Source organism: Amborella trichopoda, chromosome 2 (genome assembly GCF_054954075.1).
Source record: "Amborella trichopoda isolate Santa Cruz 75 chromosome 2, AtrichopodaSantaCruz75HAP2 v2.0, whole genome shotgun sequence".
NCBI classification, from domain to species: Eukaryota; Viridiplantae; Streptophyta; class Magnoliopsida; order Amborellales; family Amborellaceae; genus Amborella; species Amborella trichopoda.
In genome coordinates, this window is record NC_142337.1 from 18,042,231 (window position 1) to 18,186,409 (window position 144,179).

General features: G+C 36.2%; 2 protein-coding genes and 1 pseudogene across 11 annotated transcripts; 2 read left to right on the plus strand and 1 right to left on the minus strand.

Moving 5' to 3' along the window:
• Positions 1 to 26,969: 26,969 nt before the first annotated feature.
• On the plus strand, positions 26,970 to 49,404 carry LOC18445714 (NEDD8-activating enzyme E1 regulatory subunit AXR1). Of its 4 annotated transcripts, none has more exons than XM_088858227.1 (15): positions 26,970 to 27,140; positions 28,185 to 28,357; positions 28,482 to 28,645; positions 29,965 to 30,085; positions 30,202 to 30,281; positions 30,411 to 30,561; positions 30,659 to 30,752; positions 33,617 to 33,705; positions 35,791 to 35,864; positions 35,995 to 36,157; positions 48,122 to 48,207; positions 48,304 to 48,387; positions 48,538 to 48,736; positions 48,832 to 48,948; positions 49,112 to 49,404. In XM_088858227.1, exons 7-14 carry the CDS (start codon positions 30,677 to 30,679, stop codon positions 48,913 to 48,915), a joined length of 855 nt encoding a protein of 284 aa, XP_088714353.1. In that variant the 5' UTR covers positions 26,970 to 27,140; positions 28,185 to 28,357; positions 28,482 to 28,645; positions 29,965 to 30,085; positions 30,202 to 30,281; positions 30,411 to 30,561; positions 30,659 to 30,676; the 3' UTR covers positions 48,916 to 48,948; positions 49,112 to 49,404. The 4 variants fall into 4 exon arrangements, with proteins under 4 accessions (XP_088714353.1, XP_088714354.1, XP_011627604.1 ...); XM_088858228.1 differs by having other exon boundaries at positions 48,556 to 48,736; XM_011629302.3 differs by having other exon boundaries at positions 29,965 to 30,075.
• Positions 49,405 to 50,449: 1,045 nt separating this feature from the next.
• Positions 50,450 to 104,995, minus strand: LOC18445713 (Polynucleotidyl transferase, ribonuclease H fold protein with HRDC domain-containing protein). 6 transcript variants are annotated; one of them, XR_016049324.1, is made up of 12 exons: positions 104,720 to 104,995; positions 104,131 to 104,372; positions 103,942 to 104,040; positions 93,345 to 93,428; positions 92,676 to 92,762; positions 79,107 to 79,227; positions 74,205 to 74,371; positions 74,065 to 74,103; positions 62,538 to 63,055; positions 61,949 to 62,447; positions 57,674 to 58,385; positions 50,450 to 50,763 (listed from the first exon to the last, which is right to left on the minus strand). XR_016049324.1 is itself a non-coding variant. In XM_088858231.1 (12 exons), exons 6-12 carry the CDS (start codon positions 79,189 to 79,191, stop codon positions 50,706 to 50,708), a joined length of 2,082 nt encoding a protein of 693 aa, XP_088714357.1. In that variant the 5' UTR covers positions 79,192 to 79,220; positions 92,676 to 92,762; positions 93,345 to 93,428; positions 103,942 to 104,040; positions 104,131 to 104,372; positions 104,720 to 104,995; the 3' UTR covers positions 50,450 to 50,705. The 6 variants fall into 6 exon arrangements, 5 of the variants coding, with proteins under 5 accessions (XP_088714357.1, XP_020530091.1, XP_088714356.1 ...); XM_088858231.1 differs by having other exon boundaries at positions 57,674 to 58,389; positions 79,107 to 79,220; XM_020674432.2 differs by having other exon boundaries at positions 57,674 to 58,389.
• On the plus strand, positions 84,086 to 88,353 carry LOC148783139 (uncharacterized; annotated as a pseudogene). Its single transcript, XR_016047931.1, has 2 exons — positions 84,086 to 85,515; positions 85,746 to 88,353. The product of XR_016047931.1 is annotated as an uncharacterized LOC148783139 (transcript).
• Positions 104,996 to 144,179: the final 39,184 nt, after the last annotated feature.

The following is a 144,179-nucleotide window of genomic DNA, read 5'->3' on the forward strand; positions in this document are numbered from 1 at the left end:
AGAACTAAAGAAATTGAAGAAAATATATCGGTAAACTTAGTAAATAAAATTATTTTTTAAAAATGGTTTATATTAGTAAAAATTGTTATCGAAGAGGAATATAATTTTCTAACATTAGCTTTAGTTGATTCAGGTGTAAATTTAAATTGTATTAATGAAGGTTTAGTTCCACCAAAATATTTTGATAAAACTATTCAAATACTTAATACTGCTGATTGGAGTAGATTATTTATTAAATACAAATTATCAAATGCGATGGTATGTAATAATGGACACTGTTTTCCAACACCTTTTATTAAGGTAAATGTAATAATTCTAAAATTTAAAAAAAAAAGTAAAAAAATAAAAAATAAAAAATAAAAAAAATAAAAAAGAAGGAAAGAAACTCTTAATAAGTGATGGTCTATATGACCATGATGGTCCTTAGGGACCATCACTATTTTCAAAATCTTTTGGTTAAGCTTCTTTTGTTTGCTCCTGCCTTGCCACGTCAAGTGGACGTGGGCTTTAAGCATATAAGGGGTATTGTAACGGTTACACCTCGTTTATGAGGTGTCACTTAATAAAATATTATAATAAGGTGTCGTAAGAGTTTAAATACGAGAGGCGAGGACTCTCACCCTAGAAAACTTTTGAAATCTTTCCCTTTCTGGTCGAAACACTGTGAGCTCCTCTCCCTAGCCGAATTTTTATCGGAAGCTCCCTCTCAAATATTTTAGGTAAGTGACATCGTCTTCCTGAAAAATAGTCTGTTTTTAATAAACTCCGTCCAAGATCTTTATTTTATAAGTTTTGTGTGTAAGTGACATCGTCTTCCTAAAAAATAGTCTGTTTTTAATAAATAGTGATATTTCCGTTCAGGATCTTTATTTTATAAGTTTTGTGTGAGTGATATCGTCTTCCTGAAAAATAGTATGTTTTTAATAAACAGTGATATTTCCGTCTAGGATCTTTATTTTATAAGTTTTGCGTGTAAGTGACATCGTCTTCTTGAAAAATAGTCTATTTCTAATAAATAGTGATATTTCCGTCTAGGATCTTTATTTTATAAGTTTTGTGTGTAAGTGACATCGTCTTCCTGAAAAATAGTCTGTTTTTATTAAATAGTGATATTTCAGTCTAGGATCTTTATTTTATAAGTTTTGTGTGTAAGTGACCTCATTGTCTCGAAAAATAATCCATTCTTTTTAAAAATAAAATGAAATAATTATTTCTGCTTATTATCATGAATTTTAGGCGCAATAAATTTTATGCGCACGTGACCTCATTATCTTGAAAAATAATCTTTTTAATAAAAATTGTGATATTTTATCTATGTTAGAAATTTTGGATGCTGTAAATTAGAAAAATAAATTTATTTATTTTTCTTGTCTATTGTTAGAAATAAATGTGATATTTCTGCTTCTAGTAAAATTGTGATATTTCTTTCTACTGTTTTGAATATTTAGACATTGTAAAATTCATGTGCAAATGACTGCCTTATTATTTAAAAAAAATGACATTTTTGCAATTGATTATAGTATTGTTGTGAAATGTTTATTTGTGGATTGATATCCCATAAATTGTGATAATTCCGTATTCTTGAATTTCTATAAGAGTTTTTCTATACATATTAAATTGGCAATTATGCTAGTATGCCTTTACAAACTGCTACCTTTCTAAATTTGAGCCCAAAATATTTGATTGGTTATTTTTGAAATGTTATAGAGAGTGACTGTTATTAATGGTTTAAGTGAAATTTATATTAATGATTTCAGTGATATGTTGAGTACATGATATTGCTGCTTTCGAATGTTTAAAGAGATTTATAAATAATTTAAGTATGCAAATGGACTCATCCGGTTCGCCGGTGAGGTATAAGTGGACCTATTTGGGACGCCGGTAGGGATTAAGTGGACTCATCCGGTACGCCGGTGAGGTATAAGTGGACCTGCAGGGATTAAGTGGACCTATCTGAGACACCGATAGGGATTAAGTGGACCCATCAGGACGCTGATGGGGTATATAGGTGACCTACTTGGGACGCCAGTAGGGTATTTTGTGAAATCCTTTGAATTATGCACTACCGTTAAAGTGTTATATGCATTTCAATTATTCGGATTATACTTAATTATGCATTTATTGAAAGGGAAACTGTTGATGCATTTCTGTTAATATATCTCCTTTTGGAAAATATTGATATCTTTCAACCATGATTATTTTTAGGATTATGATGATCACTTACTGAGTAGCCAAACTCATCAAACTATGGTAAACATTTTTCAGGATAACTGCGGCTTCATTTTGAGTACTCGTCAAGGGCAACTTTGGAAGATATTGTAGTTGTGTCTAAGCCTTTTTTTTTGTTACTTTGTAAGAATTCGTCAGTGTAAATTTGTCCTATCAAGAGATGTACATATGTTTTGAATGTCACATCTCAGGAATATATAAATTCTTGGGGTGTGACAATTATGGTATCAGAGCAATAGGTTTAAGATTATTAAGAAAAATTTTTTTTTTAAAAAAATGTACTTAAAATAATAATGAAGTTGAAAGAATATGAGAAAAAAAAAAAAAAAAAATCCCTATCTTTTTCAGTAATCAGGTACACAAATTTAGAGGACTAAATTTCTTTAAGGGGGAAGAATGTAATAATTCTAAAATTTTTTTAAAAAAATTAAAAAAATAAAAAATAAAAAATAAAAATAAAAAAATAAAAATAAAAATAAAAAAGAAAGAAAGAAACTCTTAATAAGTGATGGTCTATATGACCAAGATGGTCCTTAGGGACCATCGCTATTTTCAAAGTCTTTTGGTTAAGTTTCTTTTGTTTGCTCCTGCCTTGCCACGTCAAGTGGACGTGGGCTTTAAGCATAAAAGGGGTATTGTAACGGTTACACCTCGTTTAAGAGGTGTCACTTAATAAAATATTATAATAAGGTGTCGTAAGAGTTTAAATACGAGAGGCGAGGACTCCCACCCTAGAAAACTTTTGAAATCTTTCCCTTTCTGGTCGAAACACAGTGAGCTCCTCTCCCTAGCCGAATTTTTATCGGAAGCTCCCTCTCAAATATTTTGGTAAGTGACATCGTCTTCCTGAAAAATAGTCTGTTTTTAATAAATAGCGATATTTCCGTCCAAGATCTTTATTTTATAAGTTTTGTGTGTAAGTGACATCGTCTTCCTGAAAAATAGTCTGTTTTTAATAAATAGTGATATTTCCGTCCAGGATCTTTATTTTATAAGTTTTGTGTGTAAGTGATATCGTCTTCCTGAAAAATAGTATGTTTTTAATAAACAGTGATATTTCCATCTAGGGTCTTTATTTTATAAGTTTTGTGTGTAAGTGACATCGTCTTCCTGAAAAATAGTCTATTTCTAATAAATAGTGATATTTCTATCTAGGATCTTTATTTTATAAGTTTTGTGTGTAAGTGACATCGTCTTCCTGAAAAATAGTCTGTTTTTATTAAATAGTGATATTTTCGTCTACGATCTTTATTTTATAAGTTTTGTGTGTAAGTGACCTCATTGTCTCGAAAAATAATCCATTCTTTTTAAAAATAAAATGAAATAATTATTTCTGCTTATTATCTTGAATTTTCGGCGCAATAAATTTTATGCGCACGTGACCTCATTATTTTGATAAATAATCTTTTTAATAAAAATTGTGATATTTTATTTATGTTAGAAATTTTGAATGCTGTAAATTAGAAAAATAAATTTATTTATTTTTCTTGTCTATTGTTAGAAATAAATGTGATATTTCTGCTTCTAGTAAAATTGTGATATTTCTTTCTACTGTTTTGAATATTTAGACATTGTAAAATTCATGTGCAAATGACTGCCTTATTATTTAAAAAATTGACATTTTTACAATTGATTATAGTATTGTTGTGAAATTTTTATTTGTGGATTGATATCCCATAAATTGTGATAATTCCGTATTCTTGAATTTCTATAAGAGTTTTTCTATACATATTAAATTGGCAATTATGCTAGTATGCCTTTACAAACTGCTACCTTTCTAAATTTGAGCCCAAAATATTTGATTGGTTATTTTTGAAATGTTATAGACAGTGATTGTTATTAATGGTTTAAGTGAAATTTATATTAATGATTTCAATGATATGTTGAGTACATGATATTGCTGCTTTCGAATGTTTAAAGAGATTTATAAATAATTTAAGTATGCAAATGGACTCATCCGGTTCGCCGGTGAGGTATAAGTGGACCTATCTGGGACGTCGGTAGGGATTAAGTGGACTCATCCGGTATGCCGGTGAGGTATAAGTGGACCTGCAGGGATTAAGTGGACCCATCAGGACGCTGATGGGGTATATAGGTGACCTACTTGGGAAGACAGTTTTGAATTATGCACTACCGTTAAAGTGTTATATGCATTTCAATTATTCGTTTTATACTTAATTATGCATTTATTGAAAGTGAAACTGTTGATGCATTTCTGTTAATATATCTCCTTTTGGAAAATATTAATATCTTTCAACCATGATTATTTTTAGGATTATGATGATCACTTACTGAGTAGCCAAACTCATCAAACTATGGTAAACATTTTTCAGGATAATTGCGGCTTCATTTTGAGTACTCGTCAAGGGCAACTTTGGAAGATATTGTAGTTGTGTCTAAGCTTTTTTTTTTTTTACTTTGTAAGAATTTGTCAGTGTAAATTTGTCCTATCAAGAGATGTACATATGTTTTGACTGTCACATCTCAGGAATATCAGTATTGTAAATTCTTGGGGTGTGACAGTAAAAAACTTAAGTCAGGTAGTCATACTTGCAATTCCATTCCTAACCTTACTGTATCCCATAACAATTATTAATACAGGAATAGAAACATCTAGAGTACGACAGACAATTAAGTTTGAATTCTTAGAAAAACCAAAACTTAAAGAAATCAATAGAGTTAAAGAAAAAATGGCTAATAAAGAAAAGTTTTTATGTTCCCTTAAAATAAAAATAAAATATAAACAAATAGAAGAAGACTTAGAAAACCCTGAGATAATAACAAAAATTAATAATCTTCGAACTCAAATAGAAACAGAAATTTGTAGTAACATTCTTAATGCCTTTTGGACAAGAAAGAAACATATAGTAGGATTACCTTACGAAAAGGGGTTTGATGAATCAAAAATTCCTACCAAGGCTAGACCAGTACAAATGAATACAACCTTATTAAAATTTTGTAAAAAAGAAATTGATGAATTACAAAGCAAAAATCTAATAAGAATAAGTGCATCTCCTTGGAGCTGTACTGCTTTTTATGTCAATAAAAATACGGAAAAAAAAAAAGGCGTACCAAGATTAGTAATAAATTATAAACCTTTAAATAAAGTTTTACAATGGATTAGGTATCAAATACCAAATAAAAAATACTTACTAGATAGACTTGCTAAATCAAAAGAATTCAAAAATAGTACCATATTCAAAATTACAAATAAGGAAAGTATTATCTTTAGAAGAATGGGGATCAGACCCTTCAAAAGCCAAGAGAATATATTTCCCAGATTTCCCAAATAAATACTACAGACATGCTGATTACATAGATGCTTGGCATAAGATACTGACACTTCAAAACCCATATAATTCTCACACTTGGTTCTTACAGTTTAAAATGCCTATAAACACTCCATTTCCAAACTGGTTTCGTAACTGGTTTGCAACATGGGGGTCTTTAACCCAAATACTTCCTGAGCCTCTACAACTCTCTCAAAACCGTTTTATTGAATTCAATGGGAGTGTTCCCAATATAGATTACCACTTATATTTTATTGCTATGTATCAAGTACCATGGATTGTTAAATAGAATTTTGTGATATCCCCAAATAATACAAATAATTTTGAATATATGCCATGCTTAGGCAAACAAATTGCCATAAAATGGGGGGACGTCTTTGTCTACTATAATATTGAACCAGACAATATACAGCTCAAACGAATCCCATTAGCATATGGCTCTCATTCATACTCCAACCCAAATAGTCTAGCAGAATATATTACCATAATGAAAAAGCAAAATCCCAGAGCCACCAAAGAAGAGCTAGAAAAACAACTACTGAAAATATTTGAAGAAGAGGCAGAAACTGGCAACACACCAAGCACTCCCGAAATAGATACACCAGACCCATCAGGACATGGAATGTCCCAAAAACATACCTTGTATTAACTCAATATGGATACCATAATATTTATGATATGACATAAATATTTATGATATGACCCAACGCAAAGATGTGACCCAAAGCAGAGCTGATGTGACCCAAAGCAAAGCTGATGTGACCCAAAGCAAAACTGATGTGACCCAAAGCAAAGCTGATGTGACCTAAAGTAAAACTGATGTGACCCAAAGCAAAACTGATGTGACCTAAAACAAAGCTGATGTGATCTAAAATAAAGCTGATGTGACCTAAAGCAAAGCTGATGTGACCTAAAACAAAAGCAAAATAGATGCGACCCAGATATGACCTAAATAAAGATGCTCGAGCCACCAACAAAGCCACCTGTCATCAGAAATTCCACCTGTCTCCACAAAAGATGCTCCAACCATCTCATCAACCGGTCTTTTACAACTAAAGCAAGATTCCCGAAGATAATGATGAATGATCTTCTACAACCATGACCAACCACGTGGCACCCACATACATCTCTTACTTCTCTATAAATAGGGGAGGAAGAGAAACATTCAGTACACCTTTCCTCTCAGAGAACAACCTCGCTTCTCATCTCTTCCCATTTCTCTTCTCTTTAAACCATCTATGTGTGACTGTAACGTGAAAGCTTTACCAGATTATTACCCAGACGAGTTGACACTATTATGCAGTTACTGTATCTGTACTCTGTAAGTTTTGTTTTATGAGTCGCCTTGATTTTTATAGCTGATAAGTTTGAGTCCGTAAGAGTTTGTTATTTTCAAGTTTGCTTAGTTAAAGTTTGAGTATGTAAGTTTGTTATTTTCATGTTTGCTTAGTTAAAGTCTGAGTCTGTAACAGTTTGTTATTTTCAAGTTTGCTTAGTTAAAGTTTGAGTCTGTAACAGTTTGTTTTCAAGTTTACTTCAGTCTGTAACAAGATTGCTTCAGTTTGCTTCAAGCTTGTAACAGTTTACAATTGTTATGATAATACGTGTTGTATGTAGCATAAAGATATATCAAAATACTTATAATACATTGATTACTATTGATATTACTCCTGTATCTCTCATTATTATCATAGTATTAAGTCTCTATTTTGGTTATCTAAGACTGGTATTATAGAATCTTTATTAAATAGATTAGACTTGTTTTATAGTTAGAATGATGGGTAGATTAATGGTAGATTGGTAGATTAATGGTAGATTGGTAGATCTTGGTTAGAATTAAGGGTAGATTGGTAGATTAATGGTAGATTGGTAGATCTTGGATAAAGAAAATTTTAATTTTGGAGAAGATAATAAAACCCTAATGGATCAATTAATATCAAAATTATCTAAATTAGAAATTAAAGAGAAAACTTTAAACATTCAGGATAAAGGAAAAAAGAAAATTTCTACAGAAATCTCTGAATCATCTACATTAACCTTACAAGAAGAGACACCCATAATTGCTAACACAATAGAAAATATAGAAGAAGCCTTTATGGAAAATAGTCATGAACAAGATAATAATAATATTCAAGAAATAGTATATGGAAAATCATGGAAACCTTTAATGGCTAGGCTCTATCATCATAGACCTACCCTTGTTGATATACAATTCGAAGAAGATTTGGTAGCCCAGAATATTTCCTATTCAGGAAGATCAATAGTAAATTGGAATATAGATGGATTATCTGAACAACAAATATTAGACATTATGAAACATATGACCATGTATGCCTCTGCGTGTAAAATGGTAGGCAACCATGGTCAAGAGGTCGCCAAAGTCATTGTTTGTGGTTTCACAGGATGGTTTCGAGGTTGGTGGGATTTCCACTTACCTGAAAATACAAAACAACAAATTTTGAATAATACTCGCCAATGGACTGTTAAAAATGAAAATAATCAAGACGTCCTATATTCCGAAAGTGATGCTGTTAATACTCTCATTTACCCCATCACACTTCATTTTGTGGGGAGTACAGCCTTACTTGAAGCCCGATCTCAAGATTTGTTATCTAATTTAAGATGTCCAACTCTAATAAGAATAAGTGCATCTCCTTGGAGCTGTGCTGCTTTTTACGTCAATAAAAATGCGGAAAAAGAAAGAGGCGTACCAAGATTAGTAATAAATTATAAACCTTTAAATAAAGTTTTACAATGGATTAGGTATCCAATACCAAATAAAAAAGACTTGCTAAATAGACTTCTACTGCTACAATCTTTTCTAAATTTGATTTAAAATCTGGTTATTGGCAAATACAAATAAAAGAATAAGACAAATATAAAACTGCATTCAATGTTCCATTTGGACAATATGAATGGAATGTAATGGCATTCGAATTAAAAAATGCTCCATCAGAATTTCAAAAAATAATGAATGAAGTATTTAACCCATATTATAAATTTATGATAGTATATATTGATGATGTTTTAGTCTTCTCAGATACTATAGAACAACATTTTAAACATATTCATACATTTGTACAAGCAATCAAACATGCAGGTTTAGTAGTATCTGCTAAAAAGATAAATCTTTTCCAAACAAAAATAAGATTTTTAGGCCATCATATTCATTATGGTACAATTATACCAATCGAAAGATCTATTCAATTTGCTGATAAATTTCCTGATATTATTTTATACAAAACCGAATTACAAAGATTTTTAGGATGTTTAAATTATATAGTAGACTTTTATGAAAATTTGGCTATAGATGCTAAACCATTATATGAACGGCTTAAAAAGAATCCTCCTAAATGGACAGAGGAACATACTCAAGCTATAAAGAAAATAAAAATTAAAGCTAAAGAATTACCTTGTTTAAATCTAGCGAATCCTAATGCTTTCAAAATAATAGAATGTGATGCTTCTGAATTAGGATTAGGAGGTATTTTAAAACAACGAATAAACTCTAATGAACAATTAGTCCGCTATACTTCGAAAGCTTGGAACTCTACTCAAAAAAATTATTCTACTGTGAAAAAAGAAATACTTTCCATAGTTCGTACCATTTATAATGGGATAGGGTTGGACATCTTAAATTAGATAACAAATCTTCAAATCGGGCTTCAAGTAAGGCTGTACTCCCCACAAAATGAAGTGTGATGGTGTAAATGAGAGTATTAACAGCATCACTTTCGGAATATAGGACCTCTTGATTATTTTCATTTTTAACAGTCCATTGGCGAGTATTATTCAAAATTTTTTGTTTTGTATTTTCAGGTAAGTGGAAATCCCACCAACCTCGAAGCCATCCTGTGAAACCACAAACAATGGCTTTGGCGACCTCTTGATCATGGTTGCCTACCATTTTGCACGCAGAGGCATACATGGTCATATGTTTCATAATGTCTAATAATTTAAAGTTTTCTCTTTAATTTCTAATTTAGATAATTTTGATATTAATTGATCCATTAGGGTTTTATTATCTTCTCCAAAATTAAATTTTTCTTTATCAAGTGATGGAGGTGGTTTAAATAAAACATTTGTGGTTTCTTTTATAGGTACAGGTCTTAACATATTTTCAATTCTGGATGCTTATCTTCCTAAAGATTGCATATATAAATTTATATAGTTATTTTGTTCTATTACATGTGGAATTAATTCAGCTTTATGTATTATTTCTCATGTAGTCATTTTATATGGTGTAGCCTTTGTTTCTAATTTTAATTCTGGTTTTGATCCTTTTATAAGAATACTTTTTTCAGGAGGGTGAATACTTGTCATTGTATTTCCTTCAGTTGTTTCATATGAAGCATATTGATTTTGTATTGTATTTATTTCAAAATTAGAAATATGTATTTTTCTTTCTCTACATATTTCTTTTAACCAGACAAAAAATCCTTTGTTATATCGTTCTCTTTTTTGTGCCTTATTGTACTTTATATGAAATAATTCTACCAATCTAGGTTGAAAATGTTTTTTATACCAAGTTCTTATTTTCTTCAGATAAGTAATCTTGTTCTATAAATTGTTTGTTAAGTCTTTTTTCTTCTGTTAGAGTTAAGACTTGAAAATCCATTTCTGAGTTAGTTATTTTTTGTTCAGATTTTTTTATGGACCTATATTGTGGGATGATAATATTTTCTCTTGTTCTATATAGATTTTCTAAGTTTGGATTTATAGAAGAAGTAGAACTTCTTGGTAATTCTATTATAGGTTTTGTAGATGATTTTATTTCAGAATCATCTTTACTGTTATTTCTTCTATTGTTGGTGACCATTAGGATTTTCTAATATTCTTTTTGGAATATTATTTATTCTTGGGGCTTGGTACTGATGATTTTCATTGTAGATTGACCATGATTCTGGTAGAGTAATTTCTGACCATTCTATGGTTTTTTGTATAATAGTATTAGAGTTTTTCAATATTGGTTTGGAAAAGTATTGTTTTTCCTCTTGTATCATGTTGTAAAACATTAGGGCATAATGTGGTCATAACTTTGTAATATATTCTATATACTATGGCTAAATTCTGAGATCCTGGGATCATATCGAACCCTTGGGCTTTCAGGTTTAGAGTTAATACCTTAAGGATATTTGGATCTTTTAATGACATAGAATAATTTGGGAAGCAGTTAAAGTATACTGGACCATTACATAAACTAGATTCTACCATGCCTAATAAGGAATCATTAAACATATTATGTTTAGTATCTCTTAAACATACTAATATTGAATTATTAAGTCCTAACCTGGTTAATGGTTTAATAGCTACTTGTATTAAACCTATATGAAGGTAATTGTAACTTTTATCATTATGAGATTGTATTATTTTATTACTTAATAGCAAAAAATGTTCCTGGGTACTTGTTACTGATAAAGTTTGTTCTACGGTTTTTATAGCATATCCTACTTTGAAGTTAAAATATCATTTCTTATATATATCACTTATAGGGACTTTAGGTATATTCCAGTTCTGTATTTGGTTTTCAATACTATCTATTACTATCTCTTCTTTATTTTTTATCCTTAGAATATTACTAGTTTCTGGTAATGCTTTATTTGATAGATTCCTAATAAAATTCTCCATTTTTAGGTTGCGGATGAGTGTTCTTAGCTATCTCTTATGTCCTTTTGACCTCAGCGGCTCTCCTGGCCTTAACGGTCTTTTGACTGGATGCTTTCTAACCTCAACTCTCGGACCAACTTTCTCTAATGAAGGAATTTAATTAGGTTTCTTTCTCCTAAGGTATTACTCTTAGTAGTAATATTTTTTGGATATTATTTAAAGAAGACTATGGTTTGGCTCTGATACCAATTCTAACCAAGATCTACCAATCTACCATTTAATCTACCAATCTACCCTTAATTTTAACAAGGATCTACCAATCTACAAATAATCTACCCATCATTCTAACCATAAAACAATTTTAACATATTTAATAACATATTTAATAAAGATTCTATACTATCAGTCTTAGATAACCGAAATAGAGACTTAATACTATAATAATGATGAGAGATACAGGAGTAATATCAATAGTAACCCATGTATTATAAGTAGTTTGATATATCTTTATGCTACATACAACACGTATTATCATAACAACTATAAACTATTACAAACGTGAAGCAAACTGAAGCAAACTTGTTACAGACTGAAGTAAACTTGAAAATAACAAACTGTTACAGACTCATACTTAACAGCTAAAAATCAAAGCGACTCATAAAACTTACAGAGTGCAGATACAGTAACTGCATAATAGTTTTCACTCGTCTGAGTAATAATCTGGTAAGGCTTTTAAGTTACAGTCACACATAGATGGTTTAAAAGAGAAGAGAAATGGGAGGAGATGAGAAGCGACGCTGTTCTCTCAGAGGAGAAGTTGTACTAAATGTTTCTCTTCCTCCCCTATTTATAGAGAAGTAAGAGATGTATGTGGGTGCCACGTGGTTGGTCATGGTTGTAGAAGATCATTCATCCTTATCTTCGGGAATCTTGCTTTAGTTGTAAAAGACCGGTTGATGAGATGGTTGGAGCATCTTTTGTGGAGACAGGTGGAATTTCTGATGACAGGTGGCTTTGTCGGTGGCTCGAGCATCTTTATTTGGGTCAAATCTGGGTCACATCTATTTTGCTTTTGCTTTAAGTCACATCAGCTTTGTTTTAGGTCACATCAGCTTTGCTTTAGGTCACATTAGCTTTGCTTTGGGTCACATCAGCTTTGCTTTGGGTCACATCAGCTTTGCTTTGGGTCACATCAACTTTGCTTTGGGTCACATCAGCTTTGCTTTGGGTCACATCTTTGCTTTGGGTCATATCATAAATATTTATGTCATATCATAAATATTATGGTATCCATATTGGGTTAATACAAGGTATGTTTTTGGGATATTCCATGTCCTGATGGGTCTGGTGTATCAAGTGGTATTTCTATTTCGGGAGTGCTTGGTGTGCTGGCAGTTTCTGCCTCTTCTTTAAATATTTTCAGTAGTTATTTTTCTAGCTCTTCTTTGGTGGCTCTGGGATTTTGCTTTTTCATTATGGTAATATATTCTGCTAGACTATTTGGGTTGGAGTATGAATGAGAGCCATATTCAGCTAGACTATTTGGGTTGGAGTATGAATGAGAGCCATATGCTAATGGGATTCGTTTGAGCTGTATATTGCCTAGTTCAATATTATGGTAGACAAAGACGTCCCACCATTTTATGGCAATTTGTTTGCCTAAGCATGACATATATTTGGGGATATCACAAAATTCCATTTAACGATCCATGGTACTTGATACATAGCAATAAAATATAAGTGATTGTTATCTAATTTAAGATGTCCAACCCTATCCCATTATAAATGGTACAAAGATGTTTTCTTTTCCAGACTAATAAGCAGAGAAGATAGCCAGCAGGATCATTGGAAAGAAAAATTTATTGCTGGATTATCATATTTATTTGTAGAAAAGGTAAAAACTAGATTAAAAAATAAAGATGGATGAATAATACCATATTCTGTTTATACATTAAGAGAATTATCTGCAGAAATATGTGCAGAAGGATTAGCCCTATGTACCGATATGAAATTAAAGAAACAATTAGATAAATAAAAAATGACTGGTAAAAAAGAATTAGGAGACTTCTGTAAACAATTTGGATATCATATAGAAAAATCTAGAGATAAATTTCATAAAAAGAAAAGATATAAGACAGAAAGAAAAGAAAAGAAATCTTATAAAAAACATAAGAAAGAAAAATTCATAAAAAGATTCTCTCCAAAATACAAGTACCATAAGGGTAAAAGAAAATTACCTGTATGTTATAAATGCGGAAAAGTTGGCCATTATAAAAGCCAATGTAAAATAAAAAAGAAAATAGATACTATAATCTTAGAAGAATCCATTAGAAATAAACTATATGATATAATACAAATATATGATGATGATTCTTCTGAATCTTCCACTGATACTACAATGATAGGACAAATAGAAGATGAAGATTATTTCATGTCCTCAACAGAACAATCTGAATCTGAACAGAATATAGAAGAATGTTCCTGTAATATGCTATCCAAAGAAGATACATTAATATTAAACCTCATAGAAAAAATAAATGATCCAGAGGAAAAGAGAGAAATTATTACCTAATTTATCACATTAACAAAAGCAAAAAATAAACCAATTCCATTACTCAAACCACTAGAGGATTACAATTTTGCTGAGATACTCAAACGAATTAATAAAAAAGATATACTTCAAAGAGAACCCACAATATCTGAATTAAAAAAAGAAGTAAATGAAATAAAAACAGAAATAGGACAATTAAAAACTAGAATCAAAATATTAGAATTACAGAATGACATATCAGGAACTGTAACTGATACAGACGACATCGAATTCGACCAACTAGCAGATCCTAGTGATAAAGAACCAGAATCCTTCAGAACCAAAGAAGTTGAAGAAAATAAGCAAAAGCAAAATAGATGTGACCTAGATATGACCCAAATAAAGATGCTCGAGCCACCGACAAAGCCACCTGTCATCAGAAATTCCACCTGTCTCCACAAAAGATGCTCCAACCATCTCATCAACCGGTCTTTTACAACTAAAGCAAGATTCTCGAAGATAAAGATGAATGATCTTCTACAACCATGACCAACCACGTGGCACCCACATACATCTCTTACTTCTCTATAAATAGGGGAGGAAGAGAAACATTCAGTACACCTCTCCTCTCAGAGAACAGCCTCGCTTCTCATCTCTTCCCATTTCTCTTCTCTTTAAACCATCTATGTGTGACTATAACGTGAAAGCTTTACCAGATTATTACCCAGACGAGTGGAAACTATTATGCAGTTACTGTATCTGCACTCTATAAGTTTTGTTTTATGAGTCGCTTTGATTTTTATAGCTGATAAGTTTGAGTCCGTAACAGTTTGTTATTTTCAAGTTTGCTTAGTTAAAGTTTGAGTCTGTAACAGTTTGTTATTTTCAAGTTTGCTTAGTTAAAGTTTGAGTTATTAACAGTTTATTATTTTCAAGTTTGCTTAGTTAAAGTTTGAGTCTGTAACAGTTTGTTTAACAAGTTTGCTTCAGTTTGCTTCAAGTTTGTAACAGTTTACAGTTGTTATGATAATACGTGTTGTATGTAGCATAAAGATATATCAAACTACTTATAATACATGGATTACTATTGATATTACTCCTGTATCTCTCATTATTATCATAGTATTAAGTCTCTATTTCTGTTATCTAAGACTGATAGTATAGAATCTTTTTTAAATAGGTTAGACTTATTTTATGGTTAGAATGATGGGTAGATATATATATATATGGAGCAATGATCCAATGTAACGGTTGTATTATAGTATAATGTAACGACACTTCTAGAAAACCATGTTTGTGGTGTTTGTATGACCCCAAATTTTACACACAAACTCTCATCTCAATAGTTAATCCCAAAAAAAAAAAAGTTTAATTTGAACCTTAGATATGGTCAAAATGAGTCCCCTCCAAAAAAAATCTAGACCATTCATTTTATGAATTTCAATATCTTAGCCTTTATAAACTCAAAATCATTTTTTTTCTGTTTTAGCATTATTCATCTAATGATAATAAAGCCATCCAAAAAAATTGAAAATGAAAAAATTCCTCTAAGACCTAGATCTAAGCATCTCACCAAAATGAATGACATATGTTAATTAGGCTAAAAAAGTATTTTCTAGGTTATGTTTTCAATTTTTTCTTTTTTTATGATTGTTCATTAGAATAAAAAAAGTGTATTTTTCAAAACTTAGATCAAACAAATGGCCATAAGATGGTTTTTTAAAGTTCTTGCATCATATTACTATACAACAGTTGCATGAAATCATTGTCTATATATATATATATATATAGGTCTAGTCCCCAGTCTTTGTAGGTGAGAATCTTTTTGATTTGAAATTTGGAATAGGCATTATCATTGTTTCGTGAATGGTGAACAATAAAAACCGACTCTGTTTCTATTAAGATGCATTCATACCAATCTCTGCATCTATCCCCATTATTGGGATGTATATGTTGCTTGAGATATAAGGTGGCAATTTCAGTCGAAGGTTTAGACTGATTTTCATTTTCAATGACCAGCAATGGTATATATCCTGTGTCGAGGTAGATAGATTTTGCACTAGTAGTTTGGGTGTAAATGGTATCAGAGCCACGTTTCATACAGTGGTATAACTGTAGTACTAATAGAACCTGAACTATTATAAGATTCTAAGAACAGTTTGTAGTAGTAAGTTCAAAGTCGTCGTGACCCAAAGATCACTAAGGCCAATGAAGAGCTAAGAAAGTGTATGGACTGTTTCCGATTGACTTGACCTATGATTGCAAACTTTATTAGAACTCTATCTAATAGGTCAGTTACTACTAGTAGTTCATTACGTGTGAATAACCATGAGGAAATAATAATCGATAACTTAGAAAAACAAATTCAAAACTGGAACATACCTAAGGTACCTGTTTCAGATATTTATAGTAAATGAACTTTTGATTTTAACATTAGTTTTTCTATTAAAACTATAGAACAAAGTATTTTTGTCATGGAAACCCAGGATAAATTTCAACTACTCTCCTAAAATGATTGAAGATCATAAGAGGAAGGAATATAAATATTTACATATTGGTCTTGTCCAAATAGTTGTAAAACCTTTAACTAGAACATGGCTAAATAATTCAGTCCTGCTTTTTTTAAAGGATAGCAGACATAAACGCTTCACTGATTCCTTACTTGGAATAGTTGAATCTAGTCTTTGTAACGAGCCTATTTACTTCAATTGTTTTCCAAACTTTTCAGTGGCCCTGACTGATCCAAACAACTTAAAAGTCTTAACTCTAAACCTTCAAACTCAAGGTTTTGATATAGACCCATGATCACAAAACTTAGCTTTTGTCTACCGAATATGTTACAAGGTAATGAATACCTTATGTCCAAATGCAAGGCAAATGGACTCCAAAGGACAAACAATATTTTTTCATAAAATTTATATTTTATTTCTTCTTTTAGATAGAACAAAATTTTTTCTTTAAAAGAAATTGTGTCTCTGATTTTGTTAATCTCATGGACTCTGGGCTTTTCAATAAAGGTAAATTTTACCTTATGCCCTTCATTGCTAGCTTCTATTCATGTATCATCTATTTTTATAGGATAGAGCATATTCAGAAATGGAATCCCTAGGATAACAGGTTGGCTTAAACCTATCCAAATAGTTCATAAAAATCCCCTAGTTGTTTCCTCCCTGTTATTCTTTGCTCGTCTAATTGCCTTCGGAGTTTTAAGTCTGTACATAATGCCAGACCTTCAGCACAAATTTCTACTGATAACTCGCCTAAAGTATGCAAAGAATAAGGAATGAGTCCCTCATATTTGTTTTTGAGCCTGGTTTTTACCTTTTCAGCAAATAAATGTGGTAAACCAGCTATAAATTTTTCTTTCCAATGGTCTGATTTACTATCTTCTCTTAACAGTAGTCGTGACAAAAACACATCCTTGTAACACTTATAATGAGACAATGTTGGGCACCTAAGATTAGATAATAAATCTTCAGACCTTGCTACCAACAGGGCAGTACTTCCTACAAACTTGAGGGTTATAGTATATATTAATGTGTTAACTGCATCACCCACTTGTACTATGTTTTCTTGGCCATCTTCTCTTTTGATCATCCATTGTTTTGTAGCATTTAATATTTGGTTTTTCAAATTTTCATCCATATGGAAGTCCCACCAGCCTCTTAGCCAACCAGTGAATCCACAAATTGTGGCTTTGGCTATCTCATGGTCCTGATTTCCACTAGCCTTGCAGGCAATGTCATACATCGTCATGTGTTTCATGAGATCTAGGATTTGGTTTTCCGCCATACTATCAATATTCCAATTCATAATAGATTTTCTTGAGTAAGAAACTGAGGCTGATATTAAGTTTTCTTCGATCTGTAGGTCTACTGGGGTAGGTCTAGGATAGTACATCCGAGTTTGGGATACTGGTCTAAATTTTTTCCCATAATTGATCCTATTTACTTCTAAGCTTTTAGTTTTAAAAGCTTGCTCAATTTGTTCAATTTCTTCTTCAGGTGCCTTTTCTAAGACCTGAACATTTCCTTTTTGAGTTTTAGCGAACTGAGCTTTATCATTGATGTTCAATTTTCTCATTCTTTTGACTAATTCATTTATGAGCTCACTGTTTTCCTCTTTTTTCTTTATTCCTTGCAGGCTAAATTTCCCTGCTTCTATTGTTAGAGGAGGTTTGAATAGAACAACTTCTTTCTTCAGGAGTTGTTTTTAATTAGTTTATAGCATTTTCTATTCGGGTGGTTTGTTTTCCTATTGTTTGGAGAAAGGCGTTTGTATAATTGTTCTGTTCAATGATATGAGGTATTCCATCAATTTTGGCCATGCTTTAGTCACTTTCTTTTGATCCTAGTTTTAGAGGTGAGGCTCTAATTTCAACCTTTTCGCCTAACTTTTCCGCAGTGAGTCTTATACTAACCTCAGGGGGATGTATGGACTCAATTGTTTCTCCTTGAGAAGTCTGGTAGGTTTGGAAAGATTTTTCTACCATGTTTACTTCAAACTTTGGGATTTTCATATTATAATCTTTTGCTATATATTTTAACCAGTTGCCTTATATTTAAACATAAACCTATTAAATTTGAAATGGAAGGCATCTCTTATAGGTTCTTTAAATTCTTTGAAAAACCATTCTCTTATTAACTTGTTTTCTTCAGAGTAAAAGTCCTTGTTTATCCATTCTTTGTCAATTTCAAATTCTTCCTTTTGAATTACATTGAAATCAAAATCTAGATCTGAAAGAGTTGGTTCATGTTCTTCTATTTCAGAAGAGCCTGGGGTCTCAACCATATAAACTAGTTGTTGTACCTGGTTTGAGGTTCTATTTAATCTGTCTATAACGGTCAGTCTATGAGAAGATAAGTCTCTCATGTTCTGACTGTGGAATTGAAGAAGTAGAACTTCTCGGAGGTTCCCTAACACTAGATTCAGCTATTCTTAGTGTGGTTTTCCTGGATGAAGAAAATCTAATTTCTATTTCCCCATCAGAATATTCAATTATTTGTTCAGGGTCTTTGTTTTCTGGAGGTTCAATTCGAGCCTCTGATTGTAAAGACCATCTCTTAGGTAATTTTACCTGGGACCATGCAATAGACTTGGGTATTACCAGGTTTGATTTTTTCATATTTGTTCGAAAAAATGTTGTTTGTCCTTTGGAGTCCATTTGCCTTGCATTTGGACATAAGGTATTCATTACCTTATAGTATATTCGGTAGACAAAAGCTAAGTTTTGTGATCTTGGGTCCATATCAAAACCTTGAGTTCGAAGGTTTAGAGTTAAGACTTTTAAGAGGTTTGGGTCTATCAGGGCCACTGAAAAGTTTGGAAAACAATTGAAGTAAATAGGCCCATTACAAATACTAGATTCAACTATTCTAAGTAAGGAATCAGTGAAGCGTTTATGTCTGCAGTCCCTTAAACAGAGTAGGACTGAATTATTTAGCCCTGTTCTAGTTAAAGGTTTTACAACTAGCTGGACAAGACCAATATGTAAATATTTATATTCCTTCCTCTTATGATCTTCAACCATTGTAGGAGAGAGTAGTTAAAATTTATCCTGGGTTTCCATGATATAAATACTTTGTTCTATAGGTTTATTAGAAAAACTAGTTTGAAAATAAAAAATTTCTTTACTATAAATATCTGAAACATGTACCATAGGTATGTTCCAGTTTTGAATTTGTTTTTCTATGTTATCAATTATTATTTCCTCACGGTTATTCACACGTAATGTACTACTAGTAGTATCTGACATATTAGATAGAGTTCTAATAAAATTTGCCATCATAGTTCGAGTCAATCGGAAACACTCCCTACACTTTCTTGGCTCTTCCTTGGCCTTAGTGATCTTTGGGTCACGACGACTTTGAACTTACTACTGCAAACTGTTCTTAGAATCTTATAATAGTTCAGGTTCTATTAGTACTACAGTTATACCACTTTATGAAACGTGGCTCTAATACCATTTGCACCCAAGAGTAATAAAACTGAAAAAAGATAACAGAAAATTCAAATAGGATAGATAACGAAGCAGCTAATATCAATAATAGAAATTGATATTATTGATATAATTTTTACTTTTGCCATATACTTTTTACTTCTGCCATGTAGTCGGCAATTTCAAGGGGCTTGACCATCCGACAAGGGTTAGTTCCTCCAAAAGAAAATAAAAAGCCGAGAGCAGTAACTGTACAAAGTAAAACTTAGGGACTCTAAACCATGAATCTCTTAGACCATTTGGAAGGTCCAAACCTATATATGGTTCCGATGAATCAAATCTGATGAGCAACTGTGAGTGACCTCATTGTCTCGAAAAATAGTCATTTTAATAAAATTGTGATATTTTATTTATGTTAGAAATTTTAAATGCTGTAAATTCTTAGAAATAAATTTATTTTTCTTGTCTATTGTTAGAGAATTTTAGATACTGTAAAATTATTAGAAATAAATGTGATATTTCTGCTTTTTAAAAAATTGTGAGATTTCTTTCTACTGTTTTTTAATATTTAGACATTGTAAAATTCATGTGCAAATGACTGCCTTATTATTTGAAAACTGATATTTTTGCATTTGATATAATATTGTCTGTGAAATGTTTATTTACGGATTGACATCCCATAAATTGTGATAATTCCGTATTCTTGGATTTCTATAAGAGTTTTTCTATACATACTAGATTGTCAATTATGCTAGAATGTCTTTACGAACTGCTACCTTTTTTTAATTTGAGCCCAAAATATTTGACTGAGTATTTTTGAAATGTTATTGAAAGTGACTGTTATTAATGGTTTCAGTTCATATTAATAATTGTAGTGATATGTTGAGTACATGATATTGCTGCTTTCGAATGTTTAAAGAGATTTAGAAATATTTTAAGTATGCAAGTGGACTCATCCGGTTCGCCGGTGAGGTATAAGTGGACCTATTCGGTACGCTGGTAGGGATTAAGCAGACTCATCCGGTATGCCATTGAGGTATAAGTTGACCCATCAGGACGCTGATTAGGTATATAGGTGACCGACTTGGGACACCAGTAGGGTATTTTGTGAAATTCTTTGAATTACGTACTGCCGTTAAAATGTTATACGCATTTCAATTATTCGAATTATACTTAATTATGTATTTTTGAAAGTGAAACTGTTGATGCATTTCTGTTAATAGACCTCCTTTTTTAAAATATTGATATCTTTCAACCATGATTATTTTTAGGATTATGATGATCAATTACTAAGTAGCCAAACTCATCAAACTATGGTAAACATTTTTTCAGGATAACTGCGGTTTCATTTTGAGTGCTCGTCAGGATAAACTTTGGAAGATATTGTAGTTGTGCTTAAACTTTCTTTTGTTACTTTGTAAGAATTCGCCATTATAAATTTGTTCTGTCAAGAGATGTATATATGTTTAGACCTTTATGTTAATATTAGTTATTAATAGAGTTTAATGTAATAATCCTAAAATTTCAAAAAAAAAATGCATAGTAGATATCTAAAATTGCTTTCTTTTGACTGTCACATATCAGAAATATCAGTATCGTAAATTCTTGGGGTGTGGCAGTGGTCTTCAGGATCTTCACTTTGGGTGGACATGTTGTCATCAGTAACTTCGAGGGCTTCCCAGAGCTTGAGTTTAAGATCTTCTTTGGTCATGGCTGGGTTTTGCTGCTAGAGGAGTGCCACATAGTGGGAAATATCCATTTGTGGAGGTGGTGGGGAAGAGGTAAACTTCAATTTGATTTTATTAGGAGATAAAGAGTCATTCTTGTAACTGTCCCACCACTTAATGGAGATTTGGCGGTGTAATGTAGGGAGACAATCATATCGTTCCATATCGTCCAATGAGATTTGGTATTCCTATTTTAAGATCTGATAAGGGACCATAAAATATAAATGAAAGTTTCTTTTTAAACTTTGCTAATTAAAATCAGAGAATTTTCTCTGAGATATTTGGTATTCTGTTGGAAGTATTTGGCTTGTGGATCCCCATATGGAGAACCAATTTTGTAGCATTTAATATTTGGTTTTTTGAATTTTCATCCATATGGAAGTCCCACCAGCCTCTTAGCCAACCAATGAATCTACAAATTATGGCTTTGGCTATCTCATGGTCCTTATTTTCACTAGCCTTGCAGGCAGTGGCATACATCGTCATGTGTTTCATGAGATCTAGGATTTGGTTTTTTGCCATACCATAAATATTCTAATTTACAATAGATTTCTTGAGTAAGAAACTGAGACTGATATTAAGTCTTCTTCGATGGTCTACTGGGGTAGGTCTAGGATAGTACATCCGAGATAATACTGTAGAAGTTGTAGAGAAGATAAAGAGTAGAGAGCAAACCAAAGAACAGAGAGGCTGAGCAGAGAGGCTAAGCAAAGAGGCTGAGGAAACTCCAAGACACTCGAATGGGTTGAGCTCCTCCCCTTATATATATATATATATATATATGGAAATCTTGAAAATAAAAATTAATTTATTTGATAAAAAATAACATCGTTATACATTTTGGATTTTCTTTTTGCAGTAGGCCTCGGTAACTTCTTGTAAAAAGTACAACCTCATGAATGAAGAATTAGTGGCTTTAAAAGAAAGTGAAAGAAAATGGTTGTAAAATTGCATAATTAATCTATAAACCACATAATTAGTGTCAAATCACATATCAATCTGATATTGGTCTATTTGAAATATTGGCAAAAAAATTTCATTAATTAAGTATAGAATATTTTTACAGTATGATTAATTAAAAACAATGAGTACATAGTTTCCTTTCAAAAAAGAATTTCCCATTTTACCCTTTTGATGATTTCATGGTTTCCAAGGAATTTAATAGGTAAAAGGAATGAATGAAGAATCAGTGGCTTTAAAAGGAAGAGAAAGAAAGTGGTGAAAAAATTGCATAATTATGACACAATATAATCAATAAACTACATAATTAGTGTCAAATCACATATCAATATGATATTGGTCTCTTTGAAATATTGGCAAAAAAATTTAATTCATTAATTATAGAATATTTTTACAGTATGATTATTTAAAAACAATGAGTACATAGTTTCCTTGTAAAAAAGAATTTTCGATTTTACCATTTTGAGGATTTCGTGGTTTCCAAAGAATTTAATAAGCATTCCAATTGTAACTATTGAGCACTATTTTTCCATTTCCAAAACGCATAGGAGATTTTAGTAAGATTTCTAAGATAAGGAGAATGCATATAGAGTGATTTTTCAAAGTATTTGGTATTAGGGTTTTTTCTTGGAGCGTATAAAGAGAAACTCTAGAGAGAGAAAATCAGTAGTCTTAAAAGGGTGAGGTTTCTTTAAGGTTGCAATCTTAAACAATTCAATTAAGGCGCACCTCCAAAAAATTTTGTAACTTGTAATTTCGGTGTAAAAAATTCTTAGGATTATCTCAAAATCTATTTTTATATTTAATTATATACTTTTAAACTTAAAAATGGTCAAAATCAAGTAAATCTATAAATATATGAAAATCTTGAAAATGGACGGTCTAGATAATGTGTTGCAAGATGCACTATTTATGGGACTCAAAATCTTTTTTCTTTTCATATTCATATATCTCGATGTCCAGATGATCAATTAGAGGGTTTTTCAATATTAAAACAACATTATTCGATGGATTTTTGAGATGCATATGTAATTCTACATTGTAAGGTTGCAACTTTATATAAACTTTTTTGTTTTAAAACACAAAATAGTAGTACATAGAGGAAAAAAAGACAAAAGAGAATAAAACACGGAATAGAAGTACATGTACATGGAGAAAAAAGGGATATATAGAGCGAAGAAAGCAAACATAGAGAGGGCGAGAGAAAACTAAAGAGAAGCAGTCTTAAATCCTTACTCAAACGGTGTGTTTGATTGTTGGAAGGTAAACATTCTTTGGAAACTAGAAATTCTTTCTTAGGAATTGGTAGTTATTTTTTTGAAATGTTAAGGAAGCTCTAAATACATAGATTTGATAACCTAATGGAATGTTAATAAAGTTTTGAGTACAAGGGAGTAAACATAGAACCCTAAGTTGCATTTAATTGTGGAAATTAATTGTTTCTTTAGTCGTTGATTCATGCATGGAGCAAGAATAGGCAGATCCCCATTGGCCCATGCCTTTCAATGGCATGAATTTACTTCATGTATTTTCTTGCCTTTCTCTCTCTTCTCCACCAAAGAATCTAGAGCAATGTATTTGACAAGATTCTGGTGAGATTCAAAGAATCTAGAGCAATGTATTTGACAAGATTCTGGTGTTTGACAAGATTCTGGTGAGATTCAAGCGAGAAATCGAACCACATCGGTTCTTTTTTTTCTTTCTTCCTCTTTTTAGACAGTTTAATATTTAGTTCGAATATGCAAAAAATAAATGGAAAAAATGCACTCCTTTTTTGGTTCACGCTTTACTTTTCAACGAGATTCTGATATGATTCTAGCAAGATTATGTATTTTATTTTATGCTTGTAACCTTTTTAAGAATTAAGTTTGGTAAATGCGTAAAAGAAAAAATAGAAAATGGAAAGAAAAGAAAAAAAAAATGCAATACTGAAAAACTAAAAAACAAATAAAAGAAAAATATTTCTATAATCCCCAATTTGATATATTATTTTCTTATAGACCATCAAATTTGATGTTTATCTGGTTGCAATAACTTTTCTAAAAATCTATCTTCCAACTCCCTGGCCCTTATTAACTGAAACATTTTGCTTTTTGTAACCTTTTTTGCCCTAAACATTTTGGTTCTCAATGAATCTCTCTCTCTCTCCTACTGGTTTTCAAAGAATCTCTCTCTCCATCTCTCTATCCTCTCCCCCTGGATCGATGGTATCGAAATGAAGTGGAGCAATAGAGGAGTAGACGCTGGCTCAAGGACTGCAACCAGCGGCAATGTCTCATCCACCTGTACCACCCACCGCAAGACAATCAGGAGGTTGAGAATCAGGGTCCTCTGCATCCTCATGAATGAAATCATCCTCATGATACACATTCTCCTCCACAACCAGCTACTCATCCTCATGATCATCAACCATCATGATTGCGAAGGGTTCAATACTCAAAAGGGTCAAAATCAGGGCGGCGAGAGACTTTGGGTCTATTTGCAGCAATCCGATGGCTCAATGGATACATATTTGCAAGAAAGGCGAGGAGCACTTTAGCTAGAGTCTGAGACTCTCTATGGCAGCCCACCACCACCAACGCTAAGAAAATGGAGAACGATCTGCACCACCGACCTTTCAACTTCTCAATTGTAGCAAAAAATACAACTTTCGTTTTTGGAAGAATGGGAAGAGGCGCGTGCTGATGGCCTGAAGCTGCCCGCCACCTCCAGTTGATCCACGTCAATCTCCGTTTCCGAGGAAACAAGTGGCCTCATCTTCTTATTAGAAATCACTCTCAAACTTGTGCATGCACCCGCGAGATCAGCTTGAACGTTCTTGTTGATCATATGTACCTCCTTAGAAAGCGCTGGGTCTTCCTTGAAACGGACCCACAGGTATCCATCGGTTTTTTATTTTTAAATTTTGAATCCTTCCGCCATTTGCGATGGACGGTTTCACCGTCCGATTAGCTGCCGGAAGAAACCTTCCCTCAACGATTTTTTAGAAATTTGTCATTGCTTTTCCGGCGGGACACCACCTTCCAATCTTCTTGAGCATGCATGTTGGGGGGCACAAGAATCGAGAGCCTTTGGAATTGTTCAGGAAAAATCAAAATAGTGAAGTAGTCATGTCCCACCGCAAGCATGACAACTTTAGGAAGAGCGACCCCACTCAATTTTCATATACGAGCTCTGACCCCAGGAAAGTCTGGTCCAGCAAAGAAATCCTTATCCATATCACAAAATTTCCCACAACAGTTTGTTATTAAACGAATATTGGCCAATGTTCAAGCATGAAAAGGAATGCCTTGGAGATAGATCCAAAGACTTTCTTTAAGCATATACGACGAGTGGGAGGAAGGTTTCCATACATTTGGAGAGATAAGAGTCTTCCCCTAATACAAACAAAGCGATTAACTAAAGCATAAGCAACATCTTCCTTGGATCGAAGCAAGAAGACGATCTTATTTTCTCCAAGAATCTTAACTTTTGGAGCATAAGAGAGGTTCCAATCCCTTCTTGCCCAATCACTCAAACAAAAAATGTCAATCGAGCAAGAAGAAAAGGATTCCACTATTGGGAATGGAGCATCCTCAAAGAAATCAGAACCCAAATCAAACTTTACCTTAATCACGTCCACCTTCGCTCCAGCTCCATCCACCTTCTTCGTATCCTCCACTTCCATTAACATTCCTAAATGATACTAACTAAAACATTCAAGATTTGAACCCATGATCTCAAGACTCTCGTTCTGTCTGTGCAGATTTTTGGTGATTTCTATTTATTTTAGCTATTTTTGTTCAAAAACATGTGATACAATAAATTAATTTAAAAAACAAAAAAGAAAAAAGAACAATCCCTATATTTACAAGTCGTAATGGAGATTATAAAAATCAAACTAAAAAAAATCTAGAGTTAGAGAGATCCATTTTATTGCAATAAGTTGTATTTTAAACTTCATTTTGAATATCAAATAAAGGTAGTGGTCAACAAATGCTCAAGCATGAAATTTATAAATTTTCAATGAAATAGTGAAAATCTACATTGTCATACCCCTAATTTCACTACACCTATTGATCCATGAAATAAAAGGGTATTAAACTAGTAAAGGATTTTTGAAGGCATGTGGAAATAGAAGGGGATTCCATGAATATTGTGAAATGGTTAAACAAGAAAGCGAAATATGCATGGAAATTTCATAACTTTACTGATTGCATGGAGTTAGAATGTACTGTTGGACATATCTATCGAGAAAGCAATATGGAGGCAGATGGACTTGCAAAGCTAAGGGCGGTCAATAATCAGATTATTAAAAAGTTTGAGTAACTGGTGTTTGTAGTTTTTTTCGTTTGCTTTTTGCTTTTCATTGAGTAGCTGGTGTTTGTAGTTTTCTTCGTTTGCTTTTTGCTTTTCATTATGTATTTTTGTGTGCAGTGTGTTTTGAAAAATTATCTTGTATTGTTGACTAATTTGAATATATAAAACATACAATCTTTCATAAAAAGAAAATTACTCAAACATAAGAAAACTAGATTTATAAAAAATTTAAGTCATTGTTTAAAAATCTTTTAAACCAAAATTGATTGATCGGGCCGATTCTCCAATCCAGATCATTGATACACCGATTCAACACCAATTTTAGGTTGGCCAATCCAAGTCCGACCGACTCGATCCGTTTTTTTAAACCTTAGTTTTCTTTATAGAACAGCGGAGGCCGAAACGGGCATGCTTCTTTAGAACAATTCCAACCCAGACCAGCGGAGAATAGCCGCGACCCTTTTTCTCTTCAATTTCAGTTGCAGAGGAGTGGGGGCGGATTGATCCATTGATTGTAGCACCATGGCGGAACCGAAGAGCAAATACGATCGTCAGCTCAGGTTCGCCTCCCCTCCCTCTTACTTTTTTTACTGAGTCATTCTCTATGCGCACTATCACTAACCAAGCATGTCGCTTCCCTTTATCTTTAGGGTTCTTCTCATTCTCCTTCCGAGGTCTTTTTTTGTAATAGATGTGCACTACCTGTTATTTGCTGAAGTAATTCCTCGGCTATGTTTTCTACTTTTTTGCTTATTCTTTTTTCTTTTTCCTGTATTGGCTATTGAGTGTTGTGTAACGGATTCTATGCTCGGAATGTGCAAAATCATGGAATTTTTTTACCCCTTTCTCTTTCAGTTTTGTGTGTGTCTTGAGATATTTCTGTTTATTTCCCCATTTAATTCTCATTTTATTGTTCTCAATTACCGAGATGGTTTGTTGCTCACAGATGTTGCATTATGTTCTTAGTGACTCTACTTTATATGGGCAGAAAGATTGATTGTGGAGCACTAGGTCAAGTTAAATTTCCTTGCAAATGTTCAAAATGAAAACTTTTGTTTCAGTATAGCAGGTCTGTTGGAATTAGAAAGTAACTGGAACCTTCAAATTTTATGTTCATTCCAATATTGGTGATTTTAAATGTGATGAGTTTTGGATATGTGGAGTATTAGGTTTTCCATTTTTTTGGTTTTGATTTTTGGATATTTTTCTTGACAGCTATCTACTTTTGAATTCTTTTAAATGGAGGGAGTTCGGTCCTATGATGTGCTATTCCTTTGTTATTTTACTGCAGCTTCATTTGGAAAATTTCAAGCTTGTTTATGTAATGTGCTCTCCATTCCTTTCTTTTCTTTTCAAGACTATTAGTTGGTAAATTCGCTACTAAACTTGTGAATTTGTTCAAGCCTTTTTTCACTGATCTTTGCTGTGCAAATTCAATAAAAAAACCTTAACCTATAAAGATTATTTAATTTGGCTGATGCAAAATTTGGCTTTTGATTGAGCTGCTTCTGATGTTCTTTCTAGTTGCTTGATCTAAAGACTGTCTTTCAGGCTTTTGCTAGAAGTTCTTTTTTTCACATTGGGGTTATTTTTGCTATGTCCAGGATTTGGGGAGAGCAGGGACAGGAAGCCCTTGAGAAAGCTAGTATTTGTTTGCTTAATTGTGGACCGACTGGATCTGAAACATTGAAAAATCTTGTTCTTGGCGGAATAGGCAGTATCACCGTTATTGATGGATCTAAAGTTGAGGAAGGCGATATGGGGAATAATTTTATGGGCAAGCTATTATTTTTTATGCATTTTTTGTTATTTTATTAAGTTCAAATTTATTCTTTAAACTATTAAAGGTAACAATAAGAAACGATCTCTTTTGAACTTTGTTTTCATGTTGTAATGCACAGTGGATTTGCAGAGCATTGCACAATCAAAAGCAAAGTGCGTATGTGCCTTTCTGCAAGAATTAAATGATTCTGTCAGAGCCAAGTTTGTGGAGGAGTCTCCTGAGGCACTGATCGATACAAACCCTGCCTTCTTTCAGCAGTTTACTTTGGTGATTGCAACCCAGGTACTTCATCTATGTTGTATGATCATGTGCTCAAATCATCAATACTTTATGGATGTTCATTGACATCAATTGCTTTTTGCCTATTCATGTTATATTTTTGAGTATCTTCATATGCAGCTTGGGTTTCTTTTATGAGGCACACTATTTAAGCATTTGTGTTTTGGGAATAATGTTATGGATTTGAGCACCTGTTCAACACTCTTTATGCTAGTAACTGGGCTGCTTCTCTATTTTCTACAAAAGCATGAGCATGTATAGATTGAATACTAGTGGATTATGAATTTTTTCTCATAAGTTGTTGACCATGTTGTATATGTTTGCATTAAATGGTTTTATTAGTGCTAAAATAGTTAACATAGGCTCGAAATTTGTTTGTTTGGAGGTATTGTCTCCAAATGGAGGATTATATTGTACTGTAGTGTTCTTCAATGTTTATGACGAGCATTTGTTTTGGGAGTTCTTTGACAGTCAGCCCAATAATGGAGCAAGCTGGTCTTGCGTGTTTAACATATCTTGGGTGTGGTAGCCTGATACTTTTTTAATCTGTATGGATTTATAGGAGATCATGATGGAACTGACATCTCCTCTTTCATATACTTCCAACTGTCTAGCCACTATGGACTGGGATAAATTATAGCATTCTGGAGGGCTTGATTGCCATGCCGAGGAAGTGTTTGGCAATATTAAAAGGGATTTAATGACATGAATTGATAGAAGCATTATGGATAGTAGCAAGCTAGCAGATGTGGAAATTCTTGGCTATTGAATTCAGAGTGTCTGGTTTCAAACTGGGCGTGTTGTAGAATGATGTCTACTTCCTGTGTTTGCAGGGAGCTTAATTTTGATGTTTTCATTAGAGGGATTCTTGGCCTTTTGAATTTTTGGCCATTATTCCCTTGTCAGTGAAGATTGCGTAACGTTTGCTGGGATTATTAACTTGTTTTGTTTGCTTAGTGTGTGTAATTCAAGTGGTTAAAGGGGCTCTGACCATGGTGAACGGTCTGCCTAATCTCTAGGTGGCCATGGATGACTTCGATGTCTTTGTTCTTTTACCATCTTGACTAGTCCAGTAATATTAAAATATGTTTTTTTGATATTACTAGAATAATTGTTTCTTATAGAATGCGATTTTCTTTTAGTACTTTGCTACTTGTAATTCAATTATCTACATTACATCAGCAAGAGGTTTTCTGTATTTGGTTATGATACTTTTTGCACAGTTTTTTAATAGAATTCATATCTCTTAGTAGTCAGATGGGGGAATAATTTTGTTTATCCACGTTTCTTTGACATTGGCGTGGTATTGATATGTTTTGCAGCTGCTTGAAAATTCAATCTTAAAACTGGATAAAATATGTCGGCAATACAATATTATGTTGATAGTTGCACGAAGTTATGGTCTCACTGGACTTGTGCGGATTAGCATCAAGGTAATGTGATGTAAGTATTTAGCGGGCTCGTTTTACTCTGTAATATATGTAGAACTATTAGAAATGCATTATAGACATGTTAGGCCTTTAATTCAAGCTGGATTTACGTTGACTTGCATATTTCAGGAACATGATGTGGTTGATACGAAACCTGATCATTTCCTGGATGACCTTCGACTCAACAATCCATGGCCTGAACTCAAGCAGTATGATTCTCCTTGAATATTTTTTTTATCTTCCTGGAAATGACAAATGCTAAGGATTCATGTCTAAATATTTAGTCTTGAGCTCAGTTACCTTCTTTATTAAGTCATCACAAAGGCTTTTTTTTTTAGGTTTGCAGAAAGTATTGATCTTTACACAACAGATCCAGTCGTCCATAAGCACACACCTTATGTGGTTATCCTTGTAAAAATTGTAGAGGAGTGGGCCAGTGCTCATGGTGGCAAGTTTCCTTCTACTAGGGAAGAGAAAAGGGAGTTCAAGGTTCGCTTGGATTGTATCTCTGTCCAATATTTCTTATGTTCTTGTTCTATTGCAAGCCTCTTAATGTGTGCCTCTTGCTTCCTGCTTTTCTGGCCAGGAGCTTTTGAAATCCAAGATGATTTCATTGGATGAAGATAACTATAAAGAGGCAATGGAAGCCTCATTTAAAGTCTCTCTTCCTTGTGGAATAAGTATGTTCACTCTCTAATGAGATGGCCTGTTATATTATTTGGAATTTATTGTTAACACTATTGACATTTTTGTGTAAGTTAATGTGTTGGCTGGTGCACCCTTTTGTGTTGTATTTGAATTAGCCGGTTAAGAGTACTTTATTCACGTTATACCATTAATGATAGAACTTGCAATCATTGTGATGGAAGGTTAACAGAGCTCAAACAAGTAAGGCTGACAGAGCCATTCTTATAGTGGGTTATGTGCATGTTGTCGCCTTATGGCTTCCTTGAATTATGCTTCTATTAACATGGATAATTATACCATAAATAGAGATTTTTAAGTGAAATCAAAGAATGCTAAAGTTGTATAACTGTTGACTACTAATAAAATATTGTCTTGCTTGTGGATAAGATTTGATGCATTTGATCCACTATGGAGTAGGGGTTATGGATGTGTCCTAGACAAATTTTAAGTCAAAAGAATAGACTGGTGTTCTACTGTTTATTTAAGGAACTCCTTTGTTCATATTTGTCTTTTTTCGATATATTTGAAGTCTACATTGTGCCTTTGAGGATATTGCCTGGATGTGGTCAATATAGTTGGGGGCTGGATTGGGTTGGATCAACTGTGCAATACCCCTCTAATATGTATGCTCACATGTACCTTATTAGATTAGGTTTTTAAGATGTGGCATGTGGCCCGATGCATTGGGTGGGGCCGATGCAGCTCGATGCGGTCCAGATGTGGGTGCATTATCCTGATGCAGTCAATGAATATAACAAAATTTTAAAAAATCTAAAAATAAAGGTTAATGCATAAGAAAAAATATGTATGTGATTTATGTGATAATATGTATGTGATTTATGTGATAGTAGGTATATAATTTATTCATTAACTTTAAAAGTATCAGCTGTTGGAGATTTTGTATCCACTATCCCCTGATAGATCATGGAAGACATTAAAAAATAGAAACTTGAAACTTCGCTAAAACTTCCCCAAATCAACTCCCAAAATAAACAAATCAACTACCAAAGAATATCCAAGACGAAAATCCAAGAATTTCGAAAAATAAATTTCTGCCACCTTTTATTTATTTTTTGATCGATTTGATCCCCTAAAGGGCACGGATGTGGCTGGTTTTGGTGGTAGGGGGTTTAATACCCTCCAAACCCTTTCCCCCCTTTTTAGGGCTTAAAAAGGCCAAAATACCCCTTTTCGAGGGGATACTTTTCATTTCACATGCGGGCCGCATATGCGCCTTATGCAGGCTATGCGCTTTGCAGCTGCATATGCGGTAGGATGCGGTGCATCAGGCGATGCGGTTGCCAGCGCATCGCGCATGATGCGGCGATGCGATCGCATTTTAAATTTTAGATATATGTGTTTCTGTATGCGTGTGTGTGTGAAGTTTGAATAACACCATCTCTCATACTTGGTAAATAGCATATGAGATTCAACCTATGAAACATGGACAGGTGTGTTGAAACCTAAAGTAATGGATACGAGATGGCCAATGAGTGTCCAATGCCATGTTCATCTTTTTGAGAAACTTTCTGCTTGGGATTGTGAGATTTCTTTTTTTTGAAATGTCATTCTTCATGAAATTTTTTATTTTTTAGTTGGGGTTTACTTAAATCATTCTTCATATAAATAAAGTTTCCTTCTTCTTACATCTGGTAGAAAGCTTGGGTTTCTCTCTCTCTCTCTCTCTCTCTGTCTCTCTCTCTCTTTCTTCCTCCCTCCCTCCCTCCCCCCACCTCCCTCCCCCGCCCTTCTCAAGTTGCGAATCTCCATCTCGGTTCTTCTTGAACTCTCCCCTTCTTCCCTTCATCCCCTCTTGCCGTGTAAGGTACATTTGTATGTTCAAACCATATTGTTTTTCTTCTTTTGTAATCGAGAGCTCATTGTTTTAGGAAAATCTAATAATCGTTCTCTTAGTAATAAGCTTCACTCCCACTTTAATCCATGCTCCAATGATGGTATCGTATGATATTAAAGAGTCCTACTGTAACACTTGATTTTTATTGTTTGATTAGTCTATTTAACAAAGGAATGGGACCTTGTTTACACATCCTAGGATAAATTAACACTATCTTATGGGCCAATTATTTGCCAATAATTGTCTCGAGTATGCATGGGACCTTTTTTACACAGCCTAGGATAAATTGACAATATCTTAGGGGCCAATTATTTGCCTATAATTGTCCCGAGTATATGATTGTTCTATTTGTTGTACACTTTTTAGTGGCATTTACTATATTTTTCTATTTTTTTAATCTAAGCGTAACTTTGTTTGCCATTTATAGCATGTATAGTCTGTCTTAGTTTTTTAACATACTTTTTTTGGCAATTTTGTAGTACTTGAATTGTCATTGTAAAAGTTTTCAGTTTTAAAAAATAAATTCAATTGTCTTGATGGTTCGTGGTTCTTGCGTCTTTTGTGGTTCGTGGTTCTTGAGTCTTTTGTCTTGATTTTTTGATGTATGTTATTTGGATTGCTTGTGGTATTTATTAGCTTTGTCTTGATATGTTTCGGATTGCTGGTGGTGTTTACTAGCTTTGTCTTGATAAAAGGTTAATCAGCTAAAAAACTCGAAATTAGAAAAAAGGTTAAATATATGTATCTATATACATTGCACATACACATAAACCCACATATTGTACAGACATGTCATGTCTAGGTGGCAAGTTTTTGGTTGACATTTCTAACATTAGCATCCATGTCGCAAATGGACACGTATGCGTTCCAATGTAACATAGGAATCAATAGAACAATTATAACTTGAGATTTTAAGTCCCCCATGCTAGAGTCTATTGAGTTTCTCTTTTCTTTTTAATGAGATTGAAGAAGCCCTTAATTTAAGTTATGTCTGATTCGCAGGCCCTCAGCTTCATCAAATTGTTAATGATAGCTCTGTGGAAATTGATTCTTCTTCATATAATTTTTGGGTGCTTGTGGCAGCTTTGAAGGTGAGATCATTTAAGCACTGTGCTGCCAAAACTTTTACTTCTCAAATTTGCTCTTTCCAAGATAATCCTTGTGACAAAAACAATATGGCAATTATAACAAGGGAGTATAGCATGTATTTACCAAGAGTTATTGTTATTGTTTTATTTTTATTTTGGAGCTTTGACAAACTTTATATTTTCCAAGACTATAACTGTTATGTTCCCTTTCTGATTTTGACCCATCTGGAAGGATAGAAAGCACATGGTGCAAGTGGATATTCTCTGACGTCTCAAGCGTTTATCTATTTGTCTACATGGCCATTTATTCAGAAGTCCGAAGTTGGTGTATAATTAATTACCAGAAGTACCTATTGAGGAGGGATGGCAATGGTGAAATAATACATTTTCCATTCTGAAGGGTATACAAAAGTAGCTAATAAACCCTAGTCTTGGGAATGGGAATTCCACCAATGAATCGGTGTCTATAACAGACTTAAATAGGTTAACTAGATGCTTGGCCTTATTCATATGAAGTCCTTGTCTTCCATCATTCATTGTCATTGGAAGTCATCCTAAGCACCGGGTAGAGTGTTGTTGATTGTGTGAAGTGGCAATTGAGCCCTTTTAGAGATGCACAATACTATGGATATTTTGTGAGTTCTTATGTTATTATTTATTTTTTTATTTATTATGCACAGGATGGGAAGGGATAGAATTGGTAATGAACACATTTGGGAGAATTTAGGTGTGGCGCCAATAGGTAATAAGATAAGAGAAAATACACTTAGATGGGTTGGCCATGTGTGGCGCAGACCCAGTAGAACACATGTTAGGAGGTGTTAGTTAGTTCAAGTGGAATGCTCAAAAAGGGCAGGGGGTAGGCCCAAAAAAGGACATGGTTGGAATTAGAGAGAAAAGATATGGGGAATTATGGCTTTACTGAGGGTATGACCCTTAATAGAGCAGAATAGTGGACCAAGATTCCTGTAGCTGAGCCTAACTAGTTGAAAAAAGGCTCTGACGATGATCATGATGATGAATCTTATAAAATAATGCAGCATATAAATGGGGCTTTATACTCCATAACATATATGATTGCAGAAAATCCACACCTAGTTCTGGTAATTCTTTTTCGGGTTCAACCTTTTGGAGTTTGGGTGCTTATGCTGTTTATAAGGACTAGCAGTATATGAGCACCGAGAGAGAGAGAGAGAGGAAAAAAAGAAGGAAAAAGGGTGGGGGGTTGTGATTTGCATTGAGAGTTTGGTATATGCCAAGTTTGCTGTTGCACTGCCACCATAAAATATGAATACCAATGAAACTTCATTGAATTTATTTGAATTTTCCATGTGACTTATACCAATTAATATGAAAACCAATAGTAAATGAATACCAAGTGTGAGACAGGTAAGACTTAGGATTGATCCATCTAAATAAAATAACATATTTGTGCTCCTCTTGTTATTCTGTGAGCATTTATTATGGAAAGGGCCAACCAGCTGGTAGCCAATTTTTTGGGTTTTTTTGAAATGAATTCTATTCTTAAATGTAGGTGTCTGAGTTATATAATATGCAGTTATTTGGGATGGCTCAGAAACTTAATTGTTGTAAGGACTGCTTGTGTTTGGGAATTGATCTGTTTAATGTCAGAATTCCTCTTTGATTTGTACTCAACTTTTCAATCTCCTCCTTGAATAGAAAGGTGTCTACATGCTTCATCATTTTGAACAATCTTTTTCCATGTCCAATGGTTTGCTTGTTTAAGGAAGGACATGTTTATGATTGATCAACAACTTCCTTATATACTTATATTTTCGTGAAATGACATCTCAACTTTTAATCTATAGTTATTTATCATATGCATGGTAATTGATGTCCCTTTTGGAGGCACTGCTCTTGTTTCAGTTATATTGATCCGTCTTTCTTCTTTCTGCTTGCTGACTATTCAATAAGCAACTTCCTATGATTGTTTTCACTATACTTTGCCATGAAGTCGAGTTATCTCAAGCTGAAATTTGAAGATAGTAATAATTTTTCTTTATTTTTTTGCTATATATGATGCTACAAAATTGTGTTCCTAAATCCTTTTTATTTGATTTTGCTCAGGAGTTCATTGAGAATGAAGGTGGCGGGGAGCCACCACTTGAGGGATCAATTCCAGACATGACATCGTTGACTGAGTTGAGTGACTGACTTTATGCCTTAAGTTTATACTTTCTTTTCTTTGGATGATAAATTAGTAATAAGACTTGGTGCCACTTTGTTGTATTTCTGACTATTACTGGTTTATTCATGTGCATTCCTCTCCAGGTATTATATAAGTTTGCAAAAGATTTATCAATCTAAGGCAGATGCTGATTTCCTTGCCATAGAGCAACATGTGAAGGGCATTCTAAAGCGTATTGGTAGAGATCCAGACACAATCTTAAAGACAACTATAAAGAACTTCTGTAAAAATGCCAGAAAACTCATGGTGAGTCATATCATTTCTTGCTACATGGATTGAAACAATTGTGTTCATTCTTCTTATGAATGGTTGCTTTACTCTAAAATGTGGTTTTCTTAATTCTGCTACATGTCATTTTGAGAGATCCAATAAGCCCTTTAGTATCTTTGTGCTTGTATGTGGGTGCGCATGCGCTTGTATGAGTGTGTCTGCATGTGGGTGTGGGTGTGTGTGTGTGCACACGCGCTTGTATGAGTGTGCGTCTGCATGTGGGTGTGGGTGTGTGTGTGTGTGTGGGTGTGGCTCGGTGAGAAATAGTTGTACAGTATGATAGAATAGGAAGTGCTATATCATTCTTTGTAAGAATTTTGTAGTGGTCATCCATGAGGGAGTATGGTGGTCATTCATAAGGGAGTATGGTGGTCATCCATAAGGGAGTAGGTTTTGGATCACTGTAACCTTCTATTGTTCAAGCACTCCAAATTGCTGATCATATTGAACTACATTCTTAGCTACAGGCATATGAATGTGCATGTTTGGGTTTGCATGGATCCATTCATTCTTGCTTTTATTCTCAATGCCAAGGATTACCTTGTCTTTGTGCTTTTCTGGAACCATTGATTGGTTGTATTTGGCTTTGTCTGGATTTCAAAGGCTTTTGCCTTGTACGGCCTGTGGGTACATGACTTCATAACCCTTGGACCTCTAAACCATAGATATTTTTTTTTTTTTTTTAATCTTGAGGATCATGACATTTTTAATATTCTTTGGGGTATGTAAGGTTTACTCTTCGAGGACCAATTTGGCATTTTTCAAAGGCAAGGACAAAGCATGAGTACTATTATATGTTGGGTCAATTTGAAAGGCAAAAGAAAGGAAATAAGAATAAGAAGGGATCTTTTCCTTTCAAGATAGAGACTAGAGGAACCAATTCCTATCCTCCCCTCTGAAAAATATTTGATTTACCCTTTTGGAGACTGAAAGAATCATGGATCATTGTAGCTGTATCCAAATCTCAGGTGACCTTTAAACCATCTATATGAGGGTTGTTGTTCTCATTGGGCATAGGAGAACTGGGATTTTGATGAAGGAAATATTGGGACCTCTCTCTCTCTCTCTCTCTCTCTCTCTCTCTCTCTATCTATCTATCTAGTGTACTTAGGGAAATCATGGGCTTCTTGTGACAGTTCGGCATTAATCACAAACACCACATGTACACAGTACACTCTCAAGAAGCACTTGCAGTGTGGGTTGTAAATATCACCGATTAAATCCTCTTGAGACACTTGATGAGGGAATCACCTGTAAAACCTTAGCACACTATGGGTACCATAGTCAAAGCTACCTATGAGATAGTTTGGCTTATTTTAAATGATTTAGGGGCTAAGCTGATGAAGCAGTTGAATTATTTTGCAATATCAAAACTGCTCTTCATTTATCCTGAAATCCAGTATACCATGATAGGAGAAAGAACAGAAATAGATGTCATTAACATTAGACAAAAGTAGAATATGGTACCATGACGACCCATCTTAGCATATATCCTTACCAATCTTCTATCACAGGGATGACATGTTTTTCTTTTGCTCCACATCAATTATGATTCTTCTCTCCAGCTTGAGATGAGTGTCAAGGAGGTTATGTATCTCCAATGGTATGACATTGTGCCATTTGCATTTTCATTAGGGTTCTGTAAGGTATTGTAAGAGATGTAAATAGTATTTGGATATTCTCTTACTGTCCTATAGGATGTGATTGTTATACCAACGTTGACATCTTGCATCCAAGGCAATTTATAATGAAAAAGGTCTATTCACCTACTCCCGCAGAGCTTCCCTTGATGCTTCCTATAAGGCTATAACTATTGTTTGGAACAATGGAAAACCTGGTATTAGGATACATCATTGAGCGGGAATTGGGCACCTCATGGACCAAGGCATTGTTATCCTAAACAGATGCCTAATGTGCAAGCAGGATTTGAAATTAATGATCCACTTGTACCTGCGGTCGAAAAGAAAGTTATTAAAATTTAAGTGTCTGGACTTATTCCTTTCAGGCTAAAGTGGTTACCTTGCCAAAGTGGAAGCTTTTTTGCAATAACAGTACACCTCAACTTTGGCCAAGCTGGGCCTTATTTTATCGAGGTTATCTATGTTGGTTTTACTGTGATTGCCATGATTGACTTGGGAGCTGTGTAGACCCAAATTTTGGAGGCTTAGGGATCTAAAACAGGCAAAATGGCCCTGGGCAGGTGGAGGAGGTTTGCCATGCAAGAATATTACCATTGGCGGGAGGTAATAAGAGGAAGTACGGCATAGAGGATTCGCGCTGTTCCCTTAATGCTCCACTAATCTAGAGCATGGAAAAGCATTGTGCATATTACGGAATTTGACGAAAAAAAGAAGTTGGCTTGAGAACCCGAGAGGGCGGCCTAACATTCCTATTCTTTGCTTTCTTTTTAATTTTTTATTTGGCTTGATGTTTAAATACTTTCTTTTCAGTTGTTTAGTGTTCGGAGGGATTTAGAATTGTTTTGGACCTTTAGGGATTTATTATTAAGGGTTATATTTGATATTATTTGGACTTTTTTGGGATTTACTTTTATTTGAGGGGTTATATTTGGTATTTAGCAATCTTTGAACTTAAGTTGGATTTAATGGTTGAGATTAGATTAATTGAAGAGCTATGATTCGTTGGAGCTCTTAGGGTTTCTTTGGGCTGTTTTAAATTCTAATTTCAAGGGAGAAAGGGGGACTTTTGGTTTGAGAAGATTACTTTGAGAGCAAAGTCCCCTCTAGCTAGGGTTTGAGAGGTTGGAAATGAGGCCATTTAAGCTTGAAGCTTTGGATCATCCCCAATCACCTTGTTACAGTGAATCAGCGCTCGAGGACCAAACGTTTCCTTTGGTCAACTGCTATTCCCCTTTTCCAACAAGGATTCACTTTTGAGGATTCATGTAATTTAAATTTAGAAATTGAGGGATCCTTTTGTTTTGAGGATTTTCTAAGTACCCATACTAGTAGTCTTGCATATTTTCTTTTTGTTTATATTGCTCTTGCCCTCGATTTCCATCAAGTGGTATCAGAGCAAGTTTGTTCCCTATAGCTGTTCACTTTTCCTTTTTTTCCTTTGGGCACTTTATTTGTCCTACTGATGGCTGCAAGGGGTGCACATGGGAATCGTCGCCGAAGGGGCAGGAATGCCGTGAATGCAGTGACTCTTGAGATCTTTCAAGGGATGGAAGAAGAAATCCAGTAGCTTACCCAGTGGTTATGAATGTGATGGGCAATGATTGTGAAAATGGAAGTGATAGATGCCTTGTTCGTTTTAAGAGGGGTAATGATTAATTTGGATCCCTTTTGCCCAAAGAAGAAATGATAGCTCTAGCCATAAAAGTAGGGCAGTATCTGATAGGTCTAACAGGCAGAATGAGAGAGCAGAACGATGGGAAGATCGCATTGTAAGTGCTCTGCAAAATAACGAAGAGTATGGTGTTCATGTTCCAATTTCAGAGTTTGATGGGGAAATGGAAGCTGAGGAGTTTCAAGACTGGGTGGATCATATTGAACATTATTTTGTTTGGAAAAAGGTCCTAGAAGAGAGAAAAGTCAAACTTGTTGGAGCCAAGAAAGATGTTGAGCTTTTTTTTGGTGGAAGCATCATCAACATGATTGCGAAATTAGAGGTAAGGGAAAGGATTAAAAGATGGGATAAGATGAGGGCAAATTGTAGAATCAATTTCTGCCTGTAGACTATGAGCAGATTTTGTATCAAAAGGTACAAAATCTGCGTTAGCGGGAGAAGACCGTGAAGGAGTATACTCAAGAATTCCATCAACTCACATTAAGGAGTAATGTGGCCAAGAGTGAAGCCCAATCAGTCAGCCAGTATGTGAATGGTCTATGATTGGCGAATCAAGATCAGGATCAGGTAGGACTGCATCGACTCTATAAAGTAAGTGATGCATATCAACTTGCCTGAAAGGTGGAAGCCCAACTCACCTGTGGAGCCCCTAAGTAGATTGGGAATGATCGCAATGGTAGTGTTATGTAGTTGTGGAAATAATATCATCCATGATGGGCAGGCAGCAGCCCCTACAAGTCCTAACAACCAAGCAAATCCTAATTATGGGAGAGGGGGTCAAGGTAGATGCAGTGTACAAGGGAGAATTAAATACTTTAGGTGTTTGGAATCTGGACATACATTGAATGGTTGTCCAAGAAGGAGAATGAAGTTCAAGTCAATCTAGCGGAAGACCATGATGTAGGAATTGAAGAGAATTTGGCACCATGGAAGGTGAAATTCGGTTTGAAGAAGTTCACGAGTCTACTGATATTAAAGAGGAAGGACTTGAGGGTGACATGATTGGTGAAACACTTGTCATCCGATGATCTATACTGGCACTGCTGGTCTAAACAAGCTATGATTGGCTCCATAAAAATATTTTAAAAACCCTCTGTACAGTTGCAAGAAAATTTAGTACTCATGTCATTGATAGTGAGAGCAGCAAATATATGGTGGCTCAAGAGCTGGTAGACAAACTCAAACTCAAGATTGTGAAGAACCCACAAGTTTAGCACATTCTTTGATTCAACAAGGGCACGAGGTACTTGTCTCTTCAAATGCCTTGTTACTTTCTCAATTGGAACTTTCTTTGAAGAATTGTGTGGTATGATATGGTCCCCTTGGATGTGTGCAACATCTTCTTGGCAATGTGATCGGAAAATTATCCATCATGGTGACAAGGAAACCTATTCATTCTTCTTAAATGATAAGAAAATTGTTTTAAAGCGAATGAAGGATGATGCCTTAGTAAAGAGAAGAGGAGCTTCATCCGCCTTCTTGAATCTAGATGATTTTACGGAAGAAGGTGAAAAGAGTGGGATGATCTTTGTGCTGGTTCGGAAAGAAGACATCAGGCCACAACCAGTGCTAGAGGGTGTGAATGAATTATTGGAAGAGTTCAAGGACATTTTGCCTGAGGAGTTACCTAATGGGTTGCCTCCAATGAGGGAAATCCAATACTATATTGATTTGATTCCAGGAGCTGTCCTATCCAACCTACCCCACTACCGAATGAGTCCCAAGGAGCATGAGGTGCTCCAAAGGAAGATACCTGAACTTCTACAAAATGGCCTTGTTTGGGAGAGTCTAAGCCCATGCAATGTCACCTTGCTCACACCAAAGCAGGATGGGTCTTGGAGGATATGTAGATAGCAACGCTATAAAGAAGAGAACAATCAAGTATAGATTGTTTTCTTGAAAAACCAATCAATACTGAGGTTGGACGATATGCTTGACATGTTATCTGGCTCTCAAGTCTTCTCCAACATAGACTTAAGGAGTGGGTACCACCAAATAAGGATTAGAGAAGGTGATGAACGGAAGAGAATTTTCAAGACCAAGTAGGGGCTCTATAAATGGCTGGTTCTGCCATTTGGATTCTCGAATGCGCCTAGTACGTTTATGAGATTTATGAATCAGGTACTGAAAACGAATGCCGAGAAGTTCATGGTTGTCTATTTCGACGGTATTTTGTTTTATTGGAAAGATGGTAAGTCTCATGTTGAGGGCTATCCTACAGCGTTTAAGTCAAAATCAGCTTTGTAAACCTCAAAAAGTGTACCTTCATGGAGGATAAGTTGGAATATTTAGGGTTCGTGGGGTTGGCTAAGGGCATAGAAGTTTATCAGTCCAAGGTTCTAGCCATTACAAGTTGGCCTACCCAGAAGATCTTATCAAAGATTAGGAGTTTCCATGGGCTGGCCACTTTTTATTGAAGGTTCATTATAAAGTTTAGCACCATATTGGCACAATTACAGAATGCCTTGAGGTGGAAGCTACAATTGGAACTCAAGGGCTGAGGAGAGTTTTCGAGAGATTAAGAGGTGGATTGTGATGCATCAAAAGTAGGTATTGAGGCTGTCTTAAGCGAAGAAGGGCAAGCTATCACCTATTTCAGCGAGAAACTCAATGGGGCATGACAAAATTACTCTACCTACGACATTGAGTACTATGCCATTTTTCAAGTTTTTGAAGCTTTGGAGAGACGACTTAATTCAGAGGAAATTTATCTTGCATTCAGACCATGAAGCCCTATGGTTCATCAATGCGCAAAAGAAATCAAGTAGGCGAAATGCAAAATGGGTAGGCACTTTTGCAAGAGTATACTTTCGTACTTCGATACAAGACGGGTTTGTAGAACAAGGTGGCTGGTGCTCTTTGAGTAGGACGGTTTATTTGTTGAAGACCATGTCAGCTGATGTCGTTGGATTCAAAGTGATTAAAGTGCAATACAAGATTGACCCCCATTTCCAAGATATTTTTGAAAGGTGTCAAGCTGAAGATCATGAAGTAGTGGCTAAATTCATAATCAGCAACAGTTCTCTTTAAAGGCTTCATATTATGCATACCTAAAGGGTCATTGGGAAAGTTCTTGATTGTTGAGTTGCACAGAGAAGGTTTAAGAGTTATTTTGGCAGAAGCAAGACCTCAAATATGGTGGTAGAGAAGTATTTTTGGCACAAGCTGCAATGCGGCATCTATTGACATGTTGATAGGTGTCACACATGCCAAGTTTCAAAGGGTCAACAGAAAAACATCGGCCTATATACCCCTCTACTGATCTCTATGGCTTCTTGGATGGATATTAGCATGGATTTTGTTTTGGGTTTACCATAGATAGCAAGGGGTATGGATTTGGTATTTGTCATGGTTGAGCACTTCTCCAAGATGGCCCATTTTATTGCATCCAAGAAGATGTTGATGTCACCCATGTATCAAATCTATTCTTTTGTCAGTGGTGAGACTTCATAGGGTCCCAAAGACTATTACATCCAATAGGGATACAAGGTTCCTTAAGTCATTTTTGGTGGACTTCGTGGATGTTCTTGGCGATAAGCTACAGTAGAGTAATGCCTACTATACACAAACAAATGGTCAAATAGAAGTGGTGAATCAAAGCTTAGGAAATTTGGTGTGAAGCCTTCAGGGGACAATGTTAAACAGTGGGACTTTACCTTAGCACAAGCTGAATTTGCTTATAATAGTTCAGTGAACAGTTCTACTGGAAAGAGCCCTTGTTGGATCGTGTATGGGCGATTTCTGAGTCACATTGTCAATTTCCTTCCCATGTTGGGACAACCTCGTGTTAGTGATGATGCTGTTGCATATGCTGAAAACATCAAGGAAATCCAAGAAACCGGTCCGTAAGAAGTTGACAGTGATGAACCAACAGATATGAGGAAGCTAGCAATCGCCATTGGAGATACAAGGAATATCTAGTTTGAGACCGGGTCATGGTGTTCCTTAAAAAGGAAAAGTTTCCTATTGGTACTTAACACAAATTGAAGAACATAAAGGTGGGTCCATGCAAAATACTATGCAAATTTGGAGAAAATGCCTGTGAACTTAAGCTTCCCCAAGATCTAGACATAGCTCTCATCTTTAATGTTGCTGATCTTTATAGTTATCATGGTAAAGTGGAGCCCGAAATGGAGTTCATCGAAGGAGAGTTGCCGAGAAGTGTCAAGCTCCAAGAATGACTCACACGGTGGTGGGTTCCTTTTAAGGGAAGGAGAATGGCAAAAAAAAGGTTTGGGTTGACAACCCGAGAAGACGACCCAACATTCCTATTCTTTACTTTCTTTTAAGTTGTTTAGTGTTTGAAGGGATTTCAAAATGTTTTGGATCTTTAAGGATTTATTATCAAGTTAAGGGTTATATAGGTATTATTTGGGACTTTTTGGGATTTACTTTTATATGAAGGGTTATATTTGGTATTTAGCAATCTTTTAACTTATGTTGGGATTTAAGGTTTGAGATTAGATTAAATGAATGGCTAGGATTTCGTAGGAGCTCTTACGGTTTCTTAGGGGTGTTTTAGATAGTGGTTTCAAGGGGAAAAGGGGAACTTTTGGTTTGAGAAGATTGAGAGCAAGGCTCCCCCTCTAGCGAGGATGTGAGAGGTTATGTGAGGACATTGAAGCATAAAGCTCTAGATCACCCTCAATCACCTTGTCACAGTGAATCAGCGCTTGAAGACCAAGTGTTTGACGTTTCCTTTGATCAACTGCTGTTCTCCTTTTTCCAGCAAGGATTATATGCATTTATGTAATTTAAATTTGGAAATTGAGGGACCCTTTTGTTTTGAGGAGTTTCTAAATACCCATACTACGTTTTGCATATTTTGTTTTTGTTTATATTGCTCATGCCCTCGATTTACATCAGAACTATTTAGAAGAAATTGTGAGATTTTGATCAGGCAATGGTGAAAGAGTTCGCTCTCGGAAGGATCTTTGGTCAGGGGCTCAAACACTGGCTATCCGGTGGCCTTCCCTTCTAAATTAGCTTATGACCTGAGACCATGGTAGCGCTAGGGTGGCGGAGCGATGAGGGGGTGCAATAAATTGAAACCAACATTCAGAGACCCCTATATGATGATGATGCTGCATTTTTGGGCCAAAAGCTAGTGGCGTTGATGGAGTGCATAGGATCCTTTGGGGCACCCTCCTCCTTGAACCTTTTTCTGTCTCCTCCTACCTAGCACTTAGTCCCCACTCCTCAAACTCCCCTTCCTCAAATAAAGTGTGGCCGATCCAGGTGCTGCATGAAGTCCAACCATTGGATTGCACTATCAGGAAAGACCCTCACTGGTGAACGACTACATTGTAGAGGATTCCAACTGGCCAATCGATGTGTCATGTATCCCCATGGCAAATAAACTTTGGGCCATTTTTCCCTACACTGTGCAGTAGCCTTTTTTCTCTGGTCCTGACTTATTCAGGACTTAGAATCCATTATTCAGATCTTTTGAGCATTCTTATTCCCTACATATTCCAAGGTGGGTATCTTCTTATGGAAAATCTCAGTTATGGCACCTCTGGTCAATATGCATAGAAAGAAATAAGTGAATTTAAGGTACCTCCTCCATCCAAAGCCCCCAGAACCACATTAATTCAGAAACCATATTTTGGATGAATAGTAGCATAGAGCTTCAAATTATTCTTGTCTCAAGCTTCCTTACTAGAATGAAGTATATCCTCCAAATGGAGGGAAATTACAAGTGGCAAACTACCAATGGAGGCTACATCTTCCAAATGGATGCCTCCCTTTTATGGGAGTAGTGAAGCTGAACTTTGACAAAGTTCATTTGACAATCCTAGAGGAGCTGGGTTGGGAGGGTTCATCGAAAGATGATCAAGAAAAGATTTTGCTAAGTTATTCAGGTCCGCCACACGAGTTGCAATGCAAATGAGGCACACACAATCACCTCTCCCTAATATGTAAAGTATACTTGATGCAATTTAAAAAGTTGTTATAACAAATTAAATTGATGGGAAGAATGGGAATCAACATCGAAGTAACATGTATACTCAGATCAAACTACTGCTCATTGGCTTATCTAACTTGAAAAGCTGACATATCCCAATAGATGTGGCAACCAAAACCATATCTTGTTCTGGTTTAGAAATTATGACCAATGAGTTATTTCATTTCATATCTTGGATGATCGAGAATCAATTACTTCTTAAATCAGATTTTAAAGGGATAATTACTTCTCAATGCAACTAATTTACCTCTCAAGGTCTGACGCGAGTGTTTTTTTGCTGGGATTCCACTGACAGGTCTATCCTAAGCTCTTGACTAGGCCTTGGACTTGCAAGGATTGGAGCCACCAAAAACTTAAAATAAATCTGCTGTCAAATACAGCAGGGGCATCCCACTTCCCAACCGATGTGTCTTGTGTATGGCTGCAGAAAAACAAACGGCCACCTACTCCTACACTGTCCCTTTGCTTACAACCTCTGGGGGGTATTCTCAAACTTTTCGACATTCAATGGTTCACACCCGAACATGTCCCGTCCATCCTCTCATCTATCCAGCCCTTCCCTTGGCCCAAACCTGGGATTCTCCTTTGGAAATCCGTGGTGGCGGCAGCCATCTGGGCTCTATGGATCGAGAGAAACAATAAAGTTCTGGGGTGAATACTCTATGTGGAACAAAATATTCACCAAGCTAAAATCCACAGTTGTTTTCTGTGCAACAAATCACCAAAGTTTCAAAGGAGTCACCACCATGGCCTTCTTTCAGGATTGGTCCGTTGTCCTAAGACATAATCGCAAACGCCCAGCCTGGACATTCTGTTGGATTCCCCCACCGCTAGACCATTTAAACTGAACTTCGACGGATGCTCCCTTGGTAATCCAAGTCTTTGGGAGTGGGAGCCATAGTCAGGGACCATTTAGGCAACACGGTAGTTTCGTCTTCCATTTACATCGGCCACACCACCTCTGTGGTAGCTGAGGCCCACCCCCTCTTGGAAGGACTTAAGCTCCTACATACTTTCAGCCTACACACAATCGTGTGATCGAGGGTGACTCACAGAACACTATTCTGTGGGCCCAAAGAAGCCCCTCTTCACCTCCGCCTTGGACCCTAGCGCACATCTTTGATCACATTCATTACCTGTGCAGGGATATGGATGTCTCATGGAAGCATACCTGGCGGGAGGGCAACCAGGAAGCAGACGCCCTAGCTAAAGAAGTGGCTTCACGGGAGGAATTTTAGCAGTTTACAAGTTTCCCTTGCTGGACATTATGGACCACCTTCTTTTATTAGTTGCTGTTTTCACACTGTAACCGTCTAATAGAAGCATTTTGGTCTTCCTTTTTGGTTCTCTTTCCCTAGAGCACCTGACTATGTGGTCTGCCTAGGTTTTTTGTACTGTTCCTTTTTCTCAATTTAAGGTTAACATTCTAAAAAACAAATCATCCATTTCACATAATTCCAAGAACCGGAGTGTATATTTTGACTGTAATCTATATGTTGAAGTGAAGAATCTAGTGACGACATGATCACAGGACTTCAGGAACTGAAGTTATAGTACTGTGCAAGCTGAAGTCCTATCATGGCATTCTGGTAGACTTCTTCGATTGGTCCTCAGCCACCTAAAATTCTTGTTTCCTAAGGTTCTCTCGAGATAAGTTAAATAGAAGATACAAGGCAATTCAAAAGTGAAATTCTTTTTGGTATTGTAGTTGGAATATTCATGTTGTTGCAATGTCTATTGTATGCAGCTCTAGAAACCAACATTATTGTTTACATTCTCAAATTTTTGTTAGACATATGCATGGCATTCGAATTATTGAATTGGATATCTTTTTTTGGTTATATACGTCCAGTTTGTCTTTAGTTATATCTTAGTTCCTATTTATCCTTGCAAAATGTACCAGAATAATTTTGCTTGGGTTGTCATAGTTGTTTGGATCTGTCAACTTTGGTGACAATCCTACTCTGGAATCCTGCACTTCGAAAAAAGAGAACTTTGAGGGATATCGATTTTAAAATTTTATGGATCTTGATCCCCACTGTTAGGGATCTCAATCTTCACCTTAAAGATCAAGATAACGACTAAATTGGTGGTTTTCTTTATTTATAGTCAGCTAGTAATGCAATTGTAACTTTAATACCGTTACATTGCTTGTTGGCTATAAATGAAGAGATCCCCACTTTATGAAGAGATCCCTAATTATATATAGTCTGGACTTTATATACTCTTAAGGTTGGAGCAAGATCCTAAGAACGTTGGGATTGAGATCTAAATAAGGTCGGGATTGATAGCCTCAAAAAGTTGGGATCGAGGCTCATAACATTTGGGGATCTTGATTCTAACTTATGCATTTTATGGACCATGCTCCAAACTATAGGGATCTTCTAGCCTTTCACGATCCCTTGTTCCCGTTTCTGATCCTCCCGATCCCTACAACTACAGTTGCTATAATGACTTCCAATGATTTTTATCGTTGTATCATTTGTTATGCAGTCAAATAATTTGTTGCATCTATTTCCAACTTCAGATTTTATTCCATTAATGAAGTTCCAATTCAAGTTTTTCTGTCCTGTTGTCTGCTAAATTTTAGTGACTTGTGCCTTCTGTCTACTCCTATTTGCTGAAATGTTGTGGTGCTAATGATGTGCTTATACATGCAGGTTTGTCGGTACCGTCTCATTGAGGATGAATTCAACTCACCTATTCTGACAGAGGTTCAAAAATATTTAACTGATGAAGATTATAGGTGGATACCAACTTTGTTAATCTTTCAATTTTAAATGTCATGGAAGTGGTATGACACTGGTTAACATGGCATTTGCCTGAGGCTACAATGTTGCAGTGTTGCTGTTGGCTTCTATGTTCTCCTTCGGGCTGTTGATCGCTTCACATCCAATTACAATAGATTCCCTGGTCTTTTTGACGGGTATGTATTGTTTATGTGCTAGTTATTGGTACTTCCAATTTAAACCTACCACAAATGTGTTTGGCTAACTTTGTAGTGACTGCATGCTCATTATTGCTACTTTCAAATCAAAATCTTACTAGAATTTTCAGCCTTTGGATAACTTTCTAGTGAGGTGCTGTCCTGCAGTGAGATGGATGAAGATACATCTCGATTGAAGACCATAGCTGTTGGTATCCTAAATGACATGGGTTGCAATGGTTCAAGCTTATCTGAGGACCTTATAAGTGAGATGTGCCGGTATGGTGGTGCGGAGCTCCATACAGTAGCAGCTTATATTGGAGGAATAGCTTCACAGGAAGCAATTAAGGTTTGCTTTCTTAGCTCATCAGACAACTTGCTGCTGCTTTTGTTTAGTATTCATTGCCATAATGAGAACACATGCTATTTGCTTGCTTTCTGCAGCTTATTACAAAGCAGTTTATTCCACTAACTGGGACATTCATATTCAATGGCATTGATCACAAGTCTCAGTTGCTGTTCCTGTGATCTTTCCACTTCATAGTTCTTTGTGAACTGTTGGTTAGTTCGCTATGCCTGTATAATACTGAGGTCCTTTTCGTTTGTTTATTGTGGGTTGTGTATACGTTTTCATTGTATGGGCTTCCTATAGTAATGTTCTCTTATGTGCTTCCAAGTGAAAACTGACTGGTTTTCTGCCTTATGGCACTGCATTTTACTGCAGATCACGTCGAGATTTGACTGGAGAATGTGTTTTTGCTACAATTAGTATATTTTAGTAGTGCAAAGAGGCAAGGTGAGCCACAAAGATAAAAGACGTTATTGCTTTTCTCTGGCCACCGAGGCTGCAGATAGTTTTGGATTTCTACAAATTTTTATTCTAAGGCGACTTTACAAATTTTCTTTTTCATTATCTATATGGATGGTATGATTAATGATATGCGTTGTAATTACCCCCACAATTTTACATTACTTGTAAATACAATGATTGAATTGTAGTTAATGGCTTTGATCTTCTATACTCGACTTTGATGTACATTATCAAAAAAATGATGGGAAGTATGGATGTAGTTCAATCGCTTGGCCAACCGACGATGTTTTCTCTCTCACATGCGTGCATACACACACGCATAAATATGATGGAAGATGAGTGGTTAGGTCGCTTGCTGACTAGCATCACTCTCTCTCTCTCTCTCGTTCAATAAACGAGATCAACAAAGAGCACAGGCAGAGTATTTGGGTAAATCTAGAAATAAAAGTCAAGTAAATTTATGTACAGTGGGGTATATCTAACTCCCGGCTGGGCAGGCTATAACCACGACAATCTTCAAAGTATGCACTACCGTTGTCATTCGGTCTTTTGAGAAAGTTGTTATATATTCAGTTCCACAACATTTGGAAAAGGACCCAGTTTATGTGGCCAAGCCCGCATATGTAGAAATGAGGGCCTATTAAATAAATCTATTTCTGAGATGGCCTTTCGGACTTTAATTTGTAAGGACATGTAATCTAGATCATGAATATGAAATGATAAGTAAATTTAAAAAACTAGAAAAAATAATATAGTAAAAAAACATTTGGACCGATAGTTTTCATTGTTTTTAGATGGAATACCTACTTGCATCCATATTTAAGATGGTTACTTTACATTTTTTGGACCGCATGAAACAAATTTTTTTTGAAAAAAGCTCAAATAAGTTCCTCAGATCTGTACCATTTGTTTTTTCGTTTGCCAGCATTGGAAAGTACACAGCATGAAGTCTTGCAAATCCATCGTTGACAAGACTAACCAAATTTATACCAAGGAAACTTGCGAACTTCTTGATCCTTAGTCTCACTTTTGCTCACCTCATGCCTTACTCTAACCCCAAATCATTTGTACCCTGTTTGAAAACTACCCTCTACAAGAAAGTAAGACTAGAGAGATCACAATTGAACTTCCCCTGCGAGCAACCACTAAAATAAAAGAACAACTGGACTTTGTCATATGAAGTATCATTTGCTAACCAAAAAAGCAAAGAGGTTTGGGTATCAAAATGCTTAATAACATCAGCTACTCATATTGGTTGAACTTGAATTGGAGTTGTCATTCCTTATATTTTGATGTGTAGGTGACATGGGATTATTGATTATAGGAGTACTCTTGATTGCATCTGATCAGAAAAATTTAAATACAAACAAAATTTTCAACCGAACAGTATAAAAGACAAAAAGTTTGTGCTGATAAAATACATGCTTTCCAACGCTTTATGATTGTAACCAAATTTGATGCCCAGCCCCAAATGCCACTCAAGTTGGCCACAGACCTGGACTTGGACCTAGGTTGTCTTGTTGTCGGGCTTGTAGACGCTGTAATCCCCAAATTCACGTCGGCCGCTGTCAAAAGTAGTTCCAATTAGGTTTTGACTTGTTACTACAAGGATGTCAGACAGCCAGATGCACCAATGCAGTAACATTCAAATGAGAAAAGTCCCTATTGAAATCTCCCAAATAATACCACTTTTTCCTAGTACCATTGTTCCAAATGCAAAAAGGGACTCCACTAAGATTACAGTTTGAAATAAAAGATTGGCCAAGAGTTTCAACCACAAACAGCTTTTATGGATCATTAAGTCTACCGGGAATTGTAACCAAGCGGTGAAATTTGGTATGGTTTCATCTCTGTTGTGATATTGCAGATCATGTGAATTTTGAAGATTAATTTGGCTATAAAGAAACAAGAAAAGTTCCCTGGATGCTTCTGAAGTAAAATCATCATATGGCAGAAGTAGGAAACTTGTAAATGTGTTCACAAATCATTTACATTGAAATTTGACCTAAGTGAATAAAAACACTGCAAATAGTCAAAAGATCATGCATCTAGTTTTTGTTGAAGAGTTTAATAAAAATTATATAGAAAAATAAGGAACAAGATAGTCTGAAAACTCAGTTCGTGCACACTTATAAACTCAAGTAATTGAATTGGGATCCAGAATGTAATTTTGTAGGGGTAAGCAGCTCATAAAACCTCATCTCCACTAATACTTGGAGGATTTGGAGTATGAACACCTTATCATTTATAGTTCAGATGAAGAAATATCTACAGCGACTGAAGGAAGATCAACATTTTTTTCTCTAATAAAAAGATTGTGGATATTCAAAAAAGAACTAAGGTAAAATTCAATCAGCCTCGTACTATGATATTGATGTTTAGGGAATAGCTCAATATTAATGCCTTTCTAGTACCAGTGAAATATTTGGGTAAAGTGATTCTATGAAGAAGACCCTAAATAGGTCAAGATAATGCACAATTCTCTGACTGGACACATCATAAGTCAATGAAAGGCTAGATCTTGTTCAGTCCATCCCATGGGATTCCCTGTTGAAGCTTGAGGAAGTCAACTTCCTGAGCAATGGTCTAGATAGAATGCCTTGAAAGAGCATCCTCAAATCTATCTGTGAAATATTAGGTTGATTGGATAAGAGTTTTCAAGATTCTCTAAGTATTCATGCACTTGAATAAGTTGTTAATTGTTTAGTGAAGTTTCTGGTTTGAGTAAACTTCTTGAACAATAGTCTCAATAGAATCCTTGTCTCTTAACCCTTTGCCTAAGGGGCAGAACGATAGGTGATAAAGCATTTGAAGGGTAGCCAATAGGGCCAAATTGTTTAAACGGACCTTATGAAGTGCTGCCCTTAAGTACAATATGTAGTTGTTGGGAGCAGGTTCAGAAGGGGGAACCTTGGGATGAGCCCGTGGCTTAACCTCTCTACCTTGGGAGAGTGGTTCAAGAAGTGACCTCTAATGAATATCTATATATATATATATATATATATATATATATATATAAAAGGATCGGCTATGGAAATCTTGTTTTGCCATTCTTCTCTATCAAAAGCTATATCCTCAATCAAACCATAGGTCACATCATATCTCACTACTTCCATCTATATTCTTTTGGGCCTTCTTTTTGCCCTTTTAGAGCCTTTTACTTGAACCAAATCACCCGTCCTAATTGGAGCTGTACTAGGTCCACATTGCACATGGCCAAACTATTTAAGTCTATTTTCCCTCATCTTATTGCCTATTGGAGCTGCCTTTTACTTGAACCAAATCAACCGTCCTAATTGGAGCTGTACTAGGTCCACATTGCACATGGCCAAACTATTTAAGTCTACTTTCCCTCATCTTATTGCTTATTGGCAGTACCACTAATTTCCCTTAGATGTATTCCTTTCGAATTCTATCTTTTTTTGTCTTGCCACTCATCCATCTCAACATTCTCATCTTAGCTATATTTGATCTATAGATATATTGTTTCTTGACTGCACAACATTTCGTCCCATAAAAGATGCAGGGTTCAACATTAAAAACTTTTCAAACTCTCCTTATGAAACCAAGAGTGTGACCTCATTTTCGGTGGGTTGTCATCCATCTTCCATAGGAGATGAGATCCCTTTCAACTAGGGATCAAGATCCATTTTTATTAGGGACTGCAATTCTTATAAGATGGGGACCCTTAATGGGGGGAAGTGAGCTGCACTCGAGCTCCATCTCCAGGATCACCTGAGTGAGATTTCCCCACTAGGACGGGGCGGTGGGGTTTCTACACGCCAACAACCAAGCTCCCCACATCTATGGTACAGCCTATAGTTACCCGAATCGCCTATAAGGGTAGCGATTCAATTTCGGCATCTCGATTAGACGTTTCCCCGAGCGAAAGTTGATTCTAAAAGAAAAGAATCACGTTTCCATTTTTTGCGAAACGTGATTCCACCTAGTTTAGGAATCTCGATTCCTGGATTGCTGGAATCAAGATTCCATATCGAGGACTTTATGATTCTTAGCTACACACGAATGCGATTCTACTTGTGAGAAACAATGATTCCAAATTTTTTGGAATTACGAATCCATGTTGTTTGGAATCAAGTTTCTATATCGCAGACATCGTGGTTCCTTGCTACACAATAATGCGATTCTACTTATGCTAAATGTTGATTCAAAGTATTAAGGAATTGCGAATCCATATTGTCAAGAAGCAATGTGAGCATAGGGAGAGCAGAAACCCTTCGATGTGTGCTCAATCATGAGTGAGCGCGACATGTATGAGAGCGTGAGAGAATTTGAAGTTGTTGCACACGACAATAAAATCAAAATTTAAAATATCAGTAATATGTGAGCATAGGGAGAGCAGAAACCCTTCGATGTGTGCTCAATCATGAGCGAGCACGACATTTATGAGAACGTGAGAGAATTTGAAGTTGTTGCACATGGCAATAAAATGAAAATTTAAAATATAAGTAATATGGTAAATTTTTTATTTTCTTATTTACTAATTTCCATCCTTCATTCCATGTTACTTGTTAAGAACTCTCACCAAGAATAAATAATACTAAAAAAATATGTTACTTCAATTTAATAATGTTTGGTAAATGGTGGTGTGGGTACTAAACTACTAATGTAATAATGTTTAATATATGATCGGCACTCTCATTTTTTCAAGTAGAATAAGACGATCAAAATACTTTTTTTTAAGTAAAATAAGAAAATAAGGATATGAGCGAAGTACCCTGTGTGGTGTTTTACGTTAAATTAATCATTAAATATCAGAAAAATTGATTAAAAATTGAATAAGTCAATTTTCAAAAGTCACAAGACTCAAAACTACATTTAACAAAGAAGAATTACGATGTCATGTACTTATATTTTTATAGAAAGGAGATAATGGGAGCTTGCCCTTGTTCTCACTCTTTGTATGGCATAGACTAGCTCCAGACCTTGTAGGCATAATAGGGTTATCGATAGACTGAGTCCATTATATGAGATTGTCCACAAAGATATCATAAAGGTTGACATTAGTACTTGGAGTCTTGGATTGAGTATATACAGGCCAAAGTTTGATCATGTAGTAATGGGTAAATTTATATAGTTTTTGAATACTTCTCTCATATACCGGAGGGAATTGATTCACAATTCTAGTAAGGGGAGAATCTCGATTCCAATATGGGGAAAATCACGATTCTAGAATGGTGAGAACGTGATTCCAACTTGATGGGGACAACGATTCTAGAATTTTCGGAATCAGGATTCCTTATTTTTAGGAATCACGATTCCATAGTTTTAAGAAACATGATTTCAGCAACCACCGAAACAAGTGGGGTCATGTGTGATTCCATATAGGTATGAAACACGATTCCAACATGAAGGAACATCGATTCTTGATTTTTTGAATCACGATTCCGAAATAGTGAGAATCATTTTTCTCAAATTTGAATCGTACGGACAATGATTCCTAGATTCTGAAACTTTTGATACATGCGATTCCGATTCCAGAAACGATGCGGAATCACAGACGTTTCCAACAACTATAGTACAGCTAAGGAGTGACTCGTAACAATCATAAAATAAAGGACTCTTTAATCAATAGTGGCAATGCATGAAAAAAGGCATTCAAATGAGGCTCTCTTGGAAGACAGTAACATTGCATGAAACATCATCATCATTATCATAACCTTTTCCTAACTATTTGGGGTTGGCTACACAAATCCTGGTCCAATATTCTGCTTTACCAAGGGTTATATCCTTAGTGAGGCCATAAGTCACCATATATTTTCTCACGACTTCCAACCATATCTTTTTGGACCTACCCCTTGTGCTTTTTATTAGTGGGGTCATAAGACTCATAACATTTTTGTGCTCCTCAACAACCAAGAAGGACGATGCAGCTGTGGATCTAATATCAAGTTTGTCATGAATATTTTTAGGTAAATGGCATGTACACTGACAAATATGAAGAGAAGACATATATACCAGAGGAGATTGGTAATTAAGAACTTGAGTGCATTCTTGATAGACAAGACAACATGTGCGTAATGTATGATGCTCAGATATGTCAAAATGGGTTCTATATCTTTGTCAAATAATTTTGAAATGCATATAAAATCACAAGAAACAGTATCTTGTAGCTGTATACATGCATCTTGCTAATGCAACATCTCACCAATGACACTCAAGAACATTCATGCCAACCAAGAGAAACACAGCTACCGCAAGATTATCATGATTCCTATGCTCGGTAAATCTGTTTTTAAGTCCCTCAAGATCAGCACTCAGACAGTATGAAACCACTGCCACGAAGGTACTGTGCCATTTGCCACATTGTCAAGAAGTTTTTTGCATCAAATCAAGCAAGAACCATGCTAATTTATGACATTTTAAAAATCATTAAAACTTAAAACTTTTTTCTTTTGAAAGGTACATCGAGCAACTCCAGAGCAACTACCGATAGAGCAGGGGTATTTATGACAAATCAAAGGAACTTCAAGTACAGGACCCAAAAGTCTGAACTTTCCAAGGTATAAAAGCAAAAATAGCATCACAAAGTTTTGTTCACATTAAATGCAGTTTAGATTGCAAGGATAATTGATCAATTCACAACAAACAAGCTTAACAAAAGTAACATTACTTAAATGATGAAGGAATTGGGCTTGGGTCAAGATGGTAGAGGCTGGGTTTTCATAGTACAACGTCTCAAGTTCCATTCCTATGTAACCTTATAAAAAAAAAAAACATTACATAAAAGATAGAAAGAAGAGTAGACACACGAGGAATGGGGCCAACAAGAATGCCAAAGGTTAGTAATTCCATTTTCCGCATTGATTTTGACATGTGTAGCCTATGGATGTTTGCTGGAAAGCTAAAAACCCCTGGATTAACACCCTACATTAATGTACCTCCAGGTCCTCAGCTAAATAACCATTTGCCAGGATATTTCACCAAAAGAGTTCTTAGGAAAGGCAAAATTCATAGAGCTTGCCGCCATATTATTAGATGCTCCCAAGTCAATACCCAGGAGCCAGTTGAAGAACTCAGATGACCAGTATTGCTAAGGACATCACCTGCATCCTAACAATTTGAAGCGGTGACATACTCAATCTTGACAAGACCTTGTATAATCTGATCTTCTTTGTCAGTCCATGTGTACATTTCATGCCCTAACACTTATCTTTCTAAATGCACAAAACAAGGGAGTGACAATCTGAATGTGTTTCTGATGCACAGCAGACATAGGTCACTTCTATGCACAATCATGGAACTCTGATTAGAAAAAAAAGAAATGAAGCCCCACAATACGAACAACTCTAAAAGATAATTACAGATCTACAGCTAGAATGGGTGCTCACAGTTGCTTGCATCAAACCCTACAATTAGGAAGCAATGGATCAATATGACGATCTAAATGGAAATTTATTGTCCCTTTATTGTTAATATTCTCCAGTTTAGAAGGCACAGGGGACATAATAAGAATCGATATAAGATAACCATAATATAAAATTGTAGTTCCTAGTCAAATTAGGAAAGCCACAAAACTTGAATGCAATGAAAATGAAGGAAGATTAAACTTTTTCTCTGATATCTTATAAGATCATTGCAGGATGGGCATTTTCAAAATCAGCTGTCGTTCCATAATGAGGCAGCCAATTCAGAGAGGTGAAAAGAGTTCAAATAAAGCAAAAGGAGTAATGTCCTTTTATCTATTTGTTGTTATTCCCAGGTTAGTGTAGTCATGGGTAGGTCAGGACAGGCTTTACCTCATAAAAGAAAATTGGAGGCGGTAGAGCTAATCATGGCTGGACAGCCAATATATTTAGATGGCACACTTGGACTGTTAGAGTTTATGGTACATCACTTTCAGTCAGGCCCATTCAGACCTGCTAACTACTTGGCTTCTATGCAGGTCAACCAATTAGACAATGATTGAGACTGAGACATCTAATAGCAAGGGAGGCAGTGTGACTTTATAAATTGGATAACTCGCAGGAAAGCTCACCAAGTCAACTGAACTGGGCTAGTGCTTTTTAGATCATAACTGAACTGGCTAGTTGCCAAGTTATACTTATGAAAACTCAGGTATGCTCAAGTTTATGCTATACATGTGTTGTCTTTCGATACTCCAAAACATATATATGTTATCTGCACAGCAGTAGTGGGGTTTTAGAACTTGGTGACACATAGTTTTTGAGTTCCAACGTGGATGCTGTCTTTTTCTATCACATCTTTCAAAACAATATTGAAAAACTAGGCAGAGTTTTTGCGCATTGTCTGTTTAACTAAGACTCGGTTTTGTGCAGGGATTGATTCGACCACCAAGTTAAGAGTTTTTGAAAGCAGGCGTATGCATTATCCTCATGCATAATGAACATATTACATAACAGTAAGCAAGATAATTTCAAGATCCTATTAATTGAACAGGACACATTCAGTAACTTAAAACAGAACAAAAAACAACAAATTCAACAGAAGTACCTGTGCATCACATCCCAACCAACTGGTAGGAAACGAGGGCAGATGGATTCCACAAAGACTTGTCTCCATCTTTGGCAAAATTGTTGGATACCTTCCTCCCCAGACTTCTTAAGTATATATTCCACTACCTGTTTCCCATGTGGTCCATGACCTAATAAAGATAACTTCTGGGAATAATTTGAAGTGCAGGTCTCATGAGCTGAGTATCCAGCAACTTCGTTGGAGCGATGACTTCCATCTGTTGCTTTTCCACTCACAAGATCAACATGGTTGGAGTCTAGATGACCTTTATTATCCTTGCTAGAAGGTTTCCTCATAGTTGATTTCAGCTCACCATGATCATCTCCACCGATATGAATTTCATGAAACGAATCAAACTCATACATATGATTTGAAGAAGCAGCTCTTTCATCAGTGCTTATGACTTTTGCAATGTCCAACTCCATTGATTTCCAAATACACGAGTCTTCTGAAAACTGCAAACCTGCAGTCATATGATGATCCTCTGCTAGTGTTACACCGTCTCTTGACTGATAAGCATCTCTGCTTTTACCATCCTTTGGCTCCTTGACAAGGACCTTATCAGCAGATTGCTTGAAACAGGATCCTCTTTTTCTACTCAGACGCCTTCGCTCATGAGGACTCATACCAACAAGTAGAGCGGTCTCAAGATCTCTGTCTGACACTTCTCTCCCACCAAAATATGTCCGAACTATCTAAGGACAGCAGAAAATAACTGAGCACAATGAAGCATTAAGAAAAATGAAAGTACCTATGCAGTAGCATACATTTTACTTGACATATTGACAAATCCGCATTCTTATAAACGGAAGTAAGAAAAAAGAGAGTAAGAATCATTGTTCAAAAAGCAGACCGCCCAGCGCCTAGGCGGTCCAGAAGGCCTGGGCACATCGCCTAGGCCTAGGCGGCCAAAATGGGCGGCTGCTTAGGCGGTACGGAACCCGCCTAGGTGGGCACCCAGCGCCCAGCCCTGAGTGGCCGCTCAGGGCCTGCGCCCTGCCTAGGGACGGAATTTATTTATTTTTTCGTTGTATTGATTTTCTTTTAAACATAAAGGGTTTTAAAGATGGGCTTAGGTTCATTTGAAACCTAAACCTACAAGAACCCATTTTAGAGAGAAAAAAACCTCAAGAAAACTAAATTTTGTGACTTTCATTGCATTGAAGTATTACTCAAAGCTAGGAAAATTGATCCAAACATCACCCACGTAGATTTGATTTAGTTTTGGAGTTTTATAATCCTATTAGAGAGTATTTTTTATTATTTTAGCACCAAAAAACATCTCAGAGGTGGGAGTTTGGAGTTCGAGCAATCAAAGTAAGTGCAAAACTTTATTTTTTAGATTGCTTGTTTTATTTTGAGATGTCTTCTTCAGGATCTAGTCGAAGTGAAGATCCAGGTTGGAAATATGGATATAACTCGAATCCAAATGACAAAAATTGCATTAGATACAATTTTTGTGAAAAAGATACAAAATGGAGCATAAACCGGTTTAAGAAACATCTTGCCGGTATTAAGGGGGATGTTGCCCCATGTAGAAATGTTCCTGAAGCTATCAGAGAGGAGATTAAACAATATATGAGTTCTGTAAAACCAAAACATGAACAAAATCCTTATCATTTGAATAGATCTATTTCTGCTACTTCTAAAAGAAGTGATTCGGGTTGGAAGTATATAACCCAAAACCAAACGATAAAAATTGTAAAAGGTGTAATTTTTGTGAAAAAGATACCAATAGTGGTATTAACTGATTCAAGAAACACCTTGCTGGTACTAAAGAGAATGTTGCTTCTTGTAAAAAAATTCCTGAAGCTATTCGGGATGAGATTAGACAATTTCTTAATTTAAAAGAACCAGAAAATGATGAAAATAGGCCTTGTTATATGGAAATATTTTTTCCAGGTTCTTCTAGAAGTGGTGATCCGGGTGGGTTGGAAGTATGGTTATAACCCGAATCCGAATTACAAAAATCGTATTAAATGTAATTATTGTGGAAAGGATACTAATGGGGGCATTTACCAGTTTAAAAAACCACTTGTCGGTATTAAGGGGCATGTTGTCCCGTATAAAAATGTTCCTAGAGGTTACTAGGGAGGAAATTATACAATATTTGAGTTCAGGAAAGCACAAAAATATAGAAAATGGTAGAGCAGCCAAGACTCCTAAGGCCTCATCTGCACATACTAGTAATAGGGAGGTAGAAGAAGAGGAGGAGGAAGAGGCATATTCAGAAGAAGCAGAGGAAGATGAGCGTTATATTGAAGAGGGAGATGACTCTGATGATGATGGCCTCGAATCTGACGCATATGATGAAGCTTACCCTATTCCTTCTGATGACGATGATGACTGAAGAGTCTTGGTGTTGAGTGTTGACTGTTGTGTCCTAGACTGTATATTCTCTAAATTTTTGTATATTTTCTATTTTTAATTTTTAGTTTCTACTTTGTAGTTCTACTATCTAACTTTTGTGTGTACAATCTACAGTGTATTAGGCTATCAATGTATGCATGTATGGTTTTACTGTTTTAGCATTGTATGAAAATATGGATTATGGTCATATGGATTATCAAAATTCTCTTATGGACTTCTATCTTTTTTTTTTTTAATTGGGATTATGGTCTTATGGATTATCAAAAATCTTATGGATTATGGTCTTCTAGATGTATCAAAATTCTTATGGATTAATCATTATCAGTCATCAATTTTTTTTTTTCAACTGGGCTGCCTAGGATCTGGGCACCCGTCTAGGCGCTGGGCGGCCTGGACCCCCATGGCCACTTGGGCGCCGCCTAGCGCTTTTTGAAACACTGGTAAGAAGGATCAAATTGTAAGGGAAACATAACAACTTTGCCCCTAACACATGCAATAAGATTTTTTTACCAATTTCATCACACATTTAAATAATGATGTCCTAAATCACAAACCCTAAGGAGAAGATTATTTTTGTGCCTTGGAAATTCCACATTTGAGGGACCGACAGAAGAGTAAGCCAAATTCTACAGGCCCAAAAAATAACCGTCACCAAACAAAGCACAATGAGTTTACCAGCATATCGAATATAAGATAATTGAGAGGTAACCAAATTAATACAACTGTTCATATGACTAAATTGCTCACTACAGAAATCACCTCCCACAATCATCAGTTTAATTATTCATGACGTAACCAATTAACACAACTGTTCATATGACTAGATTGCTCACTACAGAAATCACCTCCCACAATCATCAGTTTAATTATTCATTTTGAGTTTGAAAACTGGTAGCGTATGTACATGTATGGGCAATAAATTATCAGCATACGTGTACTGAAGCAATGCGATTTGAATTTACAGTTATTGGTACTTGAGTCCTTTAAGTTCACAGAGTTATTAATCATTTCACGTCAAGAGTCAGCTGCTTATAAGAATTTCCGCCACACTTTCCAAGGAAATTAATTTCATCTACAAGTTCCCGAATTACAAATTCCACAAGCATAAGAAAGGAACTGGCTCAACAACATGCATAAAAAATGATAAACATCTGGGTCCACCACGAAGAGCTAGAATAGAAACAGAATATTTCTTGAGAAGCCAAATGATGAGTTCTTTTGAATGACAAACAAAACAACTTCGTGAAGAAGGAAGGATTTACATGATCTGACATTGACAAAATCCAAACTAATTATATGATAATATGAGCATGAAGCAACAATGAGAAAAGGGCACAAATCCCAATTACTTTAACCATAAAAACCATTGTATGGATGGACGTCCAATAAGTCTTTCTAATCTAAAGTTCATGAGCTCAACAAGAAAATGACTATATTAATAAAAATATAACCTGTTTTTTTAGAAACGGAAATCAGAAACTGGCATTTCTTACCCAGATGCTTCCTTAACATCTCCTAGCCCGAGCTCCATTTCTTTCTATTCGTTTTATTAGCTTGTGCCTTTTAATTTTTGGATGAAAGAAAAATATATCCTATTTCTTCCTCATAAAAAATATAGAGAACCAACCAAATTTTCGGATTCCATAATTCACATCAGCTGCATTTTGCATAAGGCCGGTATAGCAGCAAAGTTGAAAAGGGATTAATGAGCACTATATAAGAAACAAACAAAGAAGTAAAATAAGAAGCAAGTAAGATGTATCCAGGTAAAATCCAGGACATTATACTTATTGAGACTTATAAGTAAATTAAAGCAAATGGAGATCTGCGAATTGTATAATTATACCTAAACTTGCACCAATCAGGTAGTCATGAATGCCTTACCATTATCAGCTCTTCACGCCGTTTTGATGGCATTTTTGATCCATGACGCAGAAGAGCCATGGCAGCTGTTCTCAACTGCAAAGGAGATACACCTTCCTCCTGAACAATCCCCTGATGAACAACGTCACTGTTGTTATCTACACCCTGACCAGAAGCAGCTACTTTTCGCAGAAATAGAGGGATGCCAAATTCCGAGGCTATTTGTTTTTTGTATTTCTCTGCACCAGCATGAGCAATTTCATGACAATCCACACAAAGAAGGACAATATCATGAGACCGATGACTTTTTAAATGTTCTGGAAAGTGGGCCCTGTAGCATGATGGTATTATTCTATACCGCAAATAGTGGTTTCTTTCACCACAACCAACGCACATGTTTTTCTTGCTTTGAACATAAAAATCATTATCATCATCTTCAGGTCGTCCTTTGGGTTCAAAAAGTAGCATTATGGCTGGAGGATCATCCTCAATGAGTGTTGCCAATTGTCGATGCAGATACCTGCCATAGAAATTTATAGCTGAGTACAAATAACAGATTATGATGAAAACAAATGTCCTGAAATCCAAATATCGCAACATGCTTACTAACCAGGCGACCTTTCTGCAATCACAATAACAAAGTAACCGCCCATCATTTGCATAAATTCTACAGTTATGATACACTGGAGATTTGCAGGAGAACTTTTGGACAAATAGCTCACGAGAAGCCTTCCGAGACGCCTGTCTCATAGGTTTTGCACCATTTCTCTTAGAACACAAGCCATTTGTCAGTTTCAAATTGAAAGTGGATGTAATGGCATACTTTTGGGCAGATAGTGAAAAGGATCCCCCATTTCCTAGATAAGTTTCGAGCATTCTTGTCAAGATATAGTCGAAGTCGTTCAAGTTTGCCTGAAGAAGGTGGGAAACATCCTTTATGTGACTATAGACAACAGGTGAAGGAGAAGACAGTGAAGAACAATAATATATTTCTGAGAAATCCAATTCAGAATCAGCCTCAGATATAGTTTCACAAATTGCTTCTATTGTCTGTGGAAAGTTAGTCGCAAGTGCCATTATAGCTTGATCTGATAGCACAAAACGCAAGCTTTCATCATGTATACGAGCCTGCAAGGAAAGTCCAAGAACTCTAATAAACTCTGCATCGGAATCCATTTTCAAACACAACCATATTACAAAGCAAGGAACACAACACCAATGAGAAAACGAAAAGAAAACATGACAGCGAAAGAATATCTCAAAATGTAAACTATATACCCACCCACTTGAGAGATACTATATCTAGACACTTTATCTAAGGGAAAAGTTTTGATGCCTAAATATCCTCAAATTGATCATCTCGACATTAAGATGTATGGACATGAGAAAAAAATAGATTTCAAGTTTTGGAAACAGTGTATTTTGTAATGTATTTTTGGACCGTTAGTTTTCAACATCTTCAAGTTTTCATAGATCTGTCGATCTACACTATTTTTTAAGCTTTAAACTTTATAAATAAAGATGAAAATATATTTTAAGGCTCTCGCAAAGATTTCCAGTATTGCAACCACATTTGTAGACACTGAAGGTAGGCTCTAATTTGATTGTTTAGAGCATGGCTCTATACAAACCGCACCCTTTATCTAAATATAGTATCTGTTACAAGACAATATTTCTCAGAAACATAGATACCCGTAGCATCCATGTTTATATTGACCTTCTTTAAAATGCATGATGTTTCCCACAGTACAATGATGAGAAAGATATTTTTCTACATATAATCATTTTGGAACGTAATAAAATGGGGATGTAACTCATCACCAAATTTTATACAAGATATACTACTATCGTCTATGACAAATCATATAGGGAAAGGGTACTTATTTGTTTATGAGGGCTGATGACCATAATAATTCATATTTTTTTAAAAAAGTATCCTTTTTGTGCATTTAAGGCAATTGCAGTTAATTATTGTCCATTTAAAGTTTATCATCATCACCAACCACAACAAATCTCAATGCACCTCCGAAACAATTTGAAATGAACTACAAATGAATTCGGAGTGCAAACTTCAGGTGAAGAATGACAAACTTTATGATAAAGCAAATGCCATGTGAGCAAGGAACCTCAACTTCAAGGATGGTAAATGCCATACTAGGAGCTTTGAGATTTAGCACTAACACCATGCTAACTAACACCATGCCAACCAACCAATGTAAAAGGAATTTGCAAATACATCCGAACCATGTAAGAACATGAGTGTTCGGCATGTTTTAGTGTGTCAAACTCGGACACGTCTAAAACCGTTGCCAATATGCCATTCGGAACTTCCCAAACATGTCCTCAGGTGCAACATGGAGATTTTCATGTGAGATACGCAGCATATGGCATGTCAAACATCAGCTACGTCAAAATTCTGGACACACTTTGCCAGAACTTAGACATGCGTAGCCATTACTCTGTACATGTGCACACCTATATATAATTTGGACAAGCATGTCTAATCTTCTAGTTAATTTCATTCTCATTTAATTACGAATTCGTCTTAGATCCAAATATGTACAAATAGTCAAACCCATGTGTAGGCAACTTGAAATCTCAGCATTGTAAGGGCATGTACAAACATGTCGTGTATGACAATGCTATTCTAAGAAGCTGTAATGGATGCATCATTTCTTTGTCTGAACACAACATATGCCTATATCAATGTCCATGTCCTTGTCACATAGCATCCATGATTCAAAAAGCGGGCCGCCCAGCACCTAGACGGTCCAGAGGCGGAATTTCTTTTTTTTTGTATTGATTTTTTTTTAAAATATAAAAGATTAGAAGGATGGTTTTAAGTTCATTTGAAACCTAAAACTTATTGGAGCCCATTTTAGAGAGAGAAAGCCTCCAAAAAAAACTAAGTTTTGGTGATTTCTTTAAGATCGAAGGGTTTCTCAAAGTTGACAAAAATTGATCAAAACATCATCTATTGATATTAGATTTAATTTTTGATGTTTTATAAATCTATTGGGTTTTTTTTTAAAAGATTTTGAATCCTTAAAAGCATCTTTGAGGTGGAAGTTTGAAGATTGAGCAATCAAACTCAAAGTAAGTGCCCTAAATACCTAATTTTTATTTTTTATACTATATATCCTTTTTTATTCAAATGGGCATCCTTTTTGGATTCGACTGGGCCGCCCAGGTTCTGGGTGCCCGCCTAGGCACTGGACGACCTGGACCCCCTAGGACATGCCTAGCGCTTTTTGAAACACTGTATAGCATCCAAACAGCATTCCTGAAATATAATTGCACTCCCTTTCAAAAAACATTAATGATGTCATGGTGGGTTTCATTTGTGAAATAACATGCAGAAAGCAGGATCGAAGAGTCTTGGCTTTCAATTAGAACAAGAATGTCTTGTGGGTACATCAGCTCCATGAGTCAAATGCACAAAAGATACTTGAATGGACATATAATACCTATGAAGTAAACTACTTGGTGGAGGAGGGCCAAGGGGTATGAGTATGAACAAGATGCCGGCAAAATTATCACTACCTGGTTTTGCTAGGGATTTTTTGTTGGCGTAGTTTCAAAAAGCGGCCCACGTAGAGCCTAGGTTGCCGCCTAAGCCAAAGGGCCTGGGCACATCGCCCAGGCCTAGATGGCCCTTCTGGGAGCTCGGTCCTTGAGCGGCCACCTGTGCCAGCCCAGGGGTAAAAATACTTCTCGTGGAGGGGCATTTTAGTCTTTCTCCCCCTTAAATTAGGGGGAAAAGAGGAGGGAGGGGGGGGGGGGGGGGGGGTTAGTTTTCGATGTGACGTAAACCCTTTTTTTTCTTCATCGTATGGACCATGGACTAGGATGGTAATAATGGTCATGGTATGGACTATGGTGTGTATGGATGGAGTTATGGACAATGGACTGTGTTATGTCTAGTACTGAACTTGAATGTTGGATTATATTTTTCAAATTTCTTAATGTGTTATTACCTAATTGTCCAAATCTCAAATAGTTTGATTGGTCTTTGGAGATTGGATTGACTGAACATAAAAAATGTATTAAAATTCCTCATTATGCATATTTTACACAGCTGCCTGTATGCCACCCAGTGTTTTTTGGAACATTGATTGCTGGGATATTGCCCTATCAGGAATGAATTCATTATATTCAACATATCAAAGAAGAAACATAGTATAAAAAGCTTCCTCCCAAGGACAAGTACCATTACTATTTTTTATGTTTTTTTGAAATTGTTAACTGTTGTATTAATAAAAAAGGTATTACAATAGTCCTTAAGATAGCCCACAGGCTAGGCTTCTCACTAAAAAATGGGTGTATCCGAAAGGACCCTATAAAAAAAATGAGTGGGGCTTATAACAAGTGCCCATTACATAAGATATACAAAATGATACAGCAGAACCAAAAAGTCGAGGCTACAAAAACGACTAAGGTCGAATCACCCAGGTGAGCAGACCAATCCCCACGCTCTTAAGGATTCGCATCACGAGCAACTGCACGTTTCCTAGCCAATTGGTCCGTCAGGGTGTTTGATTCACTCAAAATATGCCACCATAAGACAGCTGTATCCCTCTAAATGTGCATAATCTCATCATAAATCGAAGCAAGGTACCAGGGGGGAACAACCTTTCCAAAAGCCCAATTGATAATATTTTTGGCATCTCATTCCAATTAGAGGTTGTCCCCATGTGGGGTCGAATAATTTGACACCCGATAGTAGGGCGAAAGACTCAGCTAATTGGGAATCGACATGGCCAATGAACTCGGAGAAAGAGGCCAGGATATTGCCACTGTGGTCTCTGAACCTACGCCAGCTGGGCTGGGGATTCCCAATGAGCACCCATCAAAATTCATTTTTGCGAGGCCTGCCGGAGGGGGAAACCAATTGTTAGCTCGAACAACCCCGAGGTGGTTGGAGTCGAAGGACGTTTTCCCAAGTTTGTAGGAAAGTCGAAGCCAAAATGCCTTTGAAAGCCTTTGTGATTTGAAGCTCAGAAAATGGCATGAGCTATAATCTTGTGGAAGAGGGCCGAAGCTTCACACCTGGATCCTCAAAAAATTCTTGAATTTCTTTCAATCCATATTACCCAGTTGGTTGCTGCCATGGAGGCTTTCCAAAGGAGCCTGCCTGCCTTTGGACAATGAGAGTCCAAGGAGAGACTCAAGAGTGCCGGAAGGGAAGCAGGTGTAACCCAGGAGAGGCCAAAGTGGCGAAAAAGTTGACTCCACAGATTGAAAGCAAGGCTACAATGAATACGGAGGTGACGGTTGCTCTCTTCTTCACAAAAGCACATGACACAGCGGTGGTCAGGAATGGGAATACCCCTTCGTTGTAAATGGTCAATAGTAAGTGCCTTTTCAGAGCACGCCATCCAATTGAAAGCTTGCACTTTTGGTGGGGCTATAGTGAACCACACCTTGGGTACCAACGAGGTCGGAGAGTGGGGAAAGGTGGGAAGTTGCAACAGGTTCTTGTCAAAGGAGGCAACTGAGAAAGAGCCAGAGGGTGAGGGGATCCACCCCATACAATACGGATCAGAGAAAGCAAGGAAAGTAGAGTGTAACAAGGAGGATAGAGAGAGAAAGTCTGAGGTTTCTCTATCGGAGAGGTTTCTTTTGAAAGATGGGTTACAAACCCTACGACTACTTGAGATGCGCATCTTGTCCTCAATGGAAGAGGATGTATTGGTGGCCATGGTTAAGAGAAAGGGGAACCGATCCCTAAGTGGAGTGGGCCCAGCCATAGGTCTGACCAAAAGCAAGTTTTGTCACCTCTCCTAGGATGGAAGCGAATGTTTTGTTGGAAGAGGGAGAAAGGCGACATCATTGACTTCCAAGCACTAGACATCTTGGTAGGACTAGTCCCTTCCGGTAACCAGTTAGAAGGGGGGATTCTGTATTTGCGGTGGATAACTTGAGTCCAAAGAAAGTTATTGTGATTTGCAAGTCGCCACCACCATTTTAGTAGGGCCGTATTCTGTTTCCTCAAAATACGAATCTCGAGTCCCCCCAGACGCTTCGGTTGGCAGACTTTATCATAAGAAATGAGGTGGAACTTTTTTGATTCAGCGTCCCTTGACCATAGAAAGTTTCTCATAAGTTGTTCAAGACGACTAGCTACTGTCGCAAGCATGTGGAACATGGACATAAGGTACATTGGGGTGTTAGCCAAAGTGGCCGTAATAAGTGTTGACCTTCCTGCAAAAGAGAGGAATCTCCCTTTCCACCCTGCTAGGCGACGATCGACTTTGTCAATAATGTGTGACCATTGCCTTTTTTTGGGTTTACCCAAGCCCAAAGGCATCCCAAGGTAACTAGTAGGTAGGTCTTCCACTTTACATTCCCATTATGGAATAAGCGCTCTGGACTCAGTGAAGGTTAGGGCTACCCCTATCATTGTGGATTTCTCCATGTTTACTTTAAAGCTGCTGGCATACTCATCTAAAGAAGAGACGTAGGGTCTCAATTTCCTCTGGAACTGCATCAATGAAGACGAGCGTATGGTCGGCATACTATAAGTGAGAGACTGTCGGGCCTCTAGTGCTACTTTTAAAACCTGAGATAAGTCCTGCCTAGTACATTCGTGAGATTGATTGGCTAAACACTTTCACTGATATAGCAAAGAGGAAAGGAGACAGGGGATCTCCTTGCCGGAGGGCCCTAAAAGGCGGGAAAAAATCTTTCGGTGCACCATTAAGGAGCACGGAGAAGAATGGATGGGAGTAGCAGCACTCATCCGTTTTCTCCAGCGCTCCCCAAAACCCATTCTAGTCATGGTTTCATCCAAGATGGACCAACCAACATGGTCGTAAGCCTTTTCCCAATCTATTTTGAATATGAGGCCTTGGTTTGATAATAAGATGCCTAGAGTGTAGGCATTCATGTGCAACCAGGACCCCATCAAGGATTTGCCTGTCTTTGATGAAGGCACTCTGAGATGGAGCTATCCCAAAAGGGAGGACCTCTTTTATCCTCAAGGTGAGAACTTTGGCGAGTATCCTGTAGGAGGAGTTGACCAAACTGATTGGTCGGAATTCCTTCAATTCTTCTGCCCCTTCAATCTTAAGGACCAGGGCAATGGAAGTAGCATTCATTACTTTGTGGAGGACACCCCGATGGAAGACTTCTTCAAAGAACTTCAAAAAGTCAGGCCTAAAGGTTTCCTAGTAAAGTTCGAAAGGAGCTATTGGGAAGCCATTTGTGCCGGGAGCTTTGCCCTTTCCCAGGTTCACATCTGCTGCCAAGATCTTTGATTCAGAGAAAGGTCGTTCCAACCAGTGTTCGCAAAACAGGCCCGGTTAGAACCGGAAACAGCTGGTTAGAATCGAAACCGGCCGATTAGATTGCTACCGGTGGAGTGGCGTGTCCGGTTAGGGCCGGTTTTACGACACACCTCATAAGACAACAGTCTCCAAAAAAATCGGCACTAAAACCGACCAGTTTGAGATCAAACCGACGGTTTTTAATCGGCCGATTTTTCCTAACTGGTCCGGTTTACCGTTTTAACGCCTGATATAACGCCGTTTTCAACGCATCAAATAACGGTCGTTATTTGATACATGCCCGTTATTTTTCACATAACAAGATTTTGCCGCTTTTTTTTTTGTATATTTTTTGTTTTTTCGGTCAACTATTGATGTTATACACCGGAAAGTTTCTATGAATCGTCGATTATTGAATCAAAATTCCAAAAACAAAGAGTTCTTGGCGGATTGAAATGGGGTTTTTTGAAAATTAGAAATTTCCGCCATTCTATCAAATGCAGCTTCAATACCTCATAGATTTTCATACAAATGGAGGGCTTTGATTCATTGTTGAAGTATTCAATGTTCACATATTTCAAATTTTCCAAAACGATGAAGATTTGAGGTTTTTTTTGGGCCCGAAGTACTGCTGCTCGAAGAACTGTTTTTTATCCAAACAAATTGATTTCTGATCGATCAATTGATCGATTTTTATTGAATAGATCGCTGAAGTTTGATCATAAAGGCCTCATGTATCTAATAAACTAATTATTTTGATTTACTATTGATTAAATGTTTTTATATCGATTTTTTTTTGCTGCATTTTTTTCCTGAAATTTTTTTGAATCAAGATCTCAATAGTGAATGAATCTTTATGAAATTTAAGGCATTTGAATCTTAATTAAAGTATCTATCATATCCCCATGTCAATTTGTTCAAAAAATGAAAGATTTGGGGTTGATTTTGACTCTAAAGTTTATGTGTTCTTGGGCTCAATTTTAGGGTTCTTAAAAAAAAATTGTTTTTTAATAAAATTACGTTTTGTTTTATAAAAACATGTTATTTGTGATGAATATGAGAAAAAAATAATATATTCTTTTTTTTTTTAATTTCATATATTTTTGGTGAGCTTTTTGGATCGTTTTTTATGTTATTTATGTTTTTTACAAAAATGTCTTTTTTTTTTATGAATATTTGAAAAAAATATTTCCTTCTTTTTAATGTTATATATTTTTGGTGAGCTTGTTGGATTGGTTTTAATGTTATATATTTTTTTTATAAAATTTTTTTTTTTTGTGATGAATATGAGAAAAAAATTTATTTCTTTTTAAGATTATATTTGGTGCATGTTATTGTTGTCTTAGTTCTCAACTTCTTGTTTAGTTGTGACATATTATTCTAATTTGTTTTTTATTTGTTACAAGCTATCTATCATTTTTTGCAAGTTCATGCTCCTTAAATCTGTTTATTAGCCTCTATGAAGAAAAGAGGTAGAAACTAAAAAGTGTTTTACTCATCTCTCATGTTTCCACATGCCGAAATGGATAAAATTTAACCTTTTTTTTTTATTATTATTAATATGCATCTTAATTCTACATTTTAAAGTTGGCATCTAATATAAATTTTTTTTTTTTCATGTTAAAACCTAACTCAAAAGGTTACTGAGTAAATGTGGTTTGGCCATTTTATAATCGATTTGGCCATTTGAAAATCGACTTGGCCATATTTTTTAAAAGATGCGATTTGGCCATTTGAAGCACACCTTGGATTTGATAACCAAGTTACTGAGTAAATGAGGTGCTCTCTCTTACTACCTTGACTCACAACCCTTCGAAAAACTGGGAACATCATGCTACAAAAAAATATGCTCTGAAATCCCTTATTAAAGGGTTTTTCAACATTAAAACAACCTTTTTCAACATCAACATTGAAAAAATATAGAAGCATATATTGTTGCATCATCCATTGTTAGTTGGACTTTGTAACTTCATCAATTGAATTTATGTGAAATTATAAATTGTCTCGCATATCTCCATAATATTCAAATATTAAATTATATAAAAAGTTCTTTCAATTTTTTTTATATGACAAATGTATGTAATATGATAGTGTATACTTAATCTAAGTTTTTCTATTTTTTTTGGGGGGTTTTGACCCATTTTTTTAAAAAAAAATCTACTTCACTGGTTAGTCTGGTTAACTGCGCCGGTTAGTCCGGTTCCAGTTCGAACCACTCCCAGACTCATGACCGGTTAACCTTTCCCGTTCGATTTTGCAAACACTGGTTCCAACCACTAGACCCAAAGGGTAGGGACAATGTAAAACTGTAAATCACCCATCCTAGGTCTGGGATCCGAAGGGACTGAGTAGAGGTTTTGGAAATAAGAAAGGGTGGCAGCTTCGATTTCGGATGGTTGGTCCAAAATCCTTATACCATCCTTAATGGTGGATATGGAGTTATCTTGACATCGGCAGTTTGCGATTCTGTGGAAGAATCCAGTATTGTTATCCCCATGGTGTAACCATTTTACCCTGGAACTTTGAAACCAGTAAATCTCCTCTTTCTTGAGGGTGGAGAAATACTCCAACTTGTGAAGAGATCTAATCTAAGGTTAGCTTCTGAGGTCGAAAGGGGGCGTGATTCCTCCGAAAGATCTAAAGCTTGGATGGAAGCAAGAAGGGTGGACTTGAGATGAGAGAAATTGCCTGGGATGGTTCTACTCCAAGCTTTGAGGGATGCCTTAAGGAGCTAGATTTTAGTTTGCAAGATATATCCTGCCCTACCCGAAACCAAAGGGACAAGGAGTCCCACCACAAGGGGATAAGAGAAGACAGAGAGGCCTCTTCAAGCCAAGAGAGTTCAAAACGAAATGGTCTAGGACCTCTCGGGACTGCATGGGTATCAAGATAATGGGGCAGTGGTCGGAAGTAGGTTTGAGCTAAGCCAAAGTGTGGGAACCAGGAAAGTCATCATCCCATTTTGAAGAAAAGGAGGAACCTATCGAGTTTAGAAAGGGTAGGATGAGAGGAATTTTGAGTTGAATTTTGCGGGATTCAAAATCTTCGTCTATAAGTTTTTGTGTCTCTCGTCCACTAGCCTCTCTTTCAACGGAGACTCTACTACTCTCTCTATGGCCATGGCAGGAGGCCTGTGAGCTATGGATGGAAGAAGGCTTGTCTAGCTCCGCTTCTCATGAGCCATAGAAGACAAATTAATTCAGAGCAAGGGCCTATGAGCCAAAGAATTCACCATTAAAGAAACTACTTAGAGCTTGAACGGATTTGGTCGGATTCAAATCTTCATGTAGTGCTCTCATTCTGCTTTCTCTATCTAAGTTTGAGGAACTCTTTCTCTCTCGCTCTAGCAATCGAGGACACAACTTCTTTCTCTAACATGTAGAACACCTCCACTTCTTTCTCTCTTAAGATTTTGGAACAGGGGGACCCATGAGGTTATCGAGATAGGGGGAATATACTGGGTTTTGAGGACTGCAAGGGAATAAATCTAGGCATTGGAGGAGAAATGATATCGGAGATCATTACTTCTCTCTCTAATTTTTTTTTAAAAATGGCTGGCTGCCAAAGGGTAGTTGACGAGAAGGAGCTCTGGTTTTTTTCTTTACCTTGACTACAAGAAATGCTTTTTCCTTCTCTAGTTTTGGCAAAGATGGAAACGCTTCTAAGGTAATGTTCCAGAGAGGCTATGTCTCTCTCTAGCTTACTGAGAGGGTGGAATGCTAAATCTAATGGACTTTGGAGAACGTTGTTTTTCTTATTCAAATGCAGCAGGCTTCAAATGGGGGTCATCCAATCTCTCTAACAGTCAAAAGATTGATAGGCTCTGAAAAGGGTTTTCGGAGAAGCTACTCAATTCTCTCATGCCTCTTGTTCCCTTATCGACAAAACCCATTTCATCTTCTCATACCATCGATTTGGATGGATTCAAATCTAGGGTTTTTCACCATATAAACAAAAACAACACTGGAATGCTCGAACACGAGAAATGGAGAATTGGGTTATCACAAACTGCTCGATATTTTATTTCAATGGAAAGTAGATGAAGAATTGGTGCTTAGGTTTTTCAAATGATCTAAAAAGAAAAGTGGGTAAAATGATAGAAGACGAAAAATTGCTAGATGAGATTGTAGAGAAGCGTCTAGTTCCTGGTTTTGTAACATATAATTCTTTTAAGAGGTGCATACTCATGGACTTCAATGATCACAAAAATATAGGTAGAAAATCAAACGTGCACAGAAAAACATATATCAAGATATTATAAAATCCAAATATATAAAATGCAAGGCAATGGTATTCAAATTTCTAAAAATTTGGATATATAATTCCTGTTTTGTCAAACATATCCTTATGCAATACCATTGTGAGAGTTCAAGTTATGAAGATCATCATCATCCAAGCCTCATCACAACTATTTGGGGTTGGCTGCTCAAGTTATGAAGATATTAAACCAACATTACCATAATATAATGCTCCAAGTAGACAAAACCGAATATGCTTGTCTGGTAACATGTAACAACATGTCAACAGAATGTCACCAATTTTCTTCACTGCATGAAACAACTTGGACCCTCACAATAGTAAAAGTTAATTTAAAAATTAAAAACTGCAGCAGTTTCTCAAAATGAAAATCGTAGGTCTCCTTCAATGTATATAGTAGTGAATAAAAGCAATTGCAAATACAACATAAACTTTTGCTTTACACACCACACATGAGAATATTGTAGAAATAATGCAGCAATAGAAAGTATAAAGGAACAACTTTAGCAGGAAATTCTTGGACAATCTTCAAAAATAAAAGGCATGATATTGAAAGTTAAACAAAAAAAACAGTTAAAAATCAGCAAGGAGACATAGGACAGAATAACTTACCATCATATCTCTCCACTTGCACAGCAGCCGCATGATTTGCTGAAATTGATAGCACGGCAAGAACTTTATCAACACGCTCTGCAGTTAAAAGTTAACACGTATCCAAGAAACCTACCCAAAGGAAACATAGAAGGGCATACCATAGTCTCTTCACATTTCTGCAGAATGCCTCCTTTCTCAAAGCTCATATAGCGTGCTAATATAGATGCTGCGGTAGAATCTCCCGGGAAAGCTTCTGTGTCTTTCTCATAAAGTTGTAAACAGAGCATATTTGAACGTAGACTTACCTCATGAAACAAATTGGATCCTGGGAACCAGATGAATGTTCTGAGAGATGCAATCTTCAAATATTCAATATTTTTCTTATTGATATTTGAGAAATCTAGTTTTTCTAATATAATTGAGCAGAATAAATAGGAATGATAATTCATAAAGATTAGGGTAAAAACAGTATAACATTAGCTAAAAAGAAGCAGATTATACATGTTTGTGTAAAGAACCAATGGTTTCAACTTGTATACTGTTGCATTATAGGCATACATAATATATGCATGGATGATATAGGTACATTGGGATGTCATGCAGATCAAACACAAGGAATCTCACAACGTAATCTGAAAATAAGAATTTTCAACTATGGATGAGAAAAATCAATCATAAGTTTTGTGGACGAACTCCACTCTGAATATTGGTTACTCCAATCTTCATATTCGTAAGTCTTCATTAACAGAGTTACGAACGTCTTGTTTTTCGATGTATGAGTAAATAGAGGTTGAAAGTACAGATGTGAAAGTATAGATGTATTGAAATTCAGGCTCAGAACACAAGTCAGAGAACATTGATACAAGCCATTTCCTCAAATCACAAACTATGTCCTTGAATGCTGTCCGCATTAAAGCCAATCGAGACTAACTAAAGCGTGAATCCAATCATAGACAATGGCAAGAACTAAATACATCCTATTCAAGTAATAATTAATCTAATTGTGCTCTGAGCAACCATGAAGAACCAGGTTGTTAAAAATATATGAAGCACTATGACTACACAATAATATGTTATGGGCTTAAATAAGAACACACCAATTTCCTGTAACAGAAAACATCAACCAAGTAATTTTCACAGCCTAGTATCTCATAGACTCTCTAAACTTTGCTTCACAGTAAAGTAGTCGTCAGTTGGGGGTGCAGGAGGGCACAGCATCCAATCATATACAGTCTTATGATAAATAACCCCATCAACATCGTAATGTTATATGGAAAAAGAGCAAGTCAAAAACGTACATAGCTAACAGTGCCCATGATATATAGTGAAGAACTCAGTCCTTAACTATAGTGAAGAATTTCAATACATGACTGTAGAATGAAGATCAATGACTTGTGCATATATTTCCAGACAAGATGTACAACATAAGATATGGCAAAGAGTTAAAAATTGCAATCCAACAAAAATACTGCAATAATAAGAAGAAAGGCCCTATGCCCCTGGCAGCTTGAGCAAGTATTTGACCACATATTTGAACAATGCAGGCCCACTCATATCTCCTTTCAGCATACTTAGCAAGAGACATGCTTCCCAAAGACAAAGCTACCTCAGGAAGTGCAGGGACAGTTTAGCAACTTTTTGAGCAACGGACCTGCCTTTTTCACTCTCTTTTTGTATTTCCTTATTTTTTGGTTCATTTCAGGCTCCTCACCCTTAATTTTAGATATATAGAGTGCCCGACTCATGGGATGCCAGTTTTTGCTTTACTATACATGCTTTCTCTCAATACATAAAAGCAAACCTTCTTTCAAAATAATAAAAAAGTAAATATCATCCATGAGTGCGAAAACAAAGGGACAATATTAGAGTGCTAACATGTTTGCATTCAAGCATGTACAACATACCCATGGAATACTTGGTCCATGAACAACGCTCCTTTCTTCATAAATAGTAGAGTGGCTCAAGATACTTCATATCAAAACTATGGTCAATGCTTATAAATGAATGTATTAAAGTAGAAAAGGACTGACAATAAATCAAAATAACTCCCCTAGCAAGAATGATAACAGTATCAATATTGGAGAGCTGAACAAACATAAAAGGATCGGCTCAATTGCATCAAGAACTCCTTGTGTGAAGTGAAAAAGATGACAACTGAACAGCACTTAATAAAATAGATCGCCTTACTTAGCTTGCTTAAAGAATTGGGGTGAAGGGAATCCTCTAAGCGCAAAGATTGCTGGATAAAAACTCCTTGGGCTATGCCATCAGAAAATGGAATTTACTAAACAAAGTTGTCAAATAGGCCAATGTCAGAAAATGGTAGGTTAAGTACAAAGTTGAAAAAGAACCAAGTCCATTCTGCTGGTTGTCTCTCATGGTGACTAAGAAAACCTTGTAACTTAATAGTTAACAAGACCAAACCGAACCACCCAATCCGATTGGTAGGACGGCTAACTGGCACTTTGGCCGGTCCAATCTAAAGCAAAAATATTGGTTTGGTCAAAAATAGGTCAAAATAAGTGTTTGACACGTTTGGGCTGGTGAGATCATTCAGTTTTCCATGGTTCGACTGAATAAACAAAGTTGAGAAACTTTTTTCTAATATACTTTGTATTTTTAAACTATTGTTCTTATTTTTCTTATATTTTTTACAATCTGATCCCGATTGTTCCAATGTGCAGCAGGTATAAAATTCGGTCCACTATGCCATAGATCTTTAGCTTAAAGTTTGTTTGATCAAGTCATTTTTTTTATTTTTTTTTGAGAATGTATGAAAAGTCAGAATTAGACTAAACTCAGTGGTCATTTGGTGGCGTAACTTGTTTAACTCTTTAGTTTGAATTTTGAAAAATTGACAAATATAAAAAAACTCAAAACAACCATTTTGGAGTTTTTTTTTGTTTTTATCTTCTTCTCATAGTTATCATCAGTGTTTGGAAAAAAGGATCGGCCCACAGAATCTGCCATCCGCTAGACCGACCTAAATCAGATTAGTTAGCATGGGATCAATGTATTAAAATTGGCGAGCCAGCTCGAAACTGGCTTGTATTGGCCTAGTCCTGAAACCCCCTTTTCTAGTTTCCCACTGGTTCTCACCTATTTTCCCATGTTCTTTGGTTTTTCTAATGAAAAAAAAAAAAGGGAGAACCAGTAAGCGGGCTCAGGAAAACCGGAGGGTGCCCTATTCAACCCACCGATGTGGTTCTTAAAACAATGTGCAACTTTCAATTCTCCCATCAAATCTGTATTTGATCTAATACATGATAGACCAACCTACCACCAACAACATTCATATTAGCGGGACCAACATTCAAGAGTGTCCACCATAATAAATGTCAATCCCTTCCTACTTAGTTGTGGTCCACAGAGGAAATAAGATGATGACTGCCTAAGTAGAGGCCTTAAAAGATGCATGGAAATCAATGGAAAGATGTAATTGGATCCCAAATGACCAGGAGACTCAAAAGGAACAATTGTATGGCGACCTTGAAAGTTACACTGGTAGGTCACAGCATCCGCCTCTGATCGAATCAGCACTGAATATCCAAAAGAAGTGGAGGACAATGGACAAACTAAGGACAGAGACCAAATTCATGAAAATTCATGAATGTTAGCAAGAGTGAAAGAAAGTAAACTATAAATTAAGGGGGCACCATGTCCACATCCAACATTATAGACAGCAGAACCATGGCCGCAATGGCTACAAAATAGGCCAGAAACATGAAAGTGACTCCAGACTGGAAGCCACAAGAATGCTGGGATGATAAGTCTTACACGGGCCAGATAAAGAGCACTTATACAGATTGTTGAAGACATATCGGTAGGTTCATAGAACTAAAGCTCAGCTAAAAAGTGCATACCGGCAGTGTTTTACAGATTGCCGTGTCTACACATGCCCAAGTCAATTCGCCCTGACAATCTAGTGAGTTTCACTGAGCCTCATAGGACTCAGCTGAGTCTCACCAAGTCTCCTAGAGTTCTGTTAAAACATGAATAGACTTGGCTGCCTATAAGACACCTCTTATCATTCCAGAAAGACTCAGCTCAGGACTAGAATATTAATAGTGGGTTAAGCACAAGCCAAGGTGGCAAATGGCTCCTCGAAGCACCAAGACCAAAAGGATATAAAAAACTTTGTCCTCATTAGAAAGGAGCAGTTGGATACCTACCAATGAAGTACAAATCCAATTGCAACATTGAAAATAATCCAAAACAACTAAGTACCATGCTTGGGAGGACTTCAAGTTCAGGAGGAGAACAGATATTTTTACAAATGGTAGTGCACAGACGCGGGCACAGAGAGAGAGAGAGAGAGAGAGAGAGAGAGAGAGACGAAGAGAGAGAGAGAGAGAGAGACGGAGAGAGAGAGAGAGAGAGACGGAGAGAGAGAGAGAGAGAGACGGAGAGAGAGAGAGAGAGAGAGAGAGAGAGAGGGAGAGAGAGAGAGAGAGTTTTCAAAAGGTACAAGAAAAAAGTTAAAAAGGCTTTTCTAGGGAGATATGCACAGTTAGAAAGGTTTCCATGAGAGTTTTGAAAAGGTACAAGAAAAAAAGTAAAAAGACTTTTCTAGGGGAGATATGCACAGTTAGAAAGGTTTCCATTCTTTTAGAGAGGAGACAGCAAAGAGGAACAATATGGTGGGGGGGAGAGAATGATAGAGAGGTAGAGAAAGAGAGTGAGAAGACTTCGAGTACCAAAATAAAAGAGAGATATGGCCGAGAAAGGGAGAGGTCAGAGCTTGACCACAAATGTTGAGAGAGGGAGGGGGCGGGGGGATTTATCCCAAAAAAAGAACCTAAGGAATGAACTTCCGCTTGAGAATTCCAACTCACTTACCACTCTAATAACACCAAATGTTGTGAACAATGCCCACAAAAGCATGAGGGGGAGTCTATGTTTCACAAATATATATAGAAATGAGGATAAAATGAACAAACCCAAATAAAACACATCTCATGTCATAAGAAACTTAAGTGTATTTCATGCTAAGCTTCACCATAAAAAGGCAAACTTCAAAAGTTATTGTGGGACATGATAAAACTGAAAATAGAATATACCGATTTGGTGATTCTCAAGCTCAATGGCAAGACATTTTGCTATATACAGTAGATAGTGTGCATCTCCACGAGCATATTCAACCATTTCTTCAGATAAAGGTCGTTGTCTCCAATCTGCAAGCTATTACATCAAAAGGTAAGATGACATAACAAAGGTTTTTTTCGTAACACAATAAATAGTTTAGAATTTTAATAGCAGATGCAATCAAGCAACTAAATGTATCTTTGAATACCATGGTGCATAGATTTAGTGGTCAGTTTAAAAACTAAAACACTTCATTAAATTAGAAATTTTAAATATACTTGCAAAGAAAAGCAAATAACTCATAATTTTTCAAGTCATACTCAACTCATAGACTCCAAAATCAGTGATCGAGAGAATAACATTCTATGTCTCTTAACAAACAACCATCGTTGCATGCATACAACTTTCCTTGTTCGACATATTTTGAAATTAGAACTGCCACAAAAGATTTCCAAAAATAGAACTTCTTGTTGCCCTCCATTGTTCCACATATGACCATGATATTTTTAATAACAATTTTAATAAATGTTTGCAATACATCTTCTATCGAAGCTTGTGATTCAGAACTCTCCTTTGTGAAGATAGCTTATTGTAATGATTGGGGATTTTACAAGTTTCCACATTAAACTGATGCCATCAACAACTTTAAAGTTTATGTAGAGATAGCAAAGCTACACATGGCATACAATGGTTTCAAAAATGAATAGATTACCATTAATATTTTATACAACCCTGTCTAGATAAAATTGCTTGTACTGGTGTATTGAACTATAAATTCTTTCCAATGTCCCATGAAATGTAATGTCTATTGATAGAATAATAGCGTTTTTTGCCCCAAATATTTTGTTAAACGATGTGTGGATTTAATACAACAAAATGACAAAAACAGTCATCATTTAAACTATTGTATAACATGAGTGGGTATGGATAGCCACTGTTTTAATATACACGGGTTTTTAAATTTGTGGATGGAAGCAAATTTAATGCATAGATCTACAAGATCTGGGTGATTAAAGGCAATTTATTTAGAACCTTGATTTGTTGAATGTAAAGGAGAAACAACTATGTGATGCTCCCAATGAACTTGGAGCAAAAACGGGCATAAAGTGTAACATGTGAAATCTTAGTAGATGATGGCGATATGACCATGCTGAGTACTATTGTAGAATATTACAATCTTTCATATGATTATTCAAAGTATTAAGGAGGCATTTAAGTGGTGTAATGAATGCATGCAATTTGATCCTGTCTCTGGATGAGAATAGTGATAGTAGTATAAGGGTTAATTTGTTATCTGCCTCCTTTCATTTGTAATATACTCCATCCAAGTGAAGGCATTTTTGTCCATATGTATCTTTGTGATTAATCTACAATGAGAATGACCCGAAGAGGTTTGTGACTCTCACTATTCTCTGGTTTTAACATTGTCTCAAAGGAGGAAACATAATAAAACGAAACACACTAACCCTAAGAGTGCAAACCCTGAGATTTAAGGATATGCTAGGTGGGATTACACAAGGTCTCAGAATTAATGACATGTACATGTTACGGTGTAGACCTTGGACAGTGAGGTGGAACTGGTTGACACAGTCCTAATTTTCATCTAGAACAAGTTTCATCTATTCACCAACACCCCTAAAATCAGGCCATTACTTTCTTCCATATGCCCCATTTCGTAGCCAATATGCATGTCTTCCACATTCTTCTTCCTACAGCTTGACTTGGAATAAACCATCAATTGATTTTATGTACACCTGCAGCAATCCAAGCAACTCCAAGATATACAACCAAGTCAGCCATGCCACCCTACAATTTAAAAGTACATGGTACATGGATTTGAGCTCCTACCAGCACATAATACACATGTTGGGAGTCTTTTAGGATAGCATAGCACTAGGCTTACAAGCCAGACACGTAAACCTTGGGCAGAGTAGAGTATCTCCAGACAACCCTGAAAGAGGATAGCTGTATCTCATCCCGCAAAGGGGCCCTGTAGAATGATCAAGTCAAGAACAAGCCCTGACTATCAATAGACCAGATTACGTTAGTAGAGATGCTTGCTCCTAGCAGGAGAAATATATACCCAAATAATTTGGTGTTCACGATATACATCATGGCTATTTCTAGTTTTCTCCTTAGGAGGCTCTAACAGGTAAACTAATTGAGGATTAGCTCGTTATTAAGACCTTGAGAATCTTGACATCCACCTAGAACAGGAGCTTTTGAGCAGCTCGTGGCAAAGGATAAAATCTTGGCAACCATGTTAAAAAATCAGAATCTAGCCTTGGCTTCGTGATCTAGGGCCAATGCTTGTAGAGTCAGATCCATACCATACGATTGGTTTGGACCCATTGAGGCCAGTTGTGTCCAATGGTGGCTAAGGATTATCAACCAGTGGATGTATAAGCCACTGTGTGAAAAGTGGGGACAAAGGCCTAAACCTCAACATTTTCATTCTTTACTGCACTTCCAAATTGTATTGGTATTGGTCGGAATCCTGGATTTGGGTTGGCATTTGCATGTGTTGGAGAGAGACCCTTTGCCACCTATATTGGTACCAGATATTGGTAGGCAAAAAGTTATTGCCAGATTGTTGTTGTTGTAGAGAGAGAAAGTGTAGAACGCCTCATTTAGGAGCAGATCTGCGACGAGAAGATCTGCGACGAGAAGATCTGCGAGGAGCAGATCTGTGAGGAGCACATTGAGAACCAAGCCATTTTCTTTGAGGAGAAGATCTGCGAGGAGCAGACCTGTTTTTGATCTGCGAGGAGCAGACCTGTTTTTGATCTGCGAGGAGCAGATCTGTTTTTGATCTGCGAGGAGCACTTTGAGGAGCAGATCTGCGAAGAGATGGAGGGGAAAGCTCCTGAACCTCGGGCAGGTGAAGCGGCCCACTTTGAGGAAGCTCGTAGTTCTGCCCCTTGCGATGATGTTGTTCAAGATTCTGGCCTTGAAAGTCCTTGTTTGGGTCGTGGCTCGAGATCTAATGCTTTTGATCTTGATGGGGTCATCAGGAGTCCTGTAAGGGAGGCCTCCTCCTTTGAAGGGTGTTTCTAACAAAGGCAAGGAGGTGGCTGTTACTCCTCCTTTGGCAAAATTTTTGGGTAGTAAGATTGTCCTAGGATCTACCTCGGGTCCTCATGATGAAGGTGTTGTATGGGAGGAGTTTCCACCCTTGGTTCCTAAGAACAAGATTGATTGTTTACCTAACAGTTGTTGGGGCTCGGGTAGGTCCTCAGACCTATTATTTGGGGCCAAAGGTGTCCAAAATGGAGTGTCTTACTTTGAGGAGATGGATACTTCACCTACTGAAATTATTAATGGTAAAAAATTTGTCAAAATTGACAAGAAGGTGATGGATTCATGTCGGAGCCGGTGGGAAAACTGTCTATTGGGATACTTCTTGGGCCGCCGACCTGATTGGAATCATATGAAAGTGATGTTGAAGAAGATGTGGAGGCTTGAGCGGGATGTTGAAGTATTCTCCGCTGACGGGGGCTTCTTGATTTTTCGTTTCCATTCTAGTAAGGAGATGGAGGTGGCCCGTACGGGGGGACCTTGGTTTATCAACAAAAAATGTTTGGTGCTTCAAGAATGGGATCCTTCAGTTCAACCCTCTAGGCATACTCGCCATACTGTGCCAGTTTGGATCAAATTGCCAAGGTTACCATTAGTGTATTGGGAACCAGAAATTCTTTTCTGTATTGCCTCTAGTGTTGGAAAACTCATCTTCATGGACAAACCGAAAAAACTAAGATCAAGGGTTGAGCCAAGGGTGTGTGTTGCATTGGATCTAGATACCATTTTGTTCGACTGAAGTTTGGATGGACTTTTTTGGGAAGGAGTATAGGCAAGAGCTAGTCTATAAGTTCATACCCTCGATCTGTTCCAAGTGTCGGAGGGTGGGCCACAATCTCGAATTATGTCGAGCAGGCTTAAGTGCAAAGGTTTCCATCCCAGTGCAACAATTGTTCCCAATGGTGATACTTCTGTTAAGTTACCCTCAAGGGAAGAAGGTTGGAAGGTAGTCAAAGGGAGACAACAGTTAGTTTACAAAAGGGGAAGGAAAGCACTGATGTTGTTCCAACCCTTCCCATTTTGTCAGAGAAGAATAATGATGTTGTTTCTCATGTTAACAACAAAGTGGATCCGAAGGATATCATTTCTAATGCTTTTGCAATCCTAGGCAATGTCCATGAGGATAACGAGGGGTCTCTTATTGAGCAGGCAGTTAGCTCTTCTGAGCAAAATATACTCCACACTTGTATTCCGATGGGTAATTTTGATATGCAACAGGAGTATGAGGTGACAACTATGACTCATGTTGATAATATTAGTGTGTCTGGAGAGGTCGAGGTTCTGTCGCCAGTGATTGGGACGGCACCTGTTGAGGATGGCGACTCCTCGCTATTGTCTCTAGACAACCAAGCTGATGATAAACATGTTGCCCATTCTAAGAAGATATGTGAGCACAGTCTCAAGCAGGTTAACGTCACTACCGTCGGAGAAAGATGGGGAGGAGTATGATGTTGAGGGCCGTTTGGATCACTTGCTTGGTCATGGTAACGGTGTGATTGGGCCACAAGGGGACACGCTAGAGGATGCATGGGGAATATTGTTGGTGATCACAATCCTAAGCACATAGCCGATAAGGTGGATGGTTCTAGTAAACAAGTGCAAGATCATGCGAATATTGAGAAGCTTATTCATGCTCGAACTAGGTCACAATTAAAAGTCTCTTTGGCAGCTGCTGGTGACAAGAGGGGCTATTCTTCATCAGCTACAGGTGATACAAAAGGATTAACTTCAGCTTCCATTGGTGACAAGATGGGGTTACCCGTAAGGCTCAGCGTGCTCTCACAGCTCCTAAAGCTAAGGTTTCACTTATCGAATGTCCAAACCTTTGATTTTATTTATGTCTATTGCTGCTTGGAATGTTAGGGGCCTTCAGGGCTGGGGTAGAATATCGGATATTGGGGTTTTAAAAGCGCAACATAATCTTGGTCTTATTTTCTTATTGGAAACTCAACTTCCTGTGGAGCTGAGCCGTAGTTGGTAAAAAAAGTTGGGATTCTATAATAACTTTATTGCTAATGAAGTTGAGGGTAAATCCAAAATTTGAGTCTTATGGAATCCTCTAATTTACTCAATCAAACTAATTGATGTAAATGATCAAACGATTATTGTGGAGGCTACCCGTATCTGTAACAGAAACATTTCAGTGATTTCAGGAGTGTAAGCCTCTAATTATGTGTCCCAAAGGGCCTTGCTATGGGATCATATGAGGACCTTAGGAGCAACTATTGCTCTTCCCTGGCTGGTACTAGGGGATTTTAATACGCTATTGGATCCCTTAGAATCAGTAGGAGGGGAGCAGTTCTCTACCACCAGATTCAGGCGATTTTTTTCAAGTAATGACGGATTGTGCTCTTGCTGATCTTGGTGTAGCCAGAGGATGGTTCTCCTGGTCTAAAAACCAGTTGAGCAAAAGATGCATTAAAAGAAGGTTGGACTGAGCATTAGCAACTACTGATTGGATTTTGGCCTTCCCTGAATCCAAAGTCCAGTTACTCCCTAAAGGAACCTCAGATCATTGTCCCTTACTCGTCTCTATTTTTTATCAGGATCCAGTTGGGCCCAAACCTTTTAAGTATTTCTCTATGTGGGAGCAGCATCATGGTTTTTTAGATGTTAGTTGTAATTCGTGGCGAGGCCAAGTAGGGGGTACTCCCATGTATCGCTTTGTGGCTAAACTTAAGAGGCTCAAGGCTGACCTACGGTTATAAAACAAGGTGGTGTTTGGTTTTGTTGGGGAGTCCATTGCTATAGTTCGAATTCAACTATCATCTTTGCATGATCGTTTACACATGGATCCTTCCAATGAGACATTCTTGTCTCAGGAAAAAGAGTATAATCAGAAATTGCAAACTCTTCTGGCCAATGAAGAAAGATTCTGGAGGCAAAAATCAAGACAAAACTGGTTAAAAGAGGGGAACTCCAATACCAAATATTTTTACTTATCGACTGTGGTCAAAAGGACGACTGGTAGAATTATCTCTTTGAAAGATCAGAATGGGAATCTCTTGTCTACTGAGGCTGATACTGAAAATCATATGATTGGCTACTTCAAAGACTTATTGGCTCAGGAGAGCAATATTGACCTTTACATGGTTGATCAGGTCTTGCCGCCATTTCATCTCAATTCTTCTCAGAAGGACAAACTAGTGAACGCAGTAACTATGGAGGAGATTAAAACATGCATTTGGGATATGAAAAATGTAAGTGCTCTACGACAAGATGGCTTTTCAGTGGAATTCTATAAGTTTGGATGGGAAGTCATTAAAAAGGATCTTTTTCTGGTCCTTAAAGATTTCTGCACTAAGGGTAAGCTGCTCAAGCAAATCAATTCCACCTTCATTTGTATGATTCCTAAAGTGGATGCACCTAGGGTGATGAAAGATTTTCTACCTATAGGGTTGCGTAATGTCTTATACAAAATCATCAGCAAAATAATTTCTAATCGCCTACGAGTTGTTCATGCTGATTTTATCGACCCTAGGCTGGCTGCATTTTTTAAAGGTAGGCACTTATGTCTCTTTGCCATAGGAACTCAGATTGGCTTAAAATGTGTCTGCAAATCGATTTGAGCAGTGCATATGACAGAGTGTCCTGGGATTTTATAGTGGGTAGGATGCATGCTTTAGGTTTTCTTGAGTTATTTGTTTCTTAGGTTCACTTGTGTATTTCCACTAATTCTTCTTTTGTTCTGAAGAATGGCTCACCCAAAGGTTTTTTTAAAGGTGAGAGAGGTTTGAGGCAAGGGGATCCTCTATCTCCTTATCTTTTTTTGTTGGTCATGGATTTTTTAGTAGACAGCTTGATTGTGCTATGTTGCAAGGCATGGTTCCCAGGGCGTTTCCTTCAGGGTGTGACTATGGGGTCTCTCATTTTTTTATGCTGATGATGTGCTTATTTTCTGTGAGGCATCCATCTCTACAGCTTGAACTTATTCAAAAGTTTGAGAGGAGTACTAGTCAGATTATGAACTCATCTAAAAGCAAGGTCTTTTTCTTTGGTGCACCACGGGGAGGACGGGGGAGAATTCTGAGGGAGTTAAAGTTTGTTGAAGGGTTTCTTCCTGTCCGCTATTTGGACCTACCATTATTTCGTGGACATCTGAGGCACAGTTATTGTCATAGTCTGGCGGGTAAGGTGTTCGGTAAGATTGGGTCTTGGAAGCCTTTATGCCTCTCATGTGCTGGTCGAATTCAGTTGCTTCAATTTGTACTGGGGGCTTCATTGATTTTCTAGTTGTTATCCTTCATTCTCCCAAAGAAAACATGTACTATGATAAAGAGACTATAGAGAAACTTCTTATGGGCCGGTGAAGCAAAAAAAAAAGCTGTTCATCTTATAAAATGGAAAACAGTGTGCCTCCCTATGGCTGAAGGAGGTCTTGCGGTAAGGGATATGGCGGATTTCAATATTACAGGAATGATGAAGTTAGCAAGGAAAATTTTAGAAAATCCATCCTCGTTGTTGGCACGGTTCTTCAAACATCGATATTTTAGAAATTTTTCTATTTGGTAGGTTGAAGGCAGAAGAGGATGTTCTCATGCATGGAAAGGGATTTTACTTGGTTTGTTTCATTTGAGAGGCAATGTACAGTGGAATGTTGATAATGGTTAGATGGTGGATTTCTGGATGGACCCATGGTTAGCAGATCAGTCACGTTCAGATTTCCACGATGATAACATTCAGAAATATTTGGGGGCTGCTGTAAGGAGGGTTTCAGACTTTATCAGAGGAGTACCTCAAGCTTGGGTTCTGCCACATCCCACATCTGATTTTTTGAGGAATATATGGAGAGAGGTTGAGAATTATACTCTCCCTCTACAGCCCAAGAAAGATTCACTGGTCTGGATTCATTCTGCTAATGGATCATTCTCTATTAAAAGGGCATGGGATTTTATTAGGCATCAAGGTTCATCACAACCTATTTCCGTGACTTTGGTCCTCCAAATGCCACTCAAGGGCGAAATGATTCTCATGGCTGGCCTTGCATAATCGATTGCCCACTTCATTCCTATTATAGCAGAGAGGCATGCAACTGGACTCTTTATATCCCTTTTGTAGTAACCATGATGACAATCTTTTCCATCTATTATTCCAATGTGCCTTTATGCATGGTGTATGGAGATCACTCGCTTCGAGATGCCGAAAAAGGTTTGTCCTCGGTACCTTTGTCCCTGATTTACTTAGGTGGTGGTTACTTTTCAGGTTTATATCACACGGACTTCGTAATATTTAGTCTTCCATCTTTTTTACTGCTATTTGGTTTCTATGGGAAGAACAAAACAGAAGACTTTTTGAGTCAAAGACCCACCAGGAGAGAGCTTATTGTGAAAAGGATTACCCTACATGTGCAGGCACTAGCAGAAGTTAAGAAGTGGTCTTTTAATTTATTAAAAAAGGCCATCATTAGTAACCTTCGGATAACTTGGCAGCAGCAGGGGGATGAGTCCTTTACTTTGGTAGCGTGGTCTTTTCCTGAGACTCATAATTACAAACTCAATATTGGTGGTGCTTCCTTGAGAAATCCAGGTTTAGCAAGTGGTGGTGGAGTTATCAAGAACAGTGCGGGCCGCTTTATTGCTGCTTTCGCAAAGCATTTTGGTTTTGCTTCTAATAACCATGCAGAATTCTTGGCATTTGAGGAAGGAGTTCAATTGGTTATTCAAAGTAATTGCTTTCCAATTCAGATTGAAAGTGACTCGGCATTGTTTGTGAATGTCATTCAGAATCGATGCAATGCTCCATGGAGGCTAAAGATGATTGTAAACAATTGTTGCACTAGACTGTCTTCTCATCGATGGTCCATTACACATGTCTTTTGTGAGGCTAACATGGTTGCTGATGCCCTAGCTAAGAGGGCAGCTGCTCGCCCCGGTGCCCTACCATAGGGTTGTATCTTAATTGTTTTTCTTTGCTCTTCTATTAATAAAAAACGAGTAGGGGGCTTTCTCCCCCACTGACTTACCCAAAAAAAAGAAATGTTGTTGTTTTTTTTTTTTTTTGAAAGAAGTGTTGGGTTTTGTGGCCTTTAAAGGTCTAGAGAGCTTATAAAAATGATGTATACTGAAATATGCACTTCAATGGGAGTGTGAGTTGATTGACTAAGGATTGAGTGGTTTATGGCCCTGGTCATGTCTAAAACCCTTAGCCTTGGGCATGTGGCACAACCGAGAGATGCCCAAGGGTCATCCCTTATTGAGGTCGGAGAGATGCCCAGGGGTCATGTTTGTAGGTCAAGAGAACTGTGTGTTCTCCTGTGTGTAGTTGTAGGCCTATAAGAGCAAGGGTCAAATCCTCAACAAACTTCAGCATAGCATGTACATATGACAGCCGCATGCGAAGCAACCCTTTTTAGAGGGTATACATGTACATGTGCATTGAGAGAGCCCCATTTGCACCGTAGTGACAGGTGCTAAACTTGCTCTTAAAGGGGGGGGACTGTAATTTACATTCTAGAATCATAGTCCTATTGTTTTATTATCCAACTTTGACAAGCCAATCATGAGCCCCTACAAAGAGACTGTGGGTCATGGGACTTTGTTGGGTTGGATAATAGAACATATGGATCATGGTTTATGGGGCGAGTGGAGTGCCCTTAGTGTCGCCTATTTTGACCTACTGGTACCAGTCAACTCCTAGTATATTTTATCTAGGTATTATAAATATTTCTTTGATTTTTCAATATTTTTTCAGAATTTTAAAATATTGTTTCTTTTGTAAATTTTCATAAAAGGGTACTTTTAAAAATTTCAGAGCTTTAAAAATAACACGTGGGACCACGGATCCAACCCCACATGTGGCACGCCATGCACCCTAGGGACCACGCCCTATTTTTGTATAACATATCTGGCACGCCCTATTTTTTTTTTTTTTTTTGCTAAAGGGGGAGTACGCCACCTTTCTAGCTAAAAGGTGGCATGCCAAATACTTTAACAAAATAGGGGCACGCCACTATGTTTGGTAAAATATTGGCTCACCACTTTTTGAGGAAAATATGGGGAAAATCCCCCTCGCCATTTGTTTTGGGGAGTAAGAGGCACACCCCCTTATTTCTTTAAAATTCAAATTTAAACATGATAAATCTAAAGATGAGAGTTTCCCAATATTGTGGGAAATCTATATTAGATTTATCTAGAAATCATTTTACGTTTGATTTCAAATTTAAAAGGGATAAAGTTTGAATTTGATTGGTTTGATTTTAAATAGAAGTGGATTGGATCAAAATGTAAAGGGATAAGGTTCCTAATTTATCCACTCAAAATCACGATGGCTGATTTTTGGGATCGATGGCTCTGATTAATCTCTCAATTTCCTAATTGCCCTAAAAGGTTTTGTTGAAAATTAGATAAGGCAAACTAGGAGACAAGTTTTCTTTTATTTAACAAGGAGTTTGAATCTATTTGAGATCTAACCATTAGATCTTATTCCTCTCTCTCCGAAAGATCTCTCTCCAAATCACCAATTTGGGGAGACCTCTCTCTCCCCCCACGCACCAATTTGGGGGATCTCTCTCTCCCCCTCATTAAGCAATTGGGTAGGGACCTCTTTTTCCCTCTCTCACGGCACCTATCTCTCTCACTCTTTCAACCAAAAGAGAGGCACGCCACCTCTCTCTCTCTATGTTTTTGTCTTTGGAAGAAAAAAATAGAGGTGGCCTATTTTTCTTGGAGAAACCCTAAAGTAGGATTGCTGTATTTTTCAAAGGAAGAAGAGAGAAGCTTAACTTAGAGAGATATGAACTCCGAGATCAGCACTATTTTGTTCCAATAGGGTTTGTATAAACCCTAGGTTATTTTTTAGCTCTCTTAAACCCTATAGAAAAAAGGGTAGCCTACAAAGCTTCCCCATCTAAGAATTTCTGGCAACACCTTAAAGAGGAAAAGTGCGTCATTGGTCAAGGAATCGAATGTGGGGTGTACCAAGTCCTGGTTGGGTAACTCCATGTATCTTTCAGTAAGTCTTCCCATTAGTTTTTATTTATTCTCAGTTTTATTTTCTATTTTTCTGTAATTTTTCAAAAACCTATATTGTGTTAAAAATTGTTATAAAGGCTATTTTAAAGTTCTTGGATAGTTTCTATTTCTCTTGCCAGTAAAATAAAGATCCTAAGTTGTATTTAGAGCTTATTTTCAGCAATATATTGTAGCATATGTAAATGGAATTCAAATATTTGGAATAAAAGTAACAAGAGATTTTTGAATTTAATACCTTGAGTTCCATATAGCCACACCTTTCAAGAAGGTTCTTGGTCATCACCAGAATTAATTGGCTGGATATTACTTATTCTTAAAGGACACACCTGCAATCCTGAGTGAACTTTCTCTTTCTGGAAATGATGTCTATTTCTTTGTTGGATTTGATGAGGCCCTTGAATGAGAGCACTTGCGGGTCATGAGTTTATTGGGTTGGTTTGAAGGTTGGTAGTGATCATGATTGCTCTCTAGAAGTGCCTAGTGGAAAGTAATTTTACTTTTGAAGCATGCTCAATCTTCCAATGAGATGTAGGTAGTGATTATGAGATTATCTAAGAGTGCTTAGTGGAAAGTAATTTTCCTTACCAAGCACGCTCAATCTTCCAAGGATATCTTTCCTAGTTTTTCTTTCTTTCATGTTTTCTGAGAAAGAAAAATATTTTTGGCTGCCTCAATCTTGTGTTATTTTATTTAAAATACAATAGGATTTTTTAGCATATATAAATTTGTTTTCTTAGAAAGGAATTTTCTGAAAAATAATTTTCTTTTTGCACCATTCTTGGAAATTGCAAACGAGTAGGGCAAGAATATAATTGTCACGTGGGTCACACCAGAATACACATTTGGGGGCCACACATGGGCCAAATGTGGTCACTTGAGGCCCATTCCAATGGGTGCCGTGTGGTGCTCATATGTGGGGCCCATGGCTGGCATGCACCACTCTGTTTTGGTTTCCAAGATCTTTTTTTTTGTATTATTAATTCTTAAACAATGAGGTAGATTGTAGATCTCCTAGGATTATAATGATTCCAGGGGATTATGAATTATCTTCTACAAGAATTCAGGTTAGTTAGGACCAGGTCTGATTGGTTTAGGACTTCAAGTAAACAAGGAATTCTAAGAAGGTGCAATCCTAATAAAATTGGAAGACTATTGGAAAGATTCCTATTAGGATAAGGGTGTGATTCCAGCCCTTGGATCATGAAGGCTGATCAAGGGTTGATGGCTACGATTTAATCTCTCATCCCTTAGGTTTCCCACTTCTAGTAGAACGCAAAGAACTTTATTTCCTAAATACCCCTAAACCATGTCCATATAGAGCATACCCTCTTCGCTTCTCACCTTCTCTTATGAACCAAAAAAGTGAGCGGGAGATTCGTGGAGAGCTAGAGAATCCCTAGGATGGTTTTGAAGAGAGAAAATAGTGGAAAGAGAGAGAGGGTGGTGCATTGGAAAGGCGAAGGTTTTCCATGAAGCAGTTTTAAGGGGATGTACCTTGTTTCTTTCTTCCTTCAATTTGAGTCTCTGCAACTCCATCTCCAAGAAACCTTGAAGAAGAAATCTTTGCCTCCAAACTAGTCCAGGGAAACAATAAGGGTTGTAAGAAGTCATAGGGAGTGGTGATCTTGGGCAAGAAACAGTTTGCCATTTTTGCTTGCAAATTTCAGAGGCCTTCAAGCCCCTGGTTCATCATGGGTTAGTGACATTCCTTGGTGCAAGGTATGACTATTTTGTTTGGTTTTGAGTATTCTACCTCCATGAAAATTTCATAATATTCTCAACCATATTTTGGGAGATATAGATATGTTATTGCAATTGTGTTCTATCTATTTTTCTTCCGTGAACTGCTAATTTTTTTTTAAAGTTATACCTTGTGTCACCCAAGCCTGAGCACAAACAGAGCAGAAAGGCCTGGTTCATCGCATAGGAATGATAAATCTCTATGAATATTTTTGTTAACCTTAGATCCTTTTTGCGATGTTTAGAGAGCTAAAGTGACCTTCAACGGCGAGCAGATGGGATGCAAGCCATTTATTGCCTCAAATGTAGGACAGTAGGAGACTTGGAAGGATTTCCCAGGATTTTCATGAAGAGTCAGTTTGGGAAGGGGCACTAGCATGCAATTTTTCAAAGAAGAACACCTAAGTATATGTAGGTTGTAAAGCTCTTTCATGCCCATAGAGAGAAATATGATACAAGCAAAAGTCCTGCAACCTTGTGTGCTTACCCTACAGGCACACATGGGTATGCAAGTCATATGAAGGTTAAATTTAGTTATAAAATAAATTTAAGGTACAATAAACTTTATCTGAAACAAACAATAAACATGACATTCATAAAGAAAAAGAGAAAAAAGAAAAACACAATTAAATAACATGCACTAAAATTGCTTCACCCTGTACACAAGAAAACAGTCTCTAAAAATAATGAAAGAAACCCAAGTGTGAGGTTTAAATGGAAAGAGTACTCTTCATCTTTGAATGCCCGGAGTACAACCTGCAACAATTTGTTGGATGATATTCCACAATAACTTTGAAGCAAATAGGCCAATGACTTGTACGGTTTAGACAACAGCTCACACGCCTGTCAAACACAAATATGAGAAATCCATTCACGGACTTAGGGTGCAACAAACACTGAATAACCAGAAAAACCGAAGTATCACACAGGCAACATGCAGAAATATGTATGCTCTAGATATAACCATTCCATTGGACAGTTTTAACAGAAATTTGAAAATGGAATTATTGCTAGTGAAGCCCATGAGGTTGTAAACATTTGCGCAAGTATACTGGATCATTCATATCCATCACAGTTATTGAGGATTTAATGCTAAAAAAAATTCCACTTTATCTCCTATCACAAAATAATTGAGATTCAACAGTCTAATAAAAACTGATGCAGGATAATTTAGCCAAATGTAAGAACAGTGTTCGTACAAAGAGGTAAAATATGATACCTTAATGCAAATAGGTTACATATTCATTCCCAATCTATGAAATATAACCAGCAAACCAAACAGAAAAACAAGCCCAAGCTCATCTGGGAAAAGGCAAAGCCAACTGCACATCCATTCTTGTAAATGAAATAAACTTCACTTAACCATCGCTAGATCAGGTATTCCTTACATAAAATCTACATCTTCATAGAACGTGAACAGCTTACTTTAGCAGTATCAAACAAGTTCACTACATAGATGTGAAAATCTCGTTGAAGCCACAGAATATCATTATCAGCTCCATGCAATATCTGCAAAGAAAGAAGTAGTTGCCAATTAACAGATACCATATGCCTGTTATAAAACTCAGATATGACAAACGATAAATGCATCATTCAATTCCATCAAAAGAAATTGGATATAGCAGTCAGTAGCAAGATAAAGCTATGTACTGGAAACATGTTTAAGAACCATCTTCTGCCCATCAGTTCAAAAAGTAAGTGGTAGATGCTCATTTTATAGTGTAGGACGAAATGAAGATGGGGCAATATCCAAGAGAAGACTAGTTGGATTTATTTCACGTTGACCCAGGTGTCTAGATATATATTACATAATTCATTTCCAGTACCATTTTATGCATGTGAAGATCCCTGTGATATTGAAGTGATCAGCATCCTACATCACATTTCTTGCATGAATTGTCGGCTTTCTGCGAGTTACCTACCTAGTATTCTGGGGGATATGATTAGTAGAAGATTCAAGGAGAAGGAAAAGAAGTAAGTGCTTGGCAATGAATGCAGCACGCAAACACACACAATATTACGTATCCATAGTTTCTAGGGAGGAAATGCAGATTGTGAAGGATCTGAAATAACATGCAGACTGGTTATAGTGTTAGATGGTCCAAATGTTAAAAAGAATACCAACCAGCTCATGCATGTCACAGGTTTTTGGAATTACATGCTGAGTTTTGCAAGAAACCCAAAAATAATTATCAAGTTTCTATCCATATATTTCACGAAATCACCAGGGATAAGTGTTATCCAGGACATAACTAGCAACTGATTTTGTGTAATTTAATTTATAGAATACTGAAGACAAAAAGATAAAAAAGCTCCACAAAGATCTACTACCATAAACCTATCAATATGAATATAAAGATTTATCTATATACCTTTATGTATGAAACCACAAGGCCAATAGGTCTTATTAACTCATTTAAGCATATAGCGGTAAACAAAAGAAATGAAAATTGACTGAACTTTCCAAACATGTACGACATATTGAACAAAGGAAAGAATTCTATACTTACCATTCTTTTACATGAAAAGGACATTTCACTCTCTCCCTCTCTTTTGTAAAAATATCCAAAATAGGCCCATCATTGATCTAACAGGTGGAGAGAAAAACCACATACAAATCTCTCCCAAATTGAGTGGCAATAAATTCAATTTCTTCAGCTTCTCAAAACGACACCCAAGTGGCTGTCAAATGATGCTATTGTTAACTCTAAGAGTGGTGGTGCAGGACACATTGGGATTCATATTTTTTATGTTTATTTAATGGGTGAGGTTTACATAGGTTGCCTCCTTGTACTGTAGAAGTAAGTACGCTTCTAAATTTCAGTGTCAGGAACCTTATGATGGCTTGAAAATTTGTATTCGACCTAATCATGACATTGAAAATTCGAAAATTAGTACAAATCGAGTAGATTTATAAACATTTGAAAATCTTGAAAACAAATGGTCCAGATAACTTGTTAGAAGGTTTACTTTTTCTCGACTTGGAATTCTTTTGTTTTTTCTTTATATCCATACATCTCGAGGTCGAGATGATCGATTCGAAGGTTTTCCTACTTCGAAACACAGGAATAAGGTTGCAGCCTCATATAAACTTTTTCCTTATTGAATTCCATGGATGTATTTTTAGGGTTTTTTATTTTTTTAAGGATTTACTTAGAGATAGCTAGAAGCTTGGCCTATAAGCTTCCACTTTTATTTTCAATCAAATTTTCAGTTCTTTGATTTCTTCTTGTAAATTCTCCACCATGTTAGTTGGCAAGTCCATTTCCAAAGTGCCCGAGACACTTACTGTCACGACCCCGCCCCCTGATCCCTACCATACCACGCCGGAGGATGACAGAGTGCGGGATCGCGACCGGAGGTCGAACGCCACTCAGGTGGGAGTGAACTCAACGCATTATAAAGGAACGAAATCAGAGCAAACCACAAAATAAAACATAAACTCCCACAAGGGCCACAGAAAAAGTCAGATAAATAAAAACTAAAAGGCTATATATATATAAATATTTATTTATATACATAACCTTTTAGTTTTTATTTTTATAGATATATATATATATATATATATATATATATATATATATAACCTTTCAGTTTTTATTTATCTGACTTTTTCTATGGCCCTTGTGGGAGTTATATTTTATTTTGTGGTTTGCTCTGATTTCCTTCCTTTATAATGCGTTGAGTTCACTCCCACCTGAGTGGTGTTCGCGACCTCCGGTCACGATCCCGCACTCTGTCGCCCTCCTGTGTGGTATGGTAGGGGTCAGGGGGCAGGGTTGTGACACTTACAAAGTTGCATGATGGTCGCTAAAGAAGCCTAACCTGGACGCAGTTGTAGTGGCGATGTCTAAGTTATATGGGCGGAATTCAATGATCTAAATGTGAGAATCGAGGAATTGCCATTTTAGGTACGTCAAAAACAATTCAAATCATAGTTGTTGGAGACAGGAGTGGGATCGGTTCGGGATTCACTGAACCGCCTTATAGAGGAAGCTCCCTGAGGTTAGGATCGGTGTCCGTACAATGATCAAGACAATGAACGGGATCCTTAGTTTTAGGGAGCGAGATCCCATGTCAATGAGTTCGATGTTTTGACTAGTGGGAATCTAAGCTCCACTATACATAAAAATGAGGTTGTCAAGTAGAGCTAGTATGAGTACCCTCGGTTAACGAAACGAGATTTAAGTAGGGATTCCTCCTGTTCTAATATCGAGATTCTTAACTATGTTTAGAATATGTTTTGAGTCTTAAGTATCACTTTCGGGAATGGTTAACTATGCCAACTCCTGGTGGGGAGAAGAGGCTAAAGTCGCACCACGATAAAGAAGTATCAACATCTTACCCAGACGAGAATGAGAGGGGCAGAATATGACAACACAAGTGATTTTGTAAGTAATAAAGGAGTCAGAGTCTTCTTACTCCCGATATCCATTTCCAATAGAGGAACAATGTCACTTGTTTCGTGGTGGGATCCATATGGTGGTGGGTTCCTGAATTATTCACTAGTTGTTAAGGTGTTGTCTCAGAGTGTCAACTCGTCATGTGCTGAGAGGTGCTGGAATATGTATAGTTATACTCATAGTGTTAAGCGAAATAGGTTAAATGTTTAACTCTCCAAGTCATTGGTTTATGTTCACTACAATGACAAGTTGTTAAGTAGATTGCGATCAGACTATACAGAGAAGTACAAAGGATGGGATTTTCATTCTGATGATGACCACCTTGAGAATGATGCTGGGGAATTAGAAGCATTAGGAGACCACCTTGAAGCTGATGATGAGGCTCGTCAAAGTGCTCCCTTAACAAGGCATGTCCCTCCTACTACATCTTCAGGCCATGACACACATTTGGCACGCACCATTCCCGCGAAGCCCCTAGAAACTCAAAATCCTACCACTCAAGGGTTATCTTCTTGGAATGTAGTCTCCTCTACTTCCATTGTTTCTCATAAGTTGGCCCTCCTAAGGAGCTAGAGGACAAGATGAACTACTCTCTCCCTCTCTCTCTCTCTCATATGTAAAAGAAACTTTTTAAAGCTTGAAATAAAAGCATATATTCACATCTCAGAACTAAGAGGATTCATCATTGTGATTTAAGAATCTAAAATAATAGGACATCATAAATATAACATTTTAAATGAAACATATATTCTCACAACTAAGAGGGATGGCTTACACAATAAGACTTAATAAAACAATGGGTCGCTCTAGACTATGCCTAGTTCAAATTAAGAATCTAAAATAATGGACCTTCGTGCTCTGAGAAAAAGGGATTGGATTTTTTCTTTTGATAAAAGTTAACACTGTATTGCTGAAAGAGTATTACAAAAAAGGGATTGAATTTTATCATGGAACTTATGATTCCTAAATAATGGGAACTTGAGACAATGGAAATCTCTAACCTGTTATCATCGGTTAATGAAAGTAGATCCCACAAACATGGAACCCAAGATTTTAATGTATCACAACCTTAGACCATGGTTGATAAGAGTGGGGATCTATTTCGAAATGGACCTGGATTCCACTGATGGATGGAACATGGTCCCCTTTTTTTGGGAGCGAGATCCCAAATTTGAAAACCGGGGTCCTTACAAGATCCGTTGCAAGAACCGTGGGATCGAAATTCCGAACCGGGATCGTCACCCTACCCACAAGGGTCCCTTAACTATGATTCGAATTAAAGGAGTTTCGAAGAAGTGGTGCACGAGGTGTAACCGACCCGCTCTAATCGACATTTAGGCATTCATGATTATGGCATATCCAAATCCAATCGTAGTGATGGTTCAAGTATCAAAAATTATTTCACTTCATAACTAGCTAAGAGATAATCTCATTGTGTTTGAGGATCGAAGTATGTTTTCAGGTTTTTAGTTTGAATCACTCTTCCTGAATCCTATAAGAAGTCTAATCTTTGGTAAGGTCCTATGGATGATTCGTTTTTTGATGACGAACCAGTCCACAGTGAAGAACAAGATCTCATAGATTGTCCAATCTATGATGAAAAATGAGATCTTGTAGTGAAGCGATTTGTTATGAAGAGCAAGGCAATGGTGAAGGAATTGCAATTGAGCTTATGGAGACAAACAATTCCCATAATAGTAATGGGAAAGGTGAAGTTTATCATCTTCTGTATGATGAAAATTTGGAGGTTGTGGGTGTTATTACAACAAAGGAGCATGAAAAGCTAAAACCAAGGGTGAGGGTAATATTACATTTTTGCTCCTTTGTGTTAGAGGCATGTATGATCAAGCTACTAGTGAGTTTGTCATATAGAGTAAAATAGAAGTGGTTGATGATATTCCCTTCAATGCTGAAGCCCCAAAAGGGTTTGATCCATCGAAGGATTACTAGTTCTCTTCATATAACTTGCAGAGCTGAGAAACAAATAGTTGGTACTCTCTCCAATCTGGGTAATTCAATTTAGGCAATTTTTGGGTAATGCACCTTCTGGAGAGCATAACTTTTCATTTAGGTGCCAGAAGCCCATTATTACCCCTTCGAAAACACCAGCATGAGCCCTAGGACATCAAAACAAGCTGCTGATTTGCCCAAGGAACTTGGCAAAAAATGTCTCTAAAGGCTTCAACTCTAAGTCTGAAGTTTTCGATGCAAATTCAAGGATAGGTGAATTTGATATGTTTAAATCAACTTCTCGACATGCATATCAAAATCCATTTCTTGAGGACCTCTCCCTACAAACCATATTCTTAAAGCCAAAAGGAAGGTGCGATTGAAGAAGTTTGTGGATTTCATGCATTGTTCACCACCTTAAGCCACTGCTAATTCGACGATAACATTTTTGTTTTCACCACTATTGGAAAAACAGGCCAATTTAACCTCTAACCGCCCTGTTAGATCTAACCGCTAACTGCCCGGTTAGATCGGAACCAGCCACTGGTGGGTTCCGATTTTGGGCAGTTTTGGAGATCAACCAGTATCTAAAAAAAATGTGTATAAATTCTCAAAAATATAGAATTTGATTTGTAATGCATTTTTTAATATTCTTTACATTATGGTAAAGATTAAAAAAAAATTTGGTCATTAACACTCACTTTTATATTTTCCCGTCTTTTTCAAAAAAATTTAAAAATACCCCTACGCACAAATCGATTCATTAAAATTCATTTTTTTCATTAATTTTGAACTTCATTTGAATGTATTTTGTTTTAATCATTCTTTATATGCTTCACATATTTTAGTAGATTTTTTTATTTATTTTATTTAATTTTTTCAACACTTTTTTGACCGCCCGAGACTTGCTCTGTTATAGCGGTTGAATCGGCAGGTTTACCAGTTAGGCCAGTTAAACCGCTTCCGGGCACATGTCCGGTTAACCGTTCCAGTTAGATTTGCGAACACTGGTTTTCACCAGCTTAGGGTTCTAATGCAAGACATGTTGATTTGCATTTTTTATTTTCTTTTATTTAATTTCAGGGATGTAGTTTTTAGGATGCTCTTAAGGTTTATTTATTTTCTTGGTTATAAGATTTTTTTTAAGATTGTATATGTACTTTAGAAAAACAGCTAAGTCATTTTCTGTTTTGGTCAAAGGTAGTATTATTTTATTTATAAAAGGTACTTTGGTCATTTCCTCTTATATTTTCATTATGAATCTAACTTAATTTGAATTAGAATGGACTTGGGATTTTCTTGGAGTCTACCAATAGGGGTTGGTCTTGATACAAAGTTGGATATTCTTGGCTTGCAGGCTTCCACCATTATTTTCAGTCAAATTTTCAGTTCTTTGATTTCTTTCAGTGCATTGAATACTACACTAAGAGGACTAAGAAAAGACCCTCACACACGTAAATCCAATAGCTGTTCACATGGGCAAACAAATTCATGATGGATGACACACTTGGAATGTTAACTTTGCTTAAATCCAATAAATGGACTCATCTTCTTGGATTTATGGAACAAAAAACGTGGAACCCACATAAAAATGTTTGCCCTAGGCTGGTGATACTTTACTGAAAGTCTGAACTTTGATCGGTAAATCACATCAGATTACATTAAAAATCAGTTTACGACATAAAATGTTTTTATTACAATTGTAGTTCTTCTAGGTTTTTTTTTTTTTTTTTTTAACGTTAACTGTTATTAGTGGGTTAGCAATTTTTGAAACCATTAGTAGTTTTTGTAAGGGGTTAGCATTGGTAGGAATGGAAGCCGAGACCAGTAGCTGAGTCACAAGTGGTGCTACCACCTTGACCTCAACCACATTCCTTTTTGGGTTATATTTTTGTTCCTCCCCAACACACCCGATCCCAACCACATACCTCTAGAAGGCCGACTCGTGCTGTTTTTTAATACATGGATCCCAGTTACTTAAACTTCAGGTACTATTGCACTGGTTAGTTAACAAAAGCAAACAACCCACTACATTTTGAAAGTTAGATCTCCTGCCAAGCTCATTTTCTATTTCAAACAGCCCTACCATATACTAACATGTCCTCTTTGAACTCAATAAAGCGCATCAATGTATTGACATGATCCTAAACTAAGAATTTTGTTATGTTTATCAACATGCCAGAAGATACTGTCTCGTTTATTTCTTCCTGATGAGTGTCTTATTTAAAACCTCCCAACAGGGCATATATTAAGATGCCATTGCCATGGAGGGGGAAACTATTTCATCTAGAGACTAGAATATTCTTGAGGGCCATCAAACATTGAAAGGAAATGTGTGATTCCCAACTCTCAAGGTATCCACTTTGGCAACTTCAGCTTGTCCCTTTGTCTTTCAACCAGATTCATTGCTTTCTTGAAAGATTGAGATAAATGTTCAGTAAATATACATGTTGCAAAACTACAAAAGAGGCAACATTGTCATTCGCTTCCATCGCTTCCATTGACAATAAAAGCACTTTGTTTTAACAAAGCACATTATATTGATAGGTGAACATGACCAGTTTGCTTGGAAGTTGGAATTTGGATCGTCATGCATGAAATTTATGAAGTTGAATTCTTAGGTTATGTAATATTTGTTGAATTTCATTAAGGAAAAGCTATTGGTTTGACAGGGGCATCAGCCAAAAACGTGTGATGCCTCCTCATTTCTCCATATTTTGGTTGATTCAGGACCCAAAAACCTGCAAGTCATCCTATTGAACCCCCCCTGTCACGCAAGATACTGAAAAAAGAGAAGGATTTGGAGCCCTAAAACTCCTCCATCCTAAATGGCATCTCAATATGCAATCTGGACCATCCATTTCAATAGACCCTAGATCAATCAGATTTGCATTGTTTTAGAAGCCCCAAATCAGTTTTTCTAAGGTGGAGATGGATTTGCAGGGGCTAAGAATGGTTTTTGGGTCCATAACCCATCAAAAGGACAGATTTTGAAGGGGAAGCACGTGGTGTTTCCAAGTGGTGGGGCGACCCACTAACACCACCCTTTCATAAATGGTCCAAAGCTCAATTTGTAATAAATTCCGGCGGTGAAGATATGAATATGAGATATTTTGGCCATAAATACATAAAAAACAATGCATGTATACTCAACAAAATGGTCATACTGAATGGCCAAAGAATAAGTCACATTATGGTAACTGCCAGAGACCTGCTTCTTCAGGCATTGTTCAAAAAGAACTTCTGATAGCTAGCCATCTGACATATAGAACTCCATAATCCAATACTGCCTTGATCTCCCTCTGGGCTAAACTCATCCTTATTTTCACTTCTATTCCAATCACCCACTTCCTTCCCAATTGGGAATCCCTTTTGAACCTCTCTGTCACACCCACTAGAACTATAGCAATGTGGACCCCCCCCCAACCTGGTTTTCTTAAACTCAACATGGACGGCTCTTCTTTTGGAAATCCTGGACCCTTTGGCATTGGCAGCACCTTGGCAAATGCGTTTGGCATTTTCCTATCCTTTTCAAAATTCATTGGGACTGCAGACTCCACCACTGCTGAAGTAAATGCCCTCCTTGAAGACCTCAAGCTAGTGCCTCAATCTTGGTCGCAATTCCAAGGTCTAATTGTTGAATCAGACTCTAGCAATACGATCCTCTAGGCAAGTCACCAACAACAGCCGCCATGGCATCTTTATCCCATATTTAAGCATATCGATTTTCTTTGCAGCTCCATCCCACATGTAATCTTCAAGCAACCTGTGTCCCTTGAAATCCCACACCCTATAACATCTTCTCTCTCCTCTTCCTCTCTCTTCGCTCTCCTATTCCTCTCCCCTCCTCTCCCTCTTAGGCAAGTTTATAAAAAAAAACAAAAAGATAGTAAAAAAGGAGAAAAAAAGAATAAAAAAAAGGGATAAAAAAGGGGGGGAGAAAAGGGATTCCAGGAGATAACTTTTCTTGGCTCTCCCTGACTGTTACTCTTCCCCCCCCCCTTAATCTCTTACTCACTCTCACTCCCTACTCTCTCTATACTCTTTTTAGTGGTCTTTTCTCTCATCCCTCTCCTTATGCACTTTCTTTCTTCCTGCCCTCCCACTGTCGCCCCCTTCCTCTAACATCTATCACCCCATTCTCTCGACTAACCCTACCATAACTACCCCAATCCCTATCTCTCTCTTCTCCACTTCCTTTCACCCTAGTGCCCCTTGCCCCTCCTTCTCTATAGTATTGTCTCTTCCTCTTCCTTATATGCTGTGAGGTCACTTCAGGCGGAAGGAAAGAAGCCCATCTCTGCGATGACACCATACACAGCACCTATTCAAGATATAGTTGTTATATTTGGGCATAGGGCTTGCACACCCTTTTATCTCCCAAGCCATCGCCTGCTTCTCTTCTTTTTTTTCCCTCGTCTCCTTTGCTACCCTCTACTACTATATTTCTCTCCTCTTTAACTGTACATTTGTAGTCTGAGCACCAACCTTGTGGGCTGCCGTCTTTTGTTCTTTGATGTAATACATTTTTATTATAAATACAAAGTTAATCATTTTTTAAAATACAAAGTTTACCATTTCCTCGTAAAACATTACAAATACAGAAGTTGCAATAGAAATAAGCATGCAACAAACTGTGCCTAAAACCATGGTCCTTGACATGTTCAAGCACATTTTACAATCAGGGGGCATTCATTTTATATAACTCGATTACCTTGGAGGAATTTGAATTTGTGTAGGTGGATGCTGCTAAGGTGCATGTGAAATTCATTTTGTGCATTTTGTGCTAGAAAGCCAGGTTTGTAATAAGAAAGAACATGAGCAGCAGTGAAGGATTGAGGGAGCAAACACTGCATAAATATTGAATAAGGAGAAAAAAAGGATACTACTCAAGTTTGTGATGCCACTTCTAGAGAAGCATTGGGGATGAAAGAGGCCCTGGTGTGTACTCAACCCACTAAGCAATAGTGTTCTAAGAATGAATCCATTCAAGTTATGTTCATGAGACATGGTGCCCATTCCTACCTTGGAGAAAAACAAAATGAATGAGAAGATCTCTTTTATTTTAATTTATTTATTTATTTATTTATTTTGAATCTGAGGAGAAGATGGTATAAGAAGGGTGAGGACCTTAAACTTTCGCTTAACCCACCCCAAGCCCAGGTCAAGATGGGTCGTGTTAGATAGGCATCCAACATAAAACTTTGCCAAAACTTTCCAAGAATCCTGAATCTACGTAATCTGCTTAGATATGGGGACTTATAGCCTCGCCTTATAGCCTCGCCGAGGGTATGGCCCTTGATAGAGCAGAAATGTGGACCATGATTCCATAGCCGACCCCAAATAGTTGGAAAAAGGCTCTAATGATGATGATAAGGAGGAGGAAAAGAGCTCTTTTATTGATGATAAAGGATAAGAAATCCGTAAGAGATACAATCTATCGAAATGAGGCCTTAATAATTCCTATAGAGAAACCTAAAGAAGACCTCGTCATCTACACCTACAAGATGAAAGCAACAAACTCATACACATGAATAAAAAGTATCAGAGTTGGTTATAAGATGGAACGAGTTTTCAACACAAGAACTGTGTATGGAACTGCAGCAAAGCATACAAAATATATGTTTGTTGTTTCCTATTAACATGACTTATCAAAGACAAAAATATACCTTGCATATTGATGGATTTGCGAAAATGGGGCGAAGTACATCCATTACATCATGCAAGGCAATCGTATCCAACAAATAATCTTCCTTCTCAGTAGAAATCTGCAATATAAAAAAATTTCTATCAAATCGATGGGAAACATATACAAAGAGGGAATTTTATTTGAATAGTTCGAAGCACCAGCATCCTACCTGCATCAGAGCAGTAAAGCCCAAGAACGAACGTAAACTATGCTGTTCAGTATCAACAGCAAAGATACGTTCCTTAGATAAAAGCTTGGCAAGCGATTCTAATTGGGGAAGTGTATGTATCCATGTGTATGATCCATCCATACTTGTCTGTTCAATGCCCATAAAGAGGTCCAAAGTAGGTGGTGAATTCTCCAACAAAGATGTGATTTCATCTCCATATGGATGCCGGTCCACAATTTTTCCTGGTTAAATTCACCCTCATAAGAGTCATAATTATAAATTAATAAATAAAGTATTTATTCTTTGAAAAGCTCCTTCATTCAAAGTTAAATATCTGACTAAATACAATACATAATTATCAAATCACAGGAAGGTGAGAAATATTAGTAAAAAAGGTGACAAAGATTGGATGGACAGTAGAATGATGCCATGAGCAACTTCACTCCCCTCACTGAATTCTACTTCAAGTGATATAAATTTCAAAGTACCATAAAGAAAATAATGAGTATACAAAAAGAAAAAGGAAAAGAGGAAGGCATTACAAGTAACTTGCAGGGAAGTTGTGAGAGACTGATAGAGATGTACATACCGGGGTGATGCGATCCCTGTGGAAGGAGATGGTTGAAGTCGGAGAAAGAGTTGTCCGCTAAGACTTTTTTGAAGTGGTTTTGGGGCTTATCTTCTGCTTCAGTAAATTGGCAGCATTTGCGGCTTCGGCGCTGGTAATAATGGCGGAAGACAAGATGCCACAAGCTGTATGATACCGCAGCAATGCAGGTGAGAGCCATAACAGTCAACCCTACTCCCTCCCTGAACTCCATTTCCATTAGAGTAGCGGATCTCTCACTCTGTTTTTGTTTCGAGTGGTAGGATCTGGAACACACTGACTCCGGCAATTAACTTAATCGGAATCCATTTTCAATAAAGAATTTTGGGTCGTAAACGCTTTTTTGAAATTTGGATGATCTCTTCTTAATCTTGTGAAATTAAGATGATCTCTTATCTATTTTACTATATTATTTGAGAGAAAATATCAATAAATTGACCAAACCACCTCAACAAATCAATAGGGTGATTACCTCAATTGATTTAATGATTTTTAAATACTAATAATTTATATCATTTTACTTAGCTACACACTCAACTAGCTTGCTGGAAACTTGCAAAAGCTGCCCTAGCAAGTGAGGCCATTTTAGTATTTTTCTTTTAAGTAACTTTACCTAATTGATTAAAATCGGTTTTCAAATCCTAAGCATATTTATTAGTAGGGTCAAATTATCAAAATGTCCCCATTTGTTTGGGTTTCAAAACTAGAACATAAAATTATTAATGAAAAAGTATGTTCTATATAACAAGTAAGAGTATTTAAGTTATTGGGCACAAGTAACTTTTGTAGTCTAAATTATCAAAATGCCCTTATTCAAAGTTACAAACCGAGAATAAAATCAATGAGGAAGTTGCTTAACAAAATCCTTAAGAAGGTAGCTAAATACACTTAAGCTACTTAAATAAATAGTATTTTAAAGGAGAAATCACTTTATTGGTAAAATTATATATTTGACCATACCAGAAGTTTTATGAGGTGAGCTCATTTAGTATTTTTCCCTTTTCATAAACATATAAAATGCATATGAAATTTTGTTGATAGCTGAGTACATATATTTTAAAAAGTAATCACTTTATTGATAAACTTATTTATTTCACCATCTAAATAATTTTATGAGGTGATTTTACCCAATATTTTTGCATTTACCAAGCATATGTAGAATGCATGAAAGACTATTTGGTCACTTGGCTAAGGGGGTAATATACCCAGAATTTAGAGTTCGATAAAAACTTGTAGGCAACGTTTCACACGAGTGAGGAAAAGAGCCTGGATTTAATTGGTTGGCACTTGACAATTTGTAATGCTACTATTCTAGGCTCAATTCCTATCAAGAGTAGAGGCCCTCTCCCCAAAAAAAAAAAACAAAGGATTTTATATGAGTGAGAAAAAAAGCTTGAGCTTAATTAGTTAGTGCTTGACAATTTGCAACGCTACATCCTAAGCTCCAATTCCTACCAAGGCCCTCTCCCCACTGATTCACCTAAACAAAAAAAAAAACAAGAAAAAGGTTTTACGTGAGTGAGTGAATGAGAGAGACGCTCCTAGAGCATATAATGTTTTAGTTTCTCTATCTTGATAGTTGAGCTATGTCAATTGATGTGTTCCTTTTTCTATCTTCCTTTCTCCCCTTTTGGAGTCTCCCTTTATCTTTAGAAGGACACGGTTTCTATGACTCTATGTAGAAATGAGTCACTTCTTAAAAATCTATTTTTGAGTTGGATTTTTAGACGTAATTTTTTAGGGTACGGTTTGTATAGAACCGAGGCTCTAAATAATCAAAGTAGAGTGCACCTTCAAATAGTATCACGAAATATGGTTTCAATACTGAAAATCTTTGTGATAGTCTTAAAATATATTTTCATTTCTAATTATAAAATTTTAAAGCTTCAAAAATATTGTAGATCAAGCAGATCTATGAAAACTTGAAAATCTTCAAAATTGACAATCCAAAAGTGCATTACAAAATGCACTATTTTCAAAACTTGAAATCCATTTTTTTTCATGTACATGCATCTTGAGGACGAATGACCAATTTGATGATATTTGGACCTCAAGACAACCTCTCCTAGTGAAATTTTTGAAGTGGGCCCTAATTTGATTGTTTAGAGCCTCGGCTCTATATAAACTTTTTCCAATTTTAAAATGGATGCTATATACTTGGGGGACCGTAAATATAGAAATACGTCCCCGCTGCATGAAACAAATTTTCATCTATAGAATTAAATGAAAGGGAAAATACACCACATTCCCTTTGGAGAGGGTACACCTTGGGGTATCCTTGGCATGTTCTCAGCATAGATTGTGATGATCATCTCGGATGAGGTCATCACCTTAAACTATGAACGTGTTAATGTCTATTGTCCATCATCAGAATGAATGGCAGATGCCCACATATTCTTAGTGGTGTATGTGTGATATAATTTCCCTATAGTGAGGATCTATTGATCTCACAGTCTCATATGCATTCTCTCTTTATCTTTGCCTTTGGAACTAGCCTCTTTCTTTTTGTTTTTATTTCTTGCACTGATTAATGATACAAGGGGGGAAAATACACTCCTATCCTTTAGTTGTTTCTGACCTAATTCCCCATTAATCACTTTATTCAAAGTACAACTTATTCAACTTGGAATTAGAAGTATAGGATTGACTAGAGAGAATATCATATTTTGATCGAGAGCTACAAAAGTTGGGGCTGCCTCTCCTATGGGGCTTTTCTCTATTGCTCACTCTCTCTTTCATGTAAAGAGGAGAGAGATAATATCCCATGATTCAATCATTTATTTTCCATATGCTTAAACTATTGGTGACTTGTCACAAGGAATCATGAGTTCACTTTACATGTGTTTAAAAGATCTTGTGAGATGTATTTGCCTTTAAACCAATTCCAAAAATTGACATTACAAACAAATTTCACTGGTATAAAAAGTTCCCAAATTTACCAAAGTATCCATTTGAAAATATGATTATTTCGATCAAGGGAAGTGACCAAAATTAGAAAAGTGAAGAGAGACGAGGATGACATCATCTAGTAGTTGGGGATGAGCCCCCAGATAGGCTTAGATGTAGGCCCCCATGAGCTTATTTGAGGCCCATTGGCTATTTGGGCCTCATATATGCCGATGGGTCACATGCTTTTTTTTTGGTGTTTTTTCAAATTGTTTTGTTTATCTTATTTTCCTAATAGTGAAAATTTCTTAAAATCTTAAAAATATCCAAAAATTATTTTTCAATTCTTTTTGTCAAAACGAAGTGGTTTGAACTTATTCAAAATGTATTAAAGGTGAATATGGTAGAGCCAGAAAATTGATCCAAGGCATACCATGGTATGCTACCCCAACAACACGATCTTGAACCGGTCTAATAGAATCCATGATCTACAATTGTATATGTAGGGGATCATGATTGGTCCATTAAAACTTCTTTTTTAGAGAAGACCATTGTGTATTACAGTACTCCATATGAACATGATGAAGCCACTTTCAGGCTTGTGCACCACAATACAAAGGTGCGAAGGACTTGTATTTGGCACATATGCATGTCCTCTTCTAGCCCTCCATGAAGAGGTGGCTTCCCACATGCCATGGGATAATGGTGTTGAGGATTTGGCCCAAGCTGCCAACCCTGTAGTCAGTCTTCGTCTAGGCATCCCACAAGCATATCTCTCATATCAATGAGGGATGACCCATACCCTATTTACGACGAGACATCTCAACCTCGATGCTTGTGGTATAGGTTCTCATGATTCTTGACACCTTTACGGGCCCTAAAAGGTCAAGGCCCATTAAGTCATAGCAATGTTAGTCTTACTCTCCCATCTCGAATGGGCCTAAGCTCCAAACCTGGTCCCTTGCTCAATTATCATGCTCCCATTAGAGCCCAAATATCCACCATATAAAGGGTTTGGGTACAAGGTTGTCAAGCACTTAAAAAGACCACAAGGTTGTCAAGGCCTTGAAAGAACACACAATCTAATATCGAAAAATAAGGTATTTGAAGAGAAAAACCTCCCAAATTTCGAAGATTTCTTCTTTTATTTTCAATCTTCAAGTCCTCTATTAAAGGGGTGATTGAATATGATGGGATTCTTTGAGAGATCGGTAGAAAGATCAGTCTATAATGAATCTCAAGCCTTAGTCTTGTTGATTTAAAAGGCAAGACCATGTGAAAGCTTCTGAAATACAGAGATTTCATATTTCTAGAACGATGGAGAGAATCAAATGAAGATCTTGAAGCTAAAATCCAAAAGAGTTCTAGAGAAAAAACATAATAAACCGACACCCTTTGCCTATACTTATACAGAGTCTATAAAATTCCAGCTTCTCATATATGTAATTCTCTTTCTTTCTTTGAGTTTCTTTAAAGCTTTGTAATCATAGATCAAAGGTAATCTTTTCCTGGTATAGAGATTAAATGTAAATAAAACAAGTTGCTTACAAGTGCTTGGAACTCTTTTTGAACGTTTCCTAATGAAAAGTTCTTAATTTTCACATGATCTTGAGCAAGTCCCCTGAATTTGTTCGTCTTTGGAGTTGCTTGGTTGAAGTCGTATCTTTCTTTCAAACTTACTACAAATTTAGGCGAATCATAACAAAAATGAAAAACTAAAAATTTGATTTTAAAAAAAGATGAAAGCTTACAAGCCGAACTTCTTGGCTCTCTTGTTTATCTCTGACTCTCAAAAAAAATGATATTCAACTCAAAGAAAAACCCTAATACAACCATTGTTTATATCCGTAGACCTTAATTCTAATTGAAATATAAGTCCTAGTTAAATTTCACGAGGACTTTGACTGCTTTTCAAACATCCCTTAAACCTCTAAAAAATAAAAAATAAAACCCTTAGAATTCATAAAAAACACCCCTAAAATAACATTCATAAAACTTAATAGAAATTTTGAAAAATAAGAGACATCTTGTCCTCTTCTCTTGCATCAGACTCCACTAGTTGGATGAAGCTCATCCTTGAGTTTTAAAGTAGACTAAGATGAATCCTCCACTAAAATCACCATCTTCTTCAACTTGAACATTATGCCTCAAATTATGGCACTTGCTTTATTTGCCAGAAAAAATGATATGTGAAACTGGGGTTTTACAATCTACTAACAAACGCATAAACTGCTAAAGGAAAGAGTTATTATATGCTAGTGAAGTAATTGTGATTTATATGCTCAATTCAGCTACATAAACTTGTTGGATTTTCCCAATTTTAGCTGCATAAACCTGTTGGGGAATTGCCTTAGTTCTGTCCTATAACCCTATTGAAATTGTGCTGTTTCGGCCCAAGAACAAACAAAATAAAAAACTTCTTCATCAAACTCTATATTTCTTGCTATAGTTTCCTCGATAAATGGAAATCTTGGGGTTCCTAGTTCACCTAGCGAACTAGAGTTCCTTCGTCCTTTCCAAAATCTATTCTACGCCCACTATCCCTAGGAGAAAGGGTCTCAATTTCCTCAACTTCTTCTAAAAGTTCGTCATTTACTAGTTCACCTACAAGATCTCATTTTTCTTCATAGGTCAAACTAATTACAAGATCAAAGAAGGAAGATTTAAGTAAAAAAACCAGAAGACATGCTTATCATCAAAGTTTCCTCATATGCCTCTAGGATAGGATCTTCTTTTTTTTCCTCATCAAAGATAAGTTTTGTACGCACCTCATTTTGAAATTGGTTAATTTTTTTTGAGTTCCTGAACCCTAGGGACCCCAATAACCTAGGAGATTCTAGTCACCTTTATAAACCTAGAACCCATAACTTTAGACTTACCCAATACCCCAAATAGTCATTCTAGATAGCCCTAAGCCTAATAGACATAGCAAACCAACTTGGACGTGAACCCAACACCCTAGAACCTGTAACCGATATTAAAAATTCCTTGCCCTCTATACCCCTCAAAAGTCATCCAAATTGGGCCAATTTTGATTCTAAATCATAGAGAAGATCAAGAGATTTCCAACAAGTCAACAATCGCCTTAATTTGACTTACGGTTTTGACTCCGACAATTTTGTTGCTTTAAATTCTATTCAAGTCTAGAGCCTAAGGAGCACAGCATTTATGCCAAAACATTAAATTACCAAACGCGAGGTGCGGCATTTGACCTAAAAAGTGCCCAAACAACGCGATAAGCGTTGTCCACAAACTCTGACTGAAAAGCGAATAGAAATAAGTAAGAAAAGCGAATAAGCAACTAGGATAAGCAAAAGAAAGGAACACATCTATTGAAACAGAAGTAGAAGATGAAACGGAGCAATTAAAGGACACTTACATGAACGATTTGTCCCAACCGGATGGTATCCAATAGGTCCTCTCCTAATCTTTAATACAAGACTTGAACACTCAATTTTAAACAGATAAAACTCACAAACAAAGACACTCCTGAGATTTTTTCGATGCCTTCTCCTTCGGTCCTCCCTCCTTATATAGAGGAAGAAGGCGGACTTCAAAGACAAACTTCAAAGTATTTTAAAATCCGCACCGACATCTTTTCGAAAAGCAAGATTCTATTTAGTATAGTAAAGAAAAGTAATATTCTCTACAGTGAAAATTTTGTTGGTGGCAACAATTTTGTTGGTGGCAATAATGCTCTTTCTTTAATTGTAGCTTTAGGGATATGTGTAGATTTGGAATCGTACCGTCCCCATCTCTTTAATTCATTGGGGATAATATAGAGGTCCTCTCTATATTTTCTATACTAAATGGTGATGACTGTTCAGTCTTTAAAGATTAGGAGAGGACCTGTTGGATTAATACAACAGGTCCTCTCATTTTCTTAAACGTTTGAGAATAGAGATTTATTTTTTGGTATATAAACCTTTAATAACACTTTGTATATCACCATACAACAATGTCCTCTCATTTTCTTAAACCTTTGGTGTATATATATATATATATGGAAGATGCTAGGGTACGCCGATTGGAGTGCTGCTACAGTAAATGCCGAGTGGCCCAGATTGAATTTTGGCCGATCTGACGATCACAGATGTTCGGTAGTGTTTGAATTTTAATTTTTTAAAAACACTCAAAAGCACTAAAAATTTTAGGTGTGTGTTCTTCTCATCTAAGCACACCTAATAAAAATATATAAAAAATAATAATTCACAAAAAAATTGACCAAAATTACCCACGAAAAAAAATAGGGGTATTTTGGTTAATTTATTTCTTGTAAAATATTTTTTTGATATTTTTCGTAGGTCAACCTATTTTTGAATAACACTCCTAAAATTTCAAGTGATTTGGATTTGTAGAAAAAAAAATTAAAATTCAAATACTACTGGACATCCGTGATTGTCAGATCGGCCCGGATTCAAATCTGGGCTGTTTGGTGTATTTTTACATGTAAGCTAACCAGCTTACATGAGCTTTTTCTTATATATATATATATATATATATATATATATATATATATATATATATATATATATATATATATATATATATATATATATATATATATATATATATATATATATATATATATATATATATATATATATGTGTGTGTGTGTGTGGGAAAGTCTTCCCAACGCCTATAAGCAAAAATGAACAGTGATTTTGCCTACTCTAGTCACCGTCCAAAGTTTATTGCATAATCACGATTGTCCAGTAGTATTTCAGTTTTAATTGTTTTTCTACAAATTGGAATGATTTGAAATTAGAAGAGTGTATACATCTTAGTGAGGCTCACCTAATAAAAATATAAAAAAATTATTCGAGAAATAATTGATCAAAATAACCCTAAAACTTTTCAGGGGTATTTATGTTAATTTATTTCATGTAAATATTTTTTTGATATGTTTCCTAGATTCGTCTATTTTTTATGAATGCATTTTCTAAATTGTAGAAAAATAAAATAAAATTGAAACACTACCGGACAATTATGACCGTGCGATGAAGTTTGGATGATGATGAGGGTATGCGAAATTATTGTTCATTTTAGCCTATAGGCGTTGGAAAAGATTTTTCCTCTATATATATATATATATATATATATATATATATATATATATATATATATATATATATATATATATATATATATATATATATATATATATGGGTGTGGTTTCTCTACGGTTGCAACCTTAAACAATCCAATTAAGGTGCACCTCTAAATTTTATCACAACATGTAAATTTTTTTTAAGACTATATTGAAATCTTTTTTTATATCTAATTATAAAGTTTTATACTCCAAATATGATTAAAATCGAGTAGATCTATAAATAACATATGAAAATCTTGAAAATAGACGATCTCGACCATGTGTTGCAAGATGCACTATTTCAGGGACTCAAAAACTTCGTTTTTTCATATTCTTACATCTCGATGATCAATTAGAGGGTTTTTCTACATTAAAACAGCCTTTTTCGATGGATTTTTGAGGTGCATCCGTAATTCTATATTTTAAGGTTGCAACCTTATATAAATTTTTTCCTATACATATATATATATATATATATATATAAGTACTGATCCTATGAGACCCTCTCATACCCATGTGTGTAGGACCCTAAAGGATCACCATTAAATTTGACACAGATCCCTAGAAAAGTTATCACACAGGTGTGAGACTTTACTTTTTTAGAGATCTGTAGCAAATTTAATGGTGATCTTTTAGGGTCCTACACACATGGGTGTGGGAGGGTCTCATAGTATCATTAATATATATATATATATATATATATATATATATATATATATATATATATATATATATATATATGGGAAATGTTTCTATGTTTCCCCTACAACATAGAAGTTCTATCCTCCCCCTACCATCCAGCCGTCCAATTTTGATTAAGAGAGCCACTCACCGTTTGATCGTAGATCCAACATCTCAAAGTACTTTATTTTTAGTTTTTTTTATACAAATTGTATGAATATGAAATTTGGTATGTGTCATCTTCTCATTGGGGTGCACCTATAAAAAATATTAAAAATAAATTTTTGATAAAATATAATGATGAAAATACCTTTTGAAACTTTCAAGGGTATTTTGATCATTTTATTTTATTGAAAATATTTTGTTTATATTTTTTCGCTAGTGCAAGTTTAATAGTGGAATGGACGTCCAAAATTTGGTGTCAAAATAGTTTATAGAAAAAATATTAAAAATAAAATAGTGTAGAGACGTGATGTTGTGATTGAGGCAATCTTTACCTTCCATTCAAAATGGACGGTTAGATAAAGGGGATGATAAAACTTCTATGCTTTAGGAGAAACATAGAAAGCTTGCCCTATATATATATAGGGACAATCTAAACTTCACAACCCTTCTAATTACAAAGGTTCAAGATAGGAAGAGTTGTGAAGAGTGGATTTATTAATTTTGTAGTCTATTTTTTAAAAAAAATTATTTTTGTGGGGCAATTTTGTAAATATTACTATAAGATAAAGGGTACATTTCCATAAGAGGTAAAGTTGAAATTTTAACTAAAGGACAGGGGCATTCTACAAATAAAGTTCCCGCATACTAACATCCAAAATGCCATTGTACTTTTGTGAAAATTTCAAATTGGCCTTTGCTTGATATAGTAAAGTTACCTATTTAAATATTTTTTTAATAAAAAAGTAATGATTGTTTTGGCAAATACACCCATCACAACTCCTTCTAACTTGAACCTTTGTATTTTGAGGGGTTGTTAATTCTAGACAAACCCATATATTATATATATATAAGAAAAGTATGGGATTGGCCGCCTCACTCATATGGTTCAGTTGTACCCAACGACGCTGATTTAATTTTCCTAATCTGAAGGCCACGATACGATACCACCAAATGAGGTTTGAAAAGTTAATAAATTTGACAAAATCAGCGTCGTACCAAAAGGCGCTGACAAAGGTACGCTCCCTGTGAAGTGTACGCTCTCTGAAGTGTTTCTCTCCTCTCGCTGCTTTGAAACTTCTCTCTCCTCTCACTGCACAAAATGAACTCTCTCCTCTCGCTGCACAAAATGAAGCTCATCTCTCCTCTTGTTGTTCTCTTTTGAAGTTTCTCTCTCCCACACAAGGCATCCTCCAATCCCACACAAGGCATTCGTAGATCTCGCATAGAAGGGTTCCCCCTGTCAAGGTATGTGCTCTCTCTCTCTCTCTCTCTCTCTCTCTCTCTCGAGTGCTTCTATTTTCATCTCTCCATCTGGTTTTCACTCTCGAGTTACACCAAAACCCCCAAATCCCCAAATGAGAAAAACCCAATCTCGAAAAAAGTTGTTATAAAAAAATGTGGGCAAAAAATGTCCTAAATACAAACCAATTTTACAGCAATTTTTGCTCATATTTTGTGCTCGTTTATTAGATATCCCAAATACAAAGCAAAACCACGGGTGCTTCTATTTCCATCTCTTCCTCTGGTTTTCACTCCCCCAAATCCCCAAATGTGGAAAACACAATGTGAGCAAAAATTTCATTGCTACGGCTAAAAAAAGGGCTATCCAAATGGTCCACAGCATATTGCTCATTTGTCTGAAATAAATATTGTTGGTGGCCTTAATGTAAAATTTTAAATCTACTAGCACATGTGGTTCCTTATATTTTATGGATTGGTCATATTTTGCAATAGCTAGAAATATTATAGTCATGATTGTATATGAGAATCACAAGATATGAAGACGGTCAAAAGACTCAGTTGAATTATGCCATGTTTTGTATGAATAACATTAGATGTTGTTGAAGAAGTTACATGTGATGACTAATCGATTACATTATAACTTTTAGACATTAGCACCAATTGGTTTTATCCAAGCTTTGTAGCTGGTTGAGAACACATATATTTGAGTATGGAGATGGGATTCCTATATAATATAGGGATCAAATATGACTCTTTAAATAACAGAAGATATCTCTATCATGTACCAAAAATGAACTACTGAAAATAAAGTCCATATAGGTGAGCAAAGGGGCTTCTGTCATATGTATAACGTTGCTTAGAACTAGGGATGCATATCACAAAATTTTCTGACACATTTCATACCAATGCCAAATACCAATAATAATTCAGCTGGTATATTTGACAAAAGGGTTATTGTTCAGTTATGACTCTAGATCTTCTTGAAGCCACCTCTCTCGTGCCCAATTTCAATTTTATAGGTTAGATATATAAGATATTTTCTTGTTGTTTTCATTTTCGTTCTAAATGCTCCCCAACATTTTAAATATAGTTCAGAATATTCCAAGTTTCTTTCTTACAGGCTAGATTGAAACCATGGTTTTTTGTTGGGGTGGAAGTTGAATTTTTGGGCACGTCTGGGACTGATGGAAAGTAGAATAACCTTATTTGGGCATAGGAACTCTAACACTGGAGAAGAATTTGGTGTGCTTGGGTCCTTTGAGTCTTCCATTGCTTGATTGAATATTCTTATTTCATTGAGTAAATAACTGCTTTAACGGCCAAGGTTCTGCGAGAATAATTAAGTGGAACTTCCTAGAACCTTTTGGTGTTACTTTAAAATTTAAGAGAATTCCTTAAAAAAATTTGTCATGGACATTCCATTGTCACGTGAGAATGTTTAAAACTTGTTTGGATCTCTTTTCTTCTCCAATTTGTTGCTGATTCTTGCCTTGGTTGTTTAATGAAATGGAAATATTTGTTTAGTGTTGGGCTGGTAATTTTTTTTTATTATCACCACTTGCAGGAATTGATAGGTTTCTTTTTAAACATTGGAATTAAAATGGATCTAACATACTCACCTGAATATATTTAGGCTGTTGGACACTCTTTGGGTGGGGGCACTGCTGCACTCCTAACCTATGTATTGCGGGAGAGGGAGGAGTTTATGTGTACTTGTGTTAAATATTCGGACTGTTAATGTTCGTCCTTAATGTAAATGGTCTTATTGCATACAATCCTTATTTCAGGTGTGATGAAATTCTAGGTGAAGAATAAAAGAAAGACCTTTGCGATCTTTTGCAGGGGAAATACAATTTTTTTTTTTTTTTTAAAATAATAATCACCCCTTATAATTTTGATAATAAGATCACTCATAGATGGTCTCAACCGGGTTTTTTACACCCCACACCGAGTCACTACATCCAATGACGCGACTTCTAGCTTCAATCTCAAACTGGGATAGCTGATTTCGGCCAAACTAGATAATCAACCCTTAAAAACTCTACTAAAACTTTAACCCCCAAAATTAACTTAGATCTAGAGAGAAGAGAGAGTACCACCTAAAATTTGAAGAGAGCAAATTAGAGAGAGAAAGATGGAGGAGAGAGAGTGGGGCATGCCCCTCTAGGAGAGAGAGAGAGGGGAGAGAGAGAGAGAGGTTGTGTTGAGATTGGGGGGACAGTACCTATATTTATAATGAATATTTAAGTTTAGGGTTTCTTAAGGCTTTCTCATAGTTTGCCTCTTTCATGAGATTGAATCTTGACCGTTGATCAATGTGACTTATAGGGTGAGAGATCTGAGCCATCCATTCCATAAATGGGCCATCATCACTATGGAAGGTGCTTGAACCATATCCCCCTTTCCTTAAACCATTTTCCCATCAATATATTTAAATAAAATAAATATCATGCATTTTATAAAATTGCACGATCCATGTCAGATATTCCATAAGGATATGTCAAATAATATCAAGTAGATAAATACTACCAAATATAAATAATATAAGATCCATATCAATTCAAATTGACCACATCTCTTTAAAATAAACTTGCTAAAAAATAGATAAAGCCATAGTCAATATATCCCTTCCAAGATTTGACCACATGCCACAAATAAAACTAACCTTATCTTAAAAGCAAACAAAGGAATCCAAAGAGGGGGGGGGCATGCCACCTTTTGTGGCACATGTGGTCCCCCACCCACATGCCACATGGTGGGCCCATGTGCACTATGGGCCCCCATGGAATTTTATAAATTTTTTTTTATTTTTTTAAAATTGAAGAAAATAATTTAAAATATATATTTGAATTTTTATAATTTTGTAAGAATAATAACTATATTTTTATAAGTCCAAAAATCACAAATAAAATATTGAGAGATTTATAAAAATTCAAATAATAAAAATAAAATCATTTCAATAATAAAATGAACACAATTAAATTAATACGATGGAAAAAGGATCCATATAGTTTTAGGAATCCAATCTGTAATAACGGGGTACTCCACCTTCAACTGTGGACTACAGACTACACTAGTTTTATCGAACCGACCCAGTGTTTCCCATGACCCACAGTCCAAGCAGGGGCTCATTAGCTGGTCATCAAAGTCAGGTCGATGAATCAAGGGGTCCCAATCCCAGTCTGTGGATTATAGTTCCTCTCCTAGAGATGAGTCAAGGTCACCACGACCTGATGCGACCATAGTTCTATGGCGCATAGGGGTATCTCTCGCACATGCATACGCTTCACCCAAACATGGATATCTGGCTTTCCTGAAAGATCAATCAATATGCATGTCATGTGAAAGAACATAGATGAGGTTTTGGCCCCCGTCTCAATACGCCTACCATCACTCACAAGGGTCACACAGTCCCTTGGCTCACTTGTATTGGCGTAAGCTCCGACCTCATCAAGGGCTAACCTAAAACCCTCAACGGTTAATTATTTATGCTCGGGTACCTTGGCTTTTCTAATCGTCTGGCCTAGATCGATAAGCACAGTCCGGTATGCTTAGTCTGGTCCTCGAGGGACCACACTCCCACTGAGTTTATGTTTCACTATAAAAGTATTTTAATACACACTCAAAAGGCCTTTAAAGGGGACATAAACCCAATAAAGAAAGGAAGCATGTAGTCAAAAGGTTCATGTCTCAGAAGCCAGATGCTTGTGTTGCTGATGGAGTAGATGCATTTATGTCTAAGATGGAGAAGCGCAAATCTATTGCTATCGTCCCTGAGAAAGTAGATGTTCAAATTTTTTTTCTCATGTGTAATTTTATTAATGACAATAATGTTTGCCCTCCTTTTTTTTGTAAAAAGAATGGGTATATGTATATTTATAATTGTATACACTTAACTTTTGGTAGTTTTGTGGTTTGAACGGTGAACACGTTACTTGCTTATGCTACATCGTGAATGATTTGGTATACCTTTGAGTTTTATAGTGCTCGAGCATAAGATATTCTTAAGTGCTTTGAATGGTGATAACTCGATTGACATAGTGATGCCTAGTTGTTTTTGGATGTTTTATTCTTCACCTGTTTGATGCATCTTTAGGTGGATCTGTGAGAACAAATGTGTCCGTTAATGATCTAATATGTTTTGAGAGTTGGTGTATTGAGTTTCGAGAGGGTCTCATCGCGATTAAATTAGGGATTTTATGCCTTATTTCTCTACTAAAAAGAACCAAGGAACATATTCACTTGTTATTGCACCAAGTACATATATCGTTAATATCACATGTAGGTTCTAGCTCATCTATTTGTTATTTTAATTATGAGATCAGATTATATCATAAGGTGCTTTTGTCGATAGTCATATTAAACAATACACCACTAGCTTAGAAAAGGCAGCAGATGCTTCAAGTCACATTTAGATTTATCAAAGACTATCGAGTTCATCATAGTCATATTAAACAATAGGCCACTAGCCTAGAAACGGCAACAAATGCTTCAAATCACATTTAGATTTACCAAAAACTATCGAGTTCATCATACCATTGACATGACAAAACTTTCCATGTCAAGAAAAGGAAGAAAAATGTCATTGGGCCTCACGCATTAAGCACTCGAAGGATTAAGGAAAGCTAATGAATATTCGTTTTATGCATTGTGACTTGTATATGCATCTTGACAGCTCCACCCCCTCTGATTGCATGCCCAAGCTTTAAAGGTTTTAGAATGCAATAGAAAACTGATTCTAACCCAATTGCCAAATTACATAGAAAACTGACTCTAACCAACTCAATCCTTTATTACAACTACTCATGATGTCAATGCCCCATCCAAACTTCTATAATAGAAGCTCCATTGCAATTGTGGTCCCCAACAATCTCTTGATCTTATTCAGATAAAAGTCTTTACAGGCCCTCTGTGATCAGAGGGTCTCATGGTGATTAAATTAGGAATTTTGTGTCTTATTTCTCTGCTGGTTATGAAAAATGAATAAACTCAAACAAAAAAACTACTGAAAATTAAAAAAAAGAAAAAAAAAGAAAATAGAAAGACAAACAAGTTCAAATCCATTTACAGAGTGAAATAACATCTCAAATCATACCACTCTAAAAATGGTTTCAAAGGAAACCCAATCGGGTTTGTAAATGGAAAATATTATCAATAAAGAGAGAATGATGCCAAACCAATGAATATCACATCTCAAAATATTAAACCTCAACTATCCATTGTCTTCAAAAAACTAAAAAAAAAGTTAAAAAATTCCTGATATGGTTTTCTCTAAGCTCAACTTCATACCATGCACCATCACAAGCTATAAACTAAAAAAAATTATGAGCAACGAAGTTTTTATCTCTAGTGAATACTAAGAGTGATAAATGGGTCTTTCTCTATCTCAAGAAAAACTAAAGAACAGAAAACCATTGCATATAGAAAAAGAAGTACATACATGCTACAAACAATTCCATACACATTCTGTAATTCATCCCCCATCCATATATGAAAAATAAGTATATACATGCTACAAGAAAAGCTCCAGCATTCAACACATTCCCTATAGAGAGAGGAGCAACTAAAATCTTGGCATATGCATTCAACATACCTATGAGAAGGAAGAGGAAAAAAAAGGACTTGAAACAAGAGGTTCAACCCCAAATTAACAACCATAAACTTCTCCTAACAAGAAAAAAATTAGTCTCCAGACCAATTTATACAATTTCGAGACTTCAATGTACACAACCATAAAGTATCCCTGTCGCTGCTATGAGTCCCCACCTGTTACACAATTTACACAATTTGGTCTCCACCTGTTGCTGCTGTCAAAGTGGCTTTTGCTGCTATGAGTCCCCCGAATCAATAGAAGGAAACATTTTGAGCTCTCGTCAGACAAAATTGTGAAAGCTGGCTTGAAAAGCTGCATAAAAGAATATATAAGCAACAAAGCAAATTAATGTAATAGTATAGTAGAATAGAATCAGCTTTCAATCCAAAGACCAAAAGATATCTACCATCCCTATTTGTGATTTTATTTATCAATAAGTCCCCAATATATAGATTAAAAAGGTAAATCAGAGGTCTTGCACATCAAATGTAATAAAGCAAAATAATAAGACATATTATATGCCCCTTTTTTAGGCTCTTGAAGAAGCACATCATCAAGGGTTTAGCCAGTTTCCTCAAAAAAATAGCCGAAATGGCTTATTTGAGAAATGCAAGCAAAGAGTCAATAACTTCAAAAGCTGCCTTAGCTCAGAGACTGTATCAGCTTCTGTGAGTTGTATACAAAACCTGAGCAAAAATTGTTGTAAAATTGCTTTGTATTTGGGACAAATTTTGCCCAGTTTTATTTATAGCAATTTTTGGTCAAATTGGGTTTTTCTCATTTGGAGATTTGTGGGAGTGAAAATCTGATGGAGAGATGGAAATAGAAGCACCCGAGGTTTTGCTCTGTATTTGGGATATCCAAGAAACGAGCAAAAAATGCTGTAAAATTGGTTTGTATTTGGGACATTTTTTGCCCACATTTTTTTATAGTAATTTTTGCTGAGATTGGGTTTTCCTCATTTGGGGATTTGGGGGTTTTGGTGTACCTCGAGAGTAAAAACCAGAGGAAGAGATGGAAATATAAGCACGAGAGAGAGAGAGAGCGAGCCTATACCTTGACAGGGGGAACCTTTCTGTGCGAGATCTGTGGATGCCTTGTGTGGGATCTGCGGATGCCTTGTGTGCAAGAGGAGAGATGAGCTTCATTTTGTGCAGTGAAAGGAGAGATAAATTTTAGAGCAGCGAGAGGAGAGAGTTCATTTTGTGTAGTGAGAGGAGAGAGAGCGAGATGAGTGAGTTCATTTTGTGCAGTGAGAGGAGAGAGAAGTTTCAAAGCAGCAAAAGGAGAGAGAAAACACAGGGAGAGCGACAGGAGAGAGATGCTTTAGAGAGAGCGTATGCTTCATAACAACGTACCTTTGTTAGCGCCCTTTCATACGGCGTTGATTTTGTCGACTTTATTAACTTTTCAAACCTCATTCGGCTGTATCGCATCCTGGCCATCGGATTAGGAAAATTAAATCAACGCCGTTGGGCTTAGCTGAACCATATGGGCAGAGCGGCCAATCCCATACTTTTCCTTTCCATAAACTATGGGATTGGCTGCCTCGCTCATATGGTTCAGCTGCGCCCAACGACACTTATTTAATTTTTCTAATCCGATGGCCACAATGCAATACCACCAAATGAGATTTGAAAAGTTGATAAATTCGACCAAATCAGTGCCATACGAAAGGGTGCTGACAAAGGTAAGCTCCCTGTGAAGCGTACACTCTCTAAAGCATCTCTCTCCTCTCGCTCTCCCTGTATATTCTCTCTTCTCAATAAAAAATGTCCCAAATGTCTCTCCTCTCGTTGCTCTAAAACTTCTCTCTCCTCTCACTGCACAAAATGAATTCTCTCCTCTCGCTACTCTGAAACTTATATTTTCTCTCACTGCACAAAATGAAGCTCATCTCTCCTCTTGCTGCTCTCTTATGAAGTTTCTCTCTCCCACACAAGGAATCCGCCGATCCCACACAAAGTGTCCGTAGATCTCACACAGAAGGGTTCCCCCTGTCAAGGTATGGGCTCTCTCTCTCTCTCTCTCTCTCTCTCTCTCTCTCTCGAGTGCTTCTATTTCCATCTCTCCCTCTGGTTTTTACTCTCGAGTTACACCAAAACCCCTAAATCCCCAAATGAGGAAAACCCAATCTCGGCAAAAATTGTTATAAAAAAATGTGCGCAAAAAATGTCCCAAATACACACCAATTTTTGTTCAGATTTTGTGCTCGTTTCTTAGATATCCCAAATACAGAGCAAAACCTCAGGTGCTTCTATTTCCATCTCTCCCTCTGGTTTTCACTCTCCCAAATCCCCAAATGAGAAAAACCCATCTGACAAAAAATTGCTAGAAATAAAACTGGGCAAAATTTGTCCCAAATACAAAGCAATTTTACAACAATTTTTGCTCAGGTTTTGTATACAACTCACAGGAGCTGATATAGTCTCTGAGCTAAGGCAGCTTTTGAAGTTATTGACTATTTGCTTGCATTTCTCAAAGAAGTCATTTCTGCTATTTTTGGAGGAAACTGGCTATACCCTAAATGATGTGCTTCTTCAAGAGCCTAAAACAGGGGTATATAGTATTTCTTATTGTTTTGCTTTATTACCTTTGATGTGCAATACCTCTGATTTACCTTTTTAATCTATATATTGGGGACTTATTGATATACAAAATCACAAATAGGGATGGTAGATATCTTTTGGTCTTTGGATTGAAAGCTGATTCTACTCTACTATACTATTACATTAATTTGCTTTGTTGATTATGTATTCTTTTATGCAGCTTTTCAAGCCAGCTTTCACAATTTTGTCTGATAAGAGCTCAAAATGTTTCCTTCTATTGATTCGGGGGACTCATAGCATCAAAAGACACTTTGATAGCAGCAACAGGTGGAGACCAAATTGTGTAAATTGTGTAACAGGTGGGGACTCATAGCAGCGATAGGGACACTTTATGGTTGTGTACATTGAAGTCCCAAAATTGTGTAAATTGGCCTGGAGACCAATTTTTTTCTTTTTAGGAGAAGTTTATGGTTGTTAATTTGGAATTGAACCTGTTGGTTTTTGTGTTTATTATTTTTCTAGCAGGTAGTGTGCTTCATGCAACATCAACTATTCATGATGAAATGCTCATCGGCTAGTTGTGCATCTCAATGGGGAGTTGGCGGCAAACTATTTGTGAATGTTCATCTCAATCGGTAGTTGGGATTTTTATTTATGAATTTTTTATTTTTTAATTTTCAAATTTATAAAAAATATTATAATATCTTTGAATAAAATAATAATCAATTATGTCATTCCTACATGCAACACACGAAATTTGACTAGTTCAACAGTGAAAGGAAAACTCTAATACAACCGTTATTTATAATTAAATATCTTACTTAAAAATCAAGAAATTAGAATTCTAAATGAAATCGAAGTCCTAATTAAAAAAAATCCTAATAGCATTTTTACCCCCTAATAAAACAAGCAATTATAAGGACTTTAACTACTTTTCCAAACAAACCCTAAAATCCTTAAAAACTTAAAAAACTCTAAAATACCTAAAACCCGAAAAAAAAAAAGCCTAAAGTATATCCGAGAAATTTAAAATGAAAATTTCAAAAATAAAAGGCATCATGATCTACATTAGACGCAAATAGGGAAGGAGGAGGTTTCAAATCCCTTTGCCCAAGGCTTGGGTGAAAACAAGTGTATATGTTTGAAACCCCTCACGCGAACATAGTTTTCCCATTTCTTAGGGTGCAACAAACTCAGATAAGTAATCCATCCAAATACTGTAATGCTCATCCCCTCTAAATAAGAATGTCCATACCCCCTCTGAATTTTGGCTAAGGGAATTTCAAGAACCAATAAACTTAAACCATTAGGGACCATACTAGTTTAGTAAACCCCAATAACCCTAACATATGGTCCATAGTTCATAATACCTAAAAAGTCCTTAGAGCACATTAGTTTTACTCTACATTTATCCTAATCCATCCACGCATATCCAAAATTAATCTAAATCCATCCAAAACTATCCAAATTTATCCAGATCCATTCAAACTTATCCAGGACAGCATGATAAGGAACTAGAAAGGCAAAAGAAACCGAATTGTGACCCAAAGAAATATCAAAATGAAATAAGATTGCCATCATTGGACTCAACAGGACCTCTGGCACCATTCGATGGTGGCCGGGGCTCAATCATGCAAAACGCGACGCAGGATACAATGAGCTTAGAGATGCGAATCGCGATGCCTATGGACTCCATATTTTTTCTGGAGAGTCCGATCCCATCTCTGAAAGAATTTTTGGACAATAAATACCCTCATTCAATTCAATTTAAAGATAGATGGACCACTAGAAAAAGAAGTTCCCATCTCTTAAGAATTTTGGACTATAAATACTCCAGATTTTTCAAGAGAACTACTTTCTTGAGCACTTAGGCATGTGGATCATTAAATCGCTTCATGTAGGCAATCGAGGTGTCGATTTATCTATTTATTTAGCCAATGAATACTTGGTATGAGGGCATATTAATTAGCTAGCTTTTTTTTTTTTTATCCGTTTTTTCAAGTAGAGTAGGAGTTAGTGGGGTGACATTAGTGGTAAGAATGGAAACCACAACGTAGTAACTAAAGTGTGGAGTTCTACCACCATGACCTAGGCCCTTTTTTTGAAAAAAAAAAAGTGGTATGTCAGTGAGGATTTGGGCCCCACCCTTTGGTGAGAATGGAGTCAGAGACCCCCCCATAAGACTCAGCAATACTACTGTCAAGGTCTAAGGCCATTCTCATTAGCTAGCCTTTTCACACTTAAAAGATCTCATGTTACAAAACCTATACAGACAATAAATGACTACATTCCTTGTTGCTCATTCAGCCTTTTAAAATGGGCCCTTAATATTTAAGACAGTTTTTATGAGTCCCCTGACTCATACCACTCTTGTGTGAGTTCCCTCTAACACCCAGTTTTTATATAGATCTTGAATTCAAATTTATAGAGGTCCATGATCTACACTATCATGATCATGACTATAAAAAATTAAAAGTTAAACCATTTTCTCTAAAGATTTTTTCGTATCCATCGGATAGGAATCCTTATTTGTGGAGGTTCAGCTTAAAGAAGAACGATTGTGAGTCAAAGTGAGTCCGTTGTCCGCTTACTCACAAAACACTTAATTCATATTTAACCAGAAAGTTTCAAAAGCGGTAAGTTGGTGGAAAGCTTTCCCCGTTATTAACGTAAGGACAAGGTTAGCATTTGGCCAAGCACACAAGTAGAAATGCGGGATTGGTAATAAATATATTTTTTATATGTAATTCGATCTTAATTTTTGGAGAATATATAATTTTTAACGTGGAGATCATGAATATGAAAAAATAAATAATTTTGAAAACTATAAATAACAATTATATTAAAAAAACATTTGAACTGTTAGTTATAATTGTATTTAGATGGACAATTGTATTTAGATGGACCGCCTATTTACATTCATCTTCAAGATGGATGCTTATACCTCTGGACCTCATATTGTACAAATGCAGTCCAGCCCGCATAAAACAATTGTTCTTAACATAATAACCAAGGGAAAAAATTTTCATGCGGGCTGGACCTTATTTCTACATATGCAGTCCAGAAAGTCTAAAGCATTCATCTTAAAGATGAGTGCACATAGGTGTTCCATCTAAAAACAATGGAAGCTAACGGTCAATTATTTTCTTACTAGAATTATTATTTTTAGTTTTAAAAAGTTATTTATTTTTTCATATTCATGATCTCCTTGTTAGAGATTGCATGTCCTTAAAAATTAAGTTTTAAAATCCATCTCAAAAATAGATTTATTAAACGGCCCGCATTTCTAGTTTGGCCACATAGAAACCGGGTCCATAACCAAGTTGTCCATTTTCTATTTGCTCTTCTTATTCACGCCCTATCTCAATGGTATGGAAAGCTTTAGTGAACACTAGGAAAGATATCTGCATGATGGAGCTCCATTATTGTGATTGCATTCTCAAGATGGCAAACATGTGGATTTTGTTTCTCTAAAAGATAAAAGAGAATCCTATAATGAAGAGATTAGGGGTAGGATTTCTAAAGATAATGATCCTTAAGAAAGTAGTGAGTCTCTCCTTATGTATACTCACATCAAAAATATTTTCTCTTAAGTTTGGATAAAGACAGCATAGTCATTAAAGAGAGAGTTTTCTTATCCGATTATATGTTTCATTTAAAATTCAAGATTATCAACATAGATATTTATTATAGGAAAGATATTGAATTAAGGACAAGGTTTCTATGAGTCAACGGACTCATATATTCATATGATTCCTCCTTCTGAAATCCATCTTGGAGGGGATTTTAGATTCAAACATTTTAGGGGTTGATAATTTATAATATGGTGAACATGAATATGAAATAAAAATTAAATTTTGAAAATGAAAAATAATAGTTTTTGATATGTTTCTCTAGACAGTCAATTAATAGAGATTCGTGGGACCACAACCATTTAACATCCGTCTTTAAGATGGATGCCCATTTGCATCTGGAGACCCACATGTAGAAGTGCGTCCCCTAACGCACACTACAATTTTCCTTGAATTAACATGTAAGTTGCCCAAAATTTCCACTTTCTAGGGCGTTCATGGTACGTACCCTATCCTAAAGCCTCTCTTTATATAGCGTTTTGCTCAAGTTGAATGTCAATCTTAGTTTAATGTAGAATAGGTAACGACAAAGTTTATACAGAGATGAGGCTCTAAACAATCAAATTAGCGCCTACTTCAAACATTTCACTAGAAGAGACATTTCACTAGAGGAAGTTGTTTCGATGCCGAAATATCTTTAAATTGAACATCTTGACATCAAGATGCATGGACATGAGAAAAAAATGAATTTCAAGTTTTGGAATAGTGCATCTTGTAACGCATTTTTGGACGGTCAATTTTCAAGATTTTAAAGTTTTCATAGATCTGCTCGACCTACACTATTTTTGAAGCTTTAAATTTTATAATTAAAAAATAAAAATATATTTTAAGACTTTCACAAAGATTTTCAATACTAAAACCACAATTCTCAATACTATTTGAAGGTGCCCTTTACTTTGATTATTTAGAGCCTCAGCTCTATACAAACTGCACCAATAGATAATCCAACTGGTGAGATATCATGTAGAATTAAAATGAAACGATTATTTTGGTGTGTAGAGGCCTGCAAATGTTATCTAAGACGAACTCAAGATGACTAGTAAGAATTCCTCTCCATGTGAAAACCCCAATATCTCTTGGTAGTCCTGTTTTAGCCTTATTTGTAATCGCCACTGAAGGCACCCATGGTGCTCATCATTTCATATAGGAAAACGTTTATATAGCCTTATTTGTAATCGCCACTGAAGGCACCCATGCAAATAGGTGCTCATCATTTCATATAGGAAAACGTTTATATAGCCTTACTGGTAATCGCCACTGAAGGCACCCATGCAAATAGGTGCTCATCATTTCATAAAGGAAAACGTTTATATAGAGCCTAGGCTCTAAACAATCAAATTAGAGTTTACTTAAACAATTTCACTAGAAATTGTTGTTTTGATGCTCAAAGATCTTTCAATTGATTATCTCGACAAGATGTATGAACATGAGGAAAAAATGGGTTTTAAGTTTTGAAAATAGTGTATATTGTAACGTATTTTTGGACCGTCAATTTTCAAGATTTTCAACTTTTCATAGATTTGCTCAATCTATATTAATTTGAAGTTTAAATTTTACAATTAAAGATGAAAATATATTTTAATGCTATCACAAAGATTTCCAGTATTGAAACCACATTTCTCGACATTATTTGAAGGTGAGCTCTCTTTCGATTGTTTAGAGCCTCGACTCTATACAAACCGCACCCTTTCATATATCACCCTAAGCAATGTCTTTTTTTACGGCCGTTAGGGACAAAAGATATTTTTTTTTCAAATATGGGTAAAATCCTGCTAACGGCAACATTTTTCTGAAAGCAGGTATATGTACTTATGAATAGTTACATGTCAAGCTAACATCCCACAACTTTAGCAAGGTTTTATTCCTAAAGTTCTGCTTCATTGGCCCTACAAGAGTTTAAAAACCCTCTGGTAGGACAATTCCCCACTCACTCTTTGTAAATCATGTTAGGAAGGACCACATGTAGATTGGAGGACGTACGTAGGGTGCACCCTCCCGAATGAGACATATCGAGCCATGGATGTTATGAGTTGGCAAAAAAGATTGTACTCCTAAGAAAGCCACTGCCAAGTATTGCAGGTGTTGTTATTAAGGGGGCCGGGGTGGCCCGCGGACTCTTGGGTGGGGCCCTGTTTAGGGCTTCATGGGGCTGGATATTTTTATGCATTTTTTTAAAACCCTTCTATGTATTTATATTAGGCCCATTTTGATTTTTCAGGTTCTTAAATTTTCAGGCTTGGGCCAAGCTGGGGCTTACTTTACAGGTTATTGGGTCGTGCTCGAGGCCTGGGTGGGCCCACTATTAAACCCCTAACTGTAAGGTTTTTTAGGGGTTATTCTTTGCACAATAAAAAAAGAAAAAGTTTATATAAGGTTGTAACTTTATACTGTAGAAGTAAGGTGCACCTCAAAAATCTAATAAAAGAGAATATTTAGAAGTTGGAAAACTTTCCAAATGATCATCTTGACGTTGAGATTCATGGATATAAAAACAACAATAATAATAATAAAAATTTCAATTCCCATTGGCCATTGGCCATATTTTCAAGTTTTTCAAGACCATCTATTTTTAAGATTTTTATGTGTGTATAGATTTCAAGGGTTTATAGATCTACTCAATCTGCATCAATTTTAGAAATTTAAATCCATAATTAAAATTGAACATGACCCATCTCAAGGTTTTTGACATTGAAACTGCATCTCCAGGCAAAACTTAAAAGTATGTCTTACTTATACAATATAAAGTGAGCACCTTATATAACCCCACCTAGTAAACAAAGGTAATTATCTTGGATTTTGATTGTTACTAGCCACCACCATGGGTTTGTAGTTGGTTCGCATGCTCTAAAAGCTTAGACTCGGCAAGAAAAATAACCGGTCATTCAAATAGGCAATGAGAAATGAGCTCAAGGCTAGGTGGTCAAGGTGGTGGGTCACCACATGAGGTCCATGCAATTGAAAACCATCTACGAAAAGAACGAAAGGACTTGATGTGCATCCGGTCCTTGTGCGCATCCTTGAGGCAAGTTGGCCATGGCATGGCTTGGTCCATAAATCATACAATGTGGGAATGGAATTTCATTCACTGATTTCTCTACTCATTTGGGAAAGGAACCTGATTCGAGCATATTTTTTGGTATCAACATGGTGCTATCCCACGTAAATGTAATGTGAAACTCTTTAAGGACAGCCATTGTGCCATTATTTCAAAGTCCATGCAATATGGTAGGGTTCTAAAAGGGATAGAATTTTTTGATGAGCATATCAGTGGGGATTTGGGCCCCTACTTTGGTGAGAATGGAGTGCGAGGCTTCATTCATCAGGTTCGGTGGTACTACCGCCGAGGCGCAGTCCATTCTCAAGGGGATTGTATATTGTGTTAGCCTTTGTGCGTCAAGCCTTTGCTAGTAGCACTCAAATGGTCTAGTGATGGTCAGTATTTAAATACAAGTTTTTCTTTTTTTTGGGGTATTACAGTGGGGAAGACAGACACTTACCTATTTTTTCAAATAGTTTAAGAGTTATTTTTTTTAAAATGTTAATAAGGTGGTGTCAATGAAAATGAAAACCATAATGTGATGACTAAATATAAGTGATTGTTTACATGTGTCATTCCTCCCCTTAAAATTTGCTAAAAAAAAAAAATAAAAAAATATGGATAGTTGCTAAAGCAATAACATTGGGAAATTGCCAACAAACTTGTTTGAAACCCATTTGTTACTGTAGCATGCAAACCCTCTTCAGTTTTCAAACCTGTGGGACCCATCTGGCCATCCTCCTTACCATGCATTCAAGCCAGAGTTTCTATCTTTAAAAAAGATTTTATGCTCCTGCAGGAGTGAAATGTACATTTGACCTCTCCCCGAAAACCTAGATAAGAATATATTCAAGATTCCAACATTTGAAGATGTAACCTCTAGTAACAGTGAACCTAAGAAAAAAAATGTTGAATAGGCTCTCCAAATTTACCTTGAAAAAAAATACCGAAGGATTGAACAAAGTTAAAAAGATTATATGCTCCTGCAGGTATTAGGTATTTTAGGACCCCGGGATGTAACCTCCACAACCTAGCAGCCAACTTCTAAAACAATTGCTTCAAGGTTACATTCTAGTCACTTTACAAGACTTATAGATTGTTTAAATTTCTTGAAATGTGGCTTCTTTAGCATTGGTATTTATAGCCAAATCTGAGAATATATTAGATGAAATCATCTGTCGTTATGCTTTAAACGAAATCAATTAAAACTCTATAGAAGCATCATTCCCGCTCGTCATTCCATCTCAGTCCATTGGAGATTCCTTTGGGAGGATTAATGCGTTCTTCTTGGTGCTTCCCACAGTTGGAGTAAGATGGGCCATGATTTGAGCACCATTAATCGAATTAATCCATTTTGGGGTTTTGAAGTCTCATTGAGGTAATCTTTGAGGATTGGCTGTATTTTGGCTTCCCGTGGTTCCATAATCTTCGTGTTTGTATATTTGTGTTATGGTGTTAAAGAGATTGCAAGAATTGTCCACGTGTTGAAATCGAAGTCGTGGCTATATCTTAGTGTTGATTCCATGAAATACATACATTTATTGGATTTTTTTATTGTGAATAATAATCATTTCATATTTTAGGTAAAGTTTTCGGGTCCGTATGTAACTCAATTTTTTTGTAGAATGAAAAACCATGATTCATGTAGTCGACTCCAATTAATTGAAAAAAAGCTAAAATGATGATGATGTCGTAATCCAATCTTTATATGATAGAAAGTGGGACAAGAGAATTCTTGTTAGTATTTTTTGTTTGAAAAATGCTTAAGTGTATTTCAAAACAGCACTTTGGTTTTATTGTTCTTTTCTAAAATGTATTAGTAAAGAGAGGAAGATGTGAGTTTGAGTCCCATATCGAAGATGAAGGAGCTTATTGAGCTGTATTTAAGAGCATGTATTCCCATATAATATACTCTAAGTAAAAATGAGAGAAAGGCACATGTGTGGAGTATGAGAAGCATGCGATGCACACGTGTGTGTGCATGCGAGGGTGTGGGCTCAAGGGCGCTTGATGAGATGGAGGCTTATAGCAGTAGCCTTCAAACGCATGTAACTTGTTGCTGTTGGGGTGCATATAACCACATGTAACTTGTAGCTATTTGGTGATGCACGTAACCACCACAACACTATATGGGCAGCCTCTTGGTGCTTTATAACAAGGGCCTACCTACCCATACGAGTTGGATACTTAGAACCATTTTTTAAATTCTCTCAATAGACCATTCTCTGCAATTCTAGCAAGCAAACCAATAGGCTAACTCTCTCTCTACTGGACTTTGTTTCATTCTCTATCAACTATCAAGATTATGTTATCTATTGTGTGGGTTCCAAGCTCGGGTGCATAGAGCTTAGGAACATTGTAAAAGACCTCTATGTTTTCTTATATCCAGAGGACAAATTGCCCTTCTTATGCACGTCAAATACTATATCGAAGGGGGAAAATATTGTCTTGAGATAGCTCTCCTTGGTGCCCGAAAATAAGAAGAGTTCGAGATCTAAGTTTACAAATCGTATCATTTTCTTCATCCATTTCACCCAAACAATCTCAAATAATTCAAGGCGATATTTCATGGGTGAAAAAAAGAAGATTGCCATGACTTATTTGAAAGTCGTAAATCATGACTTTTCTTGACTCTAACGCTTCAACAAGCTGAATTTCAATATATGGCAACAAAATGTTCTCTTTTTACTTGCCACTCTATAGTCACCGAGACAATGCCTGCATAACCACCATTGGATGACTCCACCGACGAGCAACTCAACATACAAAAGATAGATGAAGGATGATTATCTATGCAATGTTCACATCCTAAATGCCTTGGCGGACCCAATCTATGGCATGTATGCCTCCATTGGCATGGTGAGAGAGCTTTGGAAACTTCTTGAAACCAACTACTTCATGGAAGAGTCTGGTAATAAAAGATTTTTTATCTCTAACATTTTAAATTTTAAATTCATTGAAAACATGCATATTCTCTCTCAAGTATATGAGTTGCAGCTTGTAGTCAATGAACTTAAAGATTGCAGTATTTCTTTGGATGAATATTTCCTAGTAGGCTCAATAATTCATAAGCTACCTTCATCTTAGAAAGAGTACCAAAAAAAGATGAAACACAAGAAAATTGATCTTGATTTGATTCAACTTCAAATATCTATTTGAATTGAAGAATAGAATGAACTTAAGGAAAATAAAGATGAATCAATTAATTTTCACTCTAAAGAAAACCTTGTCGAGTAAAAATTAAATGCTCCTTATAACAAAAAGTCTTTCTTTTCTAAGGTCTATAATGAAAATTATAAGGATTAAAAATCTATTGCCAAAAATAAATAAAAAGAAAGCCACGTGCTATGTATGAGGAAAACTGGGACACTATTCAAGAGAATGCCGACACTGGAAAGGGCTTAAAAGGCCTAGAGACTAAGTGAACTTGATCATTAAAAGAAAAATGTATAGCAATGGTCACTAAAGTAAGACAATGGATGATGGGTCGCTATCGACACTACCATTCATGTGTCTAATAATCGAGACATGTTTAAGACTTTTGAACCAGTGGGTGATGGTAATTCTTGGAACTCAAGCTATGAAAAATATGCTTAGAAAGTTTACTGTGTAACTAAAGTTTAGTTCGGGCAAGGTACTCACCTTAGAAAATTTGTATTACGTTCTAGACATGTGTTAAAAAGGAAAAATGATAAGATTGATAATTTTATGTGGTTCGACATTGGGCCTACATCCATGAAGAGATTGTACTTTATTTCTTGTCATGGCTTTTCTAAGTACAATCATACATATATATAGAAGAGCCATGGCTATTACAGCTCAATCATGCTATAATGAGACGGCTAAGAAAGAGGAAACTATAGAGAACACAAAAAAAGTAGCAAGAAAGTAATAAGAACAGCTCAAGTCAGCCCAACCACATTCCATATCTTTTAACACTCCCCCTCAAGTTGGAGGGTATAGATTAATAAATCCCAACTTGAATAATATTTCTTGAAATTTATCAAGCCCAATAACCTTGGTCAATATATCCACCAATTGGTTTTTACTCTGAATGTATGGAGTTGCAATTATTTGGATTGAACTTTTTATCGCACAAAATGACAGTCGACTTCGATATGCTTAGTTCTTTCGTAAAAGACCGGATTTGATGCTATGTGGATGGTTGCATGGTTGTCACAAAACATATTTATGGGAGAGGAACATTAAAGACCAAGATCTTGAAGAAATGACTTGATCCATACAAGCTCACATGCCGTGGATGCCATTGCACGATGTTCTGCTTTAGCACTCAAAGGAGCTACAACTGATTGTTTTTTACTTTTCCATGTTACTAGGTTACCACCTACAAAGCTGCAATACAGTGGTAGATCTTCTATTAGTTTGGCTACTTGCCCAATCAGCATCATAAAAACCAATAACTTGAGTATGACCATTTCTTTTATACCAAATTACTTTTCCAGGTGATGATTTAAGGTACCTTAAAATCCTTTCTACAACATTCATGTGGGAAGTTCTGGGAGCATGCATAAATTGGCTTACTAGACTGACAGTAAATGTGATATCAGGCCTGGTTATTGTGAGATAAATCAATTTACCAACAATTCGTTGATACCTACCAATATCTTGTAAAGGATCTCCATTTTCCTCATTAAGTTTGAAATTTACATGAACAGGAGTTTCTATTGGTTTAGCTCCTAGTTTACCGGTTTCTCTTAACAAATCAAGAGTATATTTCCTCTGTGAAACAAACAATCCTTTTCGACAGTGACCGACTTCTATTCCTAGGAAATATTTCATTATTCCTAGGTCTTTAATGTCAAAGACTTGGTGCAAGTGACTTTTGAGTTTTGATATCCCTTGCAAATCATCTCCAGTGAGGACAATATCATCAACATAAACTAAATCAATCACCATTCCTGAAGGCGTCCTCTTTATAAACATTGAGGAATTAGCAGAACTTCTCTGAAATCCTTTGTTTAAAAGGGAAGTACTAAGCTTAGCATACCAGACCCTAGGTGATTGTTTTAGACCATAGATAGCATTTTTGAGTTTGCATACCAAATCTTTTCTTCCTTCAAGAGGATGTCCTTAAGGAATATTCACATATATTTCTACCTCAAGATTTCCCTGGAGAAAGGCATTTTTAATATCTAGTTGAAATATATGCCAATTTTTGTTAGCAGTAAGAGAAAGTAACACTCTGACCAAATTCATTTTAGCAATCGAAGCAAAAGTTTCTTTGTAGTATTCCCCATATGTTTGAGTAAATCTTTTTTCTTCAAGTCTAACCTTATACCTCTCTGCAGATCCATCGCTCTTGAATTTGGTTTTATAAATCTATCTACAGGTAACAATTTTCTTTCCTTTAGGTAACTTGACAAAATCCCAAGTGTTATTCTTGTCAAGTGCCTAAAGTTCTTCATCCATTGCCTTTTTCCAACAGTTTGGCTAAGAGCTTCTTCAAAGTTTACAGGTTCATAAGTGGAAGAAATTGAACTTAAGAAAGAGGCATATGAACTAGAAATATTTTCATAATCAACATAACTATGGATAGGATAAGAAGTAGCATGAAATGTGATATAGTCGCGAAACTTACTTGGAGATGACTAATATGCCCAGAGTGCCTAATAGAGGGAGATGGAGCCACGACCACCGGGAGATCAGACGCTTCTTGCTCAACAACATCACCTTCAAGTTCTTGCTCACCAACAAGTTGCTCATCAGTAGCAACTTCAGGAGTCTCTTGAATATCCTTAGTTTGAGAGACTTTAATTAAAAAATATTGTCATCACTTATATTAGGAAGAACATCACGAGTCTTCTTATACTCATTCTGAAGTTTATTTTTACCATCACAGCTTGAAAATTGTTTAGAAAAGTAGGATTCATCCTATTGAAATTTGACATCACGAGAAATATATAATTTCTTATGATGTACATCATAACACCTTTATCCTTTTTTGTTTGCAGAATACCCAATGAAAAGACATTTGAGCACTCAATTTATCATTGTGTTGAATATGAACATAACATGCACAACCAAAAACTCTTAAATGGTTCTATGAGATTTTTCTTTTCAGCAATATTTCCATTGGTGATTTATGCTTAAGGAGTTTACTGGGCAGCCTAATTATCAAATAATATGCAGTCATAATAGCTTTACACCAATACTGTTTGGGAATATTTGATTGGAACATAATAGATCTAGTAACTTACAAAAGATGATGATTCTTCCTTTCAGCAATACCATTTTGCTGAGGTGTTCCAACATACGAAGTTTAGTGTTTGATTCTATTATCCTCAAGATATTCGTCGAAGGGATTGTTTACATATTTAGTTCCATTATCTTATTGCAAGGTTTGAAGTATTCCATTATATTGAGTAGAAACCATTTTGTGAAAACTTTTGAAAGTAGGGGAAACTTGATCCTTTGATTGCAACAGATGAATCCAAGTCACTCTTGAGAAATCGTCAATGAATGTCAGACAATATTTAAATCCACGATATAAGATAAAAGGTGCAGGACCCCATACATCTGAACAAGTTAAACTAAATGGTTTCAAAGTACTACTAGATAACTTAAATGGCAACTGAGTTTGTTTGGCAAATTGGCAAATATCACAAATATGAGAGTCCAAGTTCAAAGATGGCAATAATATATGTAATGACTTATCAGAGGGATGCCCGAGTCTCCAATGCCATGAATGATCTTCTCTTATCTTCTCAAACGAAATTAAAGATTTAGTCTTTTGGTTAAGCAAATATAATCCGTGAACTTGTCGTCTCTCACCAATCTTCCTCCCCGTGGCCCGGTCCTAGAAAACAACACTTTCAAGGGAAAAAACAACATTACAATTATGAGTTCGGGTTATCTTGCTAACTGACAACAAGTTAGAAGCAAAAGATGGCAAGAATAGAATATCAGAATCATGAAAATAAAAAAACTTGGTTTTTTCTAGAGCCTTCAACAATCATTATGACACCATTGGCAATTGAAACTGTTTGCCTTCTAGTAGATGGCTGGAAGTCAACCAGATTATGATGGGTATCTGATAGTGGCTCCAGAGTCAATTACCCAAGATCTACAAGAAGAGTTGGAAAAGAAGGAAATATTATTACCTATGCCAAGGGAGACATTCGAGTTTGAAGAAGTTATATTTGCCTTACCAAACTGTTTGAAAAAATGAGTCGAATTTTCAAGAGTAAAAGGAGTTTCTTCTTTAGCCATTTGAGCTCTCGATTTTTTATCTCTTTCTTGATCATTGGATTTTCCATTACGCTTCCAACACCAGTCTATGGTATGTTATTCTCTATTGCAATAAGTGCAGAAAAACATCATTTCCCACGGCCTTTTCCTCATCCTGTTCCACCACTAGAACCAGCAACTAAAGATTTATCATAATTTTCTAACGGTTGTTAAGACTTTAAAGCAAAGTTTTCTCCAACCTCAATAGCTTCTTTCTGATTATCTTTTATGACTTTATGTCTGGTTTCTTCAATAGCAATAGTAGAATAAACACTATTAAAACTGGGAAGTTCAGAAGCCATGAGGATGGGCTTCTGACCATTTCATAGTCAGGTCCCAAAGATGCTAAAAAGGCAAATATTTTATCTTGCTCCTTCTGCCTTCTAAGAATTTTCATATCATTAGTGAAATGAACATAATAGTCGAGTTCATCAAATAGTCCACATATTTCACCCATTAACTCACTAACAGGTTTGTTCCCCTTTTTTAATTGTAAAACCCTGTCCATTTTGGTTTCCATAGAGTTCAGAAGCCAACACAACAAGTTTATTATTAGACTGCCAATCCCCAAACTCAGAAGATGATTTCTCCGGTTCCCTTTTAGGTCCATCCAAATCTTTAGACTTGGCTTTTTCTCCAATATAGATATCAATGACATTGGACCAATAAATGTAGTTTGATCCATTAAGCTGTTCGGATATGATTTTTAAATTGGGATTAGGGTCTTGAATTACACTATCCACACTATTCCCAATTTCAGACATAATGATAGTAATAAAAAAGGATAGAAAGAAGAGATAGAACGATCTTACATCACAAGAGAACTCCCCCTGATGAAGTTACTGCATAATGTAGAATAGGAAGTCCTCTCTTCACCTCAACAAAAATGACCTTCTAATAGAGGAAGTGCCAAAAATTCTCTCTCTAGAATAACAAAGAGAGAATACACTACCAAAAAAATTCTCTCTCTAGATCCAAAAGGATGTGAAGGCTCTCTACAAAATATGGTGAGAGGCAACAACGTGATGGCACAGAAACGACTACTGAAAAATAACACTTTCTCTCTCTAGATCCAAAAAGGATGTGAAGGCTTTCTACAAAATATGGCGTGAGATAACAACGTGATGGCTTTGCAAACACAGAAAAGGCTGTTGAAAAATAACACTGTAGCCTCAACAGAAGACAACAACGTGATTGCTTTGAGAGGGGAAAGCACAAAAAAAAAAAACTGCTGAAAAATAGGAAAGTATATTGGATTAATGGAAAACCAAACCAAACCCCACAGTTCACAGCTGGATCACGATTAGCCTTGAAAACGCGTTCAAGAGGTGAGATATGGAAAGCAATCTCAACAAAAGATGGGATAATGGCTGCTGAAAAATAGCAGCTGGTGAGCCACATGCTCGACAAAAAAAGGCTGAGGAAGAAGGGATTTTGCTATAGCTGAGATCTGCCCTGAACAACAAGGTTTAGATCATAGAAGTTCGATCAATTTTCAGGCAAAGTTTTGGCCCAAACAAAGTAAGGCAACCTTGCTATGATACCATGTTAAAAAGGCAAAATGAAGATCGATAATTTTACGTGGTTCGACATTGGGCCTCCATCCACAAAGAGATTGTATTTTATTTCTTGTCATGCCTTCTCTAAGTACAAAATATATATATATATATATAAAAGAGCCATGGCTATTACAACTCAATCATACTATACTGAGAAGGCAAAGAAAGATGAAACTATAGGGAACAAAAAAGGAAAGTACCAGGGACAACAAGGGACAGCTCAAGACAACCCAACCACATTTCAGATCTTTCAACAACACGAGAAGAAGCATTGTTTCAGGATGTATATTGAACAAGAAGGGCTTTAAAATGGTCATTGGGTATAACAAACTCATCTTCACCAAAAAATTGTGTATTTGGTAACAAGGGATACTCATGTGATGAGATGTTCAAGTTTGATCTTGCTAATGAAATGAATAAGTCTTCTGCGTATATTGTTACGCTTTGTAATGTATGGCATAGTAGATTAGGATATGTTAATTATGCTTATATTAAATCCTTGGTTAAATTAGGCTTGATTTCTAATTGTGATGAATTAACTAAAGGAAAATGTGAAGTATGTATACAAGCTAAAATTACTAGAGAACATTTTCCTTCAATTGAAAAAATAGTGAATTGCTAGGACTTATACATAGTGATGTATGTGATTTAAATAATGTTATAATTAGAGGTGGTAAAAGATATTTTAATACCTTTATTGATGATTTTTCTAGATTTTCTTATATTTATTTGCGTAGACATAAAGATGAGGCTTTTAAAAAATTTAAAGTTTTCAAAGAGCAAGTTGAAAATCAACTTCATAAGAAAATCAAAATTATTAGAAGTGATAGATGAGGAGAATATTTGTCAAATGAGTTTAATGAATTTTGTGAAAGTAATGGCATTGTTTATCAAGTAATTGCTCCATATACCCCTCAACAAAATAGACTAGCAGAAAAGAAAAATAGAACTTTAGTTGAAATGGTAAATGCAATGCCTATCTCTTCTTCTTTGCCCTTATTAAATTTGTGGGGGTGAAGCTTTATTATCAGCATGTTTTAATTTAAAATTGAATTCCATATAAAAAGTGTGATAAGACCCCTTATGAGATTTGGTTTGATAGAAAACCTTCTTTGAATATTTTCAAACTACGGGATTGTCTTGCATATGTTAGACTTTCAAATCCTAAAATAAATAAATTGGGTCCTAGAATATCTAAATGTGTTTTTGTGGGATATTCTCATAATAGTAAAGCTGATACGTTTTTTGGATCTAAATTCTAACACAATTTCGGAATCTAGAGATGCTGAATTTTTTGAAAATCTCACTTGTAAAAGTGAAGTGAATGAATCAAGTAGCATGCAAAATAAAAATAATCATGAAATTGATCATAATGTTGATGAAGAACATGTAAAAGATAATGATGATGATATAATAGAATCAAGAAGAAGTAAGAGCATTCGAGGTAATCCATACCTGACTTTTATATTTATCTTGTTGAAGCTAATCTGTAACAATCTTAAAATTTCAAAAAAAAAAAAAAAAAAAAAAGGGAGAAAATATGCTTTTAAATAGGTGATGTTCTGTTTGAGTATGATGGTCCTTGAGGACCATCACTATTTTCAAAAGATTTTGCCTTTGCCTTTGCCTTTGCCTTTACTTTTTCTTTTGTCTGCTTTTGCCTCCTGCTGCTTGCAGCTGGCAACGTCCTTTAGCGGATGTGGTTTTCGTACGATAAAAGCAGACTTTTAACGCGACACCTCAGGTATGAGGTAGAGCGTAATAAAATAATATAATAATACGTTATAAGAATTTAAATAGGGGATGTGAGCACTCCCACCCTAAAACAAAATTTTGAGATCTCTCTCTCTGGTCGAAACACAGTGAACTCCTCTCTCGAACCGAATTTTTTTATTGGAAGCTTCCTCTCAAATATTTATGGGTAAGTGACATTGTTTTTCTGAAAAATAGTCTATTTTTAATAAATAGTGATATTTCCGTCTAGGATCTTTATTTTATCAGTTTTGTGTGTAAGTGACCTCATTGTCTCGAAAAATAATCCATTCTTTTTAAAAATAAAATGAAATAATTATTTCTGCTTATTATCATGAATTTTAGGCGCAATAAATTTTATGCGCACGTGACCTCATTATCTTGAAAAATAATCTTTTTGATAAAAATTATGATATTTGATCTATGTTAGAAATTTTGAATGCTGTAAATTAGAAAAATAAATTTATTTATTTTTCTTGTTTATTGATAGAAATAAATGTGATATTTCTGCTTTTAGTAAAATTGTGATATTTCTTTCTACTGTTTTGAATATTTAGACATTGTAAAATTCATGTGCAAATGACTGCCTTATTATTTAAAAAAATTGACATTTTTGCAATTGATTATAGTATTGTTGTGAAATGTTTATTTGTGGATTGATATCCCATAAATTGTGATAATTCCGTATTCTTGAATTTTTATAAGAGTTTTTCTATACATATTAAATTGGCAATTATGCTAGAATGCCTTTACAAACTGCTACCTTTCTAAATTTGAGCCCAAAATATTTGATTGGTTATTTTTGAAATATTATAGACAGTGACTGTTATTAATGGTTTCAGTGAAATTCATATTAATGGTTTCAGTGATATGTTGAGTACATGATATTGCTGCTTTCGAATGTTTAAAGACATTTAGAAATAATTTAAGTATGCAAGTGGAGTCATCCGGTTCGCCGGTGAGGTATAAGTGGACCTATCTGGGACGTCGGTAGGGATTAAGTGGACTCATCCGGTACGTCGGTGAGGTATAAGTGGACCTGCAGGGATTAAGTGGACCTATCTGGGACGCCGATAGGGATTAAGTGGACCCATCAGGACGCTGATGGGGTATATAGGTGACCTACTTGGGACGCCAGTAGGGTATTTTGTGAAATCTTTTGAATTATGTACTGCCGTTAAAAGTGTTATAAGCATTTCAATTACTCGGATTATACTTAATTATGCATTTATTGAAAGTGAAACTGTTGATGCATTTCTGTTAATAGATCTCATTTTGGAAAATATTGATATCTTTCAATCATGATTATTTTTAGGATTATGATGATCACTTACTGAGTAGCCAAACTCATCAAACTATGGTAAACATTTTTTCAAGATAACTACGGATTCATTTTGAGTGCTAGTCAAGATCAACCTTGGAAGATACTGTTGTTGTGCTAGCTTTCTTTGTTTACTATGTAAGACCTCGCCACTGTAAATTTGTCCTATCAATAGATGTATATATGTTTTGTCCGTCACATCTCAGGAATAATAGTATTGTAAATTCTTGGGGTGTGACAATTATGGTATCAGAGCAATAGGTTTAAGATCCTTAGGAAATTTAAAAAAGAATGTACTTAAAATCACATTTATTATGTGTACAGACCGGGATAAAGTCAGGATCCAGAATAGCTGAAGCCAATATGGAAGGAATTCACAAAGCCTTGGAAAATATGGTTGCTCTAATGCAACATCAGATGGAAAACAACAATCCACCCAGGCAGTCAGTTACGGGAAATGGTGGGAGCAATATCGAACAATTTAAGAAATTAAACCCACCTTCTTTTAAGAGTGCTATAAACCCACTGGAAGCCGAGGGATGGATTATGCAACTGGAAAAAATATTCGAGGTTATGGAATGTCCTGATGATAGGAAGGTGGCCTTGGTAGTTTTTATGTTAGAAGGTGAGGCACAACACTGGTGGCGAATGGCAAAAGGAGTATTGGTCAAAGAAAATAAAACCTTGACTTGGGAAGTATTTCTAGAGGCATTTAATGAAAAATATTTCCCAGATTTTATTCGAGACCAAAAAGAAATGGAATTTCTAGAATTAATCCAAGGAAATAAGACAGTAGCACAGTACGAGGCCAAGTTTACTGAATTGGCCAGGTTTGCACCACATATGATTAATAATGAGGCAAGAAAGGTGAAGAAATTTGAAAGGGGTCTCAGGCCAGCTATTAGAAGCAGAATATCAGTCTTGAAATTAAGAACTTATGCTGAAATAGTGGATCGTGCCCAAATTGTCGAAAAAGATTTTGAAGATTACCAAAAGACGAAAAATCAGAACAGTCATGTTAGACCTACATCGTCTAATCGACAATAGTTTGAAAGGCCAAACAAGAAGCCAAGGCCCTCGCCATTTCAAAACCCAATAGAACCATGTAGAAAATGTGGGAAAAATCATGGATCAAGCCCTTGTTATTGGAATATCGGAGCCTGTTTTAAATGTGAAAAATTGGGACACCAGATTAAACAATGTCCTAGCTTATAGACACAACAGCTTCCAAAGCAGGGAGAGATAGCTCCAGAGCCTCAGATAAAGGGAAGAGTATTTGCGATTACCGAGCAAGACGCTCAGGCCTCAAAATCAGTGATCCAAGGTACTCTTACTATCTTCCAAAAAGTAGCTCATGTTTTGATTGATCTTGGATCTACTCATTCATTTGTGTTACAACACTTTGCATGCCACTTAAAGGTAGAACCAGAACAATTAGAATACATTCTAGAGGTAGCCACACCGATGGGAGATTCAATTAACACCAATATAATGTACAAATCATGTGTAATAAAGATAGAAGAAAAGGAACTGTTGGTTGATTTAATACTCCTGGAAATTCAAGATTTTGATGTAATCTTAGGCATGGATTGGCTCTCTGCATACCATGCAAGTATTGATTGTTATAAGAAAATTGTTACCTTTAGTATTCCGAATCAACCAGTATTTTACTTCAATGGTGTCAAAGAAGACTCCCCATCATATTTAATCTCTTGTATTCGAGCTAATCGCCTCCTTCGAAAAGGGTGTCAAGGCTTTCTTGCCTATATCAAAGAAGATAGGAAGGAAGAAATAAATTTGGATACCACTCCGGTTATCCTAGAATTTCCCGACGTTTTTCCTGAAGAATTGCTAGGATTACCGCCTGACAGGGAAATTGAATTCTCCATTGAATTATTGCCAGGGGTAGCACCAATTTCTAAGGCACCTTACAGAATAGCTCCTGCAGAACTTAAAGAACTGAAACAACAATTGGAAGAATTATTAGATAAAGGTTTTATCAGGCCCAGTGTGTCACCTTGGGGTGCTCCAGTACTGTTTGTCAAAAAGAGAGATGGGACTATGAGATTGTGTATTGATTATAGACAGTTGAACCAAGTGACAGTGAAAAATAAGTATCCATTACCTAGAATTGATGATTTATTTGATCAATTACAAGGATCACAAGTGTTTTCAAAAATTGATCTTAGATCTGGATACCATCAGCTTAAGATTAAAAGTGAAGATGTACTCAAGACAGCTTTCAGAACAAGGTATGACCATTATGAATTTTTAGTCATGCCTTTTGGATTAACAAATGCACCAGCTGCATTTATGGATTTGATGAATCGGATCTTTAAGCCCTTTTTGGATAAATTTATTGTGGTATTCATCGATGATATTTTAATTTATTCCAAGAATCAGAAGGAACATGAGCAGCATGTAAGAATGATATTGCAAATATTAAGAGAGAAGAAATTGTATGCCAAACTTAGTAAATGTGAATTTTGGCTTGAACAAGTGACATGTTTAGGACATGTCATATCAAAAGAAGGTCTATCAGTTGATCCTTCAAAGGTTGAAGCCGTTGTTAATTGGAAACAACCAAGTAATGTGACTGAAGTTCGAAGCTTTTTGGGATTGGCAGGATATTACAGAAAATTTGTAGAAGGATTTTCTCGAATCGCAATCCCATTGACTCGATT

What these genes read in the sequence shown, in the direction of transcription:
- LOC18445714 (XM_011629302.3), top strand. Translation starts at nt 27,103, where the DNA reads ATGGCGGAACCGAAGAGCAAATACGATCGTCAGCTCAG. An exon ending in CTTTGGTGATTGCAACCCAG is followed by an intron (nt 28,646 to 29,964) that starts GTACTTCATCTA and finishes TATGTTTTGCAG; the next exon opens with CTGCTTGAAAATTCAATCTT. An exon ending in TGCTTGTGGCAGCTTTGAAG is followed by an intron (nt 33,706 to 35,790) that starts GTGAGATCATTT and finishes GATTTTGCTCAG; the next exon opens with GAGTTCATTGAGAATGAAGG.
- LOC18445713 (XM_020674432.2), bottom strand. Translation starts at nt 104,957, where the DNA reads ATGGAAATGGAGTTCAGGGAGGGAGTAGGGTTGACTGTTATGGCTCTC. An exon ending in GCTTTACTGCTCTGATGCAG is followed by an intron (nt 104,041 to 104,130) that starts GTAGGATGCTGG and finishes TTTATATTGCAG; the next exon opens with ATTTCTACTGAGAAGGAAGA. An exon ending in AGAAATGTGAAGAGACTATG is followed by an intron (nt 74,104 to 74,204) that starts GTATGCCCTTCT and finishes TATCAATTTCAG; the next exon opens with CAAATCATGCGGCTGCTGTG.